Source organism: Procambarus clarkii, chromosome 47 (genome assembly GCF_040958095.1).
Source record: "Procambarus clarkii isolate CNS0578487 chromosome 47, FALCON_Pclarkii_2.0, whole genome shotgun sequence".
Classification (NCBI taxonomy): domain Eukaryota; kingdom Metazoa; phylum Arthropoda; class Malacostraca; order Decapoda; family Cambaridae; genus Procambarus; species Procambarus clarkii.
The window spans coordinates 22,440,422-22,543,717 of record NC_091196.1 but is presented as its reverse complement, the minus strand read 5'-3'; the positions used below and the strand labels follow the sequence as shown (position 1 = coordinate 22,543,717).

Below are 103,296 nucleotides of genomic sequence, written 5' to 3'. Positions count from 1 at the left end.
GAAAGGTCTCATTCCCTGTACGGGTAGACGGCAAGTGGAATACACTGAAGAGGCTGTTGAAGCCAATTTTATCCACACCTTAATAAAAATTGATGAAAACGTTAATGTTGTGAGAGGAAATTAGCGCGTCAGGTATAAACAGCTATGCGAGGTTGTATATGGTTGGAGCTTCAGTAGATCTCAGTCCCCCGTAATCACTGATAGGTAAGCTCGTGGCCGGGCGTGGCGTGTATAGGTAATGATCCATTGTCTTACAAAAAACGTCGCATTTCGCTCGTATGCGTCACTAAGGTCAAAAATTGCCATACTAGAAAATGGAAGCGGCTCGCGAAATTGACGTACAGTCCGATTTTCTGTTGTGGGTCCTCTGGTATGTTAGGGTAGGGCATTTTAATTTGACCGTTTTCTTGACGTTGGGAAACCATAGGAGGACGGGCTAATGATGCAGCCCGTTCTTACGAGCGTTCCCAACGTCAATAAGCTGTCGTACTAAAGTGTCCTTATCCTAACCTACCAGAGGACCCACGAACAGAAAACAAGTCATTACGTCAATTTCGCGAGCCGCTACCATATACGCGCTGGCCTCTCCATCAGTGGATAGGTTACCTACGTACCGTACGGTCTGACCGGTAATTACTTGAATGAGCGCGCGCCGACATCCTCGTCCTTGGCTTGGGAAACCTCGATAAGTCTAACATATGCTTCCTGTACGCAATAGTAATCGACGTACATACTAAAGTGATTCTCTTCCTATTAAAAGCGTTGCATTCATTGCTATGTCTATAGCAAAATACAGAACTCTTTATCTTACTCAAAAGAACAAATGTCTAGCTTTCAAAATCGACAACGAAAACACTGAAACCTATGGGCAGCACAAATACCTTGGAGATAGTATCAACAGTGACATTGTAAGACATTGTAAGCCTGTAAGAATAGTGATACTGCCCAAAACGCTATGCGTACTAGTGGCTTTACAAGAATGTAAACGCACCATGCTATGTACTCTCATAAACCCAATGTACCTTCTTGTATATAAATAAATAAATAAACGAACCTACATCTTGCGGTAAAAGAAGTCAAACTTTTGAAATCACTTACTGTAAGAATATTGGCATTAATCTTAAATATCCAAACTATTTTACCTGATTATTTTTAGGATATTTCTCTTATTTTTAGGGTATATGTATATGTACTTTATACATACATATATATATATATATATATATATATATATATATATATATATATATATATATATATATATATATATATTACATATATATAATGTATATATATATATATGTACATATATATATATATATATATATATATATATATATATATATATATATATATGTATATATATAGAATATATATAGAATATATATATATATATATATATATATATATATATATATATATATATATATATATATATATATATATATATATATATATATATATATATATATATATATATATATATGTATATATATAGAATATATATAGAATATATATATATATATATATATATATATATATATATATATATATATATATATATATATATATATTCTATATATATAGAATTTTGGAGAAGTGATTTTTGATTTACCTCCAACAGTGAAGCGTAATGTACGAAAGATTGAGAAAATTCGTGTTAGAATTATTAATCTTACTTTTTCGGTCATATTTAATAATATATGACTACAGGAAAGACTGCTACCAAAATATACTAATATTAAAGTGCACGACCCAGCAGCAAGGAATCAAGCCTTCACGATAAAATATATATATATATATATATATATATATATATATATATATATATATATATATATATATATATATATATATATATATATATATATATATATATATATATATATATATATATATATATATATAATCATGAATGAGTACTAGTGGAGAACTTTCGTTTTCATACAGGGAATTACTTGCAAGTCTTGCATTATAATCCGATACGGCAATTTATTCTTTTCATTGAGGATAATAACTTGTAAGTGCCTTGGTGCAATGTATGATTATCATTACATTGATAACTTTATTTCAGTTATGCATGCCATTTACACGTTTCAGGTGAATCGGAATAATTGTTTTCGGAAATGTATTTAATTCTTTGACTTCTGGAGCATGTGATGCGTACAGAGTTCTGCGGCGTGGATCCACTCGAGGAGCACGAGCCTCTGAGAGAAGTATGTATGTAGGCGGAGTTCTTGAAGAGAAAGATAGAGTTTGCAAGGCTTCGTGTTAGTCTTATTACGACGTGTGTTAAACTGGCGAAACGCCTGAAGCCCCGGGAAGCTAAGAGCAGCAGAGTTAGTAAGTCATAGTTAATAAATAAGAGAGACCCGGCAGGCAGGCGAAGTAGCGGCAACTATAGCCACCTCCCATCGCCTCCGGCGGACTTCACCTGGATGTGTAGAAAGCGGCAAGACGCTGTACTAGAATCTACCCTGTATGAATATGTTATTTCATATTAGATACTAAGGTTTATATTAATTTTAAATTATGTTTTCCCAACATATAGTAAAAACTTTCGTAGATCAATCTGCATGTTATTACAGTGAGCTAGATATGTAGAGGCTATATATATATATAGGGGTGTGCGCCTGGCTGACGGAGCTTCATGGTACAGTGACAAACATCCAGTCAGGAATCCGGAAGCGAGATAGCGCCTCAGGTTGGAATGTGTGCGAGATGAATGGGGCGCCGCCGTCGGTGAGACGGAGGCCGCCTGGCAGCACCGTGCCACACTCACGGGAACCGTTCCCAAGATTGTCTGTTGTGGGATATGACGCGCTTCCCTCATCAAGGTCGCCGAGGTCAGCACACTGAGAAACATGAGCACGCATCACTAAGTCCATTTAAAAACCTTAAGGAAGGTCACCTGGGCTTCGCGAGCAGAGCTTTCTACTTCAGTATTAAGGATATCTCATTTTTTGCTTAGCCTGTCGGTCTCGGCATGTATAATTCGAGGATGTTGAACGAGTTTATAGGTAATTTCTGCCTAGGAAAGAATTGTTAACCCATCCATAAGTGGCGCGCTAGAAGGTCAGGGTCACATGGATTGTGTGACTCATAAGGGAAGGTCGCGGGAGGACCAAGGTCAGTGGGAACACCGTATGACAAATAAACAAATACCAACACTCTTTTATGAATAAAATTTAAACTAAGAAATAGGTCCTTGTGCAAAACAACGAGGTTGTTGTGAAAAAGAACAACAATTTCTGTTTTGCACCTGACAGAAATCTCCATCTGACTGAATAATTTACTCGAATAAGAGGGCAAAGCAGTGTATCATTATTTGTATCATTGCAACCCCCAATAATAACGTCATAAGTTAGGTAGCCAACCCATTTTTATATAACATTTGTTATATCCTGCAATATTTAATTACCACTTTATTAACACTTTAAATACTTAACATTTCACTTTTTTGGTTAAATTAAAGTTAAAGCAGAATTCCATAAGCAGGACTAGTAGGCTGAACTAAGATGATTTACTAAGTGGATGACACCTATAGCACCCTTCCTGTGATTGGCTGTTGTGTGAATGTCAACAAAGAGTTTCTACCAATGATACGCCACCATTTTATTTATTATGCACCCCATACCCCATCTTGTGGGCGGAGCTTGGAACCTCCTACCCGAGCACAACAACCCACCTTATGGGTTGCTGTTTGGCTATTCATAGTGCGTTGGAAAAGCAACATATGGCGTTAGTTGTATTTTGTAGGGTAATTTGCTGTAAGTGTAATTTGATGTCAACAGATGGCGTAAGCTGTATCTTATGGCTATTGTTGACCAGCCAGTTGATAGTGTTCTTATCTACCGACAGATGGCATCAGCTGTATTATTATTATTGTAATAATATTATTACATAATGTATTATTACATTATTACATAATGTAATAATGTATTATTATTACTTTAAACACTGATCTATACGTCTGGTAGCTAATAAGGTTTTATACCATGCTGGTATTAAGTAACTAGTATTCTGCAATTACTTTTTTTTATCTACTGTTGAGGATATGTAAGACAAATGTAAGGTTTTGAGGCTAAGTAACGAATAGAGTTACAAGATACGAGCCAGATGGTGTTGAGATTGCAAAAAGGATTATGATAAGAACTTAAGCTAAAAAATCAATGCATAAATGTTCGCAAATATGAGACTGGGATTTATTTCTCGAAAAGTTAGCAATAAAATACGCTTTCTAGTTCTTTATTTTTAAAATTAAGACCAGGGATTCTGTCTAACGAATCTGCAAGCTAAAACACCGTTATCCTATAATGTTCATCATTAGCTTGACCCTAAATACTCGTTTATTAAACGAATTTATTGTTAGAGTTCATTAGGAATCAACTTTGTCGAAGATTGATTGATTGATGAAGATTAAGCCACCCAAAAGGTGGCACGGGCATGAATAGCCCGTAAGTGGTGGCCCTTTAATTGGAGCCATTACCAGTATCAAGAGCTGATACTGGAGATCTGTGGATGTAGCAACTGCACCCTGCGTGACTGACGGAGATGTCTCCCGTGAACTTTGTTGAAGGTAGTGTCCAACAAATACCTTCCTGTGATTGGCTGTTGCGAGGAATGCCAACGCTTATATCAATAAAATGCAAAATAAGAAATACGTCCTTTTGTGTTTGGCTTTTGCTCAATAACCTTGTTGTTGTACAAAATAACAACAATTTCTGTTTTATCCAAGACAGAAATTTCCATCTAACTGAATAATGTAGACCTAATAAGAGGACGGAGGCATTGTATCGCCGATATTATTTGTGTGAGGCAACTCCCACTGATGACGTCACAAGTTAGGTAGCCAGCCCATGTTTCTGTAACACCCGTTACATCCTGCAGTATTTAATTATCACTATATTAATATTTTTAAATACTTAACATTTCACTTTTAGGTAGATTAAAGTTGAAGCAGAATGTCATAAGCAAGGATAGTGTGCTGAATAAAGATGATTTATTAAGTGGATGGAGCCTTTAGCTGATCCCTTCCTGTGATTGGCTGTTGAGTGAATGTCAACAAGGCTTTACAAGAATGTATATACTGTACTATCCAATGTATTCTCACAAACCCAATGTACCTTCCTGTATATATATAAATAAAATAAAATAAAATAAAGAATATCTACCAATGATATGCCATTTATTATGCACCCCATACCATCTGTGGGCGGAGCTTGGAACCTTCCTACCCGAGCACAACAACCCGCCTTATGGGTTGCTGTTTGGCTATTTATAGTGCGTTGGAAAAAACAGAGATGGCGTTAGTTGTATTTTGTAGGGTAATTTGTTATAAGTGTAATTTGATGTCAACAGATGGCGTAAGCTGTATCTTATGGCCACTGTTGACCAGCCAGTTGATAGTGTTCTTATCTACCGACAGATGGCATCAGCTGTGTTATTATTACTTCCGAATTCCCTTTTAAACACTGATCTACAAATCCCTTGGCTTATGATAATGTTTTATACTATTTATGATAAGTATTAGATAACTGGAGTTCCACAATTACTTTTATTTATCAACTGTTCAGAATATCATCATATAACGTCTGGTTAGGACGTACTGCTCTCGATTGATGAAGATTAAGCCACCCAAGAGGTGGTACGGACTATCAAGTGAAAGCGCCAAGCCATTACGACTATATAGCCCTCGGAAGGGATCAGGATACAGATTTGGGATGGAACGGGGGAAAAGAATGGTGTACAACCTCTTGGGCGGTTGGGGATTGAACGCGGATCCTGTAGGAAACGAGACCGTCGCTCTGCTGTCCAGCCCAAGTGGTTAAGCGTAATATTATTAAAACAACAATTTATTCATATAATAACAGCATTTCACACTGAAAATACTTGGATATATTGAAATTTGGTAGTGAATTCCCATCTAGGAATCTCCTATGACTAAACTGTACTTTTTAATCATTTTTATGTACTTACTAGTTATTATTAAATTATTAAGTACTTACTATAATAATTAAATAAATTATTTTATTTAATATTTAAATTAAATGATAATATAATAGGTAATAAAAAATCATTGTGTAGGGGGACAGGCAGCCAGTGTATATATACATGATAGGCTTATACCAAGGTCCCACAAAGGTGCCAAATTAAAGACTGGGTGCTGCTGGGGCGGGCCCAAGGGCTGCTAGCGGCCCTGGCCAAGTTCCATTGTTTAATAATCTTCACAGGGAGAAACAACTGTAAATATAGGAATAGTTTATTACAACATACACGGTAAAGAAAACAGCTCGGAAACTAAGGAAATAAAGCTGCCGAAAAAACATTAAAGTCCACTTCAAGTTCAAGTATGTTTATTGAGACAATACAAAAATACATCTCAAAGGGATAGAGTAGCGTAGGATATTTCTATCCCCCCCCCCACTCTACTTCAAGTCCCTCAAGGGGCGCACATACTTCTCTGTAACTTGAGTACTTGTATGTACTCATACGTATGAGTACATACAAGTACTCATACTTCAGTGAGTACAAATTCACAAATCACAATACAAGAATCCCCTTTATCATAGCAGGTTAAAATACGAAGCACAGCATATAAGTGTTACAAGTGAGTTACAAGTTACAAGGGAACAAGTGAGAAGGCGGTGGAGGCCAAAACCGGAATTGCACACTGATTTTAATGCAGAAATGTCCGTGATTATCATAATATAATGATGTTAAGGTACGAAAACCTTTTTATTCGTTAAATTGTATAAGGCAATTAAAAGAACCTAACTCACAGCCCCTCTGTTCAAGTCCCTCAACATGCTAAACATATACTCACTCTACACATTCTCGTGTGCTATCTACATGTACAAAACCCTTGTTCCTAAATGCTAATCTTGATCCTGAAACTTTTCCTTGATAGGTGTAATAGAACCCATGAGTACCACACCAGAAATAAATATCTATTTGATATCCCCAGAGTCAGGCTAAATCTGTGTAAACACTCCATGCAAATTAAAGGGGCCCAGTCTTTGGAACTCACTCCCTGATGAATTAAAAAATTGTCCAACCTCTGCCCTGTTCAAATTTAAAACCAAAAAGTACCTAATTTCATCCTCATAGTTTCATACCTTCTGCTTCAAACTTACACTATCTTGTACTTCCCCAATATTAGTAAAGACTAATTAAGTACTTAATCTTTACCAGTGTAATCACCCCCTTTTAATTTATATTGTTGACATAAACCTTACCATAATATACTTTTTCACCTTACCGTATATGTTAGATTAAGGACCTGCCCGAAACGCTATGCGTGTTAGTGGTTTTGCAAGAATGTAAAAATATCACTAATGTAATATCACCAACCCAATGTAACTTGTAAATAAAATTAATTATTATTATTATTATTATTATTATTATTATTATTATTATTATTATTATTATTATTATTATTATTATTTCATATTACTTGAATTCATGTGCTAATTATATGATAATGTGCCATATATTTATTCATATTCTTAACTAATTTTCAACTTCTGTTGCCTCGATTTTGGTCATAATAGTGTCTTGGAAGACGAGACCAGCAGCGAACACAAGCCTGCGCATATGTATATACAGAAGGGTTCGTATATATATATTCTTTTAAACTTTATATAGATTTATATTCTTTTAAACTAAAGAAATTTACATTTAATTTGGGAATATATATTTGTCTGTATCTCAGTTAAATGTATTAATTAAAAAATGGCAACAGTTGCCAAAATCACATAATACGAAATGTAAACCCAGGTAAGGGGGGTTGCTAGGGCGGTTGCTAGGGACGCTACACAAGCCTTGAGCAAGCTGGTCGACGATTGAGTTCACATATTTCTTAGCAACGGTAATATTACTTAACTGTTTGTGCACATAAAAATAATTATAATTGCCGTTACAATAAAGATAATATGAGGCTCTTAACGGTAGTTTATTTATTTATATATATATATTATATATTATATATATATATATATATTATATTATATATATATATATATATATATATTATATATACAAGAAGGTACACACCGAAATCACAATAGCGTGATGTATCAAATGAACAAATCCACAAGGGACGTGACGAGGATTCGAACCTGCGTCCGGGAGTCAGTTGATCAAGGCAGCGTCTGGGATGCTCCCGAACGCAGGTTTGAATCCTCGTCACGGCCCTTGTGGATTTGTTCATACAAGAAGGTACCTTGGGTTTGAGAGTTCATAGTGTTGCATAATAGAAGTTTATTGGACATTCATATAATTATTGGGTCTCGGTAGTACAGTTAGATTCGTTCTCGACTCACAATCAGGAATGCCAGGTTCGAATCCCGAAAGGGACAGAAATGGTTGGGCACGTTCCCTATCACCTAATGCATCTGTTTCCCTAGCAGTACATAGGCACCCGGGAGTTAGTCAACTGTTGTGGGGTTGCATCCAGGGGAGGGTCACCAGTCCGACGTTATAGACCTTAATATGTCTAACGTACGTGACCATTAACTTCCTAAGTGTGGTGACAAGATGAGAGCGTGCGTGCGCGCGTGTGTGTGTGTGTGTGTGTGTGTGTGTGTGTGTGTGTGTGTGTGTGTGTGTGTGTGTGTGTGTGTGTGTGTGTGTGTGTGTGTGTAATTAGCTAAGTGTAGTGACAGGATGAGAGCGTGTGTATGTGTGAAGTCACACAAATCCTCTCAGAACTAAGTCGACTCTCATACCCGGAACGGTTGAGGGCCACAGGGTAACAACACTGCAAACCAGACATGACAGGGCTGATCTCATCAAAACTATTAAAATACTGAACAATTAGGAGGATATTGATCCACACCACTTCTTCTAATGCTCAGGTGTAACAAACAAGGAGCAACGGTTTCAAACTCAACAAGCCACAATGTGGGATAGAAAACAGGAGATGCTTTCTCACTCATGGGGTTACTTCACACATGGTTCCTCTCCTACCACCCCTATTATTTTTTATATATTTTTTGTTTTCACTTCTGAACACTGTAGGTAAATTTGTAAGATTTAGTTTTACTTCCCTACACCGCACCACGGGTGCAGCGGAAGTGCAGTTGTTCTGACAATGGGCGATGGCATGTACTTTGAGTGGGGAGTCCGTATAAACAACTGGTTCCACTACCCTTCAGACCGAACTATTTGTCTTGCACCTTGCATTGAAATGTGTACAAGTCTCCAAACTTGATACATTAATTGTAAGTGACTCCTTATCATCCTTAAATGCTCTCAACTCTTTAAGACATAACTGTAACATGCTCGTGTCCGAAGCTAGACACAAATACAACAAAATTATTAAGGATGGTAACAGAGTCCATTTCATGTGGTCTCCATCTCATGTTGGCCTCCGAATGCATGATAGAGCTGATAAGTTAGCCAAAGAATCTGCCTTTAAAGGAGCCGTTGAGTGTAACCTTGGATTGTCAATGAGCAATCTGAGAGCAGCAGTACACCGAGAACTTCAACAAGATCTTGTAGATCTGAGGCAAAGTGAAATTGACACCAGTAATTCCATCTATCATCATACTATTATGCAAGAGGAGCCACACATCTATGGATCATCCAATAAAATCAGCAGACTTCTAGATGTTACTACTGCTCGGCTTAGACTCGGTTACAAGTATCTCTGGGAATTCTCATTATCTGCTGATGTAGACCTGACCAAATGTAAACTGTGTCAACAAAATTATTCGCACACCCTCCGTCACTATGTGATGGAGTGCGAAAAGATACGTGAATTTAGAGACAATTCTATAACCAATGTTCCAGCGATGTGTCAATATTTCATTCAAAATGATCTGCTACCAGAAATTTTAGCCAAATATCCCCAGTTTGCTAACTGTAGGTAGTAACTGAGTGATTGTAACCTATCCACCGCTGCCCACTGGATGGGGAGGGGGGGGGGGTGTGCAGGACAAACATATAAATTTTGACATTAGCTCTCCACATATGTCAGTTGCTTAATTTAGAACCTGTACTTGAGGTCGACCTCGAACCCATTGTTGATGTGATGACTTATATTAAATTTTGTAACTAGCTCATCAAGATTGTAACTTGCTTAGCTAAATGAATTGTGGGGTTCAGTCCCTGAGCCCATTATGTGCCTCTGTAACCCTTTCCACTACCGCCCACAAGATGGGTATGGGGTGCATAATAAATGAACTAAACTAACCCGGGACCCCAACATTCCAGTACCAGCATCTTAGCCACTATACTTCAAGTTCTTCAACACTTTAATTAGTGATAACTTGGTCATAAGCAGAACGGTGACATAAAATTTCCAAGATTTTAAAAGAAAATATAGCCATAAATAGCCTGAAGGTTGACTAGCCGTTGTTGTTTCAGATTTAGCTACTCAGAACGAAATGTCCATGTAGCACGGGCTATAGTGAGCCCGTAATTGAGTTCAGTTATTCACGATAACCTTGTTACTGTGATATTTGGGTCAAAGTAGCTAGCCCCTTCTCCGCAGCAAATATACGGGGGTGTGAGATGCAAAATAAATAAATAGGAACCTAATGTATATAAATCAACAGATTGTGAATTGCTTACGGGCTCACCATAGCCCGTGCTAAATGGACATTTCGTTCTGAGTAGCTAAATCTAAAACAACAACAACAAGAACGTGAATTGCTTGTCCTAAAGAACATTGCGGTCCTCCATCCATGGAGAGACAGTCATTTCCCTTTGTAGATACGCATAAATGTATCTGACGACTTATGGACCCTTTTTTGTTGTCAAACACTGCGGACGTCACATAGACGTGAGTGCACACTGAATACAACACAAGCCTCATGACACTCAGAGCTTGTACACAAAGGCAAATTTGAAAGCCTACAAATCCCACGATGTTTGTAATCACGAACTATGTTGTTATGCGGAACAAATGAAATTCCTTAATTTAAAAATAATTCAAATTCTTTGTTAACTTGAAGATTTGTCTGAAATGCAATGTGTTATTAGCGTGATAAGAATATGCCGATTAATCCCAAATCCTGGATTAATATAACCCCACTTTATTTTCTTACAAATATATAAATAAAATAAACATTTAAATATTTAAGCAAATGCATTATGTTTTACAATTTGTATCAAATGGATATACTCCAGACAGAATCTGACATGGATATACTTCAGACAAAGCCAAACAAATGGCTAAGCTTCAGACAGAACCCGGTAAAATTTAAAGTTTATATTGCGCTTATTTCTATTTACACATTCGGAAACGAAACAAGAAGGCATTTTTTGCATTATGTTTGACAAATTGACAGTTTAAGAGTTTACTATAGTTCTGTTAATTGTTGGTTCATGAGTTACATGTCGCATTGCTTTGAACCCTGCGAACCCTGCCTACATACATGTTGCTTGAGGTCGGTCCATAACCTTGGAGCTAATTTACCATCTCACCTTGACTCTCCTACGGGAGGGTAAAGAGCTGTGTGGTCTAACTGGACTTTGTACAGAATTTATTCTAGGGCGGTCACAAAAATCATAAAAATCCAAGGAAAAACTTACATGAAGCATAATGTGATATAATATTAATAATCTTTGGGGAATGTAAACAAATATTACATTTCTTATCTAAATTTATAGATTTTAAAGATGAAAATGTAGCTCAGATCGTAAGCTCTTGCTAGTCGACGTTCTCCAGAGACACCGTCGACTAACAAGAGCAGCTCCACCAGGAGCTCGTATTGCACGTAATAAAAATTTTAGTTTTCTATATTGGCATGACCTTTTTCTGGGCTTTATTTATGTACAGGATTAATGTCGATTTGGGAAGCTTTAGGTAATGTTATATTCTTAGTCTATCTCATACCCTCTGGCCAGGAGAGAAGCTTTACAAGCCATACAGTTCCCTTCGACGTGGTCATCGAAGGGAACTGTATGCTTCGACGTGGTCGTCGAAGCATACAGTTCGCCCTTCGGCCACCAAGGAGAGAGGGTGGGTTGATATGGAATGCTGCCAGTAGTAACTGGTTGAGTGATCCCAGAAATGCACTGCAGTCACACTCGCATGAAGTAAATTTTACTAGTAAAGAACCTTGAATAACCCCAATAGCAAATGCCCATTTTATGTATGTTGTTTAAAATAAATTCAGTTTATAGTTCCAATAATAGAAAGCAAGAATCAGCATGTTAGGCTGATCGAGGCATCCCTACTATGCCCAGCATGACCCTCCACAGGATGCAACCTACAACAGTTGCCTAAGTCTCAAATACATATTTACTGCTTGGCGAACTGAGGAATCAGGTGTTAAGAAATATACCTAAGCGTCACGTCCTGACTGGGATTCGAACACGGGACATTTCGGTTATGAGTTGACGGCGCACGGAAGTTAGAGAAATTATTTATAAGCTCAACCACTTGGACTGGTCGGCACAGCGTCGACCTACCCTTTAACAGGTCCGTGTTCGTTCCTCAATGGTCCAGGAGGTTGGGCACCGTTCCTTCCTATCCTCGTATCCCTTCCATGTGCTATATAGTCATACTAGCCTACCCCCCCCCCTCCTCCCGATAATTACCTAACCTTTTAAAGTCCAGTAGCAGGATTTATTTCTTATGTTCCTATAGGGGCGCTATCACTGAAAAAAATGTAAAAATCTCACGAATGTTGTATGTAAACAATGAGACCTGGCTGTACTTTTCTGCAGATAATCTCGAACCAATAGTACATAAAAATAGGTTTTCAGTGGTCGTTACCGTGTCATGGTCCCGCAGACACAGGGTCCAGTGAACAGCGTGATCACGTGACGTAACAGGATCAAGGTCGAGTGTGACAGATTCAAATGACGTCACGGACCCGCGATCAAGTATGTAGCGATTCAGGTGACGTCACGGGGATACGATCATGTGTGCCGGAGCACGCCGCGGGATTCTGATGCTTCAGTACTTGGGGAAGGAAGGAGGGAATTATCAGGGGGGAAAGCGCCAAGCCATTATGCCTATATAACACTTGGGAGGGGGTCAGGATAAGCTCCACTTACGGGCTATTCATGCCCGTGCCACTTTTTGCCTGGCTTAATCTTTATCAATCATCGTCAGGATAATGATTTAGGATGGGACGGGGGGAAGGAATGGTGCCCAACCACTTGGAAGGTCGGGGATTGAACGCCGACCTGTATAAAGTGAGACCGTCGCTCTACCGTTCCACCCCCAAGTGGCTGGCGAGTACTTGGGAAGCCGCTGCAATAATGAAAAGTGCCTTAAGTGTTTTAGAGTGCCTTCTTATGCTTGTTAACCACCTGACTTGCTTAGTGAACTTTTAGTGCCTTAAGTGCGTATAGAGTGCTTAAAATGTTTGGTAACAGACTTAATACTTTATTGAAGGACCGAAGTGCTTACAAATGGTCTGAAGTGTTTGAATGACAAATAGTGTTCTTAATGCGGCTGGTGGTGTTTATTGAAGTATTATAAGCATTTCAATACCTGAAGAGTTTGGTGAGTGCTCTGTAGAACACCAAAGCGGTTTAGGGAGGGATTGGTAATTCTTATAGAGTGCCTGAAACACTTGGTGTTTGGTAGTTCATGCAGAGTGTTTGGAATACTTGATAAGTGGTTGGTAGTTCTTGCTGAGCATCTTAACAGCTTGTAAGGATGGTGACGTGGTTGGCGGGAACTTGGAGCGGGCAGAGAGGCCATATTACGCTACCTACGACAAGGCCGCCTACCTCCACGGGCTCAGCCGACATCTTGTGCTTCCTACACCTGCACCTTATGGGCTGTTATAATAAAAGGAAGCATTCCCGTGCTTCCATCTCATTGGTAGAAACTCTTTGTTGACATTTGTCACACCAGCCAATCACAGCATGGAATCAGCTAAATGCTCCACACACTTAATAATATAATCTCCTGTGTACAGTACACCAGCCTTCTTAACACATTCTGTTGTAAATTTAATCTAGCCAAAATGTGAACTTTTCAAACATTTAAATTTGTTAATTTAGCGATAAATAAATATTGTATAATATAACAGTGATTAAAAAATGGCTTGGGTACCCGACCTGTGACGTCATCACGTCGGGTGAATGGGCCTTTAATACAACATTGAGTCATAGATGTTATTTGTTTATTTATTTTTACGAGAGTTCTTACATTCTCGTAAAGCCAATAACACGCATAGTGTATCGGGAAGGTTCTTATTCTTAATTTTACCTGGAATACGACCTGCCAAAACGCTTAACAACATCCATTTACTGGGTGACATACAGTATAGAAAGTATAGGAACAGGATGGTAGTCCCCGTGGCGTAGTGGTAATGCACTCGCCCAGTGTTTCGCGAGAGATTTGGCCAATTCGTATCCTGCCCGCGGAGGATTGACTAGGCGTCAATCATGTACGCCTCTAGCACGCATAGCGTTTCGGGCAAGTCCTTATTCTTAATTTTCCCCGGAATTCGACCCGCCAAATTGTTTAACAACATCCATTCACTGCTGGGCAGTTCACTCCCAGCAGTGAATCGTATTCCGTATTCCCGTATTCCGGGGAAAATTAGGAATAAGGACTTTCCCGAAACGCTATGCGTGCTTAGAGGCTTTACAAGAATGTAAGAACTCTTGAATAAGTTTGAACTCTTGTTTATGCTAACTCGCACAAACTCCCGTAGCTTATGATACAGTTAAATAACTTTTTGGTTTTAGATGTTTTATTAACACATTCCTGAAGTCTGAATCCTTTTACATTTTACGATTAAAAAAGATATCCATGAATCTGGAGAGAAATTTCTGACAAAACTCCTTTAATAAAAATTGCAAAGACATAATAATGGATCACTTAAAAACAACCTTATTTAGAGGATTACTTAACTATTTCCACGGGAACATTACTTTTTAAGAAATGTCATGCTCTAGCAAATATAACTTGTATCCTCTTTTCTTATGTTCATAAACTCTTATTAGAGACTATTTTCACCTCACATATAACCTTCCATCTAACTACGCCAGGCCAAGTTGCAGTGTGATGGCTGATGCTATAGTGACAGTCACGCCAGCTCATAATTCCATAATACACTAATTAAACCTCTAAAAACTTTTACTGGTTGTGGTAATGTCTCTTGGAGTCACGTTGATTTTAGCTTGATAAACTGTGAGTAGACTCTTGGGGCCAGATTCACGAAAGCACTTACGCAACCACTTACGAACCTGTACATCTTTTCTCAATCTTTGGCGGCTTTGTTTATAATTATTAAACAGTTAATGAGCTCCGAAGCACCAGGAGGCTGTTTATAACAATAACAACAGTTGATTGGGAAGTTTTCATGCTTCTAAACTGTTTAATAAATGTAACCAAAGCCGTCAATGATTGAGGAAAGATGTACACGTTCGTAAGGGCTTGCGTAAGTGCTTTCGTGAATCTGGCCCTTGATTTATATGCTAAGTTACGTAAATAGCTCTTCAGTGTTGTTATTTGCTTAGCTAAAACAAATTTAGAACTCGGTTCCTGAGCCCATTATGTCTCGCTGCAATCTTTTCCTCTACCGCTCATAGGATAGGCATGGATTGCATAATAAATTAACTACACTAACTTCTGTAGGGGTTTTATTCTGTAGTACTGTACAGGTCCGACTCCATTGTGAACACGAAACAATGGGCATGGGTTGGATAAGTTTAGAATTAGGAAAGACCTGGGTAAATACTGATTCGGTAGCAGGGTTGTTGATTTATGGAACCAGTTACCGCGTAACATAATAGAAGCAGGATTCCTTGATTGTTTCAAGTGTAGGTTAGACATATATATGAGTGAGATTGGGTGTATATAAATAGGGGCTGCCTTGTATGGGCCAAATAGGCCTTCTGCAGTTACCTTCATTCTTATGTTCTTGTCCCTCCTGTTACTACTCTCATAACATTGCATTTGGCTGGGTTGAATTCTATTACGCATTTTTCCGACCACCTCTTCGGTGTGTAAAGATTCTTTTGCAGAGTAATGCAGCCCTCTTTCTTTTATTATTATTTGAATTTGCTTTGAATTATTTGCCAACATTGATTTGGTGCCAGTATCTCTCTCAGGTCGTTGCCATATACTAGAAAAAGTACGGACACAAGTACCAATTCTCCTGTGCTCCACTTGATTAATCTCTTCACTCTCAGCGTAGCCTCAATTGTTTCTTTCTTGAGTGGTACTCCATCACCCACCTGAGCACTCTTTCACATGCACCAGTCTGCTTCTCTAGCTTGTCTAGCAGTCTCTTGTGTGGGGACAGTATCAAATGGTTTCTGAGAATCGAGACTCGTTTGCAACGAGTCTTGTCTAAGTATTGCAAGGGATTTAGTATGAAGACTGAAAGAGCTAAACCTGACATTGTTAGAAAAGGAGAGACATGCTAGACACGTATAAAATAATTAGGGAGAAGTGACAACTCGCAAAAAGAGATGTTCACAGTGAATGCCAATAAAGGAAGAGGGCATGAGTGGAAGCTTGAGAAACAGATGAGCCATACAGAAGTTGCAAAATTTTATTTTAGCAGTAAGAGCTTCAGGGAATTGTTAAGAATTAAACGAGCAGATTGTAAAAAGCGATCTCCACTGCAGAATTTGAAAATTAGATATGATAGAGAAATAAGTCAAAAGTCATTACTTTAGGCAATTAGCGGCTAGGAAGGCGAGGTTCAAGAGCCAAAGTTCGATCCTACAAGCCAAAACAGGTTAGCACACACGTTGGGAAGGAGGATTCAGATGCAGGACAGAAGTGTTTGGACACGTTTCTTTTCATCTGCCGCCTCTTTTACCTATAACAAACCCGGGAGGTAGACAACTGTTGTGGTTTGCATCATAGGGAAAAGGTCAGTAGTTATCCTAGGGCCAGTAAAACCATACAGTGGTGAATACAATCACATATACATTACACACACGTGCTCACACCAGTATTCAGGACGCTCTGGGAGTCTGGATTACGATGTATGAGATGGTATTTAATATATACCCAGCGTATAATATTATAATACGCAGCAATGAATGGGTACCTGGTTGTTAACGATTTGGCGGGTCGTATTCCAGGGAAAATTTGGATTAAGGACCTGCCCGAAACACTATGCATGCTAGTGGCTGTTCAAGAATGTAAGAACTCTTGTATTATACAAATAAATATAAATAAATAAATATATTAAGTATGTAGTGAGCAATTTTCCAGTGAAGACTCAATCACAAACGTCACATTTGGAGAGATATTATACATAGTGCAGTGCCAGTTCATGCTCGCTCACAGGATGAGCCACGCGCCCCAATAAACTCGCCCGTTTAGAGCAAAATAAATAAATAAATAAATAATGGGAGCGGTTGTGCCAGGTGTGTGAGGGAGGTGGCGGCAGCGTGGGCCCGCGGGTGGCGCACGAGCCCCCCCTCCCCGCGGCTCAGTTGCCAGAGTGAAGCGGCTCCTCGACACTCCTGCCCGTCCCTCAGCCAGTTTTGACCTGGAATTTAAAGGCGGAGCAGTGCGCGGAGGTTGTCAGTTGGGCATCTTTTGGCTGTGGTGTGATTTTTTAAGTGTGCCGTGCCTTCTAGATTGGAGAGTATTATGTGTAAATAAGCGTGTTCTTCCTCAACATCAGGAAGCGGGCGTTTGGGTAAGTACGTGTGTCCCCGTCGAAATCCACCTGTTTGTGTTGATATTGCTGCTCGTATTTCTTCCAGGGAACCAGCTGCTCCTCGCTGGACTCGTACATTTTAACCTGCTTTAATAATTCTGCAACACTTGGGTTGTGTAGCGGTGGTCCGCTAAGGGGGACACAAGGTTGGGTAGGCCGTAGGGGAAGTCAACTTTAGTATGGAAGTGGGTCATTGTGGTAGTGGGATTTATTTAATAATCGGTACGGATGGGATTACGTCGTCTGTGTGTCACATCTGGTGCTCGACTGCCTGAAGACGCACCTGTTACAGTAGTATAACAGCTGGCCGAGCTATGCTCCAGTACGCGGGGGGACTCCACCCATTATGTCATGCAGATTTGACAGTATACTTGCTCCTGACGTGGTAAGGGTTGCCCCTGGGGATAGGATCTTGTGGTCCTCGACCGTCGGTCTCGCTTTTAAATTTCGTATTGTGCACGATTCAACAACTTTATATATATATAAAAATTAAGTGCAGCTCCAGAGGGTTTTAAATGGTTAACGGAAGAAGAGGTAACAGTACCCTCGCAACAAGACGCTAGTATGTGGTCTCTTGCAGTGAACGACCTTGGACAATGACCATGGGCATACCTGTGTTATGATGCCCAGGCTGTGAAGCCACTGGTGGGCGTGTACCTCGCCGTGCCAGGCTTTGGTGGGCGTGTACCTTGCCGTGCCAGGCTTTGGTGGGCGTGTACCTTGCCGTGCCAGGCTTTGGTGGGCGTGTACCTTGCCGTGCCAGGCTCTGGTACTGACATTTCTTATCAGATCAAAGGCAGAGAGTAATGGAGGGAGGGTCAAGTTACAGCCCCGCTCATGTGCCAGGTAAATCCACTACGGGCTCACCATAGCCCTTGCTACTATGAACTTTTTGTTCCAATTAGCGAATCTTAAACAACAGAGGTAGGGTAATATCCTATATAGAAGTTAGTGGCATTTGCACTAGTTTTAGACCTTGAAAAGTCCACTTGTCTCTACTTGCTTTTCTCAAGCCGTAATACACTAAACCTCCACTGACCGTTCTTGAGGGTTCTTAACACAACTAACTTCCTTAAGCCAACAGTTTTCTCAATTGTAGGCCACCCCTCTTGAAAATTTTAAAGGCGAAAGGAATCTATTTAACAACTTTGTACAACTAGACCCAAGTTAACCCAGACCTAGAAACCTATATATTATTGCTAGTCTCGATAGACCTTTGCACGAGAGAAGAGTCCTCGTGGCACTTGGAGACCTGCTACTTTTTCCTCTATTTCCTGAATCTGTAATGTTATTGATTTAGGGGCGACGACGATCGTGGGATCGGATGCGCCTTTAATCTGTAATGCTTTGACGCCTTGTAAACAATCCCACAAGCTTGCCTGAACCTTACAAAAAAGTACTCGTTAATATTTAAATACATTTGCGGAACTAGGGAAGTCGTTTCTGGATTTGTACCTCGCTTTACCGGGTTGCGAGAGGATCGGATGGGTGTGTACCTAGAATGGTCAGGCTTGGGTAGGCCTTGTGGGTCCATATCCTTCCCTTGGCCAAGCCTCGTGGGTCCATATCCTCCGCTTGGCCAAGCTGGAGGAGGAAACTGGTGGACGTGTACCTCCCCTGAAATGCTGAAATACGTGAAGAACCTTGTTAACACTCGCAGCTCCCTGCAAGAGTGAGCAAGCTTAGCTACCAAATATCTACATCGTGTCAGCAAGGCAGAGAGCCCTCCTGCTATCACAACTCGACCTATATTTCCTATTTCTGCACGCATTTCTTCATCTGTCCCTGCAACTTCATCTTCTTGACTAGCCCCCCTCCTCCCTCCGCTCCAGATAAAATGAACAAATGGCAAGGCTCGGGTTGGTATGTACCTCCCCTGGCAAGACTGGAGGGAGGCTCCAGCATTTTTGTACACATCACTCAACCCTCCCTCGCTCCGTCAAACAACCACAAATTACTGGCCGGAATGTCTCAAGCTTTACAAACTAGCGACTGTTACACAATGATTAGGTGGGTCACGTCTATATTTTGATAGGTGGAACAAGCATGTCTTAGAAAACGACCAGTTTTTATTAGGTATTAAATTTTTGTTTAAAACATTACTAAAATGTGAGTTTAGTTTTTATGGGGGAGGGGAGGGGGGGTGGAGGAGGGAGGGGGTAGGTATTGCTTTTGCTTAAAGGAATTGGGTTAAATGCGGTACCTATTCAGAAGCTGGACTCCCAGACTGCCTCGTATCCCCACCTCACGGTGACCTGACCTATTTCAGTATACAATACTTGTATCCCTAAGCTATCCACTCTGACCTGACTTGGTGTGAGCTACACATAAACGCGTATATACTCCATAGACACGATTTCTCCCTTGCCTGAATTAAAAAGTCGAAACCTCTATACTAACAGAAGTTGGAGAATGCAAATAGACTCGTGCAAGACAAAAGTAATTTTGTTTTCAATCCCGCAGCCAGTGTATGCTATACACTAAAACGTTTTTTTCCTTTACACCTTTGATATACAAATAAAAATGGCAGTATGTATTTTTTGGACTAAAGCTAGCTAGTATTGTTCTTTTAGAACAGTACTAGAATTGGGTGAATAACTAGGCTTCTGAGCCCTATTATCCACTACAAAGATTGAGCTTAACTAATGAATATCATTTCGCCGATTTCCAAACTATGCTTGAAACTGTGTATTGGCATAAAGGAGGTACTAGATAACTCATGTTCTGAACCAGTTTTCATATATTGTTTAATTAAATGCAAGCCTTTTTCAAATTTGAATAGACTGTTTAAAGTTGTATCTATAATTTGGGTATACTGTGTATTTTCAAAATCTCGCGACCTGTTCATTCATTTTACTCTTTAATAATGTCGCACCTCACTCGCACTTGTCGAACTAGGCTAGGTTATTACAAATTCAGCATTTTCGCTTTCCACAGAGAAGTGAACTTAGATTCGGAATTGAATTTGGTTAATCGTTAAGTATTTGGTCATGAGAGACTGTTCTCTTGTACGAAATTCTGGACTGTTGCACAATCCGTGATGTATTACATGCAAGATTTGATTAAATTATGCAGAGATGAGTGTTCAAAAACTGTACCCAAATTTTGTTAAAGCTAAACGCGTTACATTTTATTTGAATTAGACTAAATCAATTTCTCGTACAGCCCACATTCTTCATGTAGGTGGTATTGGAAGAGCGACGGTCACACATAATTGACACATGCACAGAATTTGTTTAGGTACATATCACAGTATAAGTTTTCATATGTACACGATGAGTTAAATAGCGAAATAATGGTAGTGTTAATATTAGCCTAGTTATAGTAGTGGTTATGCACAACAAGTAAATGATTTTCATTTGCAGGCAGTAAGGGCTAATCAATAGTCATACTAGCTTAGCACTTTCTTCTCATAATTATCTTACCTTGCAGACGGTAGCCTGCCTATAGTTTATGCACTATCTACACTAGGCAGGTACTCTAGTAAGAATTTCAGGAAATGCAATATTTTGAGCTAATTTAACGCGTGTATTTTGCATTGGTAAACATTTGGTGTAAGTAAGGACGTGCTCAGCATGAGCTGGTAAGTCTAGTACAAGGTTAGGTCACGTCGTGAAGTGGGTGCCGTGGTTTAGACAGACATGAGGAATATGAAAGTGATAGTTGGGTGGTGGGTGGCAGGGTTAAAGGGGGAGGTGTTACGTGGGCGGGCGGGCGTGACAGGGTTATGGAAGTGTCAAGGTAGGCAGGCGTGGCAGGGTGAGGCACATGGGCGTAACTAGCCAATCCCCGAATCAGGATGCACTTCAGTTTTTGCTGTGGCGATAGTGGGCAGCCCTAGGGGGGATCACTGAGGGAGTGTCGCTATTGGGTGCAGACCTTTTCCTTTCCTCTCACACACACACACCATATATATCCAAAACATGACGTGATGTTTTATGGTATCAAATTATCAAAACGGCTCCTAAATATAAAACAAATTTGTGTGCGTGCATGTAAATGTCGAATTTAAACCTCGGCGGATATGATGGAGGGGGGAGGGGGGGGGGAAGGATCTTGGTTCTAATCAGAACACCTGTATTGCGCAGTTTGAACTCGGTTGACTGCACGAGGCAATAGGCTAGGGCTCCCGGGATTTCTTTCTTCGGTGTGTACATTGTTTTTATCCAGGCAGCAGCTGGATCCCGGGGGCCGGGGATGCGAGGCTTGGCCTTTTAGAGCAATCCATTGTGACGTGCGCTTCCGGTTACATGTCTTATATTAAAAGTTGTAGTGTCGCGTAATGTAAAAAGCAGGGTAGATAATTTTTAATGTTGATATTGTATCAACATTATATGTCGATATGTTGTATGTACGATAACTAAATACAGGTGCGCGCGTTTTTTTTTTCAAATTTGTTGTAATGGTTCATCATAACTTGGCTGGTTGGAGATGGGGGGCGGTATAACTAATGGTGGTGGGTGGTGATGCTTACTAGCCTTGTCGTACCTTTTAATTTATATTTGTTCTTATTATTTTTGCGGCTAGTTAATTGTGCACCCCATACTCATCCTGTGAGCTTATTGTTTTTAACTATCCTGACGTTTGGAATTTTCTCAGAAACTGGCCGTGGATGGTGGTGGCTTCAAAACTACTTCAGAGCATTCCACTTGTTTTGACAACTCGTACAGGATACGTTTCCTAACATTTTTTTTTAAACATTTACTGTAACACTTTCCACCCATGTCCTCTTATCCGGCTCATTCTCAGTTCAAAGTATCATTGTCCACATTGTCTGTTCTCTGTATTTTGTATATTGATCATAAGACCCCTTATCTCCACTTGGGTTGTGATATTTAGTTTCTGTAATATATGCTCGTAGCTTAACGTCTCGTACGTGTTACTGTGGGTGACTGGGGTAGAGCAGTGTATGTGTTGTATAGTGTGTGTAGTGCACGTGTTGTATGGTGTGTGTAGTACACGTGTAAGCTAGGTGTAGTATGGTGAGTGGTGTAGGCTACCACGAACCAGGAGGCCTGGCCAAAAACCGGGCTGCGGGGTCCTTGATTTCCGGAACCTTTACAAGGCAGACATAAAGTTAGGTGTTGCAGGCGTTACCAAAATTGTCCAGCATGACTGGATTACTTGAATGTTTTGGAAGTAACAGTACCTTTGCTCATAACGCCGTTTCGGTGCACGTACGTTTAATTTTGTCATGTATCAAACATCGAGGTATTTAAATCTTATTGTTACGTCGGAGGAGGTGGGGATGGAAAAGACTGGAGGGGGGGGAGACAGGGGGGGGGGGGAGAATTAGAGCGTAACAAGAAGAAAAAACCTAGTGTATTGTGCGGATTGTGAACTCTGGGATTGCTATTTTAAGCCTTATCTTCTGTCGGCTAAATTTCCGTCTTCCTCATCCTTCCTAATTGAAGTTTCTTAGTCAATGCCGTGGTTAGGAGTCTCACAAAGACGGTGTTTGGACAAGGATCACCTAGGCCATGAAGTGTTGGGGCAAGACCCTCTGTAAGCGGTAACCTGACCTTCTAAGGGTGCTGGACGCTGGGTCCGGAGGGCTTGTTTGGTGGCTATGCCATTGAGAGTATTGTCGCCAGTGAACTCTGGTACATCGGTGGACCTAGTGGTTTGTTGACGAGTACATCAGATGTGGTTTTAGTTGTGTAAACCGGTACGTATAGAGTGGCGTTGGAGGAGTTTACTGTGTGCGCACGTGTCTTGAAGTGGCGATGGAATTCGCTGTACACATACGAGACGGTGTAGGTAATGTTTACTCTGTCTGCGTCACAGTTGGGGGGTAGAACACTTGGCCTCTGCGTCAGACAAGATAGTTCTGCTCCTTCATCAGATAATTCACGGGTAGCCGGCACTATGACGCTGCTACCGTTTTGCTATAATGAGTACAAGTCATCGGACCACATGATTTGGGTTCTAGTTCAGGAATTTTAACAGGCTAGTAAGTAGTGAATGATAAGGATGAATCCTTAGCGTATGTAAGGAAAGCAAGCCGGGCAAAGCTAGCCTGCAGACCACAGGACTTGACAAGCAGTTAGCTTACTTAAACACGCGTATCCTTTAAAACACGCACAAATACATGCTCGGATGATGAATTAACATGGTATGCAGAGCCAGATAGGCAATCATATATTTACAGCTGCTCTGTTTCAGCCGCTCTTATGATCCAGAATGGATGAACGTGAGATTAAAGGCTCTTAAGTGGGAAAAACATGTGCACGTGAATGAGATGAAACAAATCATCTTTAAATGCTTTATCAAACTAATAAGAAATATTGAGACGAAAGTGAAATAAGAATGTAAAGAAAGGTAAATTATTATAGTTTTTCAGATATAGCCTTATAGGCTAACAAAGATTAGCAGTGAAATGCCTGGGCAATTGACATTTAGTCTAACAGATAATACAAATTGTTTGGCACCATAAAATATTTGATATCGGTCTTGATTAAAGCTGCCAGCATGTTTAATATACTATTGTACCTGATTGGGGCTCTAAAGTTACTCGAGAAGGCAGTCTTAAACTTTTAAAAAAAATATATTTTCTGCATCTACATTTCCAGTTTAGTTTATTTTACCAAGGTTGAAATTGTCTACGATACAGATATAATTACGCCTTGTTGCTTTTGACATCAAAATGTGCCTCACTTCCATAATCTTTTTAATGGCTTGTGGATACCTCCTCTTATTAGACCTGATTTTGTTAAATTCAAAGTGTTTAGATTTATTGATATGGCATATCAATAAACCATCACACCCATACTATCAGTTAAATTGTTTTAACACTCCCAGGTTAGACGCATTGTAGCTAATGGGGTCAGGTAACATCTCGTTGTGGATACTGTAGGGAGCAGTGAAAATAACCTAAACACCACAAAGAATCTGCAATACATTACAAACAACCGAACGTTTATGAAGCTGAAGGAGTTTTAGATAATTGTTAAATTTCAAGTATTCTGACACAATGCAAGACAAAACTGATAAAACTTTGAAAGAAAGAACAAACTACATAAATAAGAAAATACATGATATAAAACAAAGTTCAATGAGAAGGATCACGAGGTGTCTAAATGAAGAATAACAAATTAGGTTTATCAAGGTTGCCTTATCCTAGGTTGTTTAATTAATGGTCCTAATACACTTGAAGAAATTTACAGAGGGCGTAGATTAGTGCTGTTGTTACAAAAATGTGACGGCATTAAGAAGATTGCAAAATACTGTACTGTAGAGGTATCCAAGCAAATTGCAAAAATATTGGTCAGAGAAATGGTCGCTAAATTTATGACCACAAGAATACACTACAGTACAATGGGAATGGAAAGGGGAAAAAGAGGAGGAGGAGGAGGAGACTGCCAAGAGTGACTGTGGAAGAATTACTTCGAGGTGAGCATCACATTGCCAGAAGAGCACATTAGTGGGTTGAGGTTGCCAGCCATACTAAAAGTTACTTTTAGGATAAGGATTTTAACGCACGTACATACATGCAATGTGAGGCCAGTCCTAGAGAAGGTCTCCTGCGTGAAACTCGCTTGTGTACAATTTCTCAACTAAGTATAAAATTTAGCTGAGAAGGTCCAGAGGTTTGCCAGGAAACTGGTTCCTGTGTCAAAGACGTAAACCAAGAGGACTGGATACGAGAACTATAGGAGACGTGATCGCAACGTAAAAGTTTTTTTTTAAGTGGCTTAGACAAAATAATGGTAAGACATTATAGATAGAGATAATCAATTGATAAGTGCTCCGGTGGAAACCAGAAATACAGACGAGCCAAGGAATATGCGACTAAGTTTTCAATCGGTTAGATTTTCTAATGGTGCACAGAGAAATTACATTAAAGTGATATATTAGTGAGACAATCAGTAAGAGCTGTGATAAGGATTCGAATCTATTTTCTGGGTACTCCTAAACAAACGCCTTAGACGACTAGGCCACGACATGGTCAACCTGGGATTCTACTGAATCCACGAGTTTGAGGCTTCCTGAGGCTTCCACTGAAGCCGAACCAGAGTTTCACACAATCTTCCCATGCACTCTGGCTCTATCGTCCTGTAATTCTACCTCTAACGCTTCCTCTTTCAATGCACAGAGAAATCACATTAACGTGATGTCAAATATCACATTTTATGTCAATGAGAAAATCAGTAGGAGCCTCGATGAGGATTCTTGGGAGTGTTTGCTTGGGAATACCCAGAGCATTGGTTCGGATCCTCATCACGGCTCATAATGATTTTCTCATTTCTAATAGTGCTATGATTAGAAGTAGTGGTGGGAGCAAACTTTATCACAACTTTCAAGGTAGTTTATTTTACAGATGATTATTGATAACTAAGTTGGTACCTCCCATAGTTAATGGCAAGCGCACGGGTGCGCCCTCCAGTGTTTCAAGAGTAAGGGAGGCGAGAGCCTGGAGCGGAGGTTGCAACTGTTGGCAAACAATCATGCCTGTAGGAAGTGCGCACCATGAAGCTCTTACTTTGTATGACTGTGTGGTGAATGCTGGGTGTGCGTGCAGGGTGACGGCTGGTGCTTGGTTGGGGGTGCGTGGGGTGACGACTGCCGTTTGGTGTTTGTTGTGGTAGGGTGGAGGGGGAGGATTGACGGGTGCTGTTAGGCGTGTGCTGTTAGGCGTGTGCAGAGGGGGGGGGGGGTAACAGCGGCTGCTAGGTGTGTTTTGGGAGGGGGGTGGCGACGGGTGTTCGGTGTGTGTGTGTAGCAGGAGTGGAGGAGGTCGACGGCTGCTGTGCTCTCATCGGTGATGTTTACACTTGCACGTAATTGTAAGAGGGAATTGTTTAGGTTTGTAGCGTGCATAGACGGGGCATAGGTGGATTGTACTAGAGGCCTGAGGTCCGCTCCAAGCAACAGCCTAGTGGACCAAACTCACAAATCAAGCCTGGCCTAGGGTCGGGCTTGGGGAGTAGAACTCCCAGAACCCCATCAACCAGGTATCAACCAGGACGGCAGTGGAGGGGAATCCGAAGCGTTTGTGGACGAATGTACGAGGGGTGGATGGGGTCCCGTAAAGAGGGTGCGGGAACAGGATTAGAGGATGCACGAAGAAGGGGGGAACAGGAGGGTAGGAGTCAGAGGAGCGTAGTCTCGACACGTAGGGCTCCACCGTCTTAAGATGGGCATACCATACGAGACTCCAGATGGCTCTGGTAGAAATGTAAATATAGGCACGCGTGTCCTTGAGTCGTGGCAAGGGTGCAAGAGAGATTGAAGGAGCCCCTCCCCCGCCCCCTGCTCCTTCGGAATGGGGGTACGGAATGGTGAGAGGCTGCCAAAGACAATAAACTGGCAATTTCGAGCTAGGAAGTAATTTTCTGTTAAAAGGTTTGTAATCTCCGCATAAGTGTTTTTCATACTTTCAGGACTAGCAACAAATTTCATATATAAATTTTGTGGTTGTGGGTGTGAGAGCCTTGGCCTCTGTCGTCGATAGTTCAAGATTTTTCCTTGAGAGTGGGAGAAGGTTTAGAGCTCAACTCTTACTAAATAGTGTCATGAGACAAGACTTCATACTAGGATACGTTAATACATTTAATTGTAAAAAGATAAACATTGATGATTGGGAATTACTATGTATTTCAGAAAATACACACTGCCTGCTGCCGACTCCTACAATGATCTCCACTCTGTAATATTTGTTCAACTCTGCTAGGGTTTTTCTTAAATTGCCACTATTCCAGTTGATAATTTCGACAAGAGATATGTATGCACATTTTTCATAAACAGCTACATGTATGTGTATATAGTTTTTTATATGCAAACATAGGTGTATTTTTGTTGTATATTCAAATGAATAGTTTACTATCTTTACCCGTTAATAATACATCTTTGCAAAATAACTGTCTGCCTGTACGTGCAGCGAAACGTCAGTTGGAGCTTTTCTCCCAAAATAGTCATTGCTATTTTTTTCCCCGCCATCCTTTTGAACCAATAATCTTTTCTTCCTTCGGTTTTGGAAAATGCATAGCAACAAATTCTTGGAACATAGTTTTATTGCAACAAAACCCAAGCGTATATTCCTCTGGTGTAATGTAAAATGTAAATGAAAGACTCGTAGCACAGATGGTGGGAGATACTTCGGTCTGCTACCTGACACCTCTCCCCCATCATTATCCCCCTCGGAATACCCTGTCCGTATTTCTGACCAAATGATGTTGGGTTGTTGTCTGTCTGGCCGCGGCGCCTCCAGCCTAGCCTCTCCCAACAGTTAAAAACAGGTTTACACCGTACGTCTCGGTATATATTTCCGTGTAAATAGAGGGTCACATTATATGAAAATTAAGTAATTAATGATGCGAAGCGAGAGGAATAAGAGGCTTCAGTTTACTTCGTATATTATGTCTTATCTATATCTATATTTATCTTATCTATATTATGCACATCTTATCCACCATGTGAGCGGTAATGGTGAATAAAGGTTAGAGGCGCACAATAGTTTCAGGAACTGAATCCAAATTTTCATTTAATCAAGGATTTTACAACAGTTACATATTTTAACATAAACCAACACTATCGCGTTTGTCAAACGAGCTTGGTGACCCCGAGAGGCCTGAACACAGTGAAAGTTAGTTTGTCGCAGGTGACGACGGGTTTTGTAATAATGAAAATAGGTAGTGAAAAATATATAGCAGATAAGGGGAACGCCATTATGTTCGCGCGTGCAATTCTAACCTTGCTTCCACTGATAATATTTACAAACAATAAAATATCCCGCAAACCGTTGCTATGGATCCCACCTCTAGTTTATCTACTGAATGTCAACATTATATATATATATATATATATATATAATATATATATATTAATATATAATATATATATATATATATATATATATATATATATATATATATATATATATATATATATATATATATATATATATATATATAATATATATATATATATATATATATATATATATATATATATATATATATATATATATATATATATTATAAATACGGGGTACGTATTTGTATATGTACGGGCAGGGGTACATGATCCCAGCTTTACAGACTACACCACCAAATGGGTCTCTCACAGGACCAGCACCCTAACCACTGCCTTCTGAAGCCCATAAGCAATCCAGCTGGGATCGCCCTATTGCTGACCTAGAAGCTGCGACAACACCACATGCCACTGCCCGACTTAGAGCTGTAGCAGCTCCCCATGCAGGTGACTTCCTATTAGCAACCCCAATGTCAGCAATCGGCACTCGTCTCACACCACAGTCCCTCCGAATTGCTGTGGCTCTTCGCCTCGCTGCCCCATACAACACCGAATGCAGGTGTGTTTGCGGCGAGGCAGTGGCAGACAGGTACGGACGGCATGGCCTTCTCTGCTAAAGGACAGGAGGATGGCATGCAAGACATGGCGAGGTTAACGATATTATTAAGAGAAGCCTTACCACAGCTGGTTGTCCAGCAGAGAAAGAGCCCCGTTACCTAATGCCCCGCAACTCTGATGAGCCTGTCGGTCGCCCAGACGGGATCACGGTTAACCCCTGGAAGAATGGTAGACAGTTGGTATGGGACTACACTTGCGTTTCAACTTTAGCCAATACCTACATTGCCTTCAGTGCTGCACAGGTAGGTGGTGTTGCCAATCACCGGGAAGCAGCCAAGTCACGTAAATAGAGATCTTGATCACCACTACAATTTTGTCCCCATTGCCTCAGACACACTTGGTGCTTGGGGTAAAAGTGCTGCTAGTTTTTGAAGAAGCTGGGGTCCAAGCTAATTGAAACAACTAGAGACCCTAACTTGTATTCTATATATCTTTGCCATGAGCAACAGCGTTAAGAGAGTCGGTGTCAAGTACGTAAAATTACTAATCAGAGGGATGCATGGAAATATCCATTGTGCGCGAATTGTGAACACTTTATAAATAGGTGGTAGAGCCATGTACAAGCTAAGGCTCCAGTATAGTCTCTACCAGCAAGCACTGTTAGATAAGCACACGTACGCAGTGCATCCAGCAACATCACAATGACGAGGAAGGTTTCATCCCAAGTTTTCTCAAAACTTGTGTTGGGTGGGGGGAGGGGGGGAGTACGTGACTAAGCTACCACCAGCAACGCTGGGCAGAGCGAGTTGGGGAAGAGGAGAGTAGTAGTCCATTGAGTACATGTTTCTTTTAAGCATGGGTACACATCCTCATTTATGCAGCCATCATAGACTATATGTAAGGTTACATAGCTTATCGAGAGCTAGCTATGTGATGGTAAAATCCTCATTTCGCAGGATGGTTAGTCATACAGGGACTTAAAGGATTGGGTGGTTATAGATAGGAGCTGCCTCGTATGGGCCAATAGGCCTTCTGCAGTTACCTTGTTCTTATGTTCTTATATCAGGAAGAGTGTCGACTTTATTCTCCTGTAGGGATTCTCCTGTGTTGAATCGTTGTAATTTGTGTTGTATCTTGAGCCTTTATAGGTGTCTGATGCTTTACATTGCATGTTTCCTGGCTTTTTAGCTTGCACTTGCCTGCCTTTAAGACGCACAAACTCTCCATTTCCTCTCCCAAATGTATGCAGGTGTCTGTACTTGCGCGCGCACTTGGCTGTTTACCAGCTTGCTGCCAGACCAAGATTGTAAACAACTTGGCGTGTTCCCGCCACTGGTCAAAGTTTTTTGTATTCATTCTTTTAACTGCAGTGGATTGGATGTGGGCGTAATTACCGTTTGTCCAAGAATAGGAACGGTAAAGTTTTGAAGATTACAATTTTTGAACTAGTAGCCTAAAAACTGAGGTTAATGGGTGAGAGATGCTTCAGTGATCAGATACAGGTTGAGAGTGAGGGATAGCGTAGTGTGGTGGTGGTGGGCCGCCCTTGTGTAGCTGCCGGGTAGAGGAGGGATGGTATATTAATAAAAAAAAAGGGGGGAGGGGGCGGGTTCTTGCGAAGGGCTGGAGGTGTAGGAGAGATGGATGTGGATGGTGAGGGAGTTTGGTATGGGGGTGTCGTTAGGTGGAGGGTAGGGAGCGATTTGTGTTGGAGATTTTTTTTGGAGGGAGGTGGGGGGATGGGGAGAGGGTAGGTATGTGGAAGCCATAGGTATTTTAGGGTGTGTGTGTGTGTGGTGGGGGGGGGGGGGCGGTACCATGAGGAAGCAAGCGATGACGGGGGGGGGGGGGAGTAGGAGAAGGGGGTAGAAACGGGGAAGGTAGAGGTGACGAGGAAGCACGAGAAAGCTAGAGGTGAGGGTTGGCTGGGGGGGGGGGGGGAGGTAGGCAAGAGGGTAGGTAGAGGTTAAGGGTAGTGGGGAAGGAAGGTATATGGATGTCCATAGATGAATACTGTGAAGCATTCATCGGAGTGTCTATATATGAATGCTTCACAGTATTCATCTATGGACATCCATATATGGTGAAACACATGTGAAGAACCTCTCACACACTCACAGCTCCCTGACAAGAGGGAGCCAGCTTAGCTTAGCTGCCAACACCCACACATCGTGTCAGCAAGGCGGACAGCCCGCCTGCTTTCATACCTCTCACTGTATTTCCCACTTCTATACTTCCCTTCACCTATGCCTCTCCTTCCTCTTTACTCCAAAAAAAAAAAAAAAAAAAAAAAAAAAAAAAAAAAAGGGGAAGGTAGAGATGTAGGCGTGCTTGTTCAGCACGTCAACATTGGTGCTTGGAATGTGACACCTGCGTCAGTGCTCGCGTCACAGCACACGTGCTCTCTGCCTGCCAAGGCCTGCCATTATGCTGTTGTGCCTGCCATTATGCTGTTGTGCCTGCCAAGGCCTGCCATTCTGCCTCTGAATCTAAAAAAGACTAAAACTAATTATCCAGTCAGGTCGAATCAGCTTAGGGCGGCCGCTCCCAGGTGAAGGTCCTCGTTCAGGTACCCGAGGCTAGGTAAACTAATTAAGGGGGAGGGGGGGGGGGTTGTAAACTACAGCCCATCTCTCTGCTCACCTTGCCACGTTTTTTTTTTCGTGCGGTAACAGGAATTTTCTTTTAGTACAGGCACTCGCCGCATTAAGAGAGTTGAATTGAACTTGTATATCTCCTGTATTTTAATTTAGATATAAACTTTACATCGCGTTTCTGTATCTTGGTAATTACAATTGTTATATAAGGCTATTCCTGTGCAGATCTTAAACCTCTGGCTGGCCAGCATAATCATTTTATTAATCATTTCAGTGTGGGTATCAATGTATTCACCCCCCACACCCCCCCCAGGAAGCACCCCCGTGACAGCTGACTAACTCCAAGGTACCTATTTACTGCTAGGTAACGAGGGCATTCAGGGTGAAAGAAACATTGCCCATTTGTTTCTGCCTAGTGCGGGAATTGAACCCGCGCCACAGAATTAAGAACCCTGCGCGCTATCCACCAGGCTACCAGGCCCCCAGGCGGTGGGCCTGGTTCGTGTACGTGAGGTAGGGCGTAGAGTCCTCCGCATGTCAACATTCCTTACTATAATAGTTAAGTGGTTTGAATATTTTTTATTGACTAACCAAACTCTCGAGTGCATGAAGAAGTCTTGTACAATGAGTTAAATCAATCATTTAACTCACTCGGATAACCCGTCCTCAGGCCAGGCTCGTTAAAGCAATTTTTTTTTTTTTTTTTTTTATTTTTTTTTTTAAAGCAATGGCCAACACCCCTTCCCCCTCTCAAGACGCATTCGTCAATTTTTACGGTTGTGCGTTAAGTTTCTCGTATAATTTTATATTAAAGTTGTATACATAGTTAGGTATAGGTTAGATTAAGTGTTTACATTCTGAAGGCGATTATTTGTATTTGTAGTTCATGGATGAAGCATTAAAAATTTATAACAGTTGCGATTCTAAGATTCGAAGCACTGTTAGTGAAATGTTCGAATGCTATCTGTTGTGTGTAAAGTTTTTCATTCATTCATGAATGTGGGGGGGGGGGTGTCTTTTGGATTAAAAAACATTTGACCTATGTTGATTAGGATGGGCTGCACTTGGAACCTCGTAAATCGAACTTTGGTCTGAAATGTACGAGACTTGGCCTACCAATCTTGGTTGGTAAAACGTCTCGTACTTTTTAGGTCCGAGTTCGAATCTCTTGTGATCCATGTGATTGAAATGTTACCCACGCTGTTGCATCGTACATCCGTTATCAACAAGTTATTGTCGGGGACTTGAGTAACCCCAACAGCTGCTTGGAATAATTTTATCAGGCAACCAGGAAGTGGATAGAGAAATTTAAATGATTGAGAATAATTGTTTAGCCAGATAATGCCCTCAACGAGGTGCCGCTTGAAATCTGGTTCTTAGTACATGTAGGGAGCCGGTCGGCCGAGCGGACAGCACACTGGTCTTGTGATCCTGTGGTCCCGGGTTCGATCCCGGGCGCCGGCGAGAAACAATGGGCATAGTTTCTTTCACCCTATGCCCCTGTTACCTAGCAGTAAAATAGGTACCTGGGTGTTAGTCAGCTGTCACGAGCTGCTTCCTGGGGGTGGAGGCCTGGTCAAGGACCGGGCCGCGGGGACACTAAAGCCCCGAAATCATCTCAAGATGATTTCTCCTCATCTTCTCATCATCAAGATGATGAGGAGGATGATTTTCATCATCCTCCTCTTTGTCAAGAGCGACGGTAAATTAACAGACGACAGTGAAGACAGATGGCCACTTGACTCAACACGGTCTTCAGTTCAATTTTCATTAAATGTAAAAGGAAATAAAACTAGAATATCTACAACAGCTGAATTTCTTCAGTAACTGAAAAAAATTTAATATTGACCCTCTCGGCATTATGAACCATGAATTATTTAGAGCTCGGACACCTGTCAGAAACTTAATTCAAACACGAGATGTTGCTTCATCTCAAAGTAGTCTTCACAAAGTCGCTAGAAGAGGCCCATGTACCTAACAACTTGAAACTAAAGATTGTCAGTCAAGGTGACGGGAAATGTGTAATAACCTATAGTTTCGTTAGTATGACATCGGTGCTTTTGGGAATATATAATGGTAACGATCGATTATTAGGTCCTTCGTTCTGTTCTCTGCGGCCTTGTTCCTCCACTGGAGACATCTCCCGTCACGCAGGGTGCAGTCGCACCTCCACAGATCTCCAGTATCATCTATTGATTCTGGTAATGGCTCAAAAGGGGCACTACTTACGGGCTATTCATGCCCGTGCCACCTTTTGGATGGCTTAATCTTCACCAATCAATCAATTGTTCCTCCGTTACAAGGCCGCAGCCAATACTTAAGTATTGCCTTGGATACTTGGCGCTGACCTGCCGTAGCACCCATCCACCTTGTACCGCACCTTGAAAGTCCTGTGCAGGCTTTTTACTGCACAGCTGTTTTGTTTGCAGTCTTCTCGTTCTGTAAACGTCAGCAATGTGTCCTCTCATATTGTGCTGACCTAACTAGTGTCGACTGTTGAGTTCCTCTTGGTAAATTTTATAAAGGCCTAACGCGTGTATAATAAAGGCTTATCCAGACACCTTTTCCTGGTACATTTTCTCTGCCATTCTTGTGCAACTCCTCTGTTTGTGGAAGAGTTGAACTCTGCTGATGGCGTTTACTTAATTTTTTTTCAGTTAAACCTTCGTGATATCCTCCTCGGAGAAAAGGAATTTTATTGGAGAGCTTTGAAATCTTGTATTTTCAGAAACGAATGCATTTCTTGAGCAAATGATTGTTCCTGTAGTTGACTCGCTGTGCTACAATAGTTGTATTTTTTTATACTTTTATCATTCTGCGTTTAGCGTATTTCAAGGAGGTAAGAGTTGTGCTGGGTTTCCAACCATATATATTGCTGTTGCCTCCAAGGGTAACAGACCTGCACAGAACTAGTTACCCGTTAACGGTCATGCATCACTTCGTATATCCCAATTTTCATGATTATATGATATTCTGCCACTGAGCCTTTGTCATAAGCATTCAATAAACTCTCAGGCTATTGTGATTTATGTGTGTAATGAAGTAAGGGCGGAGAGGTAGAACTATGTCAATAGGCCTATTGACATAGCTCGAGTGGATGGGGGAGTTGTGTAAAACCCTGGTTTGTGTCTCGGAGAGGCTGCAGGATCCAAGTCAAGTAGAACTTCTGGTTTAAACTCTTTTTACCATGTCGTAGCTCAGTCGATTAAGGCAACTTCTGCGAAGATCTCGGACGTAGGTTCGAATCCTCGTTACGGCCCTTGTGGATTTGTTCCATACGTATGTGCACAAGTTCAAAGATCGGTGTTTAAAATCTTGGATGGGTAGAAGTTGTAAAGGAAAATTTTACTTTTTTTTTTTAATTTGTCTGGAATCCAGTGGCTCGAGTCAAGACTGGATTGAGAGGTCAGATGAAGCTACAAGAATTGCAGCAATAACTTTAGTAATGAGTGTGGTTTTTCTCAGAACAGTTTCCTCAACTTCTAGAGAAATGCAAATTTTGTTGAGTTGATGACAAAGAACACAAGAACATAATGATATGTAAAACTGCAGGACTATCTGTCCATGTGAGACGGCTCCCACCTATACCCAAATCCATAAATATATATATAACCTTGCCAAGGTGTTGTGGTGAAGGTGTTGAGGGTGTTATAGTTGCCACCCTCGACCCCTTCCCCCTTCAACCCACCTCTCACTGTTGCCCCTTTCCCCGCTTTCAACCATTCTTTCCGGTAAACGGGTGCGAGACATTTTTCAAAAAGGTGTTAACGATTCTAATGGGATCTGACTCCTAGTGTTGGCAGAGGACAAAGTTATTCAGGTCCTCTTATCAGGACACTGGACGTACGTGTGTGTATGTGTGTGTGGTGGGGGGGGGGGGGAGTATAAATTATGTTGTCAGAATTCTAGGTCACTACTAATGACATTGACCTTCGAGCAGAAACCCGATTTATGACTACAGAACATTCAGGTCGGTTGGGAAGGGGATTTGGAGACATACTAGCTCTCACAAGCGTTACAAAATGTGACGACGATCTGTCGGGTCTTTGGATGTTGTTGTTGTTTAAGATTCGCTACCTGGAACTTTGTTCCAGGTAGCGAATGATGGTGAGCCCGTAGAGGGTCTTTGGAGGTCTTCGCAGTGCGAGAGGGGGGGGGGGGCTATGGAGGTCTTCGCCGCCAGTTCCTTCCGCTGTCTAGTCATCCACTGAAGCGATTGGGAGGAAGATATAAATGCGTATGTGTACCCATGAAAATGAATTTGTCTAGAAAAGGTGAGTCATCTCTCTATCTGTTTACCCAAGCATAGTGATCACCATAATTGTGGTGTTTTAGATTCAGCTACTGGGGAACAAAAAGTTGCAAGTAGCACGGGCTAAGGTGAACCCGTAGTGGACTTACCTGGCACGGGAGCGGGGCTGTAAGTACATAATTGCGGAACACCATTGATAACGAAAGTTGAAGGGTACGGTGGTCACGTGACCAGGGGTATAAAAGCCTATCGGGCGAGGGTTATCTTCAGTTCATTCGCTAGATATGCGACTCTGTTATTAGCGTACCTGTTAAACCATGTAACCTTTCGAGGCGATGTATAAAAAAGGAGGTAAACATTACGCTGTTTTAATTTAGACCAATACGTCGGCTTGTTAGCTCATCTTGTTACACCTAAAAAAAAAAATAGGCACTAACGACACATTTTGTAGTCGCCTGCTGCTCGCGGCTCTCACAGAGCCTAATTTTCTAGTTATTAGCGCGTCTTGGCATATGCCCAACAGAGCCTTATGTTTACAAAGATGAATTATGTGACAAAGATGAATTTCTTTCAATTACAATAGGGAATGTGTACGTAACTTATTATAAGACTAACGCGGCGCATTGATGGTCTCGCGAGACATGGGTTTCTCAAGTATTGGTTTAATTGACCACAGAATGGCAGCCTAATGGGCCATATGGGTTTGGGGGGGGGACATTTAACGTGGTTAATGGAACATGGAGGTGAATATACCGTCTGCCATTCCAGAATATTTACTACCACAGTTAACTAGTCTAATAGGATTTTGTGTGTGTGTGTGTGTGTGTGTGTGTGTGTGTGTGTGTGTGTGTGTGTGTGTGTGTGTGTGTGTGTGTGTGTGTGTGTGTGTGTGTGTGTGTGTGTGAACTTACTGGTGCACATGATGGAGCTGGAGGACGACTGCGTGGAGAAACTGTCAAAAAATCCCAACCGAAATATATCGATGAATTAACATGCTGCAGGATGCGTGTTAGTGGCGCAGGGGTGCGTGTTATCAAAGCCACGGGGGGTGAGCAACGCTGTACCGATTGTGTAATAAAATTTGGACCAAGATGTGTTTTGTTTAAGGTCAGAACTAAGCACTGCACGCTTGACTAACTTTTTGGCTTAAATCGCCTTTACATTATATCAAGGGTATAAATAAATGCGGAGCTCTATGCGCGTGTATGCACGCAAAGACCTGTTACTAATGCCCCAACCAAACCAGCCATTCACCTACGTAAATGTGAATCGTCACCTACGAGTAAATTCCATATGGACTTGCCAAGTAAAAATTCTTAGATACAATATTCATGACCCAGAAGGCAGACTGGTCATTCAAAGATGATAGCGGACGGTGACTAGTGTTTGACAAGCTGTCAGGCTGAAGGGTGTCTGAAGGGTGTTCTGATCTCATTCAATAGTCATGCGCAGATAACGATAATATTGATTAATTATCACTACCCCGTTTCCCACTTTTCTAGTGTTGGGGGTATCAGGAGGATACGAGAGGGCAAACAATATAACGCAAGATGTCTAAAAAAAGACTCTTCTTTAGCCATTTTTTCTGTAAGACATAGTGTATAGTGAAGTAGAACAAGCACCATCACACATTAGTAGTGTTGTGGTGGAGTAGTGTTGTGTTGGAGGCTGACTCCATACATAGTTTCAAATGTAGATATGATAGAGCCCAATTGGCTGAGAAATCTGTACACCAGTTGATTGACAGTTGAGAGGCGGGACCAAAGAGGCAGAGCTCAACCCCCGCAAACACAACTAGTCGAGTATATTAGAAACACATCAACAGCAAAACCTCACCACTTGATACAGCAAAGTGTGAAGTGCTTCCCGCAGGTTCACACAAAAACTGTCGAAACATCCACTTTTACCAAACTGGTTATACGTACCCATATTTCCAAGCTCTTTTTCGTTCGCTGTTCAAGCGTTTCCCCTGTTACTTTCATTTGCTCCTCTTGTCATCTCTTTTGGCTGTCAGTTACCTGCCTTGAAATTGTCTTAATTATGCAGTTCTCTATTGTCGTAGTTTATATTGGGATTGACTCGACATACTTTGAAAATGGCAAGGTAGGGCTTGGCCCCCCTCCCCTCCTCTCTGTCTCTGTCTGTCTGTGTGTTGAAACAATCTACCTACATTGTACCTTGCAGTACAATCATGCTGCTCGAGCCAAGAGCTCTCATTGGACATCAATCATGCTAGGTCTATCTAAAGCATTAGCGAAGATAGCACAAAGCAGCCGACCTGTGTACTTAGCACAACGGGTTAATTACACGACTCGTTGTACCAATGCAACACCCATGCAGTAGTACAACATGAACCAGCGGTGGGAATCAGAAAGACTACTCTCGCAATAAAAATAAGATAAGATAGTGATAAAAACATATATAATTATAATACAAATGAAGATAAAACTGTGGTAACTAACAAACACATCGGGAGGAACACAGCTTTTATATTTTGTGCGTCGAGTTTTTGCAAGACTGATGCTAGGGCGTGAATTTTATGTTGTTGGTTGTACAAGTTTTTGTGGGTGTACTTGCATTTTTTTTTTTGTGGTGCATGACAGCTGTCACTCAAATCCACAACCGGACCATGGTGTATTAGGGTTTCTTGGATTATTGGGACGAGGCGAAGATTACGCGCAGTTGTCTTGAGTGGTTGTGCGTTGTTGTGGGTCGGGGGGGGGGGGGGGGTGCGGGTGGGTGTTAAGGGCTAGTTATGCTGACTGTCAGGATCCTGGTGGCAGTTAATACAAATCAAATATGCGTTTACGACCGGGGAAGGGAAGGAAATTATCAGGGGAAAGTGCCAAGCCATTAGGACTATATAGCACTTTGAAGGAATCAGGATAAGGTTTTGGGATGGAACGGGGGAAAGGAATGGTTCCCAACCACTTGGATGGTCGGGGATTGAACGCCGACCTGAATGAAGTCTTCATCTTCTTGGGCGCCAGTCTAATATCTGGAGCACACGTGTGGGCATTTAAAACAAATATACGGAATATTAATGAAATCGGTTAAGTAAAGGGGGTAAGGAAGCTCGCGAGTCAAGGTGAGCGAGTCGCTGAGTGATTATGAACGAGTGCTAGGAATACACAATATGTCGGTAACGTAATGTATCTGAAGTTTTGGAGTAGGATTGCGGGATCGAACTCGCGTCCAGTGTCACCCCAAAGAACGCACACTGGTTCGATCCCGCCGTCTTTCTTAAATATGTGTGTATACCAGAAAAGGTGCTTAGAATCTAGTTTGTATGGCTACCATCTCATAAAAAAACTCATTATGATAGTCTTTACAGCCAAATTAGCATGTAACAAAGATGAATTTGACCTTTGTATCCCCATGTCTGTTAAGACTATTGTTCCAAAACACTCGGATGTAATAAGAGAAATGACCGCTACTCTGAGCCCTGCAAGCACCAGTATAACAAACTATGATTTGTTCAGATCCAAAACCCATGAATAGGAGCAGCACAAAACGTCCACCAGACTGTGAGACACAATGGTTTCCAGGCTCAGGTTGGGGGTACGGGTAACTTGTGGCAGGTGGCTACAGGTGCAACCCGTCCTCTTAAAAAGAACGTCACTTTTGGCCCGTATGCGCGATATGGCTAAATTTGGACGTAATTTGAAATGAAATCGACTCACAAAAGTGACGTTCTGTTCCGTTTTCTATTTGAGTCGTCCGCCTTACGCGCAGAGGTTATAAGAGGACACTTTAAATTAACGTTTTTCATAACGTTTTGAAACTTTATAAGAATTTCCTGCCCACCTAACCTATCAGAGGACCCTTAACTTACTGTTGTTGAAAAAAGAAATCCCAAATTTATTTTCATTTTTTTTTCATTTTCAAATTACGTCCAAATTCGGCCATACGGGCAAACGGCCAAAAGCGACGTTCTTTTTAAGAGGACAGGTTGACAGGTGACGCATCTCTCAATCCTGAGCACTTCAGGTGCAAACTGTGAGCAGAAACAGCCATGATCTCACACTTCATTACTGAATGCCCAATAATTACACCGTTCAGACCTTCCGACATGATACGTGGAGCTTTGCAATTACTTTAACAACTGTGATCTTGATATTCTCACAATGCAACCTAAATTTGTCAGGGTAAACTACTGACCACGTGCCTCTGTACGACTGACCATCCTGTGAACTGGGGATTTTCTAGCATCACATAGCTAGGTCTTGACACACCAGGTACACCTTCATAAAGTAAATACAGATGTACTTAAAATGTGTTAATAAAACAGTTCTAAAGTGTCTTTTCTCGCACAATAGAAGATTTACGAGCTAGATAGTGAAAGCGGTATTGTATATTAATTCATATCAAAGATCTTGTTAACCTACTATGCCTCTTGATTTCAACTTGATTTCAATGCTGCCTCCTCGTTCTACTCGTGCTAAAGCTTTCGTTTTTGCTCTCCAAAACATGTAATTGTGATGGTGCGTGTCTGTACCTTTTCCAGTGTGCCGAGATCTTGTTCCTTCAGCCTTTCCTCCTAGCTCAGGCGTCCTTTGCTCAGGGAAGAACCTTTCAGCAGACTTACGGATATTCTCTAAATTTTGCTCTGCTTTGTAGCTGAGAATTCCACTCACAGGCTATATATATTCTTTCGTCCTCTGCCACCTCTCATCTTGGCGGTAGACCCTCCTCCCTCCTCTTGCTGGTGGCCTATTAACCATTATGATCATGCTCCTATTTATATTCATCCAGACTCGTTCATGAATGTCTAACTTAGACTTAAAACAATCAAGTGATCTCGTCTACCATGCTTCATGCTACCCAGTAATTGTTCCATAAATCAACCACCCTATTTCCAACCTAGCATTTACCAGTCTTTTCTGCCTTTACACTTGCCATTTTCTTTAAATAGGTAAAGTCTACCCACATTGTAAACTACATTCTCGCCAATTGGCAACGATGATTCTTCGCAGAAATACCAGACAGTTTTCACTAATCAAATTATAAAAGCTATTTTGAATTTACGGTTAGGTTTTTATTAAGAAACGTAGGTAATGAAGCTAATAGATATACTTAAATGCCAACTTTCTAATATAAATAATAATTTTGGTAAATATCGTACTTGGATTTTTTTTTGTATTATCCGTGGAAGTGCCTATACTCTTGCCCCGGCCCGTTTCTCGATCGTATAGAATTTTTGCGTGTAAAACAGTTCCAAATGAACTAGTGTATAAAATTTTCAGTATGCAGGCCTCCTACTCTCTCGGCATTGTAGAATTTAGGCAGATTCTACATTTCCATTATTTCCCCTTGTTTGTAGATGGTGTACCAGTTATAACTTTATTCCAACACTTGACCGGATTAGCATATAATGTTACATATAAAAGGTAGCGTATCATTATATAGGTACTTCGTTGGGTTCTTGGATGCTCTTGTGTCCAGGAACTTGGAAACTGGAGAACTGCCAGGTAGTGTGAAGACGGCCAAAGCAGGCCCGGTATCCAAAAAGGCTAACATGAATGGACGGACGAGCATGGGAAGCATGCATAAGGACACGAGTAAATAAATGTGCGTGCAGACACGGCAAGAAAGAACCGTTGCACGCCATGATAATTCCGTGACGCGCAACTGTGCGTGGGGGTCAGGCCGCGCGTTATCTTAAAGAGGCTCTTTAAGTTTACCGGTGTATTGTTGAGTCTGGCTTATTGGGGGAGGGGGGGGGGGGGTAGGGAGGGTTGACAGGTCGAGCGTAGGAAGCGACTTGTAATTGGTGGGTAGCATGACTGGTGTGGCGCTGGTAGGGGGGGGAGGCAGGTGAGGCGCTGGTGGGGTGGGGGTGGGGGAAGGGATGGTGCGGGTTGGGGTTGGGGGGGGGGGGGTGCAGGGAGGTGTGGGAAAGAGTGTACTGTTAGGTAGCGATGTCCTCCGGATCGCAGCGCCGGGGGTTAAAGTTCGTGGTCCGGGCCCCGACCCGGCGCCTGTCTCCTCGCAGGCATCCATGGCTAAAGACTTCGAATAGGATAATTAAAATATTTTCAGTGACTGTTGAGTGGCGCCTGTGAGGAGACAGGCGCCACTCAAGTCATTGGCAATATTTTAATTATCCTATTCGAAGTCTTTAGCCATGGATGCTTAACATAGGATGGCTGTAATTTGTAAATACATTTCTTAAGAGGAAGGGAAGGAATGCTTTGTTAAGCTTGTACTTAACTATTTTCTTTTTGGCTTGCTTTTCACATCACTTGGGTTTGTAAATATCTCGCCTGTATGCAGACTTCATTGTGAATATAACTTTATGAGAGTCCTCACACTACATATAACTTCCCTAACTTCATTCGCTTCTCTAGCTGAAGAAGGATGTACACTCTTGGTACTGATGGACTTCCCCAAACTTATTTGTTGATTTTAATCAACAAACGTACTATGCACTTTAGACCATCTCTGGAAGGTGAAGGGACGACGACGTTTCGGTCCGTCCTGGACCATTCTCAAGTCGATTCCAGGTCGAATGGTCCAGGACGGACCGAAACGTCGTCGTCCCTTCACCTTCTAGTGTGTGGTCTGGTCATCATACTTAGCCACGTTATTGTGACTCATCGCCTGCACCCTCTGGAATATGTAGTGGAGTCGTCCTCTCATCCTACATGAAGCGAAACTAGAGAAACTTGAGAGGTAAGCCTTGTGGTTGGCCCCAGAGGTAAAGGAGGGAAAAAACAAAGGACACGTGATCACGATGTAAAAGATTCTAAAGAGATTCCACAGTGCAAACAACGCCTGTTGTAAGCACTAATTAATAGCCAGTAAGTAGAACGAACAAAATAGGGTAACTGGAAAATGTATGGACACAGTCTCGACTACCTTCCCCAATTTTTTAGTTTTTACACAGATGGGTACAGGGACAGACGACTGCCGACTCATGTTAGCAGGCTGAGAACTTTCCTTTCTCTTAGCTCATAGTAAACCTTCTCCTACTAGCTTCCCTGGAACACGACTCGCTAATCGTTTAACCACCAGGTACCCAATCACAGCTAGGTGAACAAAGGCGTACAGCACATTGTGTACAGTACAGTGGACTTGTTCAAAGGTGTACAGTTAAGGATTGGCGCCTAATCAATCCTCCCCGGATAGGTGCGACCCTTCTAACTCCTTTCTCTTGCTTAGCCCTCACACTGATTGGTTCCTAACATACTTTACTTACCTAGTGCTACTTACCTTTCTATGCCTTGTCCCCCCCCCCCTTCACTCTACCATCAATCGACTGGTGTAGAGGGTCTCGTACTCTCCACTTCACGCTAAGCCACGTCTGGTGTCTCAAAAAGCACAGGTAGGCATACAAGTAGCACTAGGGAAGTCAGATGTGTCGTACGGGAGACATCTCCCGTCACGCAGGGTGCAGTCGCACCTCCACAGATCTCCAGTATCATCTATTGATATTGGTAATGGCTCAAAAGGACCACCACTTACGGGCTATTCATGTCCGTGCCAGCTTTTGGGTGGCTTAATCTCCTTCAATCAGATGTGTCATGAAGCACATCAGAGTACCGAGCAGAGATTCAAGAGCAGGTATGGTGCATTGCGTAAGGAACCATTGTAATAAACGACCGGTGACTGAAACGAGGGACCCAGGAGCTGAAGCTCGCGTCGCCAGCGCACATTGGCGAGTACGCACACGGGCATTACACCGCTACACGATACGAATCCCGTTCCCACCTCAACACACCATCGTGATGTCAACAGTGTTCTCAGAATAGTTCTGGCTCAAGGTGGTCCTTGGCAGGGAAGGGGGGGGGGATATCAGGAATTAAACTCTCCTGTTCTAACTTATCCGCCCAACAAATATAGTTTTTTTTATCATAACCAATGTTAAAATGCAACCATTAAGAAAAATAACTCAAATACGCAAGTTTTCTATGTATCTGACTCGATAAGATAGACGAATTGCTTGGGTTGGGATAAAAGGTATTTTTTTTACGCAGTGGCAGATTAAGAGAACCATACCCAAGATGACACCCCCCCCCCCCTTCCCACCCTTTGCCTTCAAAGATATTCCTGCACGGACTCAAATCCTCTGGCTAGACGCTAAATGGAGTTTTGGCTCTTATGTTGGTTTCAGTAATCAGACGATAATTATCCTCCGTGGCATAGTGGTAAGACACTCGCCTGGTGTTCCGCGAGCGCTTTGTCATGGGTTCGTATCCTGGCCGGGGAGGATTTACTGGGCGCAAATCCTTAACTGTAGCCTCTGTTTAACGTAACAGTAAAATGTGTACTTGGTTGTAACAACGATTCTTCGCGGCAGGGGATCGTATTCCAGGGACCTGCCCGAAACGCTACGCGTACTAGTGGCTGTACAAGAATGTAACAACTCTTGTATATATCTCAAAAAAAAATAAAAAATAAAATAAGTCAGAATAAGGTGGTATCAGTAAGATTGTCTAATGTGTTAAACTACTACTAGTGCACTGTTAAGTCTCGGTGGTAATCTTAATTGGTTTGCAACTGCACAAACCGCACAGTTCCAGTGGTTGGTTTGGCATTTCCCGACAACGCTGACATTAAAGTAATCGCCTTTCTCCCACACATAAAAGATGAACACGGAGCTGGAATTAATCCAGCTGTGCCTCACCAAGCCCAGGATGAACAAACAGGAAATGCCTTCATCTGGGAGATGATGGCTCTTTCTGATAAGAAAACACGCAATCACGCACAAACTTGAGCTTCACCTTCCTCTAAAGTCCTCTTAGTTTACTAATCTGGATCACAAATCCCCGAAATTTATCTCCCCCCCCCCCACAACTTCTACGGACCGCATGACCTTGTAGATTCAACCCGTCGTCTCGCCTAATCGCGCCCCCACATTGCTTTTTTTTTTTTACTGAATTAAGCAATCTGTTGAAATGTGACGAATTATTCAAAATTAATGTACCGTAATATTGGCAATTTTTATGCATTTACTTAGATGGGTTCCAGGAGGGTTGCTTGGGTTGGTGCGTTGTTTGGGTAGGTAAAATGATAATATTTTTAAGTGGCAAATTGAGTTTGTGTTGTGTAGTTGACCAGACTACACACTAGAAGGTGAAGGGACGACGACGTTTCGGTCCGTCCTGGACCATTCTCAAGTCGATTGAGGAGAGAGAGATTGAGAATGGTCCAGGATGGACCGAAACGTCGTCGTCCCTTCATTTTCTAGTGTGGGTTGGTAAACATCACTCAGTGTTTGGACGTTTTCGGGTCACTGTTGTTAGGCTGATAAACTGGGACCACTATTGACATGTTAAAGTATGTAAGTAACTCAAAATTACTGGAACGGCTTGGGTAAAGGCATTTTGGGATTAGGTTCCCCAGCCCATTATCCAGCCCGTCCTCTCGACCGTTCCCATCGTCACTAAACTGATGTATTAAATTAAGATAAGCTAACGGAGTACCCACGAATAGAAAACCGGTCATTACTTCAATTTTGCTAGGCGTTATGAGTTTTAGTACGTCAGTTTTTGGCCTTAAGGGATTTACGTCAAATTGCGATGTACTGTTTGAGAGGAGTTACAATGTGCCGCTTATTAACTGTTCTAATGTCGCTGGCAGGATGGGTATGGGGTGCATAAAAACCAAACTAGGACTTTCGTGAAATAAAAAGAACCGTAATATTAGAACTACTACTACTACTACTGGAAAAAAAAATACAGCCTCGATAGGTAAAGTGTTTTGGCTATGTTCGGACGCTTCTGGTTAGGCAAAAAACTAAATTTGTTGGTCGTCATATCGTGAGAACGGGCAGCTGCACGCACGTGGGCAGGTCTACAAAAGTTAATGACCTGACGTCACCTATCATTTATAGCTCTGGCTATATTTATATCTTTACTAACCCACGGAGGGAATGATGGGGGGGGGGAGAAGGGTGAGGGGGAGGCGAGACCTCGTTACTAGCACGTAGCGTCTGGTCAGGCGGGTCGGGCCTCCCTGCAGTCCCCGTCCTCTTTTTAGAGTTATCACGTCACAGAAATGATGTACTAAAGTGTGCGAGCCTAACAGAGGAGCCACGAATAGATACCGGGACAGCCCGTTAATTTTGCGAGCAATTGGGATTTATAGCGCCTCATATTTTGACGTTGGGGATTTATACATGAAAATTAAAGACAGCCTTCAACTCTCCAACAGTATTCCATGATCTCCACCATGTTATTTAGTAGGTTAGGGGGGGGGGAGTAGCTACCTACACAGACGATGTATGAATATTCTATATATTATTGTTAATGGTAGGAGACTGGTGACTCTAGACCGTCCTTGGGCTCGTGACCTGAGAAATGGTGGGTACTTTCATATTTGTGAGGAGGTCTGGCAGCGGCCTCCCTTCACCGGCATTCCTGGCTTGACCTGCGCACCACGTTTGTCATCTGGCAGCTTTACTGGATACTGGTGGTCTTGGCAGTGTTTAAACTTGAGGCGCCTTCAGTGAATGTAGATGCCGATGCTCTTTCCCGTCTTGCTCCCAGCAGTTAAACGTGTACTGGAAATGGGTGAAATCATTTTTGAATTCTCGTGTACTTTATATACGACTATGACGTCAGAACTTGTCACATAAACCAAATCAAATGCCAAGGTCTTGCAAGTTTATTTTTTTATATTGATATTGATATATTGATGATGCTTAAGATGTTCACCACAGGGTTCTGGAGGACTCGTTTGGTAGGATAGAGATATGACAGTCTCCAAGCTTTACTCTTCTGCTGAATGGTTTTAGAACCGGACGCTGCTATACAGCTTAAATCACAACGATGTGGAAATTAGTGTTCCAGTTTCAAGTTCTTCACTCCTTTCATAAGTATTAATATACTCTACGACAAGCTTTTAAAGGCTCGAGTCTCATCGCTCTAGTGTTGCGAGGACAAGTTCCCTCCTACCTTTTTTCACATTCCAACCCGTATGTGTCAGACTCGGTCTTCTGATAAAACTTTTTACTTGTATTTATTTTTTTGTCCTCCCGTTTTAAATGGAGTGTGGAAACGGACTGTATATTCCAGTACTGGTCTCTCGTGATGTGAGCTGAACAGATCATACTGTTAGCACTGTACGTAAAGTTAAGCCATCGTTACTACAATAGGCTTAGAGTGTAAATTCAATGTCATACTGCTCCCGTATCGCTTATGCTATATACAGAGGATTTCAAAAGTCTTAGATCACAAGACTCCCTCCCACCACGTGGAGTAAGACAGGTCTCCGAGGGGCTGGTGGTTATATTCAGCCCGTCCTCCTAAGGTTTTCCAACGTCACGAAACTGTCGTACTAAAGTGCCCTTAACCTAACTTACCATATGACCCACGAACATAAACTGGGACGGTCAGTTTCGCGAGCCGCTGCCATTTTCTAGTACGACAGTTTTTGGGCCGTAGGTAGAGTATACGTCAAAATGCCACGTTCTATTAGGAGGACGGGTTGTTATTTTAGCGTAGAAGTCAATACTAATATTTTTGTTTTGCAGTGTAAGCATTTTAAGCGTTGTATTTTCCCGTGGCAGGTGTTTAGTGTGCCTTGCAGTGTGTGCATGGCGTGCCGAATATTGTGCAAGTGGTGGTATGAAGGTAAAGTGAGGAACCCGCAGTGGCTTACATGTGCATGTGTACGGTGTTCTTTACAAGCGTGTGTAGTCCTGTCCTGCTCGGGCAACACTGCATAATCTCCATTATTATTATTATTACAGGAAGTCGCTCGCTATTTAAACCAGTTCTTGTATCATGACCGGTATTTACGGAATTATGAACAGTTAATGGCCGAGCCGATTAGCGTAATGCAATCCGGAATTTTTTGGCCCCTTTTTATATAATATATATATATATATATAAATATATAATACATATATAATACATATATATATATAATATATATAAATAATAAACAAAATATAAGAATTGAAGAGTGCATCGACAGGCGCCTTCATCCGTTTTGTATAATGTTCATTATATTTTTACGGTGAACACAGCTTAAACGCTGGGTAAGGCGGGGCAGCCATTAATGCCAGACACTGCCGGTTAATTGCTTTAAACGTAATGGTGTTCACGTGGACATTGTTTGAAATGTGACGTCAATAATGACACATTTGCGAAAGATTGTGACTAGCCTGTGGCAACCTTACCGTGCGGGGGGGGTTACCTTGAGATGATTTCGTGGCTCAACATCCTCGCGGCCCGGTCCTAGACCAGGTCTCCTTGTAGCTAGACTGGTCATCCAGGCTGTTGGACGTGGCTACTTGACTCGTGACGTGTGAATCACAGCCTGGTGGTGCTGCAGTACCTACAACCTGTCGGGTACCTGTCAGGTACCTACAACTAATGCATACTTCCAAAATATAACCATTGTTTATAGCGTTCTAAGTGGATATGTTTAGATTCGAGATAGACCTGGGTAAATACAGACTTACGCACAGAGATCACACTAACGTGATGCATCAAATTTAACCCTGTCGTAGCTCGGTCGACTAAGGCAGTGTCTGGGATGCTCCCGGACGCAGGTTCGAATCTTCGTCACGGCACTTGTGGATTTGTTCATGGGTAAATACAGGTTTGGGAACAAGGTGGTTGATTTATGGAACAAATTAACTGTTAATATAATAAGACAGGATTGTCTGATTTGATCCCTATTGGTAAACTTAACAAAGAGCTGCATGACGGAGTTTCCTTACTCTCGCCTGCAGCTCGTGCTAAATCAGTGTTGGCCTATTTGTCTGGTGAATCTAAATTTGTCCAGTTTATATTAAGAGTTTAGATTTGATAGGTTGAAAAATTATGCTAATATCCCCTCTGATAACGCCTACTATCCGTTTATATCCCTCAATAGCTCTAAATACAAGTTACAGCCCTTCTTCTGTGGCAGGTAAGTCCACTACGGGCTCACCATAGCCCGTGCTACTTGGAATGTTTTGTTCCCAGTAGCTGAATCTTAAACAACTTCAACAACAGCTCTAAATATTTGAAAAGTAGTTTAACTTATTACAGGATCGTACCCACCCTGTGAGCGGAAGAATGCAAGTTCAATAATCATAATCTGTGTTACTAAGAGGATTAGATTATAGGATAAGAGGTTTGTACATCCTGATCTTGCGGATTAGCTTCGTTGTCGTAGTTAGAGGTTTGAGTCCATTCCGCCAGCACGGTCGTAACCCCCCAGGGTGATCATGTAGCCCCAGGGGGGGGGGGAGTGATCAGTTTAACTTAACAATTTTAGTTTGTCAGCAACTTCAAGAATTATTAATATATTTATACATCATTAATACGGAAGTCACCCGAGAATGAAAGAGGGAAGATTAATGTTTGACTTCAGGTTGTAGTTAATTAATAATTGATAAAGACGTCCCAACTAAATATAAACATACAGGCAGTATATATGTTGGTTCTGAACAAGGGAGTATGCACTTACCTGTAATACTTTGGGGTTACTCCTCACTCACTCCTGTAACTCCTCACTCAGTCCTGTCACTCGTTGCTCTCACCCCACAACCTCCACAGCTGGTCACTCAAGCTCCCGTCTCTCCTCTCCTGCTGTTGTTGTTTTTAGATTCAGCTACTCTGAACAAAAGTTCCAAGTAGCACGGGCTATGGTGAGCCCGTAGTGGACTTACCTGGCACAGGAGCGGGGCTGTAACGCTCTCTTGCTGCCCCTCTCTCACTATATATTTATCCCTCCCTCCCTCCTCCTTGACAGCACCGCTCCTGTGCCAGGTAAGTCCACTACGGGCTCACCATAGCTCCTGCTACTTGGAACTTGTTCAGAGTACCTGAATCTATAACAACAACCCACTTCTTCCTTACGGGCTACGCATGCCCGTGCCGCATCTTGTAGCTTAATCTTCAATCAATCTTACGGGCTCGCCATAACCCGTGCTACATGGATATTATAGTTCCGAGTAGCTAAATCTTAAACAACAACAACAAGTCAACCTGTCCCTCCATGTGGGCTGGAATGTGGCTGTGTTTCCTCACATGAGGTGAGGGGAACTAATACGAGCCGGGGCATGCTTCATGCCTTGTGTCTGGGCTCCTATCATCAACTTCAAACTTGCCTCAATTTTTGAAGCCCACTGTCAGTGTTCACAAGTATTCATTAGTGTTCACCAGTGTTCTACTGTTTACTTTTCAAACTGTTTACACGGCGAGCAAGACTTTTACTCTAATTCAGTGGTTATCTTGAGGTTATCTTGATTTCGGGGCTTTAGTGTCCTCGCGGCCCGGTCCTCGACCAGGCCTCCACTCCCAGGGAGCAGCCCGTGACAGCTGACTAACACCCAGGTACCTATTTTACTGCTAGGTAACAGGGGCATAGGGTGAAAGAAACTCCGCCCATTGTTTCTAGCTGGCGCCCGGGATCGAACCCGGGACCACAGGATCACAAGTCCAGCATGCTGTCCGCTCGGCCGACCGGCTCGCTCAACATGGTAGTTCCAAGAAAAACTGGTGTACTCATTAAGTGCGTTTCAGAGCCTCCTTGGAACATTAGAGTAGAGTCTATAATCCACGATACCCCCCCCCCATGTTGTGTTATAGCCTTTTTGTTAAAATTCAACAGATTCTTCGTCTCTTCCCCCCCTTCCGCAGGTGTTTATAGGAGTAGATGATTCCTGATTTGTTTGCAAGCTTAGAGCTATCCCTCTTGCATCAGGCATTGTTCTACCTGTTTTCCCTGAAGCACGATCAGTCGGGTAAACTTGCAACCGGGTCTGCAGTTACTGTTGAACATGTGTGTAGAATTAAGGATTTGTGACCCATTATTTCTTCCCCATTCTCAGAGGGAGGAGTTGTGAGGAAAGACTAAGGAAATATAACCTCGTATCACTGATAAATTTTCATATGAAATTTATAACAAATTATGATTTCAAGAATTTTGTATTATGAAATTGGCAAGAACATTATTTGGATTGTGTTGTACATGAAGAAACGGAACGTGTGTAAAAACTAGCGTACCCAAATGCGCCACAAAAGACTATATAAAAATCCAACGTTGCAGCGCATCTTCGACAAGTAACGTTAATTAGCATGAACGGTAGAGCTTCTATTAAATAGAGTATGACCACTTGTTGTAGTACTGGCACGGCTGGTTTATTGGTCGTGGGTCGTGCAGTACACATGGCCAGCAATAAACGGTACTCCATGCTGCAGAGGACTTGCGAGAGATGCCAGAAGTGCCCAAACGGGTCGATTGCCTTAACACGGTAACTCCGTCACAAAGCCAAGCACTCGAGGGAACAAATCCACAAGGGCCTGGAAGAGGATTCGAACCTACGCACGGGATGTTTCCGTGCTGTGGATTTGTTCATTTGATATATCACGCTATTGTGATTTGTCTGTATATCGGTCAGCTTCATCAGTGTTGCACCAAAATCTTTGTACCCGTTGACCAGGTTGACTGCTGAGGAATGTCGAGGTCGTCTGGTGCTCCTGTTTACCCTGAGAGATCGTTGCTACTTTCTTTTTTTACTGTTGGTCAGACTTTTAGGCCTTCAAATAGACGAGAGCTGGAATGTTCAGACTGCCAAGGTCAAGCACCCTTACACTGAGGCATCAAGAGTGACTTGGTAAAACCCAGTCATAGGTGGGTTGGGTGATGCGTGACGTCATAGGTCATGCTATGTCATGCGTAGTTGACTACATGATGTCACGTGACCTGTTGAGCACATGACGTCATAAACAGGGGTATGACGTCAAAACTTTAAAAGCGCTTATCATACCTGACTAAAGTAATACAAGCAGTTCAATGTATTATCAACGTCATTGCATAAATTTACATCATTATTTCTGTATATGTAAACTATTTCCTCACAGTCGTTTCGTACAGTGGTTGTGTGGGGGAGTATGACTCAAAGATGGCTGAGTAATGTTATGAAAGACCGTGGTATAGTAACGGCAGGTGTGGTTGTGGTTGTAGGTGTGGGTATGGTTGTAGGTGTAGTTGTGTGCATGCCTATGCTGCCCCCAGTGTAGGAGCTTCGCCGACTTTATTTATTTTATTTATTTATTTATTTATTTATTTATTTTATTTATTTATATACAAGAAGGTACATTGGGTCTGTGAGAATACATAGCATAGTATTTACAATCTTGTAAAGCCACTAGTACGCGCAGCGCTTCGGGCAGGTCCTTAAACTAACAGATAATTTTAAGTAGGTTAATTCTACTCCTCACTGGTGACTTTTGGTGACTTATCAAAAATTTTTAGTAAGGTTTTAGCGGTGGTCTCACGACCCTTATCTTCGCTGGCGTGTGTTATCAGATAAGGTCCCCGTGCACCTCTGCCCCTTCGCCATGTTTCTGGCTACAGTTTAGCAGTATACACTAGAGGACTACAACGCTTAACAAGGCAGTTCGTCCCCCCCAGTCCCCAGAGTCCTTAGTAGGTGAGCAAATTGAAAGATGTACATTAGTTTGACTTAAGCTGTTTAACTTTCGTCAAAATATTTGAGTCACTGTGAGCTACGCGACTGTTGATAAGATATTCAGTTCCTGGAAAGACTTGAAGATCGTCGCCAGCAACACCGCCACAAAAACTCAAGTTAACTTGTAATATTATTTGTAGTTTGAGGAAAATACGGGTGTGTGTGCGTGTGTGGCTGTGTGTGCCCGCCTGTATATGTACATACTCACGTGTTTGTGTCAGTCAAGGCGAGGCGTGTTTGTGGGTGCGGGGCTGGTGTTTTATCAGGGTATTTGACGGGTGCCATTGTTGTTGTGGCAGCAGTACCCACAGGTGGTGGCAGTCTACCCCTCTCCCGCAGGGTGCACAAAGGTAAACTTCGATTTTGTTGTCCTTTATTCACACTTACGGTTCATGGTTATTCGGGAGCTCCTGAGTTACCATGGAGGGTGACGGCCCAGGTGGGTGACGGTGTAAGTGGCATAGCTGCGGTTAGAACCGCAGGTGTGTCGTGGAGGTGAGTGGCGCCTCAGGTGGCGAATCCAATTTGAGATGAGGTGGAATTCAATCGCCTCGGTTTGAGAGCTTCCTAGGAAGGTTTTGTGTTGGTCTAAGGCCATACGCTGATAGCAATACATACATACGTACGTACGTACGTACGTACATACATACATACATACATACATACATACAGGGAAAGTACTCGCTGGGTTAGAGACTGTGATTGATGGTTTTTAGGCAAAAGGGAACAGGGACAGTCTTTGAAAGGACAAATTTAGTTCTTGGGAGACGAAAAACACTTTGTAATTGAATTATTGTTCTAGATTAAACACCTTCGCTTGTCTGGTGCTGCTCATTTGTCTGTTTTAACTGTGAATGATAATAAACTAACATTATATATATATATATATATATATATATATATATATATATATATATATATATATATATATATATATATATATATAATAATTAATGTAATATATATGTGTCAGCGAGTGATTTGAGTTGGCGGATTGCTTAAGAGTTCAACATTCCATTAATGTTCGTTCACTCTTGTTACATTTCTCCAGACCCGAAAGGGACCAAGTTGAAAACTGTGGTCACTATTTTTTAGTGTATATGTGCACGCACTCACTCACTCACCCCCCCCCCCCCCCCCACACACACACACACACTACCTTTCTAATTCTAGGGTTCATAAGGGCTGTCAGTTAACGTTCAAAGTGAAACTGCAAGCAAGAGCTGTTATCATACCTCAGTGCATTTGAAACTCGGTTCTCTCGTGTCTTCTCTACTAGTTACACCATTCAAATATCTTATACACGGATTATCTTCCACGAAATCTGCCGTCATCACAGATCAGTTTGGCCCCCAACAAATGAGGTGATTCGTTTGGCCTCCAACAAATCACCTAATTTGTTGGGGCCTCCACTAATTGTTGATCTAGTCGAAAACGAAGCCGACTGTACTACCGGGACCCTAGCCTATGTAGCCTAAGCTTTCATTTCCGTTATAGATTCCGTCAGATATTTGAAAAGGTTATTTATCTTTTCTACGCCTTTTTCCTGAAGGGTTAGCATTCTATTTTATTCCCATTAACTTTAGCGTCAGTAGTCTTGGCTGTACTTGTGTAGTAGGTAAATATCCCGCATCTCTGTCTGCAAAATCTACTTTATTTTCTCATCAACTCTTCTTGCTGTTTGATCGTTCCACCAGCCCTCGTGGTCGTCGGTGCTCCCTCGTGGTCGTCGGTGCTCCCTCGTGGTCGTCGGTGCTCCCTCGTGGTCGTCGCTGCTCCCTCGTGGTCGTCGCTGCCCCCTCGTGGTTTACCTTGTGATGGTGGTCAGTCGAACAGTTTGCGCAATACCACACCTGCATGGCAGTCTTAGCCAGATATTAATGAAATTCACTCCGTGTCATTCGGACTAATTTGCAAGAGACTTAGACGGTAAATGTATTCACTGACGAAATATATAACAATTGCTAAATACTATTTCGTGCCATAACGCGAAGATTGCAAATTTTGTCATGACCTCAAATTGATAATTATATCTAATAATTTGTTGTAGCCCAATTGGATCAAGCTTCCAGGCCTACCTATCGTGAGCTTTTAGGCTATCAGTTAATTGGGCGATTTATTAATTCTGTATTAAGGTATTGTAACAGGGGAGGGTATAGACTCGGGAAGGTGGAGGCAGCATCTTGTGCGATGAGGGGCTGAAGCGGCGATCATCAAACAGACGTGAAGTGTTTGGTGGGGGAGGAGGGGTCGGGAGGTCGAGGTCTATCAACATACCGGCTGTAATAACCGAGGTAAGAGATTAAAGGCCAAGATAGCAGTGATTATCAAGCAGCGTGTCGCGATAACCGCGGGGGGCCCCGTCCGGCTGGTCGACCGGGCTCCCACACTAAGGAGACACTTGCTTCGACCAGCAGTGGCCAGAGTTCTTGCTCAGTGGAAGTCTAGTTAAAGTGTAAATACAAGTCGCAGCGTCGCTGGAAGAGGCGTTGGAGTGCCCGGGCCAGCGGGGGCTCGACAAGAAAGAGCTTCTTTGCCACTGGAAGCCGGTATTTACTGGACATGTGACGTGACTCGTTCGGGCTCAGCAGCAGCATATACACTCGTAGCTTTCATCTTCACTCTAGGTAAGTTACCGGCGGTAGTCGCTGAAAGCTTAACTGTCTGGCGTGTGGCAGTAGTGGTCGCAGAAAGTGGTTCGTTATCTGAATTTACCAGAGGGCCCCTCGACGGGGGGCAGAATGCTGCCATCTGTGTAGTGGTGTCGACGGGGGGCAGAATGGTACCATCTCTGTAGTGGTGTCGACGGGGGGCAGAATGGTACCATCTCTGTAGTGGTGTCGACGGGGGGCAGAATGGTACCATCTCTGTAGTGGTGTCGACGGGGGGCAGAATGCTACCATCTCTGTAGTGGTGTCGACGGGGGGCAGAATGCTACCATCTCTGTAGTGGTGTCGACGGGGGGCAGAATGGTACCATCTCTGTAGTGGTGTCGACGGGGGGCAGAATGGTACCATCTCTGTAGTGGTGTCGACGGGGGGCAGAATGCTACCATCTCTGTAGTGGTGTCGACGGGGGGCAGAATGCTACCATCTCTGTAGTGGTGTCGACGGGGGGCAGAATGGTACCATCTGTGTAGTAGTGTCGACGGGGGGCAGAATGGTACCATCTGTGTAGTGGTGTCGACGGGGGGCAGAATGCTGGCGGCTTGACAGGTCCACCCTCCCCCCCCCATTACTCATGAGTATTTTATCCAGCTGAATTTTAATCTAAATCAATGTTTTTTGGTATTTATAGTGCCTCGGCGGGTGGGCGATTTCAATGGGTCTATAACCCTATGGGTGAAAATCTTTAGTTGTGTGCCCTACCTTATGGTTTGTTGAACTTGTAGCTGTTGCCTTTTAGGGTGCCCCTTTGGGAGTGCCTTCCTTATGCTATCAATGATGGTCGGTGTTGTACTCTTCGGCTAATGCAGTACTAGGCGGTGACCAGGCAACTCAAACTAGTAAAATTAATCTCTGCGATGCTAGACTTTGAATAGTTTTAATGTTAAGCTGGTGTCAGAGTTGTGGATACTGGTAAGGTTTAACGCATTTTCACGCCATGAGCCGATTCAAGAGTTGCGATTTGTAATGGTTTTGGTAAGTGCTGCTGCTGGAGGAGGAGGATATGCGCAGTAGGTGACGGGGCGCAGCCACTCTGGCAAGGGCGATGATAGATGATGGGGGAGGAGGAGGGGGGAGAGAATGACGAGGGGAAGACGGGGGGGGGGGGGGGTAGGGGGTTAGGGGGCGAGACGGAGTGAAGTAGCCACCTGAAGATTAGTTGAGGAATTTCTGCCCAGTTTCATGATCTTAGTTGTTCTATGCTCTAGTGTGGAATTTGTAGTTAATAGTATGTAATGTGTTTGTATTCTGCGAGGGTTGTGTCCCACAGTCTGGTGGCATGGTGCTGGCAGGTACGAGGCACCGCATTATCTTGCCCCTGCTCGCACCTGCTCCTCTACACCTGCCCCTGCTCGCACCTGCCCCTGCTCGCACCTGCCCCTCTGCACCTGCCCCTCTGCACCTGCCCCTGCTCGCACCTGCTCCTCTACACCTACACCTGCCCCTGCTCGCACCTGCTCTTCTACACCTGCCCCTGCTCGCACCTGCCCCTCTACACCTACACCTGCCCCTGCTCGCACCTGCTCCTCTACACCTGCCCCTGCTCGCACCTGCCCCTGCCCCTGCTCGCACCTGCTCCTCTCCACCTGCCCCTGCTCGCACCTGCCCCTCTACACCTACACCTGCCCCTGCTCGCACCTGCTCCTCTACACCTACACCTGCCCCTGCTCGCACCTGCCCCTGCCCGCACCTGCCCCTCTCCATCTACCCCTTCACCCATGCTGGAATGAATGAATGAATAAAACTATCCAAATAAAGGGCATAAGGTCGTTGTTAGAGGCTGGCCACCTTGGTCACGTCTCGCTGGCAGTGTCTCGTGTCCCACTATTGCCAGGTCGCACATTAGCACGGTGTGCGTATAGCCACGGGGACTTAAGGAGGGTCGCCACAGACGGGAGACATCTCCCGTCACGCAGGGTGTAGTCGCACCTCCACAGGTCTCCAGTATCAGCTCTTGATACTGGTAATGGCTCAAAAGAGCTACCACTTACGGGCTATTCATGCCCGTGCCACCTTTTGGATGGCTTAATCTTCATCTCTCTCTCTGAGGGTCGCCACAGACGGAGGGTTGGGGGGAACCTGTCTTAGGCAGTGCTCTAAAGGCATTGACGGTGGGCATACCTTGAATTGGTGGTGGTGGTTGGTTTCGGGGCTTAGCGTCCCCGCGGCCCGGTCATTGCCCAGGCCTCAAATAATGAGGGCAAGGCGGTGGGGTTGGATTTAATGTTCCCTGATTGACATATTCAATTTATATTTTTGTATTTAGCCAGCATTCTGTTGTTAGTGTCCCGTAGTATGGGTTGGCTTTCAATTGTGCGTGTGTCGTGTCTACAGAGGGTGGAGATTGCACGGGTATATCTGCTGCAGCTGATCACTTGCGGCCGTTCAGTACTCCCTTCAATATTCAATACTACTTCTTAATTTGGACGTGTTTGGAAACGATAATATTCTTGAACTGTGTAATTATAGCTGTCAGGGATATCTGGGAACTAACTAGCCCCCCTTGTGTGCCCCCCCCTCCCTTCCCCCTTACAAATCTCCTCCACTCTTGCCCTTGGCTCCGGTTATTATACATTAATATATCACTATGGAGGATTTTGGCCTCCACTAACCTGATCTAATTTTATTGATAACCAGAGCAGGCTAGTGATCACGTGCTCCGCTCTGACTAACTATCCTGTGAGATCGAAATTTTTAGTGTCACATAGGTTATATAGTGATACTGTCGGGTATAGGCTGGTCTGTCGGGTATAGGCTAGTCTGTCGGGTATAGGCTAGTCTGTGATCCACACTACACTGGCGGACATTGGAGGCATTATGAGGATATCCTCGAAAACACAGATTGATAATATATTGCAAAGCTCCTGGTGTACTTCGTGCCGGTAGGCCTGAAGGGTCAACGATAGAATATTGTACTACTATAGTGTGGAGATGATGACTCCCAGTTATTGCTCCGAGTTTATGCAATGAGTGTTCAAGATTGGAACCTGCAGTCCCGCGGGTAACTGCACAGCCCAACCTGATCAGGCCCAACCTGAAGTTCTAAACACCTCATTCTGTGCCTCCAGCAGGTTATCGAGATTACTGTATTTACTGTACTGTGCCTGCAGAGTTGAGCTGTTAGCGCTTGGACCCCGCTTTTCTAACCAGTCTGTTTTTCCTCTATTAAGTCTACCACATATACATTTCTAACGCGCGCGCACCAGCAAACACTATCATGAAGTGTTTGCTGTTTATCTTGTGAGGCTTTAAAGTGCTTCAAAAGCCGGTTTTAAGCTCTAGTAAATTTACTCCTGTTTTTAGTACATTGGCTGCTAGTTCGTACTATAGATTATGTATTTGCTGCGCTGTAGCTGAGCGCAGATTTAGTGATTTAGAGATAGTGGTTGTGTGTGGCAGTCAACCCGTCCTCTTATTGAACACATTAAATATTCTTACGCAGTCGACACCGGACGTACAAATTGTGGTTGTTTAAGGAACGTAAAAACCCCTTAATATTGACGCATATAGGGACTAATGAGTATCGGCTCCGGTAGGTTTGGTGGGTAGCGTGTTTTAACGTTTTGTATTTAGTTAGGCTAATCCACTGCATTTTTTACGGAGGGGGAAATAAAGATATCGGTATGTGTATGGGGGAGTATGTGTGTGGGGAAGGGGGGGGGGTTATCATGCAAGTCGGAAGAGGTGTGGGCCATCTTATGTGGTATCTGATCGTGATATCTTGAGGGGGAGATGTATATTAGGTTGGGAGGGTGTAGCTTAGTGGGGGGTGGGGGGGGGGAAGGTGAAGCATAGGGTGAGGAGAAGGGGGGGGAGGTGTAGTTTGGGGGTGGGAGACGTGGTCCAAGACACGTTGCCCCCTTACCCCCTTCCCAGTGTGTCGTGAAGGAACTAGCAGCAGCAGCGTAGCTTCAGGAATGTGATAACTGACACGAGATAAGACTGAAGATTTGAGCCCGTATTGTGTTGCCTTAGTTTGACTGTAGCAGTAAAGAATATTACTAAGATCACATTGTGGATGAGAGACTGTTGAAGTGACACAGGCGTTATCGTAGTAGGCCACGAGATAACAATGATAATAATGTAAAATGTTTGATAACATTTCTAAGAATTTGTAAAGTACTCTGATCATCTTTTGCCCGAAATGTTAAGCGTACTAGTGGCTTTAGGTATTGTATGTACTACCTCTATCTTTAAATCTAACAATGTTTGTACCGTAACTGCAACTATGTATGTACTGTTCATAAATAAATTATTATTATCTCTGCCAGAAAGGTAGACTGGGTTTACTGTTATTGGTATTTGGCTAAAAATGAACTTTTCCCCTTAAACTAGAAGTAATTTTGAATGAACAAATCCACAAGGGCCGTGACGAGGGTTCGAAACTACGTCCGAGAGCATCCTAGACGCTGCCTTAATATTACGTAGGTTTTTCATTAGGCACGCGTGTCATTCTTCCACTAGAAGGGAAATATGGATACAGTGCAAGGATTTCATGTATTTTATCATTTAATAACATGGATTTGACGACACTGTATGTACATCAGATGGCTATTCAATGCTCTGCCAGCAAGCATGAGAAATATTTCCGGTACAAAAGTGAACTGTATAATTAGATTAGACACGTTCCGGCAAGAAGTGCCGGATAAGCCGGGTTGTAGTGGTTATGTGGGCTTGCGGGCTGCACTAAGTCTATTGGACCAATTTATCAAAAGTCAAACCCGGTCACGGGCCGGGCTTGGAGTAGGACAACTCCCAGAACGCACTTCAGGTATGTTCCACGTACTTGGGAGTTGTGCACTTGCTGTAGGTGGCATCTAGAGGAGCAGTAGTCGGCCGAGGAGGATCTCGATAAGCCTCAGCAGTCAGTTCCCCACAAGGGGAAAGCAGGAAACCATCTCAAGAGTTAACCCCTATGATCCGGGGCGTCGAGGGCGAGGAACCTCTTACTCTGACATTCATAGCGAGCCAGAGGGACGGCTATCGCTCTAGCCATGACAGGTCATGATTGAGCTGCAAGTTAATTTTATGAGGTTGAGTATGACAGGTTGTGGGGGGTGGAGAGACAGGAGAAAGCTGTGTTATCATTTCTGCTGTCTTACAGAAGACAGGTGAGTGTGGGGAATCTTCCCCCTCCCCCTTCCCCTCTTCCCCCAAAGTCAGCTGGTGCATCACGTCTTGTGCTAATGACCTGGTAATCCCAGGGATATCCCTGGCGTTGTCAGGTTGGTGGTGCTCTGAACGTCTGGTTGTGGGGTATTCTTAAGGTAGTGTCTTTTCTTGAGGGGAGGGGGGGGGGGGGGTCGAATAGCCAGGCAATGTGATAGTCATTGTACGAATTCTCGCCTTGGCTATAGACACATCTGGCAGGTTTGTGAGGCCTAGCCACTACCAGAATATTCAAGATTGCAAATTCCGTGACAAACCTTTAATACATTCACTAGAACATATTGTTGAATGTGAAACCGTGAAAGATTTTAAGACCTCCTGGCCTTTATTGTACCACCAACTGTGTAACTATTTTATTGAATCTGGTGTACTGGACGACATCCTATCAATTTATCCAAAATTTACTTGTCCATGAAGAACAACTTTATTTATATTTAAATTGCATCTATTATGAACCCTTCCGTGCCCTTGTATGGCAGTGCACAATAGAAAGTTTTTACATATTCGTCCATAGAAACGTGTTTATTGTCTAATGTAGTCGATTGTAGCCATGATATGTATGTGCTTCAGCCTACAGTATTGTCCTATCGTCTTGTGTATGATCCTGTCCTGTGTGACAGTGAATACCAGCATTATCCTCACTTTGATAACACTTAATTGAAATACTCAGATTAGGTAAATTGTAATTAATTTTTGTCAATAAAGATGTTAATAATAATAACTAGAAAATGGAAGCGACTTGCGAAAGTGACGTACTGTCCCGTTTTCTGTTTTGGGTCCTCTGGCTTAGTCTGTTAGGTTAGAGTAACAGTTTTCACCAAGTTTTGAAACCTTAGGAAAACTTGCTCCTCGCCTAACCTACCAGAGGACCCAAAACTTGCTGTTTTGGGTTCATTTTCATTTGGAAAATGAATTAATATTTTTTAGTATGGTAATTTTTGGCCGTAGTGCATACGAGCGAAAAGCGACGTTACTTGTAAGAGGACGGGTTGCCAGGGTGGGTGGTACCCTCCCTCCCTCCCTCCCACCAGACACACCAGTCCAGCAATTGTAAGTCTTCAGGGAAAACCTCTAAACGTCCCGCCCCACCCTCCATCAACTCTCCTGTCTCCCTCCCCCCGTTCCTTCCCTCCCCCCGTTCCTTCCCTCCTACCTCCCTTCCTTCCCTCCTGTCTCCCTCCCTCCCTCCGTTCCTTCCCTCCTGTCTCCCTCCCTCCCTCCGTTCCTTCCCTCCTGTCTCCCTCCCTCCCTCCGTTCCTTCCCTCCTGTCTCCCTCCCTCCCTCCCTTCCTTCCCTCCTGTCTCCCTCCCTCCTACAGTTTCGTAAATCTCCCGCCTCCCTCCCTCCTACAGTTTCGTAAATCTCCCGCCTCCCTCCTCTTCCGCCTGTACACACACATGCGCACGTTCACACACGCACGAGCACACAAGCCAAGTAGACGCCAAGTTATGAGCGGGAAGTCCAGTGTAGGAGCGGGGAGGTGGCGAATGAATTACAATCAAAGTTAGTCGAGGCTGACTACATAGTTTCAAAGAGTGTAAGAAGCAAGAGATGTGATATATGAACGGCGACTAAAGAACAGCAAAAGTTGATTCTTAGTGTTGGCACATAGTTTAGTACAAACGTAAGGTCACACACAATCATACATATATGTAGATATACGTATAAAGTGGGATGCACAAACCTCATTTTTCAGGTCGAAATTTTGTATTTATATTTGATCTAAAATGAGAACTGTGACGTATGAATGTTGTATATTTTAATTTCGCGACCAGTGTGCAACTTGCTAACATTCCCCCCAACACAGTTGAATGTGTCAACCTAAGATTACTAGGTTTACTGAGTGGAACAGATTGCAAGGTGCCATGTTAATATCTAGGATCTCAGTGCTTGAAGCAAAAGTTAGGTTAGACATCCAAGTCCAAACGCAAATATTTTCGTGCCTTCTGAATCGTGTTGACCAAACCACACACTAGAGAGTGAAGGGACGACGACGACGTTTCGGTCCGTCCTGGCCCATTCTCAAGTCGATTGTGAATCTTGACCAACAAAACGAAGCAATGCTTGTAAGATACAGACAGACAGATAGACGGATGGAGAGAGGGAGGCAGTGTACACAATGTGTGTTTAAGTTTGTGAGGCGTAATAATGCCAAACAGAAGAACCTGGACTATATTTAATTATTACTCAGAAACGAAACGTGTACATATTATGTTTCCCCATAATCATGGTTGCTTTGTTTACACTTATTAAACAACTTACGATCTTGTAACCTTCGCAACACAATGTTATGGTTATAAACAACCTCTTAAGATAATAATTATTTATATAAAATGCGTATGACTCATGATAGTGAAGTATTCATAGGGGACACAATGCAAATTATAAAAGGCCAAAAGAGGTTTTATCACCTGACCTTCACCCAGCTCTTTGATAACTACGAGGTGCTGCTCGGTGACGAAGACTACTTGGCTATCAGCAGGTGCTAGAGCAGGAGGGCAGATGGTGTAGCTGAAGGTGCAGCTGTTGACATCTCTTGTCAAGGCTCCTTAACACAAAAGATAATTATTTCTTCCAAAGGTCTCTGACTCACTCACGCGACACTCTCCCGTTCTTTCATTACCTCAAGATGAAGCACGCGACGTACTGGGGGGGGGATGAATAAAAGTGTGACAGGTGAGATTGATTGATTAAGCCACCCAAGAGGTGGCACGGGCATGAATAGCCCGTAAAGTGACTACAGGGTTGTCAGTCCTATTACCAGTGCCTGGTAATTAAGATTAATACTGATTGCGGAGTGGGGGGGGGGGATGGTCTCCCGAAGAAAGTGCTTAGGTAGTGGAAAGTGAGCTGCATCCTTCAGAGGCTGTGATTGCTTCATAGTTAGAGCAGAAGATTGAAGTATTTTGGGCACAGCAGACAAGTTTTGATGAAGCCAGACGACACTTAACCTTCACTACACCACAGGGAAGACTGACCCTATGGAGTGGGGGGTATGGTGTATAGATTTTTTTTACTATAAAATGCGTTTACTGTCTATATTGGTTCACACACATCACCAATCTTTTGCCAGGTAAGTCCATTACGGGCTCACCATGGCCCGTGCTACTTGCCACGCCCTGTGCCAGGTACGTTACGGGCTCACCATAGCCCGTGCTACATGGAACTTTTGTTCCAAGTAACGAATCTTAAACAACAACAACAACTACTATATTGGTTAGGAATGTGATGGGTGTAAGTTGTCCGGGGTAGCGTGGAGTGGATTAGTAACGGAAAGTGATTAAACAGCCGCGGGGTTGGATTGTATAGTTAGTTTATCGTAGAGAGGAGAGGGGCGCTAGATTGAGTGAAGACGGAGCAGGTCCGTTTAGCAGGTTTAGATTTTAGTGATTGGCACCAAGAAAAGCCTTGAACAAGTTGGCAGAATTAACCATTTCTTAAGTGTGATGGGAATCTGGGAGCTGGAGGATGAGTTACTTGTCTTGGGTCCCGCCTCCGTCGTTGGGGCCACATTCTGCTAGTTGGGATGTGGGAATACAGAATTGACAATTAAAAGTAACGAATATACAAGACAATGTCTAATGTGACGGGTTAATTTAGCCTAGGTAGACAGAGCATGGGAGATTTGCCACCATTGCCTAATTTTTCTCTAATCCAGTTTTACAAGGAAATACTTGTTTTAAGAGATGATGAAGTTAGTTTGTTGCATAGGTAACTAAAACTGGAATTTTTACCATACTTTGGAATATTCTTGTAAAATTAGGTTATAGGGGAAACAAAATTGTTTTTGCACTCTGATGAAAAGTTCGCCCCCGTCTCGAGAAACCGCGACAAAACTGCAGTTCTAGATTTGATTGAGGGGGTTAAGAAAGGGGTTCTCTTCCCCCCCCCCTTACCAAGAAATCCACACCGAAAAAATAACCGAACAATATGCTAATAAAATCATAGAGAATTGATGTATATTACGGGGGATACAAGGTTCAAACTCCTATGAGCTCAACTTTGGGTGTCGTCCACCATAAAAAATGCGTTTTAAAATGTTAGAAAAGTACCTAGTAATCGAATTTAATCTTTTGCTGGTTGTGCACAACTCTTATCGCTCCAGCATGTAAATAATTTTGCTGATTTTTACGACTAACCAATACGACCATGACGTGTGATAAGAGTTTGACTCGTTGGACTATAATAATTTATTGACGAGGCTAGTCCTTTCTGGTTTTCTTGGTGGCTATTTTAAAGTTGTTGAATTTAAATAAAATGTATCGAGATTATAAAGCTTTCACAGGTCACCTTCAGACCAGGGCTGTTGAAGAGGTTAGATTTGAGCAAAAGTTTGAGGGTCATTATGCAAGTTTTTCTTGTACTGCTAATCCCTAAGCTGTCTTGAGGTTTTCGGGGCTTAGCGTCCCCGCGGCCCGGTCCTCGACCAGGCCCCCTTTTTGTTACACACCCCCAGGAAGCAGCCCGTAGCAGCTGTCTAACTCCCATTTAGTTAGTTATGCTGCTAACAAAGCTTAGGATTTCATTAAACTTAGTTTGACCATGTTTTTTATACAGTGGCAATGAGTGAAATTATCAGCTTACGAATACTTGAAACCAACAAGAAAAGATGGCTGTGGTATACACACAAATCACAATAGCGTGATGCATCAAATTAACAAATTCAACAAAATTGCAACAAAAGGTTGCAGTTCTTTAACCATGTCGTGGTGCAGTCGACTTGGCGCGTCTGGGATCATCCCGGACGTAGGTTCGAACCCTCATCACAGCCCTTGTGGATTTGTTCATGTCTGTGGTCATAATACCCTTACGAGAAGTCAGTCATTAGTGTAAAGTGGTATTTATTTAAGAAGTTTCAGGGTTAAAAAGTACACTTGGAATTGCTGGAAACCCTTTATCATTTGTGTATTACATCCGTCTAGGTCAAGGGGGACGGACAGTGGAGCATTGTCTTGAATTTACATAAAGTTAACATGCCTCTATAGATGTGAAACTTTATTAATAGGTTACCGAAGTTAAGGAGGTTGTCAACACACACTTTGTGTGTAGATACTGTCCTTGAGTCAGAACTTTGGGGACTGCTGTTAGTCATTCCACAACGTTATCGATACTAATTAGAAGCGAGTTTTATCTGACGCTTGTTTTCAATGGTAGGAGCTTATCTCCTTCACCATTGGACTATCTTATCGTAATCATGATTGTTAAGAATCAAGATGTCATAAACTTCTGGGAAATGTGGAAGAATTTTGTGTTAATTCTAAGAGTAATTTAGTTCGTGGAGACATATAAAAGGTCTGTGAACTTGGTTGGGTCTTGGGGGCATATCCGGTGATGCCAAGCTAACTTTGTGGTTGAGGACCCTGGACCATTCTCCATCGACTTGAGAATGGTCCAGGACGGACCGAAACGTCGTCGTCCCTTCATTTTCTAGTGTGTGGATTGGTCAACATACTTCAGCCACGTTATTGTGACTCGTCGCCTGCTTGTGGTTGAGGCATTGTTGTGGATCCCGTCACGTCTGTTAGAACCTGAAGACGGCTGATGTTGTTTATTGGAAGGGGGGGGGGGTTAGTTTGTTGGAGACGGTATGTACTCGGTTTGTTTACAGGGTCGAGCAGTAGCTCCGTATTAAAGAGCAAGCCTTTGTCTCCTGGTCACTTGTGCAATGTCTTGCGTTCCTCATATTTCTCGTTGTATTAGCTTTCCAAGTTAGTGACTCGGCCCGTCCTTTTGAGGGTTCCCAACGTCACTATACTGAGGAATTAAATTGTCCGAACCGAACCGAGGACCCACGAATAGAAAACGGGACCTGTCAATTTTTCGAGCAAATTATTTTCAGTGTATATTTTTTGGGGGAAGAGGGTGTCAAAATGCGATATTCTAATAGAGTAGACGGATTCAATTTCGGATGTATTTGCCACTACTGTTTCCTCTTGTTCGTTCCATTTACTTGACTCTTGTGCTGATTTTCCAGACGTCTGTCATTTCTGATCTCCAGCTTCCACTCTCGTGTTCTGGTATGCAGTTTATCGTGTCAACATTGTTCGGTCGTGTAGTTGTAATTTTGTATGCCCAGTGATCAGTCTTGCCTTCAACGTGGCGAGTTTGTGCTCGCTCTGCCTTTCACAGTAGGTAGAGTTCCTGCTGCTGTGGAACAAGTATAGTTGTGTATAGTTCTGTATTTTTCTTTTATATATATTACGCTACACACACACACTACACCGCATCTGTTTGCCATAGCTAATTTTTCTAGAGCTTTAATCCTCTTGTCGAACTTTTTTGAGGTATTCAAAGATCTGTGTACCGACCTCTGAATCCACAAAGCTAGCTTGCACCTCATCACCTTGAGAGTACACTTTTCGGCTTCGTTTCCCCCTAGGAAAGTGGCTTCCCTAGTGGCTTCGATATTCACTAGGCTATCCTTAATCGTCACCGTGTCTTTCTCCCAAACGTTAGTCTGAGGCTGTCGTTGTCTTTCCACTGTGTCATCCTTGTTCCTGCTGTGTGATCTTGCCTTCCTTCGGATCTTGGTTTACCTTGCTTATGGGTGCCGGCTTGGAATCTCACACGGGGCTTCATAGGACACAGAAATGAAAATTTAAATTGAAATAAGTTTATTGAGGTAAAATACACACAAAGGGATGAGGTAGCTCAAGCTATTCTCACCCCGTTCAGTACATCGTGTTAATACATACATAGGCACACATCACAAGCAATAAACATATTACCGAACATTCTGAGAGATAAACATATATATTTCCTCCTTTACACAAGTAAGGGACACAGAGGAACCAGCATTATGGATGCCTCTACAATTGCAGCAAGATGGCAAAAAATTTTCCCCTTTGTCAATCCTGACTCTCGCAAGTCATACTACTTATCATAATACCGACATCTGGGGTCAAACTGGCATTTCCAAGCCGTATGTCCCCAACGAGAACATTTCATGCATAATATAGGCTACTCAATATATTGCGCCACTTTCCTGTGTACAAAGTATTTGTCCTTGAACAAAGTCTTTCTGGAGCTTCGTCCTTTAAGAGGGTAACACTGACCGTTTTTCGCCACATACAATGTTCCTCTTGGCCCCACACAACACTTTCAATGTTGAGATGAAGAAATTCAGGATCAATGTCGGATACTTGAAAACAATAACTTAGTGTAGATTATTCCCACTTCAGGAGTAACCAAAACAGTCTTAAATCAGTCAGTCGTTAAATGTTCCACTGCCTCTTCTGTCCCAACCGTTAAGTAGGGCCAGTGAACACTCTCCTTAAATAATGGTTAATATTCACCAAATTTCTTGGCCAGTTGAATGGTCAACTCCAAATTCTGATGAAAAGTTAGTAGACATGTTGAGGGTAATAGCAGCCGCTTCCATCCATTATTCTGTGCCTCTTGCTGTATGTGGTCCTGTTGCATACTTCAGGAGGTGGGATTTTCTTGCCGAGTTTGTATAGATCTTTGAAACCCAGGTTCCGTCTGTGGTCAGTCACTACACTTCTGTGGTCATTCATCACTGTTAGCATCACTTAACTCTGCGTACATTTTTCCGTTGTTGTCTCCTGGTCATTGCTACCTGAAAAGAACTGGAATCATCTTGTCCATCACCCATCAAAGTCACTGGATCACAAGTTCACAACTTTCTAGAGCACTCAAAGCCGCACCCTTCCTCCACCACGGCTGGGATAGAACTCCTCGCGTCCACCATGGGATTGATGGCCTTCCCTCCAACATTGTCTATGAACTTAACTGAATCTCGAGCCTTAGCTGGCCTCCACAACTACCAGACTGACACGATGACCCACGTTCGCGTTATTATCTTTTAGGTGATTGGGGTTAGTGTGTAGATATGGAACGAGACACGATTTCATAACCAAGAGGAATTTTGTGCGGTTATTAGCAGGATCTGGGAAGTATTTGTCGACGAATAAGTGTATAGGTGAATAGCGGAGAGGCCGTGTCAGGATAAGAGGGTGGATGGATCTGGGTGAAGGTGCTTGCAACATTCTTCGTGCTTCCTGTCCCACATTCTTTCTAACCTCCTGTTTGTTCAGTGTTATCACCACCAGATACCTCAGGTTTATCACGCGTGATGAGTAGCCTACTCGTCACCTGAGTAGCCTGAGTAGAGAGTAGTAGAGTAGAGGGAGTGTCAGAGGTGCACTTCCTCACTGCACCTTAGCAAGGCCATGCAGCACTTGGCCCAGTTGATTTTCGTTATTATTACTGCTGTCGGTGGCTGCTGGTTTATTGTACACCCCATACTCCTTCAGCGAACGGTTAAGGGATAGCATAGAGATCAAGGGTCATAGTGTGGAATATCACATTTCCTTGAGAGTGAGTCTCCAGCCTTTCTCACAGTACCTTGGGTATTAAAAAATACCCATTTAAATAGATTAACTTCATTGGCTATGTGTTTACAAAATTTTATTCCCTACCTTATAAAGTTCGGCAATAATACCTTTTTTTATATATGTACTTTATAAACGGTTCAAAAAGATAAATTTTAAATTAGTAAAGTGTCTTTGAATTTTGTGTATTGTGTATTTTCATCTTCATTACCATAATAGTTTAAAGTTGTCACTTGCTTCAAATTGTGCAGGTTTTACTCTTAAAATATATAAGATAATTTTGGTTTATCATTGTTATCAGTTTACAATTAATTGGCCCACCTGTTAGGGACAGGAAGCCCATGTCTAGAATTATCAAAGTCCAATGAGCCAAGGGCTTAGCTGTCTGTGTGGTCACCTGGCCAGTTACTGGCTACACTCGAGGTGTTTGACAGACGGGCGCATGCGCTGCACCACGCCATTGTGTTAGGCCCCCAGAGGTCCCCCCTCCCTCCCTCAGTGCCTTCACTCTCACAACACCTCACCACCACCACCTCCTGGTATATACATTTCTGATCTCTCGCTAAACAACAACAAAAATCTAGATCTAGTTACAAGATCTAAAAATCTAGTTACCTGGCACAGGAACGGGGCTGTAAGTTCACTACGGGCTCACCATAGTTCGTGCCATTTGGAACTTTTGATCAGAGTAGCTGAATCTAAATCATCTCGCTACATTTCACGACCAAAGATCACATTCACTCCAAAAATCTAACACGTGCTGCCACGCCCGTGCCACCGCTTGGGTGGCTTAATCTTCCTCAATCAATGAATCTCGCTACGAACCTCTCGTCCTTTCTAGCAAAATCGACGACATTACAATCAATTTATAGTTAATGCTACCACAACCACCATTTTGTACAATTACAGCTGCCATTAGAACCGGATTATGCAACCAGAGTCGGTTACTGCCACAATCACCACTACATGCTGTTCGTTTCACAAGCGCCGACACTCATCGTGTCCTCTGTTATTACGAGGCGTTGTTATAACGGCACTCCCTGTACTTGCTTCACAACACTGTTCACAGCAAGAGATGGCCAACCCGGGGACGTGCCTCATTTGGTCTCCTACGATGGCCCAAATGGTTGAACACTCCTGCTTCCAGTGCTGGTGGTGCTTATTCAATTTCCTGTTTCTCCTGTCCTTTCCACTACTTTGGTGAAACTGGTCGCGTACTCTTAATGACCCGATATCAGGAACGCACAAGAAGTGTTAAACTTGGTGACACCAACGAGGCTGTCTTCGGTCATGCTAGGGTTTCCAGTAGTTTTGGAATGGTTTTGTTCCACATAAAATCTTAACTGCTTCGTGTCTACGGAGAAACGGTCTTGTTGAATCGGCTTTCATTCACGTGCCCAACACGAACGTTCGTCTTGGCTTTGGTGATAACTTTTGTCTTTCTCTGTACATGGTTGTGTTCTAATCCTCTTATGAAGCATGCTGTGACTTGCCTCTCCACCCTCTCCGTCCTACCAGTGTAGTTTGTCCTTCCTCCCCTGATGATTGATTGATTAAGATTAAGCCACCCAAGAGGTGGCACGGGCATGAATAGCCCGTAAGTGGTGGCCCTTTTGAGCCATTACCAGTATCAAAAGCTGATACTGGAGACCTGTGGAGGTGCGACTGCACCCTGCGTGACTGACGGGAGATGTCTCCAGTGCCTTCCTCCCCCTTCCTGCTCAGTCTTCTTGCTTGACTTTTTCCCCCCCACTTACACCTCGCTTCCTCTCACCTCGGCTCTTCCCCTGCCTTGTAATGGCTTTCTTCCCTCTCAGTTTGGACTTGTTACAAGTCCAGGACGGACCGAAATGTCGTCACTTTAGTTTTTAGCCATGTTGAGATTATACCATGCACAAATTATACTACTGGCTTTTAGAGTCGAAGCTTCTAACATCATTAGGCTGGTGTTGGCACAAATGACTTTGTTCGCCTCTAGTAAGTCCGTATGTAATATTTGGTGAACCCATTGTGTTGACTTACGTGTGCTCTAGCATGTGAGTGGGGTGAGAGGGGGGGGGGATTGTTTGAGAGTATATGGGTGTATGTATATATAAATATATTAATCTATCGCTTTGTATCTTATCAGATAGGTCGAGTATTGTCATAGTTTTTGTGACCCGTAACCACAGTGATTAGGTCGTGTGGGACTTTGTTTCATAATATGAACAGTTATGTAAGTTTTGTGTGGTTTTTCTCCATCAGAATTGTTGGTAAAGGGTTTTATTTATGAATCTGAGAAATATTTGTTGCTTAGGTATATACTTTGTGTTTGCTTGATAATACTGCAACCCGTCATCCTAATAGTGCATCGCGGTTTGACGTATACGCAACCTAAGGGCCCAATATCATCGTAATAGAAATGTTAGCGGCTCGCCTAATTGACATGTAAAGATGTACCTGAGGCTTTGTTTACATTTAATAAACGGTTAATGAGCTATGAAGCTCTCAAGAGCCTGCCTTTTTTTTAACAATCTTGGATTATGAATTTTTGAAACTCGTAAGCTGTTTAATATAAACAGTGCCGCCATTCTTGTTGAAAAATGCACAGGTTTTGGAAGTGGAATCCCTAAGGCTTGGTGACTTGTCCTGGACAGTTTGGGCTTAGGACATCACCTAAGGAGCGGCGATTGAAATTGAATTGAAATTGAAATAAGTTTATTGAGGTAAAATACACACAAAGGGATGAGGTAGCTCAAGCTATTCTCACCCCGTTCAGTACATCGTGTTAATACATATATACACATCACAAACAATGAACATATTACCAAACATTCTGAGAGCGGCGGTTGAGGTCCAGTGTAGTGCAGACTGTCTGAGGTGGTGTGCCTCGCTGAAGGTCACTTGCTCATCGGTTGGCAGTACTCTGGCACGTCTGGTCAACACCCTTCATGGTCCTGCTCGCTGGCTTAGACGGTGTCTGACCTAAATTCCTTCATGGAGTGTAGTTGTTGACTTCAGCCAGGTACCTTGTACTCCAACTGTCTCAAAGCACTCAACATATCTTCGCTGGAAAGGAGACGAGCGGCATCACACAATACATGTATATACACGGTGGATATTGAAATGCCATACTGGAGCGAGAGATGATATAACATGCAGGATAGACTGGGTGAAGAGTTCGTGCCAGAGGTATAATCAGAAAACACTGTCAGCATCACAAATCCTCGGCTCTTTAAGGTCCACCTTATTATCCTCTTTGATATCTTCTCATAAGACAAATTGGCGGAATAAGAATGTAGTGTTAATAAAGACCTAGATAGTCGCTGCAGGAAGTACAGGACAAGTCAGGTTGTAATGGACATGTGGGCCTGCAGAATGGTCAAAGCATCGTGCACGATGGACCAAGTTATAGTATTAATGTCTTATTATTATCGCAACAATAAGTGTGTATACATGGCCATATCTTGTAACGAGGAATACAGCGTATACATAGTTACTGACGCTCACACGCTGGTCAGGGTGTTGGGGGGGGGGGGAGGGAGTGCTTCCAGTGCAGTTGTTCATGTTCTTTTATTATGGGCGCCGCGTACTGTGATGGACCAAAGCACACCTGGAGGAGGAGTGTCCCTCCTCCACGTGTAGGTGTGTGTCGCCTGGAGGTGTCAGATCGAGGCCACAGGCCACAGGGTGTGTGTGTGTGTGTGTGAGATCGAGGTGGGGGAGAATTCTGATGCTTCCCATCCTATCCCATCCTCACCTCCTCCTTAAACCCCATCAGTCTCTCGCCAAACCTTCCTACCTCGCCTGCCAATTTTCTAACTCAGGATGTCAATTGTTTCAAGATTGTGTTGTGCGGCACACAATCCCCAGCTGTGCTCTCACGCTCCCGCGGGCTGGGGAGGGCTGGACTGGACGCGTGTTTGGGATAGGGAATGAGTGTATAAACTATAAAGTAATTGTGTATGGCTTGGGTTAGTACATGTACAGACTCTTGATTACAGTCTTGCAGAAGTATGTTGGTGTAAGAGAGGTGCTGTAAAGTTGCCGCCCAGTTGGGTGGGTGTGGAGTGTTACGTACCCTTATAAGATACGTAAGTGAATATATTAATATGTACATTTATAATTGTATGTAAATTACAAGCATGTATATTATTATACTTATGTTCTATACAAATGCACATTCATGTTACAGTGTTGGCGTTAGGCCCAGCGTATCGTGGGAATGATTGTTTATTTCTTTGTGTGATCAGTTTTCCCACGGGAACTAATAATTTATATGTGATCATAAGTGGGTAACAGTGAAATAATAATTGAGTGAACTGTATCTGGCAAATTGTCGTGGGATCGTCCGTTGCTGGGGTGTGCAGGCCATTATGCTATTCTGTATGCATATTTTAATTACTATGTAAAGAACTATTACCTTTTGTTTGTGTATATCAAAATGTACTAATTATTCCTTAAGTTAGTTTAAGATTACTCTTGTCACAATGTAGTGCTCCATTGTTGAAATATTAATAATTGTAACTTTGGCAATTTATTCGCGGGGCGAGGCAATCTGTTTTGATTCTCGCGTGATCTTGTTTAGTAGCTGAGCAGAAGCCAGGGAGAGAACAACATTTTGGAGATAAGTCATTCTTTTGTTCTATAATAGCCATACTTATATATTATTAATTTAATGTCTGGAAGTACAGTGATATTTTTTAATGTGATATATATTGTGACCATATAATCATCTGTTTGCTTTTGAGATTTATTTAATATAATATTATATATGTATCTTAGTCTTTATTCTTCAGTCCTATGAAGATTCTATTTTATGCTCATTACCTGTCAAGGGGTTATACTGGGGATTCGCTATTGAGAACAGCAGTTGTGTCGTATCCCTAGACTTATTAAAGTTGGCTGCTGTAGGATCACGAGCCTTAACGTACGATAGGTAACATGGAGCAGGATTAGTAACTGTGTGACTCGCCATACATGTAAACTGCCTTGTATGGTGACTGTTGTGAGCCTCTTGTTGAATCACGTGATGTAAAAAGATTGATCTGTATGTATTTGTGTACATGTATGTATATTGTGACGGTAACGCGTTGGTGTTCGGCTGTTCAAAAGCTAGGGGTATGGCCTCGTCACATATAGAAAAAAAAATAGAAAATCTGGAACTTCGTCTGTGGTAAGGTAAGGAGAAGACACACAAAACACAAGTAAATTTTAACAATGAAATTTTAATTACGTTAAAGAAAGCAAAACATGAATAAAATGGACATACAAATTCGTATAATAAAATCAATCAAAGTAATAAGAATAATCAAATGGCAAAATGAAAAGTTACGTTAAGACAAGTGAACAAATAACAAGTGTATGGCAAACAAAGTAAATAGGTGCCGGAATATTGGCTTCAAGCTATCACTTCTCTTAGTACACGTAAGCCTGGGGCTTAGTCTACCAACGAGACGTGTTAACTTGTCGAAAGCACAGGATATTCTGAAGACTGAGGTCGTGGCGGCCCCAGACATCAAGTAGTATGGTGGGTAGAGTGCAGTTGCAGCCGGACCTGCAGCCAATCAGCGACGAGCAGGAGACAAGACAGGTAGTTTGGCGGTTTGAGGTGGAGCAGGTGTTCCTGGCTGCATACGTTTTGCGCTCTGGCAAACCTTGCTGGTGTTGTCATTGTTGGATTTTTCTTCCATAGTAGTTTTATATAGATGTTTATATCGACGTCTTTTGGAGGGAAGAGCAGGCTCAATCTCTTGAAGGAGATTATCGTCACACACACACACATATATATATATATATATATATATATATATATATATATATATATATATATATATATATATATATATATATATAATATATATATATATAAATATATAATATATATATATATAAATGTACGTACGTGTGTCTGTCTGTATACATGTCACTTGTATGTATGGAATCGGATAATTGTCAAATTGTATAGCATTTTCATGACATTAACATGACTACTGCTGCACGATTGCATTCACGCAAGAATCCTTTATTAGCGAAATATTCCCCTAGCAATTTTAGTTAATTGGTAAGTAGTCAGTATTAAACAACAAACTGATGCTCTTGTCAAGACAGTACTTAAAACGATATGGTTTATGTACAAAATATGAACTTTTAGCAAACATTCCAGTGTATCCAATTGGCAGATAAAGCGGTATAGGACTTAAATCTAGGCCTAATATATTACACAAGTGTAATATACCACTTGCAGCATAACTGCTTGCTTGATCCCTGCTTGATGGGGGTTCTGGGAGTTGTTCTACTCCCCAAGTCCGGCCCGAGGCCAGGCTTGACTCGAGAGAGCTTGGCTACCAGGCTATTGCTTGAAGCGGCCCTCAGGCCCACATATCCACCATAGCCCGGTTGGTCCGGCACTCCTTGGAGAAAATTATCTAGTATTATTATCTATAAATTATTATTTAGTATATTATATAATTTTATCATTTTAGATAAAGTGCTGCACTTTTTTTTTTTTTTGGGGGGGGGGTGTTGCCGCGACGCGTCCTGGATGGAAGTGTGGCGGGCGGTTGTGTTGTAGTGTGAGATTGATTGAAGATTAAGCCACCCGAGAGGTGGCACGGGCATGAATAGCCCGTAATGTAGTGTGAGGTGACCTCATGTATGCTCTGGTGTTGCAGGGTGTGAGGACGCAGCGACATGAACGGCGTGGGCAACGGCTACTACCGCGACGACCAGTGGGACGAGGTCTCCCGCGCCTCCAGGTCCGTCTCTCATTATTCCAACCCTTCCTCCACATAAATAAATGTCCATAGTTACTATGATTGGAATGTGCAAAATGTTGTACTTGTGCCCAACAAATTCCACCTTTGATCAAATCCACAAGGGACGTGACGAAGATTCGAACCTAAGTCGGAGATCATCCCAGACGCTGCCTTTATCGACTGAGCTACGAAGTCGATAAAAACAGCGTCTGAGATGATCTCGGACGTAGGTTCGAATCTCTACGGCCCTTGTGGATTTGTAAATTTAATGCATTAGGTTATTGTGATTTGTGTGTGTAAATTCCACCTTTTGTAGGAGTGGAATTCTTAAGGGCATAGAAACTTACACCACGCCTTAACCATCCTAAAGTTAGCATAAGCAATCTTAGCCTAAGTTAGTACATATATGTACTGTATCAGGCCTAGGAAACGTTAAATTTGATTGTTGGGTTTTCAACCATCTGCAAAGTTCTAAATGGATCTTAGAACGGGTTGCAACAGTTCGTATTTTGTAAATTTCCACCCACAGTCGCTATAGGTACTCTCATTTTTCTTTTTAAGAACGGGTTGTGTTATTCATGTCGAAACATCCCCCCATCTCTTGACGTCCTCTCAACCCCTCTCCCCCTTTCCCGTGTACCCTTCCTTCAGTGTTCACAAGTTTGGGGATTTGGCAGATGGAGTTGTCCTTCCCGTCACCAGGCGGGTTACGTGTAGCTAGGAGGGGGGGGGGGGGGTGATGTAATCATTTACCCTTTAGAGGATCGGTAGAATTAATCCGATTTATTTAGGTCAATGTATTTTAGTCCGTTCCTTCTGCTACCGAATCATTTCCTCCTCCCATGATTGATTGATAAAGATTAAGCCACCCAAGAGGTGGCACGGGAATGAATAGCCCGTAACTCCTCCCATTTCTTCGTCTGTGTTTTATATCTTTTTCCCCACCCCTTTCCCCCCACCCCGCTTCTGCCTACCCCCTTCATTAGCGACTACTTCAGCAAGGGTGTGTGGTGTGGCAGCATTCGTCAGGTCTCCGATGCTGACGTTGGTTGCACCAATATAATTCATTACCTTTGTTGAAGCTGCATTTGTCGTATCTTATCACTAGTTATCGTTGTGTGATCTCTTATTCAGGTTATCTCCAAGAGTCATCGGGCAGTCACGTGGGGGCGTACCTAGAAGTGGGTTCACAGCCTCGATTTTTCTAATTTTATTTGGAAAATAAAATCTAGATGGAGTATTATACTCGTGCATTTACTTTCCTGTGAGCGTTCTGTGCGCCATGACGGAACAATATCGTTTTTGTGTCCGGTTATTGTATTGATCTCATCCAGGTCGTTTAGCGCTGTAATTCAACCAAGATAATGGTGCAAGCCTTCCACCAGCTTTTACTTTCTAGTGAACAAGTGACAACTCATCTACTTTCTCGCTGGCGGAGTGAACGTCGTCGGCGGGGAGGACCGCGCCCACCACACCAGGTTTTGGCATATATCATTCTTAACACAGCTTACTGGCTTTAACGGGCTCACCATAGCCCGTGCTACATGGACACTGCGTTCTGAGTAGCTAAATCTAAAACAGCAGCAGCAGCTTACTGGCATATTACGGGCTATTCATGCCCGTGCCACCTCTTGAGTGGCTTAATCTTTATCAATCTTACTGGCATAGACCACCACCACCATCCTCTTCGTCTGTCGTGAGGGAGTACACCAATGCCTGGCTCCTCTCTCTTCTCTAACCGAGCTTTTGAACTTTTGTTTCCCCAGTTACTTTTTTGCTTGCACAGTTTAACAATCATTGGGAACATCTTTTAATGACCCTTTTGAAGGTAAAACTACTCGATCAGAGCCAGTGTGTTTGGTGGCATTGTGTGAAATCCTGTTTGGGCTTCAGTGCCAAATGATTGGCATGGGAATTACCAAATGAGCTTTCGAATCATCCTCATGGCTCTTGCCAGTTTCCTCTTTTACATTTTTCTAATGTATCGGCCTCGATAGGTTGGTTGTTCGGGTTAGTAAATTTCTGGTTAGACAAAAGTTTAATTTTTAAGAGAACAGAGTGGAGCCGCGAGGGGACAGGAGGGGACCTAGCAACGTGTCCAGACCCATGCAGCCTATCTGGGCGCTTGTGATTGTTGCCGTCTCTGAAGGTGTTTATTAGAATTGAAATTGAAATAAGTTTATTGAGGTAAAATACATACAAAGGGATGAGGTAGCTCAAGCTATTCTCACCCCGTTCAGTACATCGTGTTAATACATACATAGGCACACATCACAAACAATAAACGTCTATGTATGCCTCGCCATATTCACATAGGCATTTTATGCATTTCCTCTGGGTGTTTATTTCGTGCTTCCTAACACGAATTTCTTTCAGAGAAATTGCAACTTTGGTTTTCCTTGGTTTATCATTTCAACCAAATGTTGATGCGATCGTCTGCTGGCAAGGGGCTGGCTTCCTAGTCACCTGTGTTTGTGCTTCAAGAAAATTAACATTGGTCTTTATTAATTATGTAATAATTAACTAACCTGTTCCTCTTATAACCTGCATGTTTTAACACGAAATCACTACATTTTCAGATTTAATATTTCTTCCTTAGTCCTACTTTAACAAATATCTAGGGCCAGCATTCATAAAGTATTTAAATGTGCGTTTACGAAACCTGTGCATCTTTCCTCAGTCATGGCGATTTTGCATTTGACGGTTTATAAACTCTGAAGCGCTACGAGGTTGTAAATAATAAACTTCAGTTGCGGAGTTTACATGCCTGTAAACTGTTTAATAAATATAGATTAAGCCGACATGATAGTGGAAAGATGGGCTTCGTAAGCTCACTCACTCACTCACTCACTCACTCACTCACTCACTCACTCACTCACTCACTCACTCACTCACTCACTCACTCACTCACTCACTCACTCACTCACTCACTCACTCACTCACGATCACTCTGGCCCTAGGCTCCAGATACAGCAACGTTGACACATTTCGCTTTTATTCCCCCTCACAGCTTCTATTACCAGGATGAGCCGCCAGACCCGTGGGAGGACGAGCCGTACAGGTAACATTTGTCTCTACGGGGGACCTGTGTTGTCGCGTCCTGTCCCGGCTCTTGGGCTAGTCTCTTGCTGTCTATCCTCCTGTTTAGATGGTACCCGTTTGTCACCGTGTGGACCGTCGTACGTACGTACGTGTGTGTGTGTGTGTGTGTGTGTGTGTGTGTGTGTGTGTGTGTGTGTGTGTGTTTTGACGTAATGAACGATTAGAAAGTAGGGTTTAAATGAACAAATCCACAAGGGCCGTGACGAGGATTCGAACCTGCGTCCGGGAGCATCCCAGACACTGCCTTAATCGACTGAACTACGACAGGGTTAAAAGGGTTAAAACCGAAGTTCTACTGCGATGCTCCCGGTCGCAGGTTCGAATCCTCGTCACGGCCCCTTGTGGATTTGTTCATTTGATGCATCACGTTAGTGTGATCTGTGTGTGTAAAGTAGGGTTTGGTACTAATGAATTTGGTCAGACCGGAAAAGGTTTTGTATTTGGTGGGAATAAAACCTAATCTAACTATTCAGTGCCGTCTGAGGCCTAATACCGTATATACGTGTGTGCTATACTAGGCTTAGGAATATTAGTGTTTGGTTTTTTGGTTTTATTTATTCCAGACTTTTATGAAGTGAATCTTACTATTCTCAACCCTCAACAAATCCTATTATTTAATTGATCATTACGTTAATATATGTACGATGGTCCACACAATAAAAAAATACTATCAAAACAGGAGGATATGGTATCTCGTGTTATTGTCTGGCTCTTCCTTTCTCCACCCTTCTCGTTCGTATTTTTATTTTGTCTCCCCCTCTCCTAACTTCCATGTTTGTGTCCGCCTTTACGGACATAAACAAACTGTAGTGTGTTTGTGGAGCTTTTCACAACATGTGGGTGTGGGAGAGTGTGGTGGTGAAGTGTTGCCAGCTTAGCGCCGGGTCCGCGTGTGTGTGTGTTGAAGTGAGGCTGCAGGAGTTGGTAATACTGACAACACATTCTCTAGGCTGATGATTACATTCTCTTTCCAGCGCCCTTGTGATTCACGGGTTCCTCTTGGATTTTTTTTTTTTTTTTTTTTTTTTTTTTTTAGTGTTTCGTGTGGTTATTTTGGTGTCTGGCTTAATTATTGGGATATTGTGGGTATGTAGATGTTTGGTTTTGTCGTTTGGTGTACTTGTATAGTTTAATGTGTAGTTTGTTTGTGCGTTCTTGTTTGTGCGTTCTTGTTTGTGCGGTTGTGCAAGAGTAGCTGGGAGTGAGAGGGTGTTCTCGTGTCTCCTGAGCGCCAGAAGTATTGAGATGGATTTGTCTTATAGAAGAGCTGTTACTAGGTCATGCGATCGCTTTGTGGTTTGAGGAGTGGAGTCGGTGCCAGTTGCTGTACAGTCTCTACCGTACATGACCCCCTGCGCTCGTACTCGCTTAACCACCTGCGCTAGTCCTTCCAATGCTCTTTAACTGTTCAATAAGTCCCTGAACTATATGTTTAACACATCTCTAACCCTGTCCATGGAGGACAGAAGAAAATGTATATATGCTGGTTAGCATTGTAAATGTGTGACCACGTCTGTGGTAGAAAATAATAATAATAATAATAATAAACTCCTTAACGCTTACTTATGCTCTGAGCGTACATTAATGTCAGTTTCTCTTGCTATTATAAATCGGTATTATTTATAATGTTGAAGAAACTTCCATCCATAAAATATAATAACGTTAATGTGGATAGAGATAGACATTAGCCCACCAGGTATAAAAGACTAGGTGACAGGGTATCAAGAGGGAGACATCTCCCGTCACGCAGGGTGCAGTCGCACCTCCACAGATCTCCAGTATCATCTATTGGTAATGGCTCAAAAGGGCCACCACTTACGGGCTATTCATGCCCGTGCCACCTCTTGGGTGGCTTAATCTTTATCAATCAATCAATCGGTATCAAACGCTAGATCTTGCCTCGCCATATTCACATAGGCAAGCACTGCTGTTGCTGTTCACTCGTTAACTCGGATAATTGGGTAACCGCGAGTAGTTGTACTACTATTGCCGGTAATTCACCAACCTGCCTCTACGCTGTTAACAATGTTTTATAGTCGAGAAGGCTAGGGGCCAGATTCACAAAGCAGTTACGGAAGTACGAACGTGTACATCTTGCCTCAATCTTTGACGGCTTCGGTTACATCTATTAAACAGTTTACAAGCATGAAAACTTCCCAATCAACTGTTATTGTTATGAACAGTCTCCTGGTGCTTCGGAGCTCATTAACTGTTTAATAATTGTAAACAAAGCCGTCAAAGATTGAGAAAAGATGTTCAGGTTCGTAAGTGCTTACGTAACTGCTTCATGAATCTTGCCCTAGATTTCTGCTGTGTTGTCCGCTGCCTTACGGCTGAAGAATGTTATTGAATGTGACTTGTTATTTTCCAGAGTTTATTGGTTCACGAGGGATTTACGGCGCTGTTTGACAAGTTTATATATTTTTTCATTTGAGTGGGTTGGTGGGGAAGGGGTACAAGGAACTGTGTGCTAATGGGGGGCGGGGATGGAGGCTTGTAGAAGGGGGGTGGAGTTGTGGGGTGTGAAATGGGGTTGGCAAGACGAATGATTGCTCAGTGTGGTGTAATCTAGGTTGAGGATAGCGGCCTACTTGACATCTTTGTATAGGTGAAGCTGTGAGGACTCCTTGAAGCGGTCTCTGCTAGACTGTAAGCACCGTTGCGTCTTGCAGAAGACAGTGTAGTGAGTTTGTGGCCGGGAAGTTGAACGTATTGTCCCTTTTGTTTTTAATACACTGCTCTCTGGACAGCAAGTTAAGGTGCCGGCTCCCTCGCCACCCCACCTGGGCCCAGCAAGTCGTGGTGGCCTCGCTACTACACTTCAAAACATTTTGTCTTGCCGGGAGTTCAGTTTGCTAACTGTAGGTAGTAACGGAGTGATTGTAACCTATCCACCGCTGCCCACTGGATGGGGGACGGTGTGCAGGACAAACATATAAATTTTGACACTAGCTCTCCACATATGTCAGTTGCTTAATTTAGAACCTGTACTTGTGGTCGATCTCGAACCCATTGTTGATGTGACGACTTATATTGAATTTTGTAACTAGCTCATCAAGATTGTAACTTGCTTAGCTAAATGAAATGTGGGGTTCAGTCCCTGAGCCCATTATGTGCCTCTGTAACCCTTTCCACTAACCCCCACAAGGTGTGTATGGGGTGCATAATAAATGAACTAAACTAAAACGGGAGTTCATCGGTCACATGGGGAAATCGTGCAATGGGTAAATGCGGTTGTAAACTGGAGATTTACAAAATGACGCAAGGACTAGATTAGGTGATAGACTGGAGCCAGGGGGCAGCCCAGAAGTGTTGTGGGGGAGTGGAGGCGCGTGACCCATCATGCGCTCAGGCTGTTATCAACACCACCTTGACGCTGGTGGTGGCCGGCGCCCCACTGCCCTAGATGAATGTCAACAGGTTGTTGATGTTTTTTAGATTCAGCTGCTCGCAACCAAAGGTTGCAAGTAGCACGGGCTGTGGTGAGCCCGTAGTGGACTTACCTGGCACAGGAGCGGGCCTGTAACAGGAATGTCAACAGTACCTTGATGCTTTTCTCAGTGACAGCGGGGGAGTGAGGTCTGTGAAACTGAGAAGCGGAGTACCTCCCGATGTGTATACCCCGATGCAATAGACAGCGAGACTATTTAAACATCTTACAATATCTCTACAAGGGTAAATGAAAATAGAAAAAAAACTATTTAAAACTATAAGACTAGCAGAAGTAACAAAGGAACTATTATCTTCACGAACAGAGAAAATAATTGTGACTTTTCTACCACAGCTACGGCTCTCTCAAACTATAAAGTTAAAAAATTAATACACGTAAAACGTCTAAAAGAAATGACAAACTGGGAGGGCTGTTGAACACTATTTCCAAGAATGACGGTATTGAAGGGTGAAAACAAAGCAAGGAACCATCCAATGAGTCTAGAGTCATAACGCCCCCCCCCTACACATGGAATAATAATAATAAAAAGCCTAACTAACCTACATATAGTAAATATTTGCTGGAGATCAAAAGGAGGACCGACATGGAGACAGAGTGAACGTTATCAGGTCTACTGTTAATCTTCGCTAGTACTGTGCTTTGGTCAACCAAAATAATATGCAGGAAGGTGGAGTAATTTGGCAAACATTCTTGAATATCTTCATGGAAAAAACTTGAAGGTTAAGTAATTGGGACATAATTGCCTTAAATAAATTAGACGAAAATTTCACAATTCTAAGTAAATTTACATCTAAATTTAAAGTGCCAAACTGGATTAAATCGACAAGTATAAATGTGAATGAATACTGCAACTACAGCGACATGGTATTAGTTGTCTGGCTGAGAAGAAAGTGCCTAGAACAATATACTGTTCACGTGCCGTTAGCGCCATCACTGACCACGCTGCTCATTCTTTGTAACAAACTTTAATCTCATAAAATCATACCAAACAAAAAACTGAAAATCAGAGAATCTCTGACGGGAAACGTGTAACATTTGGCAACAGGCTAAAACAGTGTTTCAATATTTATAGTTTTCATATTGTAACTAGAATTTGACGTCCAAATTTCTAGTCATAAATTTTTTTTAAGGACAACGAAACATGGATGGATGCTCTTCTCATCAACGTTAGGAACCATAATACCAATTTTCTTGCAGATGCTTCGAATTCATCTGCCCAAGAGTCGTGACTAAACCTATCACAGTCCAGGAAAGAAGCGCCCAGCCCACTTTGCGCCCAAACAGAAGTTTTAACCTTAATGATTTGGAACAAGTCTCCCCTCCTTCTAAATAAAATAACGCACTACATCCATTCAGCATCGGTTTTCTTCTGTTTTACTTGCTCCAATAATCATAGGAAACTAATAATTTCTCTACACTCAAATTATTTCCGTCAAAATATCCCTTCAACATGCAGGTACTCGTTGTAATAGTACAATAACAAAACATCATTAAATCGCTAACGAACTTGAAGCCATATTCCTCAATATTGTTCTTAGGGCTTCAGAACACAAGAACAAGGCAACTGCAGAAGGCCTATTGGCCCCTACGAGGCAGCTCCTATCTATAACCACCCAATCCCACTCATATACATGTCCAACCCGCGAACTTTTAAGTTAAATGGAATGACTGGGAATTAAGTCTTAATGACTCCAGCGAGGGAACGCGTCGAAGAGTCTCGAGTCTAGAACTCATTGCAGCCAACACAAGTTTTATTACAATGAACTTAAAAGCAATAGATGAACGCTGAATATTGCGACCATGTCTCAATCCCAGCTTTCTCAACCGTGTCTCACTCAACTGTCTCGACCGTGTCTCGATCAACTGTCTCGTTCAAATGTCACCGGGTACATGTGACAGGCAGGGGGGGGTGGGGGGTGAGGGGGAGAAGATTCCAAGGGGGTAATGATGGGGGGGGGGGGGGTTGGACTTGGGGTGCAGCGGGGAGAATCATAGAATTATTTTTATTTCTTCTTCAATGGAATATTTGTTGTAGCGCCCAACTCTGCGTTTAGTCTGGTGGCATTAATAGTCTAACTCTCACATCTTGAAATCTGATTTCTTTATATGCTCACTAGCTAGTTGCATTAGTTGTTTTTAGCTCCCACCAAGATGTACAAGTATCAAATAAAGCCTTGATGTTGAAATAGATGTTGACCAGATCACACTAGAAGGTGAAAAGACAACGACGACGTTTCGGTCCGTCCTGGACCATTCTCAAGTCGATTGTGATTCTCAAGTCGACTTGAGAATGGTCCAGGACGGACCGAAACGTCGCCGTCCCTTCACCTAGTCTGGTCAACATACTTCAGCCACGTTATTGTGACTCAACGCCTGCATTTGAAATAGGAAATATTTGCCTATAAGCCTCCCTCCCAGAAAGTCTTAGGATATCATGAACTAGAAGAAAGCACGTTGTGAATGGCTAACTAATGTGACACGCGGACAGTTTGTGGTGGGTGTGGGGGCGGTGACCCCGCGTGTCGACGCTGACACTTGAACTAGCAAGAACATGAACCCCGTGGAAGAGACGTGGCAGTAACTCCCCCGTGCAGTCATTCACCCACATTAGTCATACACTTTCACGTCAACATAAATACAGGTATTTCTTGAATGTTTGAAATAATATACACGGTTGTATAAAATGATACATTGGTAGCTTGCAACAAGTCTCAAATGTGATTATTCCAGACTTTGCAGTTGCATGGTGAGGTCAACAATCCTTGAAAACTACTAAATAAAGGGAATGCGATATTTATATAATACTCTACTCACCGCAAATGAAATAAGTGACGGAGTTTCAGTTCGTTCTGGACCATTATCATGCAAGTCTTGATATCTGGTCACGGCTTGACCAAGGGGTCCAGGGTGGACCTAAATGTGGCCACTTTCATTTAGTTTCGTAAGTGTGGGTACTTATCCCAGCCACGTTATTGTTACTTTTCTACAATGCAGTACTTTATAATACATTAGTTGGTATGGGACTTGGTAACTATGGAGAATACCAAAAGTAATCCGCGTAGGGGAACGGGTTGAGATCATACTGCGTCCTTGGCTGTTTATCCTTTTGGGGGTGTATTTTAGTCTTGATATACTTTAACTTTAGTCCTTGGGGTATGTAGGGGGGGTTGATGCAGCTTACTGCCCTGGACCAGGATTCATAGAGCATTTACACATCCTCTTAGAAACCTGTGCATCTGTTAACAAATATGGCTTTCTTTTACATTAACAAATGTAACAAAAAACATTTATGTTTAAGGAATGATGTTTCGTAAGTGGACACGTAAAAGCTTGATAAAACCTTGCCTAGAATGTTGAGCAAAGAATAAATAACAAATTTGTACAGCCAGTCTGTATAAATTCATTCATAATGTTATTTCTGGGTGGACGGTGAATAAGGGTACACTTTTTACACTGTGATTGCCAACGTTTACGTGTGTATTTGTGCGTATGGCAAAACATCGTCATACTAAAGAAGAAAAAATAGAAAATGTTGATTTTGCAATTGTGTCAAGGACTTATTGTTTTGCCGTGTAATCCAATCTGGCGGTTTATTGTCCGAGGTATATACACACCTGGGAGGAATTGGGTGCACCTTGAACTGTTGACTTGCTTACCTTACCACACAGAGTGGCGAGGGTGGCCGGGGTGGTGCAGTTAGGCTCCGGGGGTGAAGGCGAGGGGGTGTCAATTGTGGTGGGCGGGGCGGGGCGGGCCGGGCCGGGCCGGGCTAGTGGGTTCTGGAGGCGTTGCGTTAGACATCCGGCAACTGGTAAAGCGGGGCTCAGGAGATAGCATTCGACTCTGTAATCAGATTTGCAGGAGCGCTCGCGTTAGTCGGGTACACAGGCATGGACGGGCGCACTTATAAACACATGCGTATGCGCACTTACAAATTACGGGTTCACCATAGCCCGTGCTACATGGACACTTCGTCCTGAGTAGCTAAATCTGAAACAGCAGCAGCGCACTTAGTCCATGCTCGGCTTGTTTTACCAGAATTTACCTGAGGGCCACTAACACTAGTGGCCTCGACTAAGACAGGAAGCTTGTCGAAGCCCCCCTCCCTGTTTTGCCTTTATCTTTTCCAGTTGGATTTTAAAATGTAACAGTTTTAACATTTATGGTTTCGGCGGGTAGGCGGTTCCATAGTCATATAACCATGTGGGTGAAAAAGCATCGGTTCTCATTCTTACATTGTGTCTTGTTGAGCTTGAAACCGTTGCTCCTTGTTTGTTACATCTGACCTTGTTAAGAATTTGATGCTGTGAATATTGAGTAGGCGCCGCCGTCAAGATTGGTTAATATACACGCTTCTTAATGTTACTTCTCCGGGCTGAGGAATGACACGCTGCAGTTAATAATTTAATTAAAACTTTGCGCGGTAGAGGGTGGTGGTGGGGGTGAAGCAGAGGATGTGGTGATTGATTGATTGATGGATGAAGATTAAGCCATCCAAGAGGTGGCGCGGGTATGAATAGCCTGTAAGGATGTGGAGGAGGCGTGTGTGCTTATCTGAGTGTCTACACGGGAGTGATGATTCCTAATGCCAGTCGCCTACCCGTTTACACCTAGTCAGTCATTGTGCATACCATACCTATCCCGTAGGCGGGGGTGGAAAGGGTTACAGAGGCACATAATGGGTCTAGGAACTGAACCACTCAATATAGATGTTTTCATCATAACCTTTCTTAGTTGTGGATGTAATTGGCTTCAACATCTTCCTTGGTTTAAATACATTCCACTTGCCGACAAACCCGTATAGGGAACGAGAACTTCCTTACATATCTTCAATTCAACTGCGTGTAGAGATTTGTTATGGTGTCAACATCTCATTACAACAAGAAACTCAAAAAAAAAGAAAATTAAATTGTTACAGTACTGGTGCAAGATCTATGTACACAAGAATTGTTACCACGGCTAGGCTTAGTCTCGGCCACAAGTACCTCTGGGAGTTTGTAACATCTGCTGATGTAGATTTGACTAAATGTCAACTATCAGCAGAACTATTCACATTGCATCATTATATAATAGAATGTGAAAAAATCGCGGAATTCGGAGAAAACACCATAAATGGAGTCCAAGAAATGTATAAGTACTAAATTCATAATGATGTGCTGCCGGAAATCTTAGCGAAATATACGAAATGTGCTTATTGTAGGTGCAGCCTGCACATGACTAAAGCTGCCGCCCAGTTGGGTGGGTGTGGAGCAGGACTAGTAACCGCGTGACTCGCCATAGATGTAAAGTGCCTTGTACAGTGACTGTTGAGCCTCTTGCTGAATTACTTGATGTAAATAGATTACGGATATGTATATGTATTTGTGCAAATGCAGACAACCGGTTTTATGTAACTGTACACTTAGGGAAATGGTAAAGCAAAATTAAATTAAATGTCTACACTAGAGTTTTTGACAGGAAATTCTGCAAAATGTTGCCTCGTGATAAAGTGTGTGTAATGCAACATTGCAGTACTTTGTTGCCACATGCAAACTTCTGAAGGTAACCATTACTGGCACTAAAGTCTTGCTATAATTTAGATTTAACTAATGTCTTCCACCCAAGCGCTGACTGAAAATGGGAGAGTGGAATGCATTTAAAGTACAGTAACGTCATTTACATTGGTGTTGGGGTTAGCCAGCAGTCAGTGAAACGACCACTATTACTTTCCTCGTTATCAAACACACAGCCTTGAATAGTGTCTGGAAGCAATTATTGTCTCGCGTGGTTAATAAACTCGCATTGTTTACTTCTTACAAGTGCTGACATTTTGTGCCATGGCAGCTGGAGGTTGGTGTTGGTCAGAGTGCACAGAATAACTAGAAACGGCAATACTGTGAAAAAACGTAAACAACGTCCTTAAACTGGGTTTTGTTTCCTACGAAACACGGAGAAGCGAATAAACTGAAAGATTATAAATAAGGAAAATGGGTTTTAATAAAAACATTATGACCAGGAAAGTATGTGGGCAAGTTACTATACCGCAGAGCGCTGTGGTAGCCTAGCTTATGGCAGTTGTGTGCCAGTGACGTGGATCACGTTAGGGAAGCACTCGTTAGTCCAAGTGCATACAATTCTCAATACATGAACATTAAATTTATTTGACTTCATCTCCAATTGCTTCACAGGCCCCCCTCCCCTCCACTGAGGTAGTTTTTTCACATTATATCCGTGTTTAATATGTGAAAATATCCACATTGTAATTGGTTTTTTTTATATATTTGTAAAATAAGTGTGTATGGTTCGTTGGTGATTCTGTAAGTTAAGACGGATTGTAGTTGTTACTTGAAATTGATTTTATTGTAGACTAATACCTCACATGGGTGAAGGCTGGCAAGTATTTAAAGCTAACTCTCTTTTGGTTCTGGGGCCTCTATAACAGTGTGACATGTACCCCTCCCACAATTAACTATAATTGATACAATTGTGCCGATATAATTAGTCTCCAAACATGTTTATTGTATAAATTATCTTTGTAGTTGCATGGTTGTCTGCCTCCACGTATTCTAGTACATTGTGTATGCTATTTGCGTCTACTTTAAGGGCCGTGACTTGTAAAATAAAGCGTTGAACGACCGGACCAACTTTAATCTAACTTCTCGACATTTGTCAAGATTGGAGCTAGCTTTTTCTGGTAGTACTGTACTGGGTTCTTTGGAAGTGTTACGAGGTACTGGTCCCTCACTGTACGTGGGGATAAGTCTTTTTTTGTATGATCTTAAGATCAACGGTGAATTGTAGTCCTGTAGTGTAATTTATTTTGTATTAATGCTTGTTAAATATGGTTTGCTGGCACTTCCAAATTTCTGCTATACGTATATATTTCTGCTTTACGTATTTAAAGAGTTAAACATAAGCAGACGAGGAGTCACAACAACGTGGCTGAAATATGTTGGCCAAACCCCACACTAGAAAGTGAAGGGACGACGACATATCGGCCCGTCCTGGACCATTCTCAAGTCGATTGTGATTATCGATATCGATTGTGAATATCGATTGTCGATGTTGCAATCGACTTGAGAATGGTCCAGGACGGACCGAAACGTCATCGTCCCTTCACTTTCTAGTATGTGGTTTGGTCAACAGTTAAACATAAGGTTTCTGATGCAATTCTTATTTATATTAACCATCTTTGATAGGCTATAAATATTGTACTGTACGTGATTTTTGTCTGTCATGATTTAATGTGTCGTCTTGTTCTTGAAGCAACTGATGTGCGATGTAGCCGTGTTTGTTACTAATGCGTGGTGTTGACTTTCAGTTCAGCGTACGACCGTGATCGCATGTCACCGTACAGGAGCGACCCCCGGGGACACTCCACGGCCAGCAACGGCTACTCCTCAGGTGAGCGAGTCCCTTCCCTTCCCCCACATGTAGAGGAACACACCCCTCCTCCCTCCACACCTGTAGAGGTACACACCCCTCCTCTCTCCACACCTGTAGAGGAATTACCCCCTCTTCCCTCCCCACGTCTTCCTGTTCTCCCCCCCCCCGCTCTCTAAACACTTTGCACTTGTTTCTTCTACTCTTATTCCGTCAAGTGTGGTTGGCTGTTTGGTAGTGCAGAGCGATAACCTCGGGGGACCTCGATAAAAAAGCCTGTCGTGTATGAATACTCTCTTTTATGGCTTTCTGTCCACCGACGCAGTCAATTATATGCCCTCCTCCTCCTCCCCATGTGTAGTTGTATACCCCTTCCTCCCTTCCCCACGTGTAGATGTATACCCCTTCCTCCCTTCACCACGTGTAGATGTATACCCCTTCCTCCCTTCACCACGTGTAGATGTATACCCCTTCCTCCCTTCACCACGTGTAGATGTATACCCCTTCCTCCCTTCACCACGTGTAGATGTATACCCCTTCCTCCCTTCACCACGTGTAGATGTATACCCCTTCCTCCCTTCACCACGTGTAGATGTATACCCCTTCCTCCCTTCACCACGTGTAGATGTATACCCCTTCCTCCCTTCACCACGTGTAGATGTATACCCCTTCCTCCCTTCACCACGTGTAGATGTATACCCCCCTCCTCCCTTCCCCACGTGTAGATGTATACCTCCCTCCCTCCCTTCCCCACGTGTAGATGTATACCTCCCTCCCTCCCTTCCCCACGTGTAGATGTATACCTCCCTCCCTTCCCCACGTGTAGATGTATACCTCCCTCCTCCCTTCCCCACGTGTAGATGTATACCCCCCTCCTCCCTTCCCCACGTGTAGATGTATACCTCCCTCCCTCCCTTCCCCACGTGTAGATGTATACCTCCCTCCCTCCCTTCCCCACGTGTAGATGTATACCTCCCTCCCTCCCCCACGTGTAGATGTATACCTCCCTCCCTTCCCCACGTGTAGATGTATACCTCCCTCCTCCCTTCCCCACGTGTAGATGTATACCTCCCTCCTCCCTTCACCACGTGTAGATGTATACCTCCCTCCTCCCTTCCCCACGTGTAGATGTATACCTCCCTCCTCCCTTCCCCACGTGTAGATGTATACCCCCCTCCTCCCTTCCCCACGTGTAGATGTATACCTCCCTCCTCCCTTCCTCACATGTTAACCCTCGGTGTTCTGTCTACCCAATGATCTTTCATATGACGCTTTGAAACTACTGGTAGTCTTGGCATTCACTTCTTCCAACCTTCAACAACTCGGGTCATGAAAGAGAAAATTTTGTACGTTTTTTCGGCACCTTTGTTTCCTTAGCTTGAATCGATGACCTCTTGTTCTTTAAGTTGCAGGTTTCAAAAGTTCTGCCTTAACTATTTTGTCAGTTCCTGTTAATGTTTAGTATGTAGTGATCATATTGCCTATTTTCATCATCATCCAGCTTTGGAATATTTAACACCTCATAGCTTTTGCTTTTCAGTTCCATAAGCCATTTAGTAGCATGTCTTTACACCCTTTCCAGTTTATTGATGTTCTTTAAAGGTATGGAATATACAGCTGCTGTGCATTCAGATCTCGGTCTCACAAATGTCATGAACAGTTTCTTCAGTGTTTCCCCATTCATGTATTTAAAAGCGATTCTGGAGTTTAAAAGTGTAGCATCAGCTCTTTTCACGATTAATGCCCCTTTATATATTTTTTCTTATTGTGAGACAATTGAAGTTCAATTTATTGTCTGTGTAGGACAAGGAATTTTTGTTCTAGATTCGTTTACTCCTGGAATAATTTTGCTGGTAAATTTATTTTAAAATGTGTAGTAAATAAAATGTGGAGGCGATCAAAATAAAATATTTAAAATCAAAATAGACAATATTGAAATAAAAAGAATAATGAAATATGGCAATCTTGTTTGTTGGAATTGTTTTCGAAGCTAATAAGCATAAAACGTACTTGTTCTTTAGATTAAATTTTTTAAACAAGGTTTTTTTCTTCCTAGTTTAGTAATTACCTAATAATTAGAAGACTAGAAAAGCCTAGAGAAGGATCATGGGATGACCATCAGTGGCAACCTTCAGTGCCTACACAAGGCCATGTCCACCTGCGAGCAATAAATCATTTCATAGCTAAATCTTTTGATTATACTGTACAGTACTGGCAGACTGCATTTTTATTTATATGCAAGAAGGTACAATGCGTTGTGAAGGTACAGGTTTTGATAAATTATGCATTCATGCCAAGCACATGGTTACAAAATATAATTCTTTGAAGAAAAAAAATTATGAAGTTTTATTTAAAGCATAGAGCTGTAGCTGTGTTTTTAGTTTAGTTTTATTTAAGCTTTATGGTTTTTTTTAGCATAGAGGGAGGAGCGGTGGAGAGCTAATTGAAACGTTAGAGAGCATAAATTGTAATACACTCAAATATGAGTAATGTATCAAGGCAAAGGCAACTTCAACAAAGTAGTACTGTAATAGCATGAAATGCAAGAAATGTAGATGCAATAAAAATGTGGAACAGATTCTTTTTCTATGCATGCGGTGAGTCACAGTAACATGGCTGAAAATATGAAGCTTAAACCACACGCCAGAAGATGAGGAAACAACAACATTTTGGTCCGTCTTGGACCATTATCAAGTCGATTGTGTTACAACGACCAAAACGTTGTCTCGTCATCATCTTCTGGTGTTTGGTTTAGTCTTCCTTTTTTTACAGTTGTAGAATATACAGCTAGAATAAATTTCCTTTTGCCATAGATGGAAAGTTGCAAATCTGTTAGAAATACTAAGACAAGTTCAGTTGTATGTGTTTAATGTGCAAAATTACATTTAAATTTTATAACTTGTGACACATGGCTTTGTTTGGTGGAATAAACAGTAATACAATAGTGATAAGGTGTTATACAATACAATACAATACAATTTTATTTAGGTAAGGTACATACATACAATAAATATTTACAAGGATTGTTTGACTTATAGGTAGAGCTAGTACATACAATGCCTAAAGCCACTATTACGCAAAGCGTTTCGGGCATGATAAACTTAAATGATAAACTTAATACTAATTGAGCATAATGAGTAGAATGAAAACAAGAAATGAAAACATAGATGAAAAAGCAGCACAAATACAATTATGTCGACAAACAGCGCTCTTTAAAGAAAAAAACAGACATTGGTTGACAATAGAAGGGTAAGGTAGGTTACAGGGAATTTATTAGGTATAGCTTCGCTTTTAACTTAAACTGGTTGAGAGAGGTACAGTCTTTAACATGGTTGGGAAGGTCATTCCACATTCTGGGCCCCTTGATTTGTAGAGCATTTCTAGTTTGATCAAGTCGTACTCTAGGAATATCAAAACTGTATTTATTTCTGGTGTGATGCTCATGGGTTCTGATACAACCTTCTATGAAGCTTTTGAGATCAGGATTGGCATTATAGTTTAGCGTTTTATATATGTATAATACACATGAGAGAATGTGCAGTGACTTAATGTCTAATATATTCAGAGATTTAAGTAGGGGTACCGAGTGTTGCATGTCCATTCTCTTGGGCAAAAGGGAATGTAGTTCTAGCTCTTGTATTATTTATTACTTTTGAGAAAATCAGCAGGAGCCACAGGGAGGATTTGAATCTGCACACTTAGTACTCCCAAGCATGTGCCCTCAGATAAGTTCATTATTTCCGAATTACCATTGTTACCATGGCATTGTGCCATCAATAAATTTTTTATTCAAATGACAGTATAAAGAGGAGGGAGATCATCATTTGGAGAGCCTTCTTTACAATCCTTACTGCCTTTGTCCAGGCAAAACTTAATGTAGCGTGTCATTTCTTTGCAGCCAACAGTTGACAAATAGGTCTTCTGTAATGTTCTAATGTACTCTACCCTCTTTCCCTCTCACCCTTCACTCCATTTAATTGTCAGATTTGTTTTTTGTAGACTACAGTATTTTGAATTTTAAGTGTAGGGGAAAACATTTCTTTAATAATAATAATAATAATAATAATAATTTATTTAGGAACAGTACAGACATAGTTGCAGTGTTACAGTACAAACATTGTTAGATTTAAAGATAGAGGTAGTACATACAATACCTAAAGCCACTAGTACGCATAGCGTTTCGGGCAAGATTGCAAATATTTATCCCACAAGTAGTAACATTCCTTGACTGCCATTTTCCTTAGTATTTTATAATGAAAATTAGGCTAATTATACAAATGTAGCTTTCAAGTTTGTATGTCACACGTATGTTGCATTATTTCATACTACTGTGGAGGATCATAAGCTGAAAATTACAAGTTTACTTAATTTATACCAAATTACAATATTGCAGACAATGGGTCGGTCGTCAGCACAGAAGATGGACCAACCTACGTACTGGAGCACCTTGCTACCTTTAGAGTGTCTCCAGAGTCAGACCTGGTGTTCCCAGCTGACGGCATGCGCCGCCTCTTACATATGGAGAAAACCTCGGGCATATGGACACAAAAGATGTTACTCAGGCTCGACAAGAAATGGGTCTGCATACAATCACATGAAAATGGGGTAAGTAAATAGGTAACTGTAATAGGAATGTTTTATGGTTTTGTTACATTTTGTTTTAGTTATTCTGATAGCTTTCCATTCATTATCTCAAATACAGTACCTCTTTGTATTGATTTGAGACGTTGACAATTAAATTTAAAAAAAAGTATTGAAAGTGAGCCCAAGAGCAACTCTTCATATTTAAATCCAATTTAATATATAGGAAGGCATACTCTGTACTGAGGAGGCTGGCAAATAAGAACATCGTTTTGAATCCTGAGTCAGGACTCCTTCAAAGCAATCTACACATTTGTTAGACCAATACTGGAATATGCATCACTGGCATGGGATCCTTGCCTTTTGAAGCACAAAGAAATAGAAAGTCCATTTAAAAAAACAAAAAAAAAAAAAAGCAAGAAAAAAAAGCAAATAGGGTTAAGGTATGAAATAGGCTAATGGAACTTTATTTATTTATATATGTATACAAGAGTTCTTATAAAGTTACTAGCATACATAGTATTTTGGGCAAGTCCTTGATCCTAATTTTTCCCCAGAATACGACTTGCCAAAATTGTTTAACAACCAGGTACCCAGTCATTGCTAGGTGAACTGAGGCTACAGTTAAAGATTGACGCCCAGTAAATCCTCCCCGGCTAGGATATAAACCCAGGCCAAAGCGCTCGTGAAGAGCCGAGGGAGTGTTTTACCACTGTGCCACGGGGACTGCTAAATCTCAAAACTAAAACGAACTAAATCTCAAGACCCTATAGGGTAGAAGGAATAGGAGGATAAAATCACTACTTAAAAGATACTGAGGGAATAGATAAGCTGGACAAAGATAGCCTCTTCAGATTGAGAGAAAGCAGAACAAGAGGACACAGATGGAAACTAGAGGTGCAAGTGAGCCAAAGGGACTTAAGGAAGTACTTGTACCCTGTACAGGTAGTTAGCAAATGGAATGCTCTTAAAGGTAATATTTGTGGAAGACTCCTCCATCTATAACTTTAAGGCCTTAAAGTTGTGGATGGTAATGAGGTACCTAAAACCAAAAGAGTTGGCTGAAAAAGCCAACCAAACTGTAAACCTTAATTAAAATAACAAGGTTTATGGCAAAAAAAAAAAAAATTGTATTAGGTTAAATGGTAAGATTTATGACATGACAGAAGAGATGGTCTGCTAAATGACACAGAAATAGACCCTGTACATGAAATAGCAATGAAAATATTAATAAAACTAGTGTCCTGAGATTTGTTGCACATAAAGCATTCGGACACCCTGACGGGGGCCTCGTAGCCTGGTGGATAGCGCACAGGACTCGTAATTCTGTGGAGCGGGTTCGATTCCTGCACGAGGCAGAAACAAATGGGCAACGTTTCAACTCATCAGAGTTGACTTGCAGTTAAAAAAAAAAGACAGGCATAATCAAACTAACCTTAACTTCAAGGAAAATAAATTGGTTATTCAGCTGTACATTGCCTGGAATGCTACACATGTTAGTGGCTCTGAGAATGTAATAGTAGTAATACATAGTAGGCATCCATCAGTCTCGGGAGGCTATGGAGTTGCGCTCTGGTTGTCGGTCTGGAGTGGCCTCTCCAGGGCACAAGGCCAGGGGTTGGTTGATATGGGGAATAAACTGTCACCCATGCAGCAGGTCCCCTCCCCCCTTCCTCCCTCTCCACAGTGCCAAAAGTCTCCAATGGAGAGGCAAACACCAATATGATTGGTTTTAGCACCGTCACAGGAACTGTCAGAATGAGGTTGAAGGCAACAATGAACTGCCCTAGCGGCTCCAGCTCCAGAGGTTACCTTGAAGTTGGTAAAAGAAGGCACAGGGACTCCAAACCTGCAGACCACTGTGGTCGGGGCCAGAGAAGAACTACTTCAGCAAGGGCAAGAATGACCCCAGCCTCCTGAAGCAGAGCTTGGGCCATGCGAGCCCCAGGAGGTGAACGTCCCAGCCCCGCACCTATGGGTTCCAGACAGAGAGCGTCACAACCCCCTTTCACCTGAGGCCGACTTCCTTCAAGACCAAGCAGAAGGAAGAGTAGTAATTATTAATTACAATAATTATTATAATTATTACTAATAAAATATAATTCATATTAATTATTTGTATTATAGTAATTATAATGTTGTAATTAATAATTATTACTCTTCTGCTTGGTCTTGAAGGAAGTCGCTTGAATGTAAGAAGCTGCTTGAATGTAAGAATACCAGTGTAAAGTACTCACAAATCCAGTGTACCTTCTTGTATACTGTAGAAATTAAACAATTAAATAAACAACATATGTGGTGCACCCTTATCTGGACTACTTGTTATAAACACAAAGATCTCAAATTCATCCCAGAACAAAAGTCGATTCTTATATCAGGGAAGGTGGACTGCCTCAGGACTACCAGCAGAACAAACCAGACATGATACAGCTGAGCTCATCGAGGCCTTTACAATACTGATTAAATTGGAAGGTATTAAAAACAAATGGAAAGAGTGGAAGATAACCACTTCTTTAAAAGGATCAATGTAACTTGCTCAAGAGTTTAGCTTCAAGCTCAACAAGCTACAATGTAACAGTCTTTCATTCATAGTATAATAAACTCGTAATTGCTAACTAACCTAAATCATATATGCCAAGATAGTACTTACGTTCAAAATGCAGCTGGGTAAAAAAACTCGGGAATAAGGAGGACCCTCTGACGAGCTGTCAACTTTGTTTCCATTAAGGTCATAGTAGATGGTGGCTCTCAGGTAAAGTCATAGCACATGTTTTAGTAGCAGAGAATTTTAAGTTCTTGGCAACACAGGATGTTACACTATGGTTTGCAACATTAAGCTTCCATTGTAAGAAATTAAAATCGCTGCTACAGCACAGAGTGAAGTTGTTTACATATGGTTAGGGTTTATCCTATGCTCTAAGAGAGGATCCAATACCAATAGCAGGTAAAATAGTGATGCTTAATGCACTTCTTGTGGGATACCCTTAAAATGCCAACAAAAGAAATTAATCCCAATTTACATCTTAAAGAAATTGTAGGAAAGGAAGTTCGTAAGGAAAAGCGGCAGGTGGACCCCTCAAACCAAAACCATAAAATAGACCTGAAATGTGTTTAATTGTACTGTGCTAAATCTTGAGCTTTCTCGAGGTTGAAGAGGCCGATGACCACCAAACTACCAACAGAGAAAGCGTTCTGAATATTAATTTAGAACTTTTCATGACCCCAAACATTTAGTTATTAGTATGATGAGCCAAAAAAAAAAAAAAATTACTCTTAATATGTTAGTTAAATACTTCAGTGGAGTGAGAATTATTTAATTTTACACTTTTAAATAAATTTCATACACTAAACACAATTTTATTTTTTATACAGGATACAGTTGAAAAGTTTCCAATGGAATTGATAAGGGAACCAACAGCATTTACAAGTGATGACCCCAAAGAGTTGTATAACAACATCTTCATATTCGTTGTAGCAGAAGACCCTAAGAGGAATTACCAGAACCCAACAGAAATGCACATTTTCCAGGTAACTATTAATTGAATATTTTCCACACATGTTCCTGCATTATATAACATTTAATACATAAGCATAGTGCCAATGCAAGGTCACTAGGTACAGTACTTTAATTCAAAGTTCTGGACAGAATAATGGTTTATTGTCATGGTGCATTATATACCGAGTATGAAATCAGAATTTTCTACTCCTGCATAAGTGAGCTTCTCTTGCCAAGAAATACACAATATCTGACATCAATCTATACTTTGTTTAGGCTACTATAATCTTTGTACCATGCATGCTTGATGTCATGTAAGCCCAGGGAACGTCATTCTGTGTAGTCCTATATAAACATTGTCTAGGGAGAGGAGGGATGCGGGTTCGATTGATCCCATTGTCAAGCCTCAATGCTTTATCGGTTATGTCCATCTTGTGATTTTATTGTGCATTGTCTAGCTTGTTCTACAAACCATATTCCCTCACAAGACTTACTCCACATGTAATTGTCCATTTCACTTTTCCATAAAGTAATGAGTCTATCCGTAACTCTGTTCACAATCGGTACAGTGTACTTTTACAATACTACCCTAAGTCATCCTCTAAAAGTGTCCGAACTGTAGTAGACTGCAGTGTTTTTCCTAGCTGCATCTTTTGGACTCGCACAGTTTCTTATTGTTTTTCTGATAAGAACATGAAAGTTTTTATATTAACATTTTTTTTTTAGATGGCAGAAAAAGTATTTTAGTAAATTATATTTTAGATAAAATGGCCAAATAACTTTTAGTGTAAGGGACCACATGTGTTCCCAGGGTATTATAATGTATGGCCAAATCATTTAGTACTGCATTCATTACAAAACACTACAATAGTCCTACACTATGTTGCATGAACCATTTATAGCCAGCCTCATCAAATGCCTTTTCCTTGGTTTCTTCAGCATTTTTCTTTCAAACTACTGCCACCATTTCTCTCCCTTAGCACTCCCCAGGCTTGCTCATTTTTTATTTAGTCTATTTAGTCTTTAACATAAGAACACAGAAATAAAGGTAACTTCAGAAGATCTATTGGCCCATGTAAGGTAACTTCTATTTTTGTCCATGATGTATGAATTTTATCATTCATATGTCTTAACCTTCACTTGAAACAATGCAGCTATCCTAGGTCTCTGTTGCCTGTTAAGTTATACAGTACATATATCTACAACCCTATTTCCAAACGAGTATTTACCAGTCTTTCCCAAATCTAGCTTTTCTAAGATATCTTTCTTGTATTTCTAGATTTCTTACCCAAATCTAAATTTCCAAGATTGTACCGTGTTTCATGTTCTATTATGTGTTGCTCGATTTAAAACCTTGTTTATATCCTTTGTTATTCCCTTATAATCATTTATATACATCAATAATATCAACCCTTAATTTGTCTGTATAGAGAATGTAAATTAATCTTTACTTTTTAAACATCTTCATAATGGTTTCTAATTCCCGGCATTAATTTTGTTGTCCTTCTACGTGTGTACTCTAGTGAATTTGTCCATTAAGAATATGGTGACCAAACTGAACTTCATAATCTAAATGGTGTTTAAATCCTTTTATAAATTAAATAGTTTTCCAAATTGTATTTAATACTAACGCTGGGGAAAAAGAATGAAAGCGTGTTAACAAATATGAAATATGGTTATTTTATTGGCAGTCTGGCAGGTCTGCCAAGACAGTTTGCTGAAACAGGCATCATATTCCATTTTACCTTGAATTTGCCTATTTAGCCAGTGCTTTTGGACCTCCAATGGTTTCAATCCTCCCAGAGGTCTCAAATCTGGAATGGAAAATTCATAATTCATAAGATTTTAATTGGTCAACCCTTGCCAAAATAATTCAGTTTGTAAATGCCTCAAAGCTGTCAAGTGGCATAACCAAGGAGGTCCTCCTGTTGAAATTGAATGTAGTTGATTACTTGTGTATTAGTATACCTCTGTATAATATGTACAGTATGCTGTTTAGTATACTGATTATACTAAACAGTATGTTAGTCTTGAATATAGGATATGCATATTCAGTATTTGGGGACAGAGCCTTTACATGGCTAATTGAGGCTTCCTTAGCCAAGAGCGAGGTTCTGGCTATTAAACCCCACTGACCAAGCATCATGCAGGTTTTGCTTACCACAATGTATAATATGCTGATTATAGTAGTACAGTATACTGTACTCATCACTTGAGTAACTCTTGATTTACAAGAATCCAGATACTTCAAATTCACACCTACAGTACATGATTTTGCTGGTTTGTACCAAATTTTATACAATCATACTGGGATTAACATGTACAGTAACAGAGTACCTGAAATGCTTGAGCAGACATTCATATCACGACAAAAATTAATCTAAAGGGAAATTGAAGAAACAATGGTTTACCTGAATTTACCCGAGAGCCACTATCTCTAATGGCCTCAATTATGACAGAAAGCTGGCAGCTTGTCAAAGGTCCCCACCAATTTGTCCATATGATTTTATCGAGCTGGATTTTAAAATTCAGCAGCGTTTTGACATTTATGAGAAACTTAAAAATATCAAATGTGTAATAAATTTCACTCATTTCCACGGATAAAATAAGTTAATTTTGTGTCTTGCTGTTATTGTAATTTACAATAACAGAAAAATGTATTGTAAATGCAATATCTGTACTGCTGCTAAAACTCTAGATTCCATAATAAAGTTTTCAGTGCTTTTTATTTAGTATTATTTAAAATTTGTGTATAATTTGGGAAATATTTTGAAAAATGTGTGACCTTCTCGTTCAGTATTGTTTACCCCCTTTAAACCTGTAAATAATTTAACTGAATGATATAAAGTTATGCATGAAATGCTTTGCATACTATTTGCTTTATTAAATATGCATTTTTCTGTAATTAACCACTACTGTATTGTGTTCTTTATATTTTTTAAATAAATTATAAAAATGGAATTAAAAATGTACAAAAAAAGTACAGTAAAGAGGTTGAATAGTTGTTGCATAAAAGGCATATGTAATAAAGACACTAGTATGCAAAGTATTTTGGGAATGGCTAAAAGACTTATTTGAGGGTGGGAAAAAGAAAGATGGCACAGAAAGTTCTACACGAGATAGAAAAAATCCAAAAGACATTTTCCCTCTTAAACATGCACTTGCACTCATCACTTGTATTGTTCATTTTTTCATAATTTATTCTTTTACAAATAGTTTTTGTTCTTGAGTTGGCAAAACTAGCCTTATTTTTTCCATTAACTCTTAGTCTCTAACAATCGGTTTCACCATTCATGGGTGACTCGCAAAAGTATTCCATGTAAATAGCAAGGGTCTGCTTTGTTCAGTGTTGGATGATGATTTGTGTATGCCTACAGACTTCATATCTCCATATCCTATAGGACATACTGTATGTATTGAAATATTTGCTCTGAAACTGTGTTCTCAATTTGAACACTTGTTAGACAAGGCATAAAAATCATGTGTAAGCAGTATAGTTTATGTAAATTAGTGATTTACAGCACTGTATTACTGTACCTGAATGTTTGCCCATTTAACCCCCACTGAAAATGTTTTGTTTTTAATTGTGTAAAGGGGATGAGAAAGAAAACAGCTACTTTTGCCCAGTCTGAGTGCACTATTTAAATGGTTGCCTTTGTGGCTGTCCTTTTCAACGTTTTGCTGCTCACTTGCCACATTGTTGCCAAGGCAATTTATTTTTTTAGTCTTCTTGGTGTAAGCAAGTAATCAGTGTAAAAATCAAAATATTTTGGGAGCTTCTGTAATTGTTTTAGTATATCTTGGTATTTAGAGGTACTTTCAACTGTAGTTGAAAGATATTACAAGTATTTCGAATACCCGAGTGTATTTGAAACAAATTCCAAATACAATACCTAATTTTTTTTTTCCTTGCAGTGCCTTCGAGTTAGTGCCAAAGATGTAGTGGAGGATGTGAAGCTATACATGTCTGGGAAAGGCATATCTGGGCGAGGTAGGGCAGTTAGAGCAGGACGGGGAGAGCACATCCCTCCTCCCCCTCAAGAACCTGCCCCAGAGCCTCCACTGGCAAATGGGTATCGTGCAGACTTTTGTAAGTACATTGTGAAACATTTTCAGTTTTAAAATTGGTAAGCGTGATTGAACTTCCAGGTTAAAATATCTTGAATTTGCAAGTACAGTATAATATTTAGATGGTACCTTAACTTTCGAAGATTTCGAGGATCGACGTTCCTGCTGCCCAGTCTCTGACCAGGCTACCAGACCTAGTACTGTTTGGATATTCAAACCTGTCCTCCAAAAAAAGATAATACATATAGGTACCAGGTACAGTATTGGGGACAAAACTACAAAATAGAAACTTGTTGCACCCACAGAGTCCACCTTTTGTAAAGTAATTTTGCAGAGGCCCCTAGAAAGTGAACAGCAACTGAATATAACTTTTCCTAAGGCTTGTATAGTACATGTCTGTAGTAAATAAGATCAAAGATTGCACATGTTAAGTGCAGGATTGTATATTTAAGCCTGGGACATGTTAGGTTACCATTTCACCTTTTGTGAATTCCTTTTAAAGTTCTAATATGTAGTATAAACCATGAAAATGTTTTAAAGCCCATGCATCAAGCAATTGACAAATGTATGGATTTTATACTCGAGACTTTTAGTATGTATATGGTCACATTTTTTCCTGAACTTAAAGATAAGTATTTCAATATAAGATGAATATTAGTCTAATTTATACATCGGGTAAGTGGGGTTCGTTCTCGACTCGCAACTGGGAATTCCATGTTCGAATCTTGGATGGTACAGAAATGGTTGAGCGTGTTTATTACCTAATGCACCTGTTTACCTGGCACTATATAAGAGTAAGCTTGTTGTGGGGTTGCATCCAGGGTAGGGTCAATAATTTGATCTTCAGGGGTGGGGACTTGGAACCGCACTGCTGTATATGCCTAACGTGTATATGTACACTAGCTTCCTGTCCCTCGACAATGCATTATTACCAAATTATTATATTGGCTCCCAGATCCAGTTTTGAAGATTGTAGCAGAGGGTCTTAAGACTGAGGCACTTGTTTTTTATGACAAAAGGGGGACAGTTGTTTTACTCTTTTTACTTGTATTCAAAGTGCTTATGATGAGTATTACAAGATAATAGGGTAAACATTATTGTATGATGCTTAAATTACAAAAACATTGGACACTGTAATTGGTCTGACATCTTAATGAGAATAGCCAAGAAAAGAACCCAAGAGGAATCGAAAATACTTTTTCTCCCATGCGAAATCTAGAACAAAAACTACATCTTGCACTAGGCCCTTGCACAAGGGTCATGGGACATTCACAGATAAGAACAAAGAAATGAGCAAAATGCTGAAACTACAGTGTGATTCTATTTTCAGTGATCCCCTGAACACATTGAAGATCAACGATTCAGATGAATTCTTTGTGATACCACCATTGAACTATGTATCAGATGTCACCCTAACCTCCACTCTTTGAACTAGCCAGTGGGCGAGCCATCGTGAAATGACCAAGTGAATCACTGGTTTAAATCATACATTTATATTTACTGCAGTTCCCGTTGTGCAGTGGCAATGTACTCACCCCGCGCTTTGCAAGTGATTTGGCCTAGGTTCATATCCTGGCCGGGGAGGAGGGGAGGATTGACTAGACACCAATCCTGAACTGTTTGCCTCTGTTCACCCAGCAGTGATTGGGTACTTGGTTGTTGAAAAGATTGGCGGGTTGTATTCTAGGGAAACTAGTGGGGGTAAGGCTTGCCATGAGCAAAGGTAAGGGAAAGCTCTGTCCACAGCTCTCGGCCTGCTAACTGGGGGTCAGCATTCGTCTGTTCCTGTACCCACCCGTGTAATAATAATAATAATAATAATAATAATAATGTTAAATAATAAATAACACAAGCCAACCAAACCCAGTGCAATTTGGCCATCTGGAAGATTAACAATGGATTGCAAGCACAAAATGCAAGGGTAGAGAGGCAAAATCTCAGACAAATAACCCCTGAAAGTATTCTGAACTTGATCAAATCTCATAAACAGGTACTTGAGGACAAAAATCCCAGGTACAACCGTCACCTATGCAACTCAAGCCTCCAGAAGGGATGCCACTCTAACCTCTAGAGAATATAACTGGCGAGTAAATGAGAAATGCAAGTAGACAGAAGAGTTAAC

The 103,296-nt window shown here is 42.0% G+C and overlaps 1 protein-coding gene across 9 annotated transcripts; it reads left to right on the top strand.

Moving 5' to 3' along the window:
- Nucleotides 1–17,384: 17,384 nt before the first annotated feature.
- Nucleotides 17,385–101,243, top strand: LOC138350766 (epidermal growth factor receptor kinase substrate 8-like). Of its 9 annotated transcripts, none has more exons than XM_069302099.1 (7): nucleotides 17,387–17,588; nucleotides 75,031–75,114; nucleotides 78,125–78,175; nucleotides 88,968–89,050; nucleotides 93,423–93,634; nucleotides 96,983–97,138; nucleotides 101,022–101,243. In XM_069302099.1, the coding sequence occupies exons 2-7, from the start codon at nucleotides 75,050–75,052 to the stop codon at nucleotides 101,226–101,228; spliced, it is 774 nt and encodes a 257-aa protein (XP_069158200.1). In that variant the 5' UTR covers nucleotides 17,387–17,588; nucleotides 75,031–75,049; the 3' UTR covers nucleotides 101,229–101,243. The 9 variants fall into 9 exon arrangements, with proteins under 9 accessions (XP_069158204.1, XP_069158200.1, XP_069158199.1 ...); XM_069302098.1 differs by lacking the exon at nucleotides 17,387–17,588 and adding an exon at nucleotides 52,031–52,149; XM_069302100.1 differs by lacking the exon at nucleotides 17,387–17,588 and adding an exon at nucleotides 52,072–52,146.
- The last annotated feature ends 2,053 nt before the right edge of the window (nucleotides 101,244–103,296 follow it).

Bases quoted from the DNA above. Each gene is read 5' to 3' on its own strand.
- LOC138350766 (XM_069302099.1), top strand. From the start codon at position 75,050: ATGAACGGCGTGGGCAACGGCTACTACCGCGACGACCAGTGGGACGAG. The intron at 89,051-93,422 runs GTGAGCGAGTCC...ACAATATTGCAG, and splicing joins CAGCAACGGCTACTCCTCAG to ACAATGGGTCGGTCGTCAGC. The intron at 93,635-96,982 runs GTAAGTAAATAG...TTTTTTATACAG, and splicing joins TACAATCACATGAAAATGGG to GATACAGTTGAAAAGTTTCC.